The 118768-nt window shown below is 60.9% G+C and overlaps 3 protein-coding genes across 5 annotated transcripts; all 3 read right to left on the bottom strand.

Annotated features, from left to right (window-relative positions):
• Positions 1-5182: 5182 nt before the first annotated feature.
• CACNA1S (calcium voltage-gated channel subunit alpha1 S) lies at positions 5183-61699 on the bottom strand. Of its 2 annotated transcripts, XM_027565825.1 has the most exons (44): positions 61440-61699; positions 59933-60038; positions 46848-46987; positions 44612-44754; positions 44325-44477; positions 43735-43940; positions 42454-42557; positions 40180-40325; positions 39682-39763; positions 37791-37951; positions 35877-36102; positions 34708-34915; positions 34415-34535; positions 34018-34132; positions 33557-33650; positions 32918-32987; positions 32257-32389; positions 31554-31683; positions 30947-31006; positions 29407-29513; positions 28949-29036; positions 28594-28701; positions 26711-26763; positions 26383-26529; positions 25787-25988; positions 25298-25456; positions 23818-23928; positions 23231-23314; positions 18162-18218; positions 17223-17351; positions 16726-16791; positions 16012-16103; positions 15301-15460; positions 13696-13823; positions 12638-12734; positions 11992-12094; positions 11115-11216; positions 10789-10913; positions 9002-9130; positions 8146-8396; positions 6898-6983; positions 6119-6210; positions 5805-5945; positions 5183-5700 (listed from the first exon to the last, which is right to left on the bottom strand). In XM_027565825.1, the coding sequence occupies exons 1-44, from the start codon at positions 61589-61591 to the stop codon at positions 5449-5451; spliced, it is 5619 nt and encodes a 1872-aa protein (XP_027421626.1). In that variant the 5' UTR covers positions 61592-61699; the 3' UTR covers positions 5183-5448. The 2 variants fall into 2 exon arrangements, with proteins under 2 accessions (XP_027421626.1, XP_027421627.1); XM_027565826.1 differs by lacking the exon at positions 18162-18218.
• A 624-nt stretch (positions 61700-62323) lies between these two features.
• ASCL5 (achaete-scute family bHLH transcription factor 5) lies at positions 62324-64227 on the bottom strand. Its single transcript, XM_027565827.1, has one exon. The coding sequence runs from the start codon at positions 63503-63505 to the stop codon at positions 62963-62965; it is 543 nt and encodes a 180-aa protein (XP_027421628.1). The 5' UTR covers positions 63506-64227; the 3' UTR covers positions 62324-62962.
• Positions 64228-79096: 14869 nt separating this feature from the next.
• Positions 79097-91693, bottom strand: TMEM9 (transmembrane protein 9). 2 transcript variants are annotated; one of them, XM_027565828.1, is made up of 6 exons: positions 91399-91693; positions 90786-90889; positions 89692-89783; positions 85871-85979; positions 84858-84989; positions 79097-79928 (listed from the first exon to the last, which is right to left on the bottom strand). In XM_027565828.1, the coding sequence occupies exons 1-6, from the start codon at positions 91469-91471 to the stop codon at positions 79782-79784; spliced, it is 657 nt and encodes a 218-aa protein (XP_027421629.1). In that variant the 5' UTR covers positions 91472-91693; the 3' UTR covers positions 79097-79781. The 2 variants fall into 2 exon arrangements, with proteins under 2 accessions (XP_027421629.1, XP_027421630.1); XM_027565829.1 differs by lacking the exon at positions 91399-91693 and adding an exon at positions 91313-91398.
• Between the last annotated feature and the right edge of the window lie 27075 nt (positions 91694-118768).

A 118768-nucleotide genomic window follows, 5' to 3' on the forward strand; every position in this document is an offset into this window, starting at 1 on the left:
CTGGGGGCCGGCATCACTCGGCCAAGAGGGACTCCAGCCAGGAGGACTCTAGGAGGTGGTAGGATGTATGGACTGGCGACCTTTTCAAATTCTTCTGGTTGGGGAGCGCTTGTCGGTTCCAAGTTCCTCCTGTTGTCAGATCACTCATGCGGGTGGTTACCATGGTGCCTGGCCAGGGTGGTGGTCTTGGACAGTGGCGCCCCTAACACTGGCCCTGACCCTGCTCATTCCGCCTTCCCCGCGGCACCCCATCAGTCCTCTGTGAAACGGCCTCTGTGAAAGGCTGGTTAGCTGCCCAGAGGCCCCAGACAGATCTATCTTCTCAGAGACAAAGTACCAGCTGCTGCCATTTCTGACCATGGTGCTGGGCATCGAAGAATCGATGCTTTTGAACTGTGGTGTTGGAGAAGACTCTTGAGAGTCCCTTGGACTGCAAAGAGATCAAACCAGTCCATCCTAAAGGAAATCAATCCTGAATATTCGTAGGAAGCACTGATGCTGAAGTTGAAGCTCCAATATTTTGGCCACCCGACGCAGAGAGACAACTCATTGGAAAAGACCCTGATGCTGGGCAAGATTGAAGGCGGGAGGAGAAGCAGACGACAGAGGATGAGATGGTTGGATGGCATCACTGACTTGATGGACATGAGGTTAAGCAAGCTCTGGGAGTTGGTGATGGACGGGAAAGCCTGGAATGCTGCAGTCCATGGGGTCACAAAGAGTCGGACACGACAGAGCAACTGAACAAGAAAGAGTTATCAACTGAGAGCTGTGAGGTCAGTTCTGCTTGGGGACTTATTGAAGACTACAGCCCAGGAGACGGGCTCTTGGCAGCAACACGGAGCTGCTCAGAAGAGGTGAGAGCAGGTCAGCCTCATGTGATTTGGAGAAGGGGTATGTGCCCCTGACAAAACATCTCACTAAGGGTTTGCTAGTCACGGGGGACGGATGTCTCCGATGACGATTTTAGTGCTTTTCTAGGTATGAGAAGATTCAAGAAATTAGGCTCCTAAAATCTGAAACAATCTAACGCTGAAGGTCTGCTCTGCAGGCTTTTCCTGGAGCACGGAGGGCCTCATTTCTCATCTCTGCCCTGAGCTCTTTCAGGGGGTATTGAAGGTTGGCGACTGCAGTGGCCAGTGACGTCATTCTTATGGAACCAGGTGGAGAGTGGCCCTCTCAAATGGACAGAGTTTCCTGGGGTCATTGGAGAAGGCCCGCCAGAGAAGACGGGCTGGGACGGAGGAGGAAGGTTGCTGGGTGCGCACAGGTGCCAAGGGCATTGGGGTACACGTGCTTGAGCGGGCGCTGGGCAGGGTGTGGCCCAGATCAATAGGGGGCGCAGTGGAGCTGGGTTAGGGACTGCCCTGCCATCCTCCTGGTAACGGGAAATCAGCAGCTCCAGAGTGGTGTCCGGGCCCCAGCTGGACCCCTGGCCTGAAAGCTAACTCGGCCTTTCCTGGAATGATTTTATTAATAACCCACATCCTGGATGGTGTCGCAAGGCTGAATGAGACATTGCGTCAGGCACTTAATGAACTGGGTTTGATAAGGTCGCTACTATCATTCTATGATGACAGAACGATAAACTGGCGGAGGCGTCTTAAAGGGCCCATGACTGGAAGTGGGCTGGGCGGCCCCTCCGCTGGGCCTGCCTGTCTCTCGGGCCTCCTCCTGGAGCCAGGCTCCTCCTCTAGGTCTTGGCTTCCTTTCTGACCACAGTGAGATCTCCTTTTAACAAACAGCGCTTGGCTCTCCCTTCTCTGAACCCTCCAGACCCCAGCAGCTGATCCCCCACGTGCTTCTCTGATGTCCTAGCGTTTTCAATTCTTGTTTGACACCAGGATTATTATTTTGCCCTATGTATCTAGGCCAGCTTCTTTTAGAATGCTTCTAAACCAGATTTAGGCTCCACTGGGGGACAGCTGTGTGGCATAGGAGGACACGATGGAGTAGGGAGCTGGAGGACGAATCCAGCCCTGCCGGGCAGACCCCGCCCTCGGCTGACGCATCAGTAACTGGCAGCGGGACCCTTGCAGGGGAAGGGGAGCAAGTGTCCGCTGCTGCCATAGCTGTTGGGCCCAAGGCAGGAGTGATGTGTAACTGGGGTCAGATGCCAGGGAATGGGGCCAGGGTGAGGTCTGGGTTGGCTGTGGCTTTTCCAGTGACCTATGGCTGGCCTCCGCACCTGCTGGCTAAGGGTCGGAGCTGCAGAGCCTGTGAGAGGACCAGCCCGATGCTGAGATGTGCGCTGGGAGCCGAGCTGCCCAGCTCCCCCACGAGAGACTCAGAGCCCCATCAGGTCAGCCTCCGCCCCGTGAGGTTGGGCTCTCTCAGTGACCAGCTCTGACCCAGTCCAAACAGCTGCTTCTTGGAGGGCCAGGCCCTTCCATGGTCACACTTACGCCTCCCAACAGCCTGGAAACAGAAATCATTCCCCCATTTACAGGAGGAAGAAGCTTGAAAGGGTGCGTGAGTGCCTGATGTCGGGGTAGGGGGCAGGTGGAGGGCCTTGGGGCTCCACTGGCCTGGCTCCAGGGCTGTGCTCCGTCACGTTGCACAGGGCAGCTCGGCTTCAAGGACCACTTGGCCCGGCCAGAGCTGGGCCTGGAGATGCACCGGGACTGGACCTGGGCCGCCTCCGCACTTGGGAGCCGGGCCGCCTCCTTGGTTCAGAGACGCTCCATCTGAGCTCCACAGCTTCCAGATGAGGGAAGGGGCTTCCCCCCACCCCACGCCCCCTACGTGGCTCAGTGCCCGCCCCAGCCCCCAGTTTCATCCCGCCCCTTCTGCAGATCCCCCAGCACAGCTGGGCCACAGGTCTGCAGGGGATGGGCTGGGAGAAGCTGGGGTGCAGCAGACAGCACTCTGGCCGGGAACCCAGTTGGAAGGCTCTGCTGACCGGAGGGGCCCGCTTGCCCACTCCCGTGGCCCCTGCCTGCAGCCTTCCACCCTGTGCTCCCTTCGTCCTTTATTTGGGGCCTGGCAGCCCTCCATGGAGACACCCACCAATCATTTAAAGGGGAGCTGGGGAGAGGCAAGACTGTACATGCCGACCATCGGAAGGTCCTGCGTGTGGCGGAGGAAATGGCCTGGACTGTCCCAGAGGGTGAGAGCTGGGCTTCCTCGGAGCCAGCAGGCACCCGTCCCTCGGGCTGGGAGGCCGGCCAGACCTCCTGTGAGGGCCATGGAGCCACGGTGCGGGATTGAGTCCCGCCGGGGCCCTCCTGCCAGCATGGGGCCTCTGGCGCATTACCTGTCCTGTCCTGTCCTGGTCCTGCTTGCAAAATGAGGATGATGCTTCGTTTTGAGAACAAGAAGAAATGGATGTGGGGCCCCTGGAACAGAGCCTGCCGCAGAGCTGGCATTCTGTACATTGGGCATTATGCTCATTAATAATTCCGCTTGTGAATGGAGACATCCTTTTATAGACTTTTCTGTGTCAGTTTTCAGCCAGGCTGCAGGTGGACTATCTTCTCTCTCCCCCGGAGGAGGCAGGGGAGAAGTGTGAGTCCTCTCCGTGACGGTGGAGCCAGGGAGGCAGCCCTCGCCTCGGGAGGCCCGTGCCCCCGCCCCCTCCCCGGGTTCTGGACAGAGGGCGCAAGGCTGCAGCCCTGGGCGGTGACCCCAGGTTACGGGCGGTGGGGCACCGACCAGGGCAGAGGCCACACTGGTCAGCATTTCCCTGCGTTTATTTGACAGCGCTTGGGCACTGTGTAGAAGAGCACTCAGCTCTGGGGTTCGGGATAAGCCTGGGGGACCTGCTCCTGCCTTGGTCCAACCTGGCCTCAGCTGAAAGTGAAAGCTTTAGTTGCTTCAGTCATGTCCGACTCTTTGGGACCCCATGGACTGTACCTGCCAGGCTCCTCTGTCCATGGAATTCTTCAGGCCAGAATACTGGAGTGGGTAGCCATTCACTTCTCCAGAGGATCTTCCCAACCCAGGGACTGAACCCAGGTCTCCTGTATTGCGGGCAGATTCTTTACCAGCTGAGCCACCAGGGAAGGCCTCGGGCTGGTGTGAAATCATGTCACAGTGGTGACCTGCTGCGATGGGAACACGTGTCGTGGGGCCACCAAGCCTTTGGGGGTATTTGGGAGGTGCTTTCTGCAGGAAGTAATAGCAAAGCTGACTACAGGCTAGGGGTCTGCTGGGCTCAGGGTTCGCTAAAAGGCAGGCAGCTATCCCCGGCTGGGCTGCAGGGGCTGGAGGGCGGGTAGACAGGCCCGAGGGCTGGGGCTGGGTCCAGGGCCAGGGTTGTGCACCCTATGCTGAGGCTTTGGAGGCTTCAGGGGGTTTAAGCAAAGGGCTGAGTCGGCAGCTTTCTCCATTTAGAAGGATCAGGGTCAGGCTGGGGGGCCGGCAAGAAGTTGCGAGGCCGTTGGGAGGCTGTGGCAGTAGGTGAGGTCTGGAACGAGGACCAAGTGTCGGGGGAGCCACCGTAGGAGGGGACGGGCCGAGAAACAGAAGGACAGGGTTCCATGGGGCAGGGCTGGGGAGGGTCCGTCTCAGATTCTGAGAGAGTGGGGCCCCAGGTCACAGGCTGCAGGGAGGGGTGAGGAGGTCGGCTCTGGACATGATGGGCTTTCGGCTCAAGCAGGACATCCTCAGAGCCGAGGAGCAGGACACGGAGCGGGGTTTAGGAGAGGTGGGACCAGGCCACGGGGGCGGGGCCTGGACCTGGGGGCGGGGCCGGGGTGGGCGGGGCCGACCACGGGGGGCGGGGCCGGGACCAGGGGCGGGGAGGACCACTGGGGACGCGGGTGCTCGGCACTAAATGAAGAAGATGTTGTCTAGAGAGTGGGCTGACCCTGCAGGAAGGAGAGAGGACCCAGCACCCTGAGGACGCCCTCCCCTGAGAGATGGGCGGCCTGGGGGAGGTCACCGGGAAGCCGCGAGAGGGAGCACGTGACAGGGGAGGAAACGAGGGAGAGCGAGGAGGTGGATGCCACGGCCTTGCTCCCTTAGGCCGCGAGCGGGGCCCCCTGAGGCTCTGAGGGGTGGGCAGGCAGTGGATTCCGGTCGAGCTGCGGGGAAGGGCAGCTGTGAGGGCCTGGACGCCCGGAAGCTCCACGCCATCCTCAGAGGCCCCTCCGCCCTGCAGGAGGACCATCCAGAGGCCCCTCCGTGGGAGCAGGGCTGGGGGAGGTATAGAAGGGCCCCCAGAAGGAGACAAGCAGTGCCCTGTCGCAGGCCTGGAGACTTTAATGTCCTGCCAGCACTGACCAGGCCTCTGAACGACACAGAAGCTCTGTCCACTCACGCGGCTTGCTGGTGAGGAGAGTGACTTCACCTTCTGCCCGCTGACCTTGGACACGTTTCCTGACCCCCTTGCCCACCCCAGCCCACCCCTCTGTCCATCGAGGCTGCCGAGCCGGGCTAACTCTCCCGCTTCGGCTCCCCCACCCTCGGTCTCGCCAGCCTGGGCCCACGCAGACGCCGAGGCCTTCATGGCCTGCGGGGAATCAGGGTCTCCTGGGAGCCCTCACGCAGGTCGAGGCTGCCCAGGGAGGACCCGAGGCCTGGGCACCCTCGGGCACCAGGCACGCCCTCCAGGGCCTCGCGTCCCTGCAGAAGCTCTGCGGCTGCCACCTCCACTTCCCGCGGTTCCATCCGGCAGGCCTCCGCCAGCGCCTGGCCCGTGGCCATGATGAAGTTAGCATCCACCGCCAAGCTGTCCAGGCCCCCTCGAACCAGAGCCTGCATGGAGAGCAGGCCGGGTGGGTGGTCCTGAGGTGGTGGCCCACCCCCCACCCTCTCCACCGCAGGCCATAGCAGGGCCACCCCAGACGCAGCACCCTCACCTCGCGGATCAGCAGGGCCATGGCTGGAGCTGGACCCCCAGGGGTTCCGTCCTCTGTCCTACTGCCGGGCGGCGCCTCCCCGGGCAGGGACCCTGGGGTGGGGCTCCTCTCCTCGGGCACCTGGGACTCTGCTCCCGCGTGCTGTTTGGAGAGCACCGAGGCAGAGACCCCTCAGGGAGGCCAGAGCCCATGGGGACGGGGAAGGCCCAGCCAAGATCCCAGGTCGGGGAGGACAGGGGTCCCGTCCCTTCTGCTGAGTCACTGCCACCCCCTCTCTGCCTGGAGCCTGCTTCCTGTCCTCTCTGGCCTGTTACCTGGCAGGAGGCAGCGGGGGCCTGGGCCCTGGGCGTCCTTCTCCGGGGCAGCTGTCCCTGCGGCCACTCTACTCGGGACTTGCCGTGGGGCCCTGTGGGCAGAGTGGGCCCAGGGCTCAGTCCTCCTGGGGGCCTTGGGTCCACAGAGCTCCCCTCGGCCAGCCAGCCCCACCCTGACGCCCTCAGGGTCCTAGAGGTCCACCTACCCCAGGCCGGGCAGGACTACCCCCCGCCCCCTCCGCTCCACCCCCATTTGCCCTGGTCTCTGTCCGTGTGGGCTTGGGAGGGGATCAACGCCAGACCCTGACCAGCTTTGGCCAAGCTGATCTTTGTGTGAGTGTGCGTGGGTGAACATGCGAGATATGTGTGTATGGGTGTACATGAGTGTGTGAGTGTGTCAGGGTCAGAAAACACGCCGAGCACCCTCATCCCCTATGAACTGCAGCTTCCTTGGTTCCCTCCTGTCCCGCGCGGCAGTCTAGGACCCACTGGGCAGCCGCCAGGTCAGCTGCTGAAGGGCAGAGCTAAGCTGCCGGTATGTCCAGGGGCTGTCCTTTGGCTGGGGAGGGGCGTGCCCGGGGAGAGCCCTTTCACAGTGCAGACCCCCACCCCGCCGCCTTCACTCTGGCCCCTGTGTGGCCCCTTCCTCTGCCTGGGTGACGAGCTGGTCCCCGTCACCACGGGCTCCCACCTCCTGGCCGGGTTCCCCAACCCGACAGCAGGCTCCCCAGGCCTCTCTGGGAGAAGGTCAGCCCCTCAGGGGCACAGGAGAAACTGACCCAGGGCCCCCCGGGGCTGGCCGAGGAGTCCTCCTCTGGTGGCAGGCGTCTCTGTCTCCCCTGCGAGCTCCCCTTCGTAGTGGACACTGAAACGGGAGTGTGGCCAGTGAGCCGCGGGCTGCTGGCTGCCCCATCCCGGCCTTCCTTTCCCTCGGTCCTGGGCCCGTTGCTGTAGAGTGGCCTTGACCCCCGAGTCCTCGTTTCTGGCAGCTCCCTCAGTGTCCCTAGCTAGTTGGGTCCCAGGCCCTTTGTCTTCTCAGGACCCACTCTCTGAGGTCATTTGGCCATAGCTGGACTCCATGGCACATACCCCCAACAAGACTGCACAGGTCTGGGCACAGGCCCGGATCTGCACGTCCACAGCGCCCAGCATTACACTGCCCCGCGGTGCAGGCGCCCTCCTAGGCGTGTGGACTTCATTCAGGGGCCCTCTGGCTGGAGCGCGGTGCAAGCAGCCTGGCCTGGGAAGCAGCCGCTCCCCTGACCTCTGCCCTGTCGTACCCGTTCCCGAGGGTGAGGGACCCAGACTCTCCAGGCCAAGGACACCCCAGCCCGGGCCTCGGGTCTGGAACAGAAGGTCTGCGCGGAGCCCAGCCCACACTACGATGGCCAAGGCCCTCTCTGTTCATCCCTCGATCCCTGGCACTCGATCACAGATTATATCCAGTCCGCAGCTCGGAGAAGGCAATGGCACCCCACTCCAGTACTCTTGCCTGGAAAATCCCATGGATGGAGGAGCCTGGTGGGCTGCAGTCCATGGGTTGCTTAGAGTCAGACATGACTGGGCGACTTCAATTTCACGTACTGAAGAAGAAAATGGCAACCCACTCCAGTGTTCTTGCCTGGAGAATCCCAGGGATGGGGAGCCTGGTGGTCTGCTATCTATGGGGCTGCACAGAGTTGGACATGACTGAAGTGACTTAGCAGCAGCGCAGGGCTGGCGAGAGGGGAACCACTGGAGCCCAGATCCAACGACTGAACCTTAATTGCTCAGGTGTGCCTCTCCTAACCAAACAGGTCCTTCTCCGGACCAGCCAAGACAGTGGAAGAAAAGCCACAGGGTGCTGACTGAGGCCGACCCGAGGCTGCCCCCTGCTGACCACATCAGTCTCTGCCGTCCAGGCCAGTCTCACAGCAGGGCAAAGGCTGGACCCCACAGAGTGCCCCACAAAGGCCCGGAGCCCACCAGCCACGTCTACCCGTCCCACTCCAGCCCCAACATCCCGGGCTGCTAGCTGCTGCCACTACCTGGGAAATGCTGGGCTGTTGCCGTGGTTGCCGTTGCCACTGGCGACGTTGGCGTTGGCATTGTTGGTGTTGGCACGAGCAAGGGGGTGGGCACTCGGACGTTGAGGGAAATCCTCCAGGAAGACGGGCGATTCCATCTCCTCCATCTCAATTTCAGTAAACTGGAGGGGTCTCTGGTTGGCCATGTGCGGGGCCAACGAGTTGGTCCTTTCCAGGAAGCTGTCCACCTGGCCAAACAGGCCGCCGGTCCTCTGGGGTGAGGAGGAGAGGGGAGGACTGAGAACAGGGGCTGGGAGCCAAGGGCCCACCCGCCGGACGCCAGCCGGTGGCGGGAACAAGGCCAGAGGGGAGCGGTCGAGGCTGAGGTCAGACAAGGGATAGCATCCTCAGGGTGGCCTCAGTTTGGGGGGTGGACAAGACACCCCTAAGAACTGTAGGGTACCAGATATTCGGACAGGAATGTGGGCAGTGGGAAGCCCGGAGCCAGGTGCCGGGAGGAAGGGCTCTAGTCCCGCCTCCTCAAGTCACTTTGAGAGTGGCTCTGCACATCTCGGAGGGTCTCTCTGGGCCCCCGTTCCTATGAATAACCCAAGAAACTTCGGCGAGGTGGTCCTGAGAGACCCTCCGGCGAAGCAGGTGGGCGTCTGATGGGTGGAGCTGCCTCGGACTCGGGCAGGGGAGGAGGGGGAGGTTGGGAGAGGCTAGAAGGAAGGACAGGGCACCTCAGGCAGGAGGGTCACTGGTGGGGGGCGTCCCGGGAGCCGCGGGCAGCGGGTGTCCCCAGCCCCGCATATGTGGCGGGGCTCCCAGCCTCCTTCCTGGACCACACACACTGGGGGGCCACGGCCTTGCTCACCCGGAAGATCCCTTCCTCCATCGCGGCCTCCACCATGGCTCTCTCCAGCTCCTCTTCGGCCATCAGGTCTCCTGAGATGGTGCGGCGGATCTCAGGGGCTGCCTCTTCCTCGATGGTCCTCAGTCCAGCCTGGGGACGGAGAAGGGACTCAGGGGCGCTCCAGGCAGGAGGGAAGGATAGACTGCTTCCCTCACTCTCTCCCAATCCCGGCAACCAGGGCTTCCCTGAAAGCCCAGGCCTGTTCATTCTTGCCCCGGGGCTCCTCCTCCAGCCTCTGGGATCATCCAAGCCCTAACGGCTCTCAAGGTGTCTTCTTTCGCCCTCACAGGGGCTTCATCCCCGCCCAGGCCTCCAGGTTGGAAAACCCTCTCACTGCCCACGGTCTTCACACACATGACCTCTTTTGATTGCACGTGCCATTAATGCCACATTGTGAGCTGATCGGAGTTCATACCATCAGCAATAGAACAAATCAAGGTTGGTGTCACCCGACAGTTTGCAAAGAGAACCCAGCATCACTGCTGGGACATTCCTGTCCAGGAGGCAAGCCCTCGATCTGTCGTGAGGGAACGTCCTACAAACCCAGACTGAGGGCTGTGCTGGCTAGAAGCTTCCAAGTGTCAAGGTCGCGTCAGGGAAAGACTTGAGGAGCTAAAGACGAAAGAGATCGCACAGCTAAACACAACACGTGATTCTGGGTCCAGTCCTTTGCCATGAAGGACACTATTGGGACCACTGGGGAAACATGCATGGGGTCTAAGGATTCCACGGGACTAACGCATCCGTTTCCTGATCTTGGCGGCTGCGTCACGGTTATGCAGAAGGCTCACGGAGGAACATGCCCTTGTTTTCAGGAAACACACACTGACTGGCTCAGGGCTGAACACTGGGCACGACTCTCAAATGGTTCAGGAAAAAAAAAAAGACTTTTATATTGCGCGTGCTATTTTTAAAACTCTGAGATTGTTTCACAGTAAAAATTGAAATAAAATTTTGAACACACAGCCCAATTGTGTGAATGTTTTTTAAATTTATCCATTATGTGCACTATACTTAAAACACTGAAATTGAAAACAGACAAGGCTTCCCTGGTGGCTTGTGGTCAAGAGTCCACCTGCCAGTGCAGGAAGCATGGGTTTGACCCCTGGTCTGGGAAGATCTCACGTGCTGTGGAGCAGCTCAGTGGCACCACCACCACTGAGTCTGTGCTCTGGAGCCTTGGAGCCACAACTGCTGAACCCACGCACTGGAACTCCTAAGCCTGAGTGCCCTGGAGCCCGCGCCCCACACCAAGGGAAGCCACTGCAGTGAGAAGCCCGTGGGCTAAGCGTAGCCCCCACTCGCCACAGCTAGAGGAGAGCCCGCGAAGCAGTGAAGACCCAGCACAGCCAAAGAGTAAATAAAATAAAAATTATAAGAAGAAAAACGGGCAAGATAACACAAAATTCTACATATATTTGGATACCCAATGGGTCATTTCAAGCCCCTTCATTCCCCTAGGAAATCTGCCCTCTTTGGAGACCACCGCTGTCACCTAGCCCAATCTCTCCCTTGTGTTCAGGGGGTAGGACCCATGGCTCTGGGTCGTATTATCCCAGGGACGGAAAGGCTCTGGGTTCTTCCCTTGAGCTTGAAGCATCTCCCATCCAGGGCCGTCATCTCACCCCCATGAGTCCCAGCTCCTCCCGCCCCGTCTGCCTTCCCTGCCGGCCCCCAAAGACAGAGAGGGAGCTAGAGTCCAGAGACCAGCTCAGCAGCGGAGCCCCCGGGGCTCGGGGTGGGCTTACCTGGATCTGCACGGTGTCCTTCTTGGGCCGGTACCCATAATACTCCTCCTGGCGCCTCATGAACTTCCGGAAGTGCTCCTGGATGAGGAACGTGGCGTAGAACTTCCCCACCGTCACCTCGTCATCTGCAGAGGGGCCGACCACAGCCAGCGGGCGTCTGAGGCTGGGGTCAGCGTGTGGCCAGAGGACTGGCCCCTGGCTCCCCTCCTCCAGCTGGCCTGACCCCATGGGGTCTGCCCAAAGCTATAGAGGGCCAGGCCATGCTCCGATGCCCCTGGGCTCCCCGCGGAGGCAGGGCTGCCTCTGGGCCCCCAGGGCGCACCCACCTCCTATGGGAGGGATGACCTGGTCCAGGAGCTTCATGCTGGTCCTCTTCCAGACCTTCTTGATGATGGCTCGCAGCTCCTCGTTGGCCTGCTCGAAGTTACCTGGGGCAATGGACAGGCCGGGTCAGCAGCACTTGACAGGGCCACCTCTCGCTCAGCAGATGGTGGCTGGCTTTTCCCTGTGGTGGCTGCTGCCCTGGGCAGACTTTGCTGGGGGGGAACGATTGCTGTGCCCCTGGGACAGCCCAGGCTCAGGTCACGTTTGCCCCAGAAGGCCTGGCTTCCAGCACCCAGAGTGGCTGACTGCAGAGGCTGTCCCCTCCTGTACTCCCTACCGTCCCAGGACAGTCATCAGTCCCCCGCACACTTGGTCTGTTCCGCTTCCTCCAGGCAGCCCTCCAGGCGCTCCGCCTTGGCCCCCCCGACCCCTGGGCCCCCCCCACCCCCCGCTTCCCTCTCCTTGCCCTCCGGGGAAGCCTTCCCTGCCGCTGCCTGCTGCCTGCCATGGTCCCCTTTGGGGTGGCTCCAACCCAGCTGGGTCCCCATGAGAGTGAGGCCCCCTCACCGCCCCCCACCCTGTCTGTCTTCCGGACAGGAAGCCCTGCCCCAAAGTTCCTGCCTAAAGGCCCCCCAGGCCCACGCCTCTCACACTAACACTGCCTCCTCCCGCCCCACCTCCATCAGAGCTGGCTGTGTGAGGACAGAGGCTGGGTGACTCTGCCCTACAGATCCTGGGGGCACCCGCTGAGCCCTAACGTGGCCTCGGCCTGGGTCTCCCCTCTGCTTCTCCCCAAGACTCCCGAGCCCCGACCTTCAGCTCAGAGGGCCTGGCAGGACCTGCGGGAAAGCCCGGCCCCCGGGGAGGGGCCGCCCACACCTTCCGTCTTGATCTTCAGAGCTGTGCGCACCAGGGCGAAGAGCGTGGCGTTGAAGGTGACTGTGCCGTCGCTGTTGAGGGGCATGTTCATGCCCACCAGCCGCTGTGCGGAGACGGGGCTCACTGCGGGCGGGGCCCCTGGGCAGTGCTCGTCCTCACCGGGTGGGGGCAGGGGGATGGGACTGGGGGAGACTGACCATGGGGGAGGGGCTGGGGGAGACTGACCATGGGGGAGGGGCTGGGGGAGACTGACCATGAGGGGAGGGGCTAGAGGAGACTGACCATGAAGGGGAGGGGCTGGGGAGACTGACCATGAGGGGGAGCGGCTGGGGGAGACTGACCATGAGGGGGAACGGCTGGGTAAGACTGACCATGAAGGGGAGGGGCTAGGGGAGACTGATCATGGGGGGAGGGGCTGGGGCTGGGGTGCAGGGTGCCCACGGTGCCCTCCCTGAGGGGGTGAAATGTGAGCTGGGGACGCTGCTGAGATTTAGTTCCCAGGCAGGGATGTGCGCACCCAGGGGACAACTGCTCTAAAGTGACTCACCCACTCACCCCGCCCCAGGGCCCCTGCCTCCTCCTCCGGGGGTGGGGGTCAGTGAAGGTGGGAGGGGGGTGCCCACCCCTCGCTGGCAGCGCTGGTTACCTTACACGCTACCCGGTGGGGGCAGAACTTCCCGAAGCCCAGCGGGGGCTGGATCCTCCTCAGCAGGGTCACCACGTCCAGGTGCTTGATCCTGCCCCTGCGGGGGTCACCAGACCTGTGCCCCAGGCACCCCCACCTCCCTCCTGCCAGGAGAAGGGCCCAGGGGAGGGAGCCAGGAGACAGGGACGCCCCCTGACTTCCAGCCGTGTGTGGGGAGTTGGGAAGCTGGGTTTCCTTTCTGAAGAAGGAACAGTGTTCGAACTCACTGCTGCCCAGCGCACAGAATGGGCTCTCTGTTGGCAGGGGCAGGGGGCAGGTAAGAAGAGGCCAGTGTCCCCTCAGATGCGGGATCTCCAGGGCTGGGACCCAGACCTCATTTTTCCCAGGGGGAGCCTTCCTTGGGCTTTAGTCAGACTGTCTGGGGGCTCTGGGCTGTATTAATAGAAGTAGAGGGTGTGCATCAAGGCGGGTGAGAGCCCACTCGCAGAGGCGGGTAGAGCCTGCAGGTGCTGCCACGGGGTTAGCTAACGTGTGTCCTGGTTGGCACAGTGCCTGACACCTGGGAAAGTCGTCAACCGTGAGCAGGCGACCTTCTTACAAAGAACGTAAGGCAGCCCGGCTCCCCAGAGTTCAAGTGCACTCGAAGGCCCCGGAGGCCAGGTTACCCCAGTATAGATTCTGCCTCCGTCGGTGTAGGGTGAGGCTGGGGCCTGCACTTTCATCCAGCTCAGCTGCTTGGTCAGTGACCACATTCTGAGCAGTGGGGCCTAGAATGCCTGGGGAGGTAGTAAGCTCTCTGCTCCTCGAAGTGTCCAAGCGAAGCTGGATAGCCATCTCCCAGGGTCGACCAGGGGGCTTCTGCCCCGGGGGCTGTGGGTTCCCTCCCAACCCTGAGTGACTTCTCTTCTCTGCTCTGGGCCCTTGGGTAACAAAGGGAGGGAAAGCCTGCTCCTTCCTGCTGACTGGAGGGTGGCTCGCTGTCGGACGCCAGGCGGGGCCTAGGATGCGAGGGGGCCGGGGAGGGACAGTCCAGCACAGGGCCAGCAGCCTGGACTCACGTAGCCTCCGGGTCGTACTCCGCCCAGATGGCCTTGAACTCATCCAGGTGATGAGGGCCCAGGATGGACCAGTCCCGTGTCAGGTAGTCAAAGTTGTCCATGATGACGGCCACAAAGAGGTTGATGATCTGTGGGAGGAGAGCAGAGGGGTCCCTGCACGGGAAGGCAGGTGGCACGGTGATGGGCTGGGGGTGTCCAGGGGGCCTGGCGGTGTCCAGGGGACCTGGGTGTGTCCACGGGGCCTTGGGGTGTCTGGGGGGCCTGGGTGTGTTCACGGGGCCTGGGGGTGTCCAGGGGGCCTGGGGGTGTCCACGGGGCCTTGGGGTGTCTGGGGGGCCTGGGTGTGTTCACGGGGCCTGGGGGTGTCCAGGGGGCCTGGGGGTGTCCACGGGGCCTTGGGGTGTCTGGGGGGCCTGGGTGTGTTCACGGGGCCTGGGGGTGTCCAGGGGGCCTGGGGGTGTCCACGGGGCCTTGGGGTGTCTGGGGGGCCTGGGTGTGTTCACAGGGCCTGGGGGTGTCCGCAGGGCCTTGCGGTGTCTGGGGGGCCTGGGGGTGTTCACGGGGCCTGGGTGTCCACAGGGCCTGGGGGTGTCCACGGGGCCAGGGTGTCCACGGGGCCAGGGTGTCCACGGGGCCTGGGTGTCCACAGGGCCTGGGTCCACAGCTTCTCCAGGGGGCCTGGGTGTGCACGGGGCCTGGGTCCACAGCTTCTCCAGGGGGCCTGGGTGTGCACGGGGCCTGGGTCCACAGCTTCTCCAGGGGGCCTGCCTCCCAGCCCTCTGGCAACTGCGTCCCACACGCGAGCAGCCTGTGTCACTGCTCGGGTCCAGGAGGTGTCCTCTGCCCGGGCTCCAGGGACTGATGCTTTAAGTCCCAACCTCAGCCTCTCGCCTGACCCCCGAGGGACGCTGGTCCCCCAAGCGCTGCCCCTGTGCGCTCCTTGCCTGCTCTGTGTCACCTGGCGCCTCTGAAATGCAAGCTTTGCTGCACACGGCCCCCTGGCCCAGCGGGTGTCTTCAGGGCCAGGACAGTGTCCTATTCACGTTTCTGTCCCTTGCCCTGAGCTCAGGGAACATGAGATGCTCAAAGGGTTTTAGTAAACATAGGAAAGAGAAAGAATGAGGGTCCGGGACTGCCGGGCTCTCTGCCTCCTGTGTGCAGGGACGGCGCCCTGAAGCCGCAAAGCCATCTGTGCTCTGCTGCAGGCCCGCGCGATGGCTCTGCTTCCAGACTCTCAGCCCCTAGCAAAGAGGGCAAGCTTCTCTTCCAAGGGAAGAGGGAGGGGCAGGCGGCTTTGCTGTCTATTTAGGAAGTAAAATAGAAGCCTCTGTTTTAGTGCAGAGTCTCAGTAAATCCTTTTGACTTTTTGATTGCTAATTGCTAATGACAACAACAAAAAGGTAGAGCCTTTTAACAACAGCTCTGGAGCCTGAGCCTCGCACGCAGGAAAAGAAGCCGCAGCCAGACCGACCACAGCAGGGACACTAGCCGGAGCCCCGGCTGTCTCCTGTGTCCCTGAGCTGCGTCCCTGGAGGGGCAGAGGCGGCCGGGCGGGGCGCGGGCTCCCCCGGGCTCGGCGCATCCCGCCCGCCCGCAGGCCCTCACCAGGAAGGCGCACAGCATGTAGAAGCTGAGGAAGTAGTAGTAGGCGAAGTCCGTGCCACAGGTGTACTCCTCCCCGGGGGCGTAGTCCGACTCGGGGTCACACAGCTGGCCGTAGCTGCAGGCCAGCAGGATCTCCTGCCACGCCTCCCCCGTGGCGCACCTGCAAGGCACAGGTCGGGGCACCTCTCACTCTGGGCCCCGGGTGAGGGAGCCGCCAGCCCCCTGCGAGCAGGACATTCGGGAGCAGGTTGGCACCCCTCAGGACCTGGGGTCCACGGGCTGCCCCTCTGCATCCAGGCTCCCCTGCTCTACCCATCGTGGGGCGCCCTGGGCAGGGGCTAAACGGAAAGGGGGCTTCCCGGACGGAGGCGCAAAATCACTCCAGGACTCATGTCACCCGTGGGTCAGCCAGAGCGGTGACCCCGGAGTGTGGGGTCAGAGGTCGTCAAGGCCCCACCCTCCCTCCGAGGGACACTGGACCTCTGCCTCCCGCCTCGGTGCAGCGAGGGTGGGGAACATGCAGGACCCCAGAGCACCATGGAGACGGCGGCCACTCGTCCAAGAGTGATTGAAACGGGGGCGCGGGCTGTCCAGGGTGAGCATCCGAGAAGGACAGCAAAGCCTTGGCCCTTCTGAGTGCGCACAGGGCCCACGTGTAGGAAGCCAGCTGGCCTCCCACAGCCTGGGGGAGGGGCGGCAGGGGCCTCCTGCCTGAAGAGCAGCAGCACCGCCTGGGGGAAGGTCTGGAAGTTGTTGTTCCGGTTGATCTGGGTCCCGTCCACCAAGGCGATCTTCCCGAACATCTGCAGGCCACGAAAGGCTGGACTGTGGACCTGGACAGGTCTCTCACCGGCCCCAGCTCCCCCGACACCCTCCACCTCAGGTCACACAAACCGGGCTACAGCTGACCCCTGAGCAACGCCAGGGTATAGGTCTACAGTCAGCTCCCCGCCCTGTATCCACGGATTCAACCAACCATGAATCCCGTGGAGCCCTAGTACAGTTCCCTGAAAAATTCACGGATACATGGACACCCGAAGTTCAAATCTGCCTGTTCAAGGCTCACTTATGTTTCCAAGGTTGGGTGAAATTTTTCCCCTCAAGCCAAATTAATCTGGGAGGGGGACACTGTTCCTAACCAAGAGCTGACTTAGGGTCTCAATGTAGAGAGCAGAGTGCTTCAGGAGAGGGTAGCTGAGACCACCAGAGCCTCCAACAGGGGCTTTGGAGACCAGTTCCGCCCTTGTCCATCTGCCCACAAGGTTCCCCTGGGCTGCCTCCTCCTGACTGATGCTGGGCCGGCTGGGAACCACCTCCTCCTCTAGGGCTGTGGCCAAGCCCCGGGCTGCCAGGATGCAGGAGGCAGGCTGGTGAGAGGCCAGCCTGCAGGCCGGCCGGCCTCCCGGGGGCCCTCTGGCCCCTCACCTGCATGCCGATGACCGCGTAGATGAAGAAGAGCATGACGATGAGCAGAGCCACGTAGGGCAGGGCCTGCGGGCGAGGATGGCGGCTCAGGGTGCAGGGCTCCACCGCGCGCCCGGTACGGGGCCCTTCCTTAGCTCACCGGGGACCCAAGGCCCATGGGCCACACCCAGGGTGGCCCTGACGTCCCCGTAACCCATGCGGATACAGTCTCGTGGGTGGGCGAGGGTTCCCTGAGTGGGTGGGCTTCCGGGGTGGACAGAGTCCCATGGGTGGGGGGGGTCACATGGGTAGGCGGGGTCCCGGGGGTGGGGTCCCGTGGGTGGGTGTGGTCCCCGATGGGCGGGGGTCCTGTGGGCGTGGTCACAGGGTGGGCGTGGTCCCGCGGTGGGCGGAGTCCCGTGGGTGGGCGGGGTCCCGGGGTGGGTGCAAGGAGAGCGGTCCCAGGATGAGTGGGGATCCCGGGGTAGGCGGGGCCCTGGGTGGGCGGGGCTGCGCACCTGGAAGGACTTGATGAAAGTCCAGAGCAGCGTGCGCACGCCCTCCGCGCGGCTCAGCAGCTTGATCAGCCTCATGACACGGAACAGGCGGAAGAAGGCGCTGGAGATGCGGGCGCTCTCGTCCGGGTCCTGCGGGGCGCAGCCCCAGGGTCAGTCTGGGGCCGGGGGCGGGCGGGGTGAGGGCAGGCAGGCGGGGAGGGCAGTGTGTGCGGGATGTGTCGCGGTGGGGGTCTTCCAGCCCACCCCGCAGCGCCTGCTGGGACCTCGCGCGGACCCTCGCGGGGCCCAGGGCCCTGGGCTTGCTCAGCCGGAGGCGGGGTGGGCGGGGCGCCAAGCAGTGCGCTGGGCGGACAGGGATTCCGTCCGCCCTGGGGGAGGCAGCGGCCAGGCCCGGCGCCTGCCCTCTGTCCTGCCTCGTGTCATCTCCTCCCCAAGCTGCCACTCAGCTGAGGACCCCGGCAGCGCTCCCGCCCCTCCCCAGTGCCCCCCCAGCGCAGAGTCTCCCAGAAGCTCAGCTGCTCTGTGGCCATCAATTCAATGGCCACTCCACGCCCACCCTGCCCCGCACGTGGCTGTCCCAAGCCGGAAGGCCTCTGCCCATGTGCCCCCCTGACACACCGGATGAATGGCAGGGGAGAGCCCCTGCCTGGCTTTTGGCGTCCCCACAAGCTTGGTGCTGGTGACCTGTCACTGAGATTCTCTGTCATCCAGTCCTCTCTGGATGCTCCCGTCAGCACAGAGCCCCACTTCCCACCACACCCATGCACACTCTGGTGACACAGAATCTCCGCCCGCCCCCAACCGGACCCTCGGGGGCCTGCTCGGGGCAGGGGCCCTGAGCGCGTCTGCCCCATGCAGTCCAGCGGCCAGGCCCAGGCATGCAAGCTGCAGGGCAGAGCTGGTGGGCGAGCGGGGCAGGCTCATGCAGCCTGGAATTACAACGTTCCCGCAGCCGCCACCCAGGCAATACAGTCCCCCGCTGGAGGCCAGGAAAGTCTGTGGAGAGAGAGGGGGAGGGGAGAGAGGAGGGACATGGTGGGAGGGAGGTGAGGCCTCAGAGAGGACAGACCACAGAGGGTTACAGAGAGAACAAAGCAGGGAGGTGGGGGTGAGGACCCCCGGCGGCGGTTGGTTGGTGTGGGGAGGAAGCTGTGGGGACGGTGAGGCGGTGAGGCGACAGGCTAGGGGCCAGGGAGCAGGAAGAGGAGGGAAGACTGAACGTGGGCAGACCCCCTCGCCTCCCAGATGCAGCCTGTGTGTCTGGGGTCTGTGGAGCTGGGGCTGTGAGTGAGGCCACGGAGGACAGCCCTGCTCACGGTCGCCGGAGAGTCCAGGGGTGCTGGCCCCCACGGGGGTCCCACCCTCCAGGGTCAAAGGCCCTCTGGGAGAGTCTGAGACCCCCTGCCTGGGAGCCGGACCAAGGCTTCCGTCTCAGGGGCCAGCCTCCTAGACGGGCCGGGCTGTGTAGGGGCAGCCTTTCCTCCTGTTTACTCTGAGCTCCTCCCTGCGGCCACATTTCCGGAGAAGCCCTGTTTCTGGAGCCCTGGGGTGGGGAATCATGGTTTTATCTTTAATTATTTGGGAGACTGGTTCCCCGGGCAGCTTTCTCCTGGACCATGGGTTCTTAGCCCAGGCGGCACATCAGAATCGCACAGAGAACTTAAAAAAATATGCCCCTTTGCTGGGTCCCCATCCGGCCGATTAAGTCAGCTCCTGGGGACTGGGCCTGGCTTCCAGGTGTAAATGCACCCAGGTGATTTAGCACGCAGCCAGGGATGACAAGCCATGTGCCAGACCTGTGCCACCACGGGGTGCCTGCAGCCACACGCGGCCGTCTGGATTACGGTGAAAACAACACAGACGAGGTATTCACGTCCCTGGCTGCACTGGCCACATTTCACACGACCAGCAGGTACCCATGGCTCACGGCTGCCACCGTGGACAGAGCAGAGCCCTCCTGGCAGAAAGTGCTAACCGACGGCGCCGCCCTCTCTGCTCTCTGGATTATACGGCAGGGATACGAGTCAGCATTTTAATTCAAAGTCTTATCATGACTTTAGGCAAACAGGCCTGGTGACGGACATATGCTGTCCCTAAAAATCCCACGGTGACCAACGACACTCTCGTCCCTCCTGCACGGAAGAAAGAGCTCTGCCTGACCCCGACGTCCCCGACCCCCCACATGGACCTCAAGCTCCAAGAAGTCATCGTTGGATGACTGATTGTCATTCAGGCCGAGACTGAGCCGGTGAGAGGTGCTGCCCCAAACCCTGGGCCCGCAGGGGCTACTTCCCAGCAGGGCCTGGGCGTGAAGGAGACGCGCACACAGGCCCCGGGGCACCCTGGTCTGCCGCCTCAAACCCGCCCCCTCCAGCCGCGTGCGTATGGACGGGGTTCCGTCTGTCCTGCGTGTGGGGTGAGGCGGACCCCAGGCCAGGCCTGCCCTCACCACAGAAGGCGCCGCTCTCTGCCAGGCTTCCCTTACAGACTCCAGACTTGCCCTTGGCCCCTGCCCTGGCCCCCACCCTGCCCCCACCCACCCACAAGGGCCAGCCCTGGGCTGGCAGGGCTGCAGTGCTCACTGGTGGGCCGTGGGCGTGCGCCGGCTTGGGGGCTGGTCCTCTCCTGGACTCCTGGAGTAAGCGCCCCACGGCCACCCATGTCCCCGTCAGGGGCTGGCCAGGCCTCTCTGGGACGCAGCCAGCAGGCGCGCGGTCTGGGGGACGCGTCCTTGTGATCCCAGCCTCGGGTGCCGGGATGCCCTTCCTGTCCCCGGCTACCCACCTTCACCTGCAGTCTCCCCAGCTTCAGGTCCTTGGCGAGGCCGCCCTGCTGTCTGTCACCCCCACAGCCCACGGCCTGGGTGCTTCCTGGCCACAGCCCGGAGGCCCTGCTGGCTGGATGCCATGGGAACCTCCACTCCCCTGCGCTCCAGCCGCCCCCTCCCTCTGTTTATGGGGCAGCTGCCACACGCTGGGGGCAGGGACCCGTGTTTCTTGGCCTGTGTTTCCAACAACGCATGACCCACCCCACATGCAAGGCAGCTCCCGAACCCCAAGCCCCAGTGCAGAATCATGGAGATGTCCACCCTCACCCCCACCCACGTCCTTGACGCTTTCCTTCCTGTGGCCCCGGGCGGCACTTAACTCATCCCGCTGTCCACACAGCCACGGACTCACGTCCCCTTCCTGCTAGGGGATGAACCAGGTTCCCAGAGCCAGCGCTCCCTGGGGACCCCAGGGCTTCCGCCCAAAGATGTGGCTCCTGCAGTCGCCCCCCATCCCCCACAGGCTGATTCTCCCCTGAGCCCAGGATGTGCTCTAATTTCTCCCATTTTCAAAAGAAACTCTCCTTGGCTGCACACTCTCTCCAACTTCAAGGCTCTTTCTCTTTGTAGGAAACAGAACCGTCCAGGCCCGCAGCCCGCTCTGTCTCTTGCCACTCCCGACTCCTGATGGGCATCCTTCCCCGGGAGGCTGTAGGGCAGGGGTCCCTCCTGGAGGAGCACCACCGGCCAGCCCCCAGACCTTCGCCCTCCAGACGCCCTGCTCTCTGCCGCTTGTCTCACCCACTCCCACGACTCTAAATGCCAGCTCCTTCCTGGAGTCTCCAACTTAGGGCTCCAGCCTGACCAGCCTGTGTGCTCCAGGCCTCTGACTCCAAGCCCGCTCCGTGTCGCCACCACAAGCATCCTGAGCTGTCGCGCCCCAAATAGGACTCTTGGTTCCTGCACTACCCCCACTCCTCCCGGAGTTTCCACGTCTCAGAAAACGGAAGCTCAGTTTCTTGGGCAAGATCCTTGCAGTCATGGTTGATTACTTTTCCTCTCCCCCTAAATTAAGTTCATCAACAAATGCTGTCAGCTCAACGCTCCAAGCAGATCCAGCTGCTGGTCACCTGTCCCCTCCACAGCTCCCGTGCCACCCCTCATCGGGTGATCAGAGTACATCCTGACCACTTGCCCTGAGTGACCCCAAGTGTCCCCTGCAGCTTGTTGGCAGTGCAGCATCCAGAGAGGGCCTCTGAGAACCAAAGTCAGACCAGGTGTAAGTGCCTCCAGGGGCTCTCATCCCCCCAGAACAAAATCTCGGACTCTAACAAAGGACTAATTAACAAACTGTGGAAAATTCTTCAAGAGATGGGAATACCAAACCACCTTACCTGAGAAATCTGTGTGCAGGTCAAGAAACAACAGTTAGAACCAGACAAAAAACAACAGACTGGTTCCAAATCAGGAAAGGAGTCCCTCAAGGCTGTATATTGTCACCCTGCTTATTTAACTTACATGCAGAGTACATCATGAGAAATGCCGGGCTGGATGAAGCACAAGCTGGAATCAAGATTGCCGGGAGAAATATCAATAACCTCAGATATGCAGATGACACCACCCTTATGGCAGAAAGTGAAGAGGAACTAAAGAGCCTCTTGATGAAAGTGAAAGAGGAGAGTGAAAAAGTTGGCTTAAAACTCAACATTCAAAAAATGAAGATCATGGCATCCAGTCCCATCACTTCATGGGAAATAGATGGGGAAACAATGGAAACAGTGACTGATTTTATTTTTTTGGGCTCCAAAATCACTGCAGATGGTAACTGTGGCCATGAAATTGAAAGACGCTTGCTCCTTGGAAGGAAAGTTATGACCAATCTAGATAGCATATTCAAAAGCAGGGACATTACTTTGCCAACAAAGGTTCGTCTAGTCAAGGCTATGGTTTTTCCAGTGATCATGTATGGATGTGAGAGTTGGACTGTGAGGAAGGCTGAGCGCTGAAGAATTGATGCTTTTGAACTGTGGTGTTGGAGAAGACTCTTGAGAGTCCCTTGGACTTCAAGGAGATCCAACCAGTCCATTCTGAAGGAGATCAGTCTTGGATGTTCACTGGAAAGACTGATGTTCAAGCTGAAATTCCAGTACTTTGGCCACCTCATGTGAAGAGCTGACTCATTGGAAAAGACTCTGATGCTGGGAGGGATTGGGGGCAGGAAAAGAAGGGGACGACAGAGGATGAGATGGTTGGATGGCATCACTGACTCAATGGACATGAACTTGGGTAAGCTCTGGGAGACAGTGAAGGACAGGGAGGCCTGGCGTGCTGCGGTCCATGGGGTCACAAAGAATCGGACACGACTGAGTGACTGAACTGAAGAAAGGACGTGGTCCAGCCCCTGCCCTGTTTCTGAGCTCAGCTCCCCACTCCCCAGCCCTGCCACCAGGCCTCCCGCTGGCCCTTAGCCCACCTCCTCCTAGCTCACCCTACTGAGGGGCCGTGCTCTGCCCCCAACCCCGCACGCATGCCTCCTGCAGGACTGAACTGGGGCCACCCGATGCCACCTCCCACCCCTTCACTGGCACACCTGCCACGTGGTGGGTTGGTTTTCACTGCCTGTCTCCCCCAGTGCCCCGGCTCGTTGCTGTATCTGTAGCCCACATGGGGCACTAGGAAAGTATCTGAAGGGAGACGACCGCCTCCCTAACTGTGCACCTGCTTTCAGTCGTCTCCTGCCCTCACTCCAGATTCACTTTTTAGAAGTGCAGCTTTGATCCTTCCACTGCCCTGTTCAGAGACCCCCAGTGGCCCCCCACTGCCGGCGACACAAGGTTCGAGCCCCCCACTTGCCTCTCCAGCGGTTCCCCCACCCCTGCACGCTGGCCTGCTTCTACCGAGCTGAGCTCTCCACGCCCTGGACCTTCTGTTTCTTCATCTGTCTCCTGCAGCCACCCTGCCGGTGCAGCTTGTCCCCTCCCCACCTCCCTTTCCTGAAGGTCCCTTCACATGGCGCCACCTCCATGCAGCCTTCCCTGACCACCCCGCCCGGAAAGGACGACTCCTGTCCACTGTGGTGCTTGCCGTGGGCCGCCTGGCACCTTCATTGTGCCTGGACTCTGAGGTGTGTGCTCTGCAGGATCTGTGGTCTGGGGTGCTGGGCTGCACACCAGTGGGTCCCCCACCAGGGTCTGTGGCCTCAGCCCCACCCCAGCGATGGCTCTGCCTGCCCGGTACTTACGTCGATCTCACTGAGGATGACGTCGATGATGCTGCCGATGACAATCAGAAAGTCAAACACGTTCCAGGGGTCCCCAAAATAGCCCTGGGGGAGGGGGTCCCAGGGTGAGCTGCAGAAGGAAGGGGCTCGGCGGTCCCTGTCTGAGGGATGCAGAGTTGCTGGAGTGGGCATGATGCCACTTTCCAGAGCTGCTCCAGGGCCCCTCCTCTGCTCCCTTACCTCCAGAGCATAAAGTGCTCCAACGGGAAGGCAGCATGCCCAGGAGACTCAGGATTGGGGTCCTGTCCACACAGGGAAGTCTTCCCCCACCCAACCCCCTGAAACCCAGGCTGGGGCTTGCGGGCAGACCTGACGGGGTGGGGGTGGGGGAGCGTGGACTTGGGGACCCGGACACTCCCCAGCCCCGGGGCTGCCGCTCACACGCTCAGGGACCAAAGAGGCAGTGGCACATACGGTCCACTCCCGCGGCCAGAACTGAGCGGCCGGCCGGCTCTGAGTGCCCAAGGGAGGATGAGGCCACGGGGGGCTCTGTGGGAAGGTCGCCCCCTGGCCACACGTGCTTGCTCTCCCCAGAGCCCAGGACTCACCCTGGCCTTGAACGCCATGAGCTTGAGGACCATCTCCAGTGTGAAGATGATGGTGAAGGCTACGTTGAGGATGTCAGAGATGTGGTTCATTTGCTCCGACTGGTTGTAGTGCTGCGGGGGGCACAGGGAGGGGCTGGGTGGCTCCCCCAGAGCCCCGCCTCCTTCCCCAGCCCCTGCCCCACTTTCCTTAGTCTCAGAGAACCGGGAGCCTACTCCGGCCACGTCCAGAATCCTACTGGGCCTCACGGCCACGCCCTCTCCCCGGAAGGACTGTGAAGGGAGGAGAGGGGGGCCCAGCCCGGGTCCCATGAGCAGGTTACCCACACACATCTGTTCTGGGAGGCCGGAGTGGGGAGGCTCTGTGGCCAGCTCCCCGGAGCTGCCTGGGTGCAGGACCAGGAGGAAAGCCCCCTGGCTCTAGGCTGGGGCGACCACCACCACCCACGGTCACCTGTGCCTGCTGGCTGCCCCCCCGGGACACAGAGACAGCCTGGAGCAGTGCCCGCAGCCCCCTCGAGTCTCCCCTACAACCCTCCTGAGATCTGTGTCCTCCAGCATTTCCCAGGAGTCTCTCACCCTCTTAAAAATAAAGTTGACAGAAGCCCACTTCTTCCCTGAGACCTTCCCAGGCAGCAGAGGCTCTGGAGCTGCCCCCGCCCCAGCCCCACCTGTCCTGGCTGGGCTGCCGGACCCCTGTTGCTGCCTCAGGCCCCCATGTTGAGCCCGGCTCCTCCGCTCTGGACCCCCAGCTCGGGACTCCCTTTCCAGACCTGCCCCGCCCGGCAGCCTCTGGTCCTTGGGAGTGTGTGTGACTCCTAGGCCAGGGGCCTTGCTGTGCGATTCTATTGATTCACTGGAATAAGGGATCAGATAATTAAGGCTTCATAACCATGCTGCTTGAGGGGCTTCCCTGATGGCTCAGCAGTAAAGAACCCGCCTGCCAATGCAGGAGACACAGGTTCGACCCCTGGGAGGCAAATATCCCCTGGAGAAGGAAATGGCAACCCACTCTAGTACTCTTGCCTGGGAAATCCCATGGACAGAGGAGCCTGGTGGGCTACAGTCCACGGGGTCCTCAAAGAGTCGGACACGACTGAGGGACTGAGCATGCAGTGACGCTGCTGACTGTGACTTGTCTACCAAATGTGCTCGTCCCCGCAGAGACGCCTGTTCTGTGAACATTAAACCCACTTTTCTTGGGACTGGAGCCAACATTCCAACCTCCTCCACCACCCAGATGTGCGACAGCAGAAGGAACACAGAGAGGGCACTTCGGGCTTCCCACACGGCCCACCCTCTTTGTGACCAGCCCCGTCCCTGAGTGGCTGCAGCCACGTGTGCGCCTGAATCACCGCCTTCATACACCGCCGCGTGCCTGGCACCCGGGCCTGTGGCCCGCTCCCCTCTCTGCCCCACAGGGCACCTCAGCACAATGGCTGGCACAGAGCGGGCCGTCCAGCCCTGGTCCCGGCGGCCTCACCTGCATGCCCAGGCAGATGGTGTTGAGCATGATGAGGGCGAACATCAGGTACTCGAAGTAGGAGGAGGTGACGATGTACCACACCCGGTACTGGTAGGGGTTCTTGGGGATGTAGCACCTCAGGGGCCGGGCCTTCAGGGCGTACTGCACGCACTGGCGCTAAGAGGGCAGCGTCAGGCAGGTCAGCGCCGGGGCCCCGGCCCCGCCCCCGCCCCGGGCTGGAGGGTCCCGCCCTCGGCAGACCAAAGGCAGCTGTGGCCGCTGCCGGCTGTTCAGGGAAGGGTCTCCCCCAGGGCTGCGGTTCCTCTGGAGCCGACAATGCCCATTTCTAGGGGCTCTGGGCATCACGACAGGTCCACAGGGGACCCCACCCAACCACCGAGTGCTGCTTCGGGTGGGAGATGGGCTGGAGGAGGGTCGTGGGTCACCCCCACCCCAGGACCCTTTTCCCTGGCCCGAGCCTCATGCCGGCTGCAGGGGGCCCAGCACCTGGTTCTTGTCCAGCTCACAGTTCTTGTACTCAGTCTCCCCCTGCTCCTGGAAGGTGACGATGACAAAGCCCACGAAGATGTTCATCATGAAGAAGGCGATAAGGATGATGTAGATGATGAAGAAAATGGCCATCTCCACGCGGTGGTTGTACACGGGGCCCTTGTCCTCCTCATGAGAGTCAATGGCCTTGTACAGCAGCCTGGGGTGGGCAGAGGACAGTGGTGGGCTGGGCAGGCTAGGCTGAGGCCGAGCCTGACTAGGAAGGGTGGGCTCCGTCCCACCGGCAGCGGGGGGCCGCCTGGACAGTCACCCGTAGGGGAGAAGTTAGGACCCTGCCTGGAAAGGCTGTGGCAGGTCAGGGAAGGGGCCTGCCTCCCGTCCCGCACGGGGTGCCGTGTCCCCCCAGTCGCTCAGAAGGGTGCCCCTGTGGCCAGGGAGGCCCAGTCCCACGCAACCCGGGTCAGGCTGTCCCTGGAGTGAGCCGCCAGCACCCCGTCCCGCACACATGCCGTGAGAGCCCCCGCCATGCCCAGCAGGTGGTTCCTGGGCCTCCCCCGGGCATGGCTGTGTCTCCAGGGTCCCCGCTCACTCACTCAGGCCATCCCTCGAAGGTGGACACGGTGAAGAGGGACATCATGGCCGAAAGCACGTTGTCGAAGTGGAAGGCGTTGTGCACCCACTGGCGGGGACGCACCTCTATCTGTGTGGGGTCTCCATCTTTGTACACATAGTAGTAGCCCCTGGGGTCGGGGGGCCAGGTCACCACACTGCACGCAGGCCCCCTCCCCACGTCCTCCCAGCCCTGGGCAGTGAGTGTGCTCCGGACCCGGGACCCTCCCCAGGGTCACCCGAGGAAGGGGCCTCTGTGAGCCCGAGGAGCTCAGGTTCCCCAGTTCTCCAGCGGAGGGCCCCCCTGCACACCTGCACTCCTCCTCCGTCATCTTGGACAAGTCATTGCAGCTGAAGAACTTCCCCTGTATCCCGGAGGGAAGGAGGGAGACAGGTTGTCATGGAAACAGGGTGGAAAGATGGGGTGGCAGGGAGGAAGGAGGGCAGGGTCTGGGTTTTCCTCTGCAGGGCGGCCTGGCCGTGGGGCAGGGCCCAGGACTGTCCATCCCACCCTGCTCCCCGCCGGGCAGATAGCGGCAAGGCTGGGCACTGGCCCCTGCGTGATGGCGCTGCTGGCGCCCAGGCCAGCCCGGGGAAGGGAAGCACGGGCACAGCCCCTGCCCCCTCTGCTGAGTCTCCCTGTCACAGAGCAAGGACCAGGCTGCCCCGCCCCCCACACCCCTGGCTCAGGCCCCGGGACAGAGCCCAGCTGGGACGGATGAGACCTCTTATCTCCACATGGCGCAGGGGTCCCAGCACGCCCACCCCCAGGGCTCAGTGGTTGGGCTCTGTGAGCCCCTCTGCGGATTTCAGCCTGAGCAGCTTCTCTGATCTGCCTTACACACTGGGTGCCCACGGAATGTTTCATTTGGGCAAAAGGAGGTGATTGCCAGTCTGCCTGTGGCTAAATTAAATTTGAACCCACAGATACTGGTCCGGGTCCCTCGAGGGCCAGGAGAGGGAACTGCCTCCGCCAGGAACACAGGACAAGCTGAAGGCCACACACCGCGTCACCACCTCCCCTGATGTCTCAGAGCAGAAGGTGAACGTATGTGGGCGGGCGGGAACTGGGGGTCTGCTGATAAGAGACTAAGGCACCGAGAGGGTGGAGGGCGGAAGGGCAGCTGCTCCTCGTTCCCTGGGAGCGAGTCTGGGGGGCTTCTATGCGGCAGCCTAGATGGTGCCAAGGTGAGAATGAGTCGGTCATATCGAGACCCTGCCCTCAGGGGTGCCAGGGTCCCCAGGTTGCAGAGGGCAACGCTGGGCAGGAGGGCGGGGCAGCCTGGCTGGAGCGGGGGGATGGGCCGCATGCAGCCCGCTGTGAGCACTGTTTTGAGACTAAGCTGTCAGTCCAGACACCTCTCCCACTGTGCCAGGACAGAAACCCACAGGACCCGGCCCCTAAACGTCCTCTGGGAGCCCCACCCTGACAGCTCTCCCCAAAGCCTGCCCCTGCCCACAGGGACGACCTGGTGGGGTTTGCAGCGTGGCCCTCTCAAGCCCTAGCAGAGGCCTGGACCCAAAGAAATTGCCCTCGAAATGTTAGTTAAATGAATGAAGGATTGTGAGATGAAGCTATTGCATGTCTAAGAATGACTGAGGTTATATAATCGCGATTGAAAAGATGGTGCTTTGGGGGCGGGAGCAGAGGGTTCTGGAAGGACCTGGAAGGTCAGGAATGTGGATTTGTCCTTGAGGTCATGTCTGTGTCCTGCACGTGATCTAAAAGCCAGAGGCATCCAGCAATCAGATCTGGAAAAGAAGCGGGACTGCAGGGCTGGCTGAGTCCCAGACGGGAGTGACTGGCTGAATTCTCCCAGAAAACTGAGAACCTGAGGGGGCAGCTCCCAGATGGGACACAGCAGATCCCCACCCCCGCCCTGCAGAAGCTCCCGGTGGACACACCAGTGGGCGCTCAGGTTGCAGAGGCGCGGTGGGTGAGGGTTAGGCCCGGCCCTGTCCCCGAGGGTGGAGGGGATGGCAGCAGGGAGGATGCTGCTTAGGCTGGCAGACCGGGGCCTCGATCCAGAGGGCCAGCGGGACAGCGGGGGGCCACCCCTGAGGGTCCGCACTCAAACTCCTGACAGCGTGCCTTACACCCGTGCATTCAGGACACGCGCCCTCACAGCTGGCCTCCCTCTGCTTGGAGGGGACATGGGCCAGCCAGCACTGGGCGGGGGGCCGGCGGGGCTCACCTTGAAGAGCTGGACGCCGATGCAAGCGAACATGAACTGCAGGAGGGTGGTGACCAGGACGATGTTCCCGATGGTGCGGATGGCCACGAACACACACTGTACCACGTGCTGCAGGGGTGGGAGCCTGGTTGGCACCTGCCCCTTCTCACGCCCAGCCCAGCCCAGGGGCCTCGAGTGCAAGCTTAGCTCCCTCCCAGCTTGTTGAGGACAGAAAGGGCTCATGGGGACAGAGCTGCCCGGGCTCATCCCCATCCCCACTGTGCAAAGGGGGCGGGCCGAGCCAGTGCTGTCTGGGCCAAGTCTGGAGTCAGGCTTGGGGTCCCCTCCCCCGAGGGTCCCTCTGGGCCCCTCTCACCTTCAGGCCTTTGGCTCTGTTGATGGCCCGGAGCGGTCGGAGCACCCTCAGGACCCTCAGGATCTTCACCACGGAGATGGTGCTGGACCTGGGGGCGGCCTGCTCAGCCTTCCCCCGCCCCCAGCTCTCTGCATCCTCGCCTGTCTGCCTGGCCGCCCCCTGAGGCTGCGTGTGTCCCACCCCGGGACAGAGGGGCCTCCCGCCCTGGGCTGCCTCCCTCCAGGGTGGGCCACAGACCTTCTCCTCCGTCAGACAGGAGCTCCCCAGGCACCAGGGCCATGTTCCCCACAGGGCTGGGGGCAACTGCCCTCTGTCCACATGCCCTCCTGGTCTCCCACACACACTCTGCCTGCTGAACCTTGTCACTCAGGCCAGGTGGTGCCAGACCAAGGGACCCTGAATGCCATCCCCAGGCAGCTCGGGGCCCACCAACCAACACGGGCCGCTGCCCCACTCACTCGAGTCCCATGGAGATGAGGGACACGGCCACCACCACCAGGTCCAGGATGTTGAAGTAGTTGCGGCAGAAGGAGCCCTTGTGCAGGAAGGCCCCGTAGGTGGTCATCTAGGGGGAGAGGCGGCATGCTGGGGCGGGGCGGGGCTGGGGACACGCCCCTGATTGGGGGCGGAGCCTGGGGACACGCCCCTGGTGGGTGGAGCCTGGGGACACTCCCCCCTGGTGGGAGTGGAGCCTGGGGACACACGCCCCCTAGTGGGTGGAGCCTGGGGACACGCCCCTAATGGGGCACCCGGGGACACTCTAGGCACTCAGACACTCAGGGCACAGCCCCATCCTCGGCGCCCGGTTCTGGGACCGCAGGGACCTCTCTTGGGCAGTGAGGCCATGGGAACCCAGGGTCTCCTTGTTATAGAAGCCCTGCCCTCTGCCCTACAGATACAATTCCCTTTCCTATCCCTCCTCCTCTTCCTCCTCCTCCCTCCTCCTTTCCCTCCTCCCCCCTCCTCCTTTCCCTCCTCCCCTTCCTCCTCCTTCCTCCTCCTCCCTCCTCCTCCTCCCTCCTCTTCGTCCTCCTCTTCCTCCCTGGAAAGTGTTCTAGTAGTGGTTGGGTCAGGCTCAACAGCCTGTCAAGACTGAAGACCTTGCCTGGCGCCACCCCCCACCCCAAACGTGCTGTATCCCAGCCCAGATGGTCCACTTTCTCCTCTCTGAGCACATCTCAAACATCTCTGTACAATGCATCAGTCACTGTTTCATCCTGGAGTGCCCTACTCTCTCTCTGATGAAGTCCTGTCCAATCTCAAGGCCTAACTCTAACATCACCACCTCCAAGAAGTCCTCCTGGACCCCAAGGAGCTACCATTTCCCTCTGATCAATTCCTTCAATAAACAGGCCCCTGAATGAAGGGACTGTCCTCCCTTCATACTGCAGCCGGCTCTGGGCCTGCTCCCCTTGCACGGCTCCCCTCTTCCCTCCGGGCCCCAGTCACAGGTGGGAGACCTCTGCCCCCAGACCCCCCACCATGATGGTGTGACCCAGTGTGTCCGCTGTGAGAACAGGAGGGCAGCGGTGTGCTATGGATGGGGGGCATGGGGTGGGGGCCGTGAGAGGGCGGAGCTGCCAGAAACCCCGCCCAGGGCAACAGCCACTTCTCTGGGACCCTGGGGGAGCCCTTTCAGTCACTGACAACAAAGGCCTGGGAACAGATCACTGCTCCCCGTCTGCACTTAGGCGAGCCGAGCCTGGACGGTGGAAGAAGGTGCCCAAAGCTTCACAGACACACAGGGCGCTCTGCTGAGAGGCGCATGGGCTGCCCACTGACCGTACCCCAGGCCTGCACCCACCTGCCTGCTCGCCCGCTCATGCCAGCTCTGAGCTGAGACCACCCGGTCCCCTGGGTCCTGAGAGTCTGTCCCTCTTGCTCTCCGCCGCCTTCCGGCTTGTCCCTCCTCCCTGCGACCCAGCTCCCGAGGGAGCACAGCCTGTGTAAGTGGGGGCCCCAGCCGGCCCGGGGTGTCATCTCATGGCCTTCACTCACCTTGAGGACAATCTCCACAGTGAAGACAGAGGTGAACCCGATGTCAAAATACCCGAGGATCTGGTGGCAGAGCAGGAGTCAGTGAGAGAAGGAGCAGAGCAGGGATGGCATCGTTACCTTCATCAGCATCAGCACCGTCACCACACCGCTGTCATCATCAAAACCACCCCCACCCCCATCCCCCACACCATCCCCCCACCCCCCACCCCCCCACCCCCCACCACCCCATCCCCCAGCACCACCACCCCCTCCCACCACCACCGTCACCACCATCACACCGTCGTCACCATCAAGACCACCCGCACCCCATCACCACCATCCCCCCAACACCACCACCATCACCACACCACCATCACCATCAAGACCACCACCATCCCTACCATCATCACTGCTAAAACCCAGCACCCAGAGCCTGTCTAGGGCACATGCTGTGACCACACTGTCCAGAAGGAGTGAGTCGGGCAGCTTTGGCCCTCTGGGGACTTAAACTCTAAGCAACTGTGATGCCGGGGGCCTCATAGTGGATACAGCTGAACGGGGGGGGCCTCAGGGTGAGGTGTGGGTGCCTGAGGCCTGGAGTGAGGGGCGCTGAGTTGGCTGCCATCACCTGGTTCCTCACGGACTCAGCCCGGAGGGGGTCCTCGGCGGCCAAGGCGGCACTGCTGAGCAGGATGAAGAGCAGGATGAAGTTAGTGAACCAGGTGGCATTGACAATGCGGTGGCACAGGACGCGGATCCTGTGGGCAAGCGGGGGGTCAGGAGGCTCTGAACGCGGCCTTCAGGCCTCAGCAGCCTCCGCCCTGGTCAGTGCAGAAGGTCTGCCTGCATCCAGGTGGCCTCTGCGGGACTTGCCGGGCCCCGCCCCCGTTCTGTTGCTACGCAGCCCCATCCCATCCCTCAACAAGCCCTCCCCCAACACTCCGCCCATCCCATGGCTCCCATCAAAACACAGAGCAGGCTGCTCTCCAGCCTCAGGCCCTGAGGCTGACCGCTGAAACTCCAGAACTATGGTCTGTTATCTAAAGGTGTCAGACTGAAGCCCGTGAGAACTACAGCCCCACTCTGCTCTCAGAAAGGAACCAACGTATCTGGTCACACTTGGGTATAAGTAACGCGTGAGGCTTAAAATATACGTCTGCTGGGGATGCTGGCACGTTAAATGGAGCAAGAGATCTGAAGTTAAAGGAATGCCTTTCTCACAGTGTAACTGTAGGCCCAGAGAGTTGGGAGAAGGCGGTCTTCTCGGAGCAGGAAGCAGCCTTCTCTGAGACCCCACCATCACCCTGCCCCACCGCCGAGGAGCCACCCACTTGTTGGTGGGGCTGAAGATGAAGAAGGCACTGGCTTCTGGAATGGGCACCGCCTTCTCCTTCAGCTGCAGCTCAGCCAGCGGACGGGGCCGGGGGCTTATTGGGACCTCGGGCTCGTCTTCCTCGTCGTCCCCTGTGGGGAGGGCAGAGAGGCTGGGGTGTCTTTCCACGCTTCACTACTCCCTCGGCTCCTGTGCTCTGAACCAACCGTGAGCCCCCGGCAGCCAGGGAGTGACACGTGGCGTGGGGGGCCGGCAGGGTCCACCCGGGCACCTCCCTTCCCCACAGCACGCTGGCCTGAGAGCTGTCGGCCTCGGGACCTTCCAGAAGTGGGGCCAGGAGCAAGGTCCCAGAGTCTTGCTGCTGCAACTTTTGTCTCGGGGCTGGATGTACCACCCTGGGGTGGCTCGCAGGCTGGGGGCGCAAGGGGCCCTGCTCTGCAAGCGACCACAGTGCTGGGCCCGGCTCTGCCCCTGACTTGCCTGCCAGGCAGGCTCCCACCTCGTGCCATTGAGGGCAGGAGTCCCGTTGAGATAAATGGACTCTGAGCTTCTCTCTCCCGGAGTCGGGTTCCACAAACCCTCATTCGGGTGCGGGGAGGGGAACAGCCAGCATGAGGAGCCACCCCTGCACACCCCGCCCTCAGTCTCGGGACCCTCACCTGGGAAGTCGGCTGAGGGGTAGGGGTCCTTCACCTCGTTGACGTTGGATTCAAACTCGTCGATCTTCAGCTGGAGAGAGGAACAGAGCAAGATGAAAGGCAGAGCTGTGGTTCCCACCGGCCGGAGGGCGTGCAGGTGTGAGCTCACCTGAGCCTCCCTGCGGCCTGGGGGTGCTGCCGTCACGGTCAGTCATTCCCACCTCACGAAGGGGAAGCCAGGCCCAGAAAGCCACCGGGACCCCCGCCTGTCTGAGCCTGAGCACCATACCCCCCGCTTAGTTCTCAGAAGACACAGGAGTCCCCAGGCCAGGACCCCCCCACCCCCTGCCCCTCTGAACTCTACTTCCTCAGCCCCCAGGCCGGGACAGAACGGCAGGGCTAGAAGCTGGTCTGCACTGCTCCGTGGAGCAGAGTATCAGATGGGGAACGGGCATGATACAGAGAAGTCTGCTTCCTCGGTTGGGGTGCGTGCGCCCTCAGCGCAAAGGCTTCCCTGCAGTGGAGCTGCCCTGACCTGGCTGGTGCCCAGGCAGACAGCCCCCTTCCCACAGCACCCATCCTAAGGCATGGGCGAAAGGGGGACTTTCAGAGGCCCCTCCCCGCAGCCCCTGAGAGCACCCAATGGGCTGACGGGCTCACCTTGGCGGTGGTGGGGATGCCTTCCCCCTTGGGTTTCTGCTCCAGCTTCTTGGCCACCGTCACCTTCTCCTCCTCTGACTTGTCCGGGAGACCCCTGAGTTGGAAAACCAAGCAAACCCAAAGTGGAGACCCCGCTCCTCCATGGAAGAGAACCTCCACCTTCTGGGGTCTGCTCAGCCTGAGGGCGCCCTCCCCGACCCCACCCAGGGTTCGAGGCGGGGCACTACACGAGGGCAGGAGCAGCACAGGCCAAGCGCGTCCTCCCCCCACGATGAGCGAGCAGCGCCGGCAGCCTCGGTGTCAGCCATCCCAGGGCCTGCCAGCTGGTGGGGGGTGGCCGTGGCGCCATCCGTGGTGGTACTGTCTGGGTTCGGTTTGGTCCAGGACGGCTCAGCTCTCCTGTGTGGGGTGCCCTCCCTCCGCCCCTCTCGCAGGTCCCTCCTGCTGGGTCACCCACTCACTTGGACATCTTCCTGCGTCTCCGCTCTTCAGCCTTGGCCTTCTGGGCAGAAGTCAGGCTCTCGGCCTCTGCCAGGTTGTCCACAGCGATGGCCAGGAAGACGTTGAGCAGGATGTCTGAGGTGCCGCTAAGGAGCCGGGGTGCTGGGCTCGGCAGGACCTGCCTGCCCTGGTGCTCGGGCTTTCTGGGACTGACTCCTCCCCGCTGTCACCAGTCACCCTGAGGTCCCTTAACCTCCTGCTGGAAGGAACTGCCCTACTGCTGTCCCCACAAGGCACCTGCTGTGTCCCCTCCCCCGCCCTTGATCCTGGGCACTCCCCCCTTCCTGCAGAGGGCCTGGGCACCTGGACCCTTCCCCACTCCGGGCTCTCTTCTGAGCCCTGCGCCCCAGGGGATACAGTTGCCGCAAACAAACAGGATGATGAAGTAAATGCAGACGAGCACCCCGGGGTAGGATGGGCCGCCGTAGGCCATGATCCCGTTGTACATCACGGAGTTCCAGTCCTCTCCTGTCAGCACCTGGGGTGGGAGGGAAACAGAGGGATGTGAGAGTCCTCCCTGGGGACTACGTTGTCCAAGAGACCCCTTCCAACGTCGCCCCAAAACTGTCCACGGCTGGAGGGGACGGGGGACGGGTCAGAGGAGGCGAGGCCCCGCCTGGCAGGGCAGGCAGCAAGCGGCTCTGGCCTACCTGGAAGACGCTGATGAGGGCCTGTGGGAAGCTGTCGAAGTTGCTACGCCGCACCTCGGTGTCCTCGAAGTCGTACCTGCCCCCGAAGAGCTGCATGCCCAGCAGGGCGAAGATGACGATGAACAGGAAGAGCAGCAGCAGCAGCGAGGCGATGGAGCGGATGGAGTTGAGCAGCGACGCCACCAGGTTGCTCAGCGACGTCCAGTACCTGGAGGACGGGACGGGCGCTGAGGTGGGGCGGCCGGTCAGGCTCGGGCTGCCTGGATCCAGAGCTCCCATCCCGGTTTGTCATTTCGTTCTCCTTAGTAGGGTGGCCGTTTGACTTCCGGGGCCACCACTAGACTCTGAACCCCACGGGGGTGAGGCCCACCCCTCCCCTGCACCCAGGGCCCGCGACCACTCCACGCCCTCTTCTCGGCTATCCTTTCTCACCACCCCCTTCTCCTCCTCCTGTTCCACCTTCCTTTCCTTCCTCCTTCTCCCAGTCTCTTCCCTTTCCTCTCTCTTTTCCATGCCCCTCAATCGGCCTGGTGAGAGGTAAGTAAACAGGAGAAATGGAGGTGGAAGGGGGAAGGGTCGAGGGGCGGGGCAGGGAGGAGGAGGGAGGGGCGGCGGGACCACGCCCCCTGATGGAAAGGTGGAGGGGAGGGGCGGGGCAGGCGGATAGGCGGGACCACGCCCCAGTTGGGAGGGTGGAGGGGCGGGATGGGGCAAGGCGGGAGGGGCGGGGCAGGCAGGAGGTGTGGGGGTGGTCGGAGGGGCGGGGCAGGCAGGAGGTGTGGGGGTGGTCGGAGGGGCGGGGCGGGGCAGGCGCGGGGCGGGAGGGACCACGCCCCTGATGGAAGGGTAGAGGGGCGGGGCAGGGAGGCAGGAGGGAGGGGCGGTGGGACCACGCTCCCTGATGGAAAGGTGGAGGGGCAGGGCAAGGCGGTCGGGGCGACGCCCCTGCTTGGAGGGTGAAGGGGCGGGACGGGGCAAGGCGGGAGGGGTGGGGCAGGCGGGAGGGGCGGGGCGGTGGGAGGGGTGGGGCGGGGTGGTGGGAGGGGTGGGGCGCGGCAGGCGGGGGCGGACGGGACCACGCCCCTGCTGGAATGGTAGAGGGGCGGGGCAGGGAGGCAGGAGGGAGGAGCGGGGGAGGGGCGGGGCGCCGGGACCACGCCCCCGCTCACTTGGTGATCTTGAAGATCCGCAGCAGACGGATGCAGCGCAGCACCGAGATGCCCAGGGGCGACATGGCACCCGACTCCACCAGCAGGATCTCCAGGAGGCCGCTGCACACCACGAAGCAGTCGAAGCGGTTGAAGATGGACATGAAGTACTGGCGCAGGCCCAGCCCGTACATCTTCATCAGCATCTCCACGGTGAACAGGGCCAGCAGCACCCGGTTGGCCACGTCTGCAGGGCGGCCCGCGCAGCTCAGCGCCACTGCCCTGCGCATCCGGCCTGGGCCAGGCCCCCAGTGACCCTCCACTTCCAGCGACACAAGGGCCCCACACCCGGCACCCTCCCCGCGGCGATTCCAGGACATCCTCCTCTCCCTGCCCTCCAGATCCAGTAAAACCTGGTGAATCCTCCCCACTGAAGGGACACAGCCTAGATTCTAACAAGGTAAACTGTACCGCGTTTGGCAGGCCCGCCCTCCTCACTCCAGCAATCAAGCCGCAGGCATTTTGACCCCATTTCCTTGACCTCCCAGAAACACAGCAACCAGGGGTCGGAACCCAAAGGGCAGAGTCCTAAGCACTGGGCTGCCAGGGAAGTCCCCTCTTGCCTTTTAAAATGTTCGCTTCCCTTGCCTCCTGGACACCACACCCCCCTAGGATTCCTCCAGCTTCTCCTGTGCCCTCTTCTCCTGTGCCCCTCTACAGAGGCACCCCCACCCCCCCTGAGTGCTGCACTTGAGCTGAGCATGTGAGTGCACACCGTCCTCTGGGGGCCTGGTGATGCCTTCTAAGGCCAAGCTTCGATTATCATGCCTGCTGGTGACTCCGGACTCTGACTTTTCAACCCAGACCTTCCACTGGCTCCCAGACCTAATTTGCGTCTGTCTCCTCAACGTCTCACTGGGATGTCTCAAAGGAACCTCAAACTCAACATGCCCAAGATTAAGCTGATGGGGACTGCCTGTCTTCTCCCATCCCAAAAAAATACCTGGTCACTGACTGTCTTCCCCATCTCAGCAAGTGGCACTGCCATTCACTTATCTGCATAGACCAGGGACCTCAAATTCATCTCTGACCCCTCTTGGTGGATAGTGTTCACATTTTGTCTACATTGGTTATTGACAACGCATTAACGATGCTTAACACACTTAAGGAGTTCTCAAGAATGTTGGCTGCAATGAGTGGATGGATGGATGGTTAGATGGATGGATGGATGTGTGGATGGGTGGATGGTTAGATGGATGGATGAACAGATGGACAGATGCATGGATTGATTGATGGATGAGTGGATAGACGAATAGATGGATGAATGCATACATGCATCTGATCTGTAACATTATTTCCTGTCTCCTCCCCACAGAAAAAGATAGTTTTCTAGCAGTTTTCCTTCTTTTATCTTTTTCATCATTTTAACCAGAGTGTCTTTCTCCCATCCAGCCTCCCCTCCTCTGTAATCCTCCCCTTACATTTCCCTCCATCGTTGCCCTCCCTATTTGACCTGACATCACTCATCAATATCTGTCTTCTTCTTTGGCTCAGGAAACTCCTTGAAGGTGGGAGAGGTACCTTCCTTCTCTGTGTTCCCTGCATTCTTTACTTGGCCTTACATAGAGCGTGTATGCTCTAAACACTTGGTGAGAGGCTGCTGTGTATGGAGTAGAACTTGAATGAACTTGGATGTGTGAAGCGCTCAGTCACTGCTCACCGGTCCATCCAATAGCTGTGTCTGTGATCATTTGCCCAGGCACCTGGCAAGCACCTGGTGGGTCCCCAGTGTGCTGCTGTTATTAATATTTCCCCTGGTAATGCCACGAGGAAGAGAGGGCCACCACTAGAGTTCCTAGAAAATGATGTCAACGTCTAACTGACTTCACAGAACCTGAGGCACCATTGGCTTTGGCCGCCAGTCACATGTCTCACCTTGCAGGTGGGTCAACCAGAGAGGCTGGTGGTGGTGCTCTGAGGCGATCGACAGTGTGTTGAGAGCGACGATCAGGATGACCAGCCAGTAGAACACCCTGGACTTCACCACATCGTGGCACTTCCAGCGGAAGACACGGTTCCACTGCCTCCAGTGTCGGCTGAGAAGCAGGCACGGAGGGAGGGGAAAAGGTTGTGTTACCAGAGCCCCCACCTCCCCCGGGGCTGCCTTCAGGCCGCTCTGGTCACACTTAGTCTGACCACCCACTCCCTCCTCCAGCTACACCAGAGGAGACAAGAATGTGAGCTGCAGAGACAGGTGGCAAATCTTGCCTCCTAGAGCAAATATCTTCACATTTCAGAGGAGAACAGCAGCGATGCTGACCTTGGGGGTCACTAGAGACAACACAGGCGCTGAGTTTAGCGCAGTGCCAGGCCCAGAGTAGGGCTCCATGCGTTTCCATCTTAAGTAGAGCCACACTGGGATGCCCCGTTTCGCTGGTCATAAAGTCAGTTCTTTAGCAAATTGGTCACATTGGTGTTGGGGAGGGTTCACAGAAATGGCACCTCCATCTCTGGCACAGCCTTCGTGCAGCGTTTACCGGGGTTCAGCATCTCCATGCCCTCTGACCCAGCAAGTCTTTCTAGGAATCCACCGGGCAGAGACGTTCACTCTTACACACAACTGTTCCCTTCGGCACAGTTTGTACTGCCCCAAACTGGACAGATTAACTAGACTATGACACATTCATGCTGTGGAATAGTTTATGTTCAAAGATCTACTGCCAGAAGGTGTGTGTGTGAGCTGTCACACCTTGCAAAGCTGCAGAGGGACCTTAACTGCGTGTCACTAAGTAAAAAGAGCCCGCCTGAGATCGCACACTGTGACATTCTGGGAAAGGCAAGACTTTGGAGATAGTGAGCTCAGTGGTAGGTTGCCAGGGATGGGAGGTGGAGGTGTGAATAGGCAGAAGCAGAGGCTTTTTAGGGCAGCTACACTCCGCATGATATTATAATGGTGGGTGTGCATCATCAGACACAGGCTGAGCCCCAGCATAAACTGGACTCGGGGTGGTGATGCTGTCCACGCAGGTTCCTGAGTTGTGACAAACGGCCCATCTGGTGGAGGTGCTGATGGCAGGGGCCCCGGGCATGATCAAGGGGAGGGCAGGTGGGCAGTCTCTGCACCTTCTGCTCAGTTTTGCTGTGAATCTGAAACTGCTCCGAGAAAAGAAAGTCTTTTTTTAAAACAAGTTTTCGTGTGTATAAATTTGCCCTAAATAGATCATTCTAAATTTAGGACGTCAGCTTCCAGTTTATGGGTGGATCATATCATTTATCCAGCAAGCCCTCCTGTGTGTTGGGTCCTTTTGTTGGTTCCGAAGTGACCGTGGTTAACATGAGAAACCCTGTCATGTAAAAAACTCGTGTGTGTATGTGTGTGTGCGCACACGCGTGCATGTGTGTGTCAGAGAGATGAATGCGTAGAAGCAGCCTTGGAGGGATGCAAATCCGTCTCCATGGTTACCTCTTTGAAGGGCAGCAAGGACTCCATCTTTTCTTTGGTGCCTTTCTCTATAGTTGGATCTCTCAGAGTCACAATTGTGTGTGAATTTGGAAGCAGCCAATCAAACAAACTCACGGTCCTCTGGAGACAAAGGCGCCAGGGCTCCAGCCCCCTGCCCCAGAGGCCTGCGACGCTGCGGCCTCCCCTGCTGGAGCAGAGGTTCCCGGGACTAATTACCCCACCGGCTCCCAGTGTCTCCCTCACGTGATGTGGAAATAGGTCATCTGCTCAATGCCCTCCTCCCGCACTCAGGGAACGTGACCCAGAAGCTACCCACGGTGGGTGACTGGGGCTGGGGGGACCCGGAGCCGGGCAGACACTCACATGAACTGGATAACTTTGTTCAGGCCCGCGATTTCGTACAGGCTCTCCGTGTCGGAGCCGCCTTCATCCAGAGCCAGCTTCCCTGGGGACAGAGAGGCACAGGTGGCCAGGCTCCCCTCTGGGCTGGACGCACCAGGAAAGGGCACAGACCAGGGACACCTGGGATAGCGGCCCTGTGTGGGCCTGGACCCCTCCCTCTGCGCTGTCCTGATTCCCAGGAGCCAGAGAGCCTGCACCATCGGGAGGGTGGTTCCTGGGGGCCGCGAGGTACTTTGGTAGTCAGTGCTCTGGACGGGCCCTGGGCCCACCTGGCCACCTCCACCTCCAGGCACCAGGCTTGCCCTCTAGGGGCCATGCTTCCTCATCTGCAAAGTGGGGCCCTCAGTCCTGCTCATCGAGCCCTGGGGCTGTGGGGGAGCAGGGCGTGGTGATGCCCTTATTGGGGGCGGCGCGAGGGCAGCTTGGGACGGGGTGCTGACTGTTGCCCATGGCTCCCACCTTCTCTCAAGTCATCCACGTCCATGACCTCGCCCTGCGTGATCCAGCTCAGGTAGCCCCGGAGGTCCTCCTCCAGCTGCTGCTTCTCCCGCAGCTTCTGGAAGGTCCCCCTGGACTTGGCCTTCTCCCGCTCCTTGGTGAATTCCCTGCAGGGGGCCGGGGAGGAGGAGGAGGAGGAACCAGTTGCAGGGATGGAGTTTCTTGGGTCACTGAGCCCCTTCTGAGGCTGGACATGCCCATCCTCCTGGTCTGGGTATCTCGGGGGTCTGGGGACCTTCCGGGGCCGAGGGCAGCACTCCCCCCTGCCCCGCCCTCCAGGATGCTTGGCGCACGTGCCCCCCTCTATTGTTCCTTCTCATCCCATCTCATTTCTCCTGCCTCGTCTTGGGTGACCTTGGGCAGGGGTTAGTGGCATGACCATCCACTGCCTAAGAGAACTGCCTGGACCCTCCCGAGACAGGCTGGGACAGCCTGCGATCCTTTGCACCCTGCTTGCACATGGACACACCTCTCCTCCAGCAACAAGATACAAAGAAACTACACGGGACTAAAAATACCTGCTGCATGTGCAGCTGGGGCAAACTCTGGACCAAAAGATACAAAAACAAAAAAAAAACCGCCCCTACTGCCGTTTCTGGAGAGCCGGAGCAGCAGGTTACTGCACATGCCCCGTATACCCAACACCACGAGGGCTGGGCACACCACCTCGGCACCGCCTGCGGCCCAGCCCCTGGGCACACCGGGACGTTCATCCCACCCCAGGAACCAGCGAAGGAGGCTCTGGCTTGTTGCTGCCTCCTGCAGCTGGTGAGGAGCCCCAGTGAAGTCTGGCCTGACTTCCTGCTCTGGCCCTAGTCAGTATACTGCCTGGGGAAGGCCGAGAGCTGCCCCGAATCACTGGTTTTCCCTGCAGCCCTGGCCCTGTAGGCCGCCTGACGGATTTAGTTCTGCTTACAGACCTAAGGCTTCAGGGGCGGGGTGGGGGCTCCTGGGCCTCGAAGAAACCCGGGTGCAGCAGTGGGATGGGGGACCCCAGGGGCGGGGAAGGCTCCGGGCAGGGCGGGGGGCAGCTAGCCTGAGGGGCGGGGCAGCCAGCCTGAGGGTACCAGGCTGCAGCAGCCAGATGGGGGACCCGAGGGTCGGGGAAGGCTCCGGGCAGGGCGGGGGGCAGCCAGCCTGAGGGTCTGCTCACACCACCTGCACCCTCACACTGCCGGGCAGGGTCCAAGAGGGGTTCTTGGCCACCTTGTGTCCCGGTCCGTTCAGGGCTCCTGTGAAAGCTGTGGGTCCCTCCTCAGAACCATGGGGAAAATGCTCCATTTCGGGCAGTGTTGTAAAGTGTTTCATTTGGAAACCAGAGCCTGACGACGGAACCAGTGGTATGAAAATGTAGTTGTTGAGACATAAAGAAATGGTGTTGAAATTACATGTAAGACTCCAGGAGTTGGTGAAAGGCAGGGAAGCCTGGCCTGCTGCAGTCCGTGGGGTCACAAAGAGTTGGACGTGACTTAGCAGCTGAACAAATGCTTCTTTAGTAATTCATGAACTGCAATATCTAGCCTCAGTTCTAAAAACCATCATAATTTCAAGGTAGTGATACTTCCAACACTGGGATCTGACAAGTGCTTCCTACTGGGATGAGTCAGGGCGGCGCTGTGACCACTTCATGACCACGAGCATGCAGTGCCCGTGGTGTGCCGGCCTCTGCTCTAAGTCTGTTATATAATGGACCCGTGCGTTCTCCCAGCCAGCCTGTGAAGCAGGCCCTGACGTTATTCCTCTGTGACAGAGGTGACCCCTGAAGCACAGAGGGGTTAAGGAATTAGCAAAGGTCACACAGCCAGCAAGCAGCAGCACAAGGGTTTAAACTGGGGCCTCCTGCCCCAGTCTGCGCACTCAGCCCGGAGGCCATTCTTGGAGCTGAGCCTCAGACCTTGCACCTCCAGGGGCTGCAGGCCGGGATCTTGGGGGCTTCACGCAGAGGGGCCGAAGGAAGCGAGGATGGAAGAAGGCTCAAGGAGGAGGAAGGGGGTGGAGAAAGGGGAGCTCTCCCTGCATCTTCGCTCTTCCTTGCTAGTGGGGAGCCTGCTCTCGGCTAAGGGGACCCGGGGAGGAATGGGCATTCTAAGTCACACCCCCTGCCCTCTTCCCTCTCTCCCTCCCCGCCCCTCCTTCTCCCCCTCCACTCCCCCCCCAGCTGCCTCTTCCTTCTCTCCCTCCCCGCCCCTCCTTCTCCCCCTCCACTCCCCCCCGCAGCTGCCTCTGGGCCCTCACCCGCTCAGGACGCCCAGCACCAGGTTGAGGATGAAGAAGGAGCCCAGCAGGATGAGGGTGACAAAGTAGATCCAGGGCCACTCGTTCCCGATGGCATCGTTCACCTGGTCCAGACACGGGTGTGAGTCCCCGGTGTGCGGGTCCAGGCCCTCCGCAAGCTTGCCCATTCGCGGCACCTGGCCACCCAGGTCCAGCCTGAGGATGCAGCACTGGGGCCTGGCTGACGGCTACCTGGCCGGCGGGACAGAGCCCTGCCTCCCTCCAACCACCTGGCTCCCTGCCTGGACCCCGTCCTGCAGGCCGCCTCCAGCCTCCTTTCCAGCCAAGATTTCTCCGAGTAGAAACACTCCGAGCCTCAGCCTGCACTCGGCCGGCTCCTTCAGGAACCACCTGTGGCTGCGATGAGTCCCCCGGCATCTCTGAGCCCTGTCCCAGCGCCTCCTGGACTGACGATGTGAGCTCGCCCCTCATAGGCTGGTCACAGGCGAAACAACATGTGTGACAGTCCTCTGAGACGTTTCATAACTGGTTCCCATGATCTGAGCTCACGAGAGCCAGTCACACGGGTGCTTTACGTATGCAAAGCATTTGACAGCTCTACCACTGTCCCCCATAGGCAGCGTCACCCCGTGGCCAGGCTCCGGGGTTGGATCCGGGGGGGTTAGAGGTCAGTCTTGGCCGTGTCGCTCACTAGCCACCAGAGGCCAAGTCACCAAACCTCTCTGAGCCTCAGTTTCCTTATCCAGAAAATGGGATCATGCCTTCCATTGCTGGAGGATCAAATAGCTCTGAGTAACACCAAATAAAGAACCTTCTCAACAGGAGGACCACACACCGGGTGTGTGTTGGCACTGTGGGGACCCAGTTAACAGACTCACTAACCATCTAACTACCCGATTGTGGAGCCGGTATTTTTATTCTACAGACGAGGGATCTGATATCCAATCACCTTTTTATGGGAGAGCAGCCTTGCCCAGCAGTGAGGAGAGAGACTCGCAGGGCCCTTCCTCCCTCAGGAAATCTGAGATTCCTGGCCATGAGGGGCGAGTCACTTACAGCCAGGCTTGGGGACAAGGCAGGAGCTGAGACAGAAGCCACCAAGCTCCTGGTTTCCACCCTCACTGCTCCTGGGGCTGCGGACACAGGTGGTACCCCAACCCTCCCACTGGGATGCTGGAGGGGAGGGGAGCAGCGGGCCCTCCAGGGGCCAGGACTGGCAGGCCCACCAACGGCCGAGCCCACGGGTGAGGGGACAGCCGGCGGGCCCGGGCCCAGACCCACCCAGTAGAGGACGTCGGTCCAGCCCTCCATGGTGATGCACTGGTACACGGTGAGCATGGAGAAGCCGAAGTTGTCGAAGTGCGTGATGCCGTGGTTGGGGCCGGGCCACCCGCCACGGCACTCGCTGCCGCTGATGGTGCAGGGGCGGCCGGAGCCCGTCCGGGCGCAGGGGGACGGCTTCTCGTTCTCCACCGTGGCCACGATGTCTGAGGGCGGGCGGCGAGAGCAGTGAGCCCCAGGCGGGAACGGGAGGGGGCGTCTCAACAAGACTGTGAAGTCGGGAGGACAGCCCAGCGGGAGCGTGCGGTGCAGACCGCAGGGAGGCTCCGGGGCGTGGGTAAGGATCCAGACACGGATCCACGGATATGGGTAGGCACAGCGGCGCCTGCGGGCAGCAGCTCCGGGCAGACCTCCCTGGAGGCGAGGCTTCTAGAGACCCGAGGCTGCGAGGCACGCCGTGGATCACTTTGCAGAAGGAGGCGGCAGGGGTGGAGGTGTGGGCAGGGCCTCCCGCCTGGACTCGAGAGAGCTCCGTCTGGGACGCTGAGACAGAGCCCGCCCCCGCCCTGAGGCCCAGCCCCCCAGCGCACCTGTGCCGATGAAGTAGCAGGTCTTGTGCATCTTGCCCTTGAAGAGCTCGAGGCCGATGATGGCGTAGATGACGACCATGAAGAGCACCAGCAGGGCGATGTGGAAGAGCGGCAGCATGGCCTTGAAGATGGAGTTGAGGACCACCTGCAGGCCTGCGGGGCGGGGCGGGGGGCGGAGACTCAGCCTCCCTCTCGCTTTCCAGGCCCTCCCCGGGACACCAAGCCCAAAGGGGCCCAGAACGGGGGCAGGGAGCAGGCCGAGGGAGGGGCAGGGCTGCGCCACCCACTGGGCACCCCGGACACCAGCCGGAGCGGACGGAGCACGCGGAAGGCCCGCAGTGCCTTGACGTCCAGGCCCGCGCCTTTGCTGCTCATCGGGGCCGTGTTGCTCTGGATGAGGTTGACCTGCTCCAGGATCACGGTGAAGACCCTGCGGCGACAAAAGAGGGAGACGGGGCCCGCGGTCAGCTAGGCCTCTGCCCGGGGTCAGGGCCCTTGTCCCGTCCGGGGACCTGTAGGGAGGCGGGGCGGGCAGACATGGGGCCCCACACCGGGGGCTGCTCTGGTGATGTCTCTCTGTCCCGGGAATTTTAGAAAAGACCCCGCAGCCATGTTCAGGCTCAGTGAGAGGAACACTGGGCCCATCGGTGATGTCCACTCTGGCCCTTAAGGTGCGGGTGGAACTGCTGGTGTCACAGCATCTGTGTCAGGCCTGGGGGCTGAGCGCTCCCTGGGGTGGGTGGGCGGTTCCAGCTGCCCACACCTAGGGGATGCGGAGGAGAAAGCCCAGGGCTGGCTCTCCTGCGGGCATTCCTCCTGCTGCCTGGCTGACAAAGCTCCGGACCCTCCTTCCTGCTCTCAGGTCACTCTGAGGTCCGTCTCAAGCCCTTCTGTATCCTGTTGACAGCTGCCCCTGGACCACACCACACGGGAGCGTGGCCTCCAGCCAGGAGTCCGTCCAGGGCAGAGGCTGACTCATAGTATCCCCCTCCTCTCCGTGTTCTGCCCAGAGCAGTATTGTACAATTGCTAAGTAAGCACCATGGTTTTTATTGACTTGAAGGGCAGCTTAGTGGTTAAGACAGCAGCCTCTGGAGTAAGTTCTGTGTTTGGTTCAGTCGCTCAGTCGTGTCTGACTGTTTGTGACCCCACGGACGGCAGCACGCCAGGCTCCCTGTCCTTCACTATCCCCTGGAGCCTACTCAGACTCATGTCCATCGAGTCAGTGATGCCGTCCCACCATCTCATCCTCTGACGAACTCTTTTCCTTCTACCCTTGGTCTTTCCCCGCATCAGGGACTTTTCCAGTGAGTTGTTTGTTGGCATCAGATGACCAAAATGCTGGAGCTTCAGCTTCAGCATCAGTCCTTCCAGTGAATATTCAGGGTTGATCTCCTTTAAGATTGACTGGTTTGATCTTGCTGCCCAAGCAAGACCTTCAGGAGTCTTCTCCAACACCACTGTTGAAAGGCATCAATTCTTTGGCGTTCTGCCTTCTTTACGGTCCAGCTCTCACAACAGTACGTGCCCAGTGGGAAGCCCTGTTATAGTTAGGTGGTGGCTCTACATCTTATGTCATGGGCTTAGCCATGCCCCCCCACCCCACTCCCAGTTCATATGCTGAAACCCTAACTCCTGGGATCTCAGAATATGACTGTATTTGAAGACAGGACTGTAAAGAAGCAACTCAAGTGAAAAGGATGCTGTTAGGGTGGGCTCTAACTGTCTGACTGGTGCCCTTAGTACAAGAGGAAACGTGGGCACATGCCTGGGCATGCACCACAGGGGTGTGTGTGGATAGAGGAAGGACCACGTGCGGATACAGCAAGAAGGTGGCCATCGGCAAGCCAGGAAGGGAGGCCTCAGGAGAAACCTGGCACCACCTTGACCTTGGACTTCCAGCCTCCAGAACAGTCAGAACATAAATTTTGGGGTATCGGCCCCCGGTCTGTGGCATCGTGTCATGGCGGCCCAAGCAGACCCGTGTGCCTCCTGCGTGCTCAGTCGCTTCAGTCGTGTCTGACCCTTTGTGACCCCACGGACTGTGCACCAGGAGTGCACGAGGCTCCTCTGTCCATGAGATTCTCCAGCAAGAATACTGGAGCGGCTTGTCACGTCCCCCTCCTCCAGGGGATCTTCCCGACCAGGGACCGAACGTGCGTCTCGTGTCTCCTGCATTGGTAGGCGGGTTCTTTACCACCAGCGCCACTTGGGATGCCCAAGCAGACTCCTACAGGTTACCGAATGTCCGTTCTCGTGAACTCCAGTGACACATGCTCCACACCGGTCCGTGGAGAGATGGTACCGAAGGCTGAGAAATTTATGAACGTCCAGAAACTGCTGGGCCCTGAAAGCAGGCACACGTTTCCAGCCGTGTGTGCAGAGAGCAGGCAGGCTGGCGGTGCCTGGCTGGGGACGGTGTGACTTGCTGGCGCCCCCGCTGCCCCACCCCACTCACCGCTGCACCCGCCTCTGGGCCCTGGGGTCCCCGCCCGGCTCAGCCCCGCACCCCAGCCTCACTCACCCCAGGAAGACGATGATGAAATCCAGCACGTTCCAGCCGCTGCGCAGGTAGGCATCCTGGTGGAACAGGAAGCCGTAGGCGATGATCTTCATGGCGGCCTCGATGGAGAAGACGATGAGGAAGAAGTATTCCAGCTTCTCCTGCGGGGTGAGGGGGTCGCACCAGGCTCAGCCGCCTCGGGACTCCTGCGCCTGCTACCCTACCACCTGGGTCCCTCCCTCCTGCAGGGCCCCTCCCCAGGGGGCCGCCCCAGGCACTGGGTGGCCTCTGACATCCTCTGTTCCTCCTCCCACTCTGTCTTCTGAGTGTATCCCCAGCTGAAAAAGCCACACATGCTTCTATCTGGCTCCTTTCCTGCCTCACTCACTAAGATATAAACTACGGGGAGGCGGGGGAGGCAGGGGAGGCGCTGGTTTTTGCTCTTTTATTTTTGGCCACGCTGCCCTGTGGAATCTTGGCTCAAGGACCAGACACCAAGATGACAACCCTCGCAGTGCAAGCGCAGAGCCAACCACCAGACCACCAGGAAAGTTCCTCTTTTTTCAAAAAATGACTCTACACCTCCAGGCTAGAACGGGACGAATGGATGAACAGTCGGGACAGCCCCCGGATGAAGGCCCCAGGTGGCTCCTGTGTGGGCATCTTCTCCCTCATCCCGAGGACTCAAGGGAGCAGGGTTGGGGAGCACTCACTAGGGTTCCGGAGGGGCCTTCCGGGCGGTCAGAGTCTTCCCTTTCGTCCACTTCCTGTGATCCCTCCGCCCATCCCACGTGCCCACATCCAAAGCCGACAGGCACCACCTGGGAGCCCAAGCGCCGTCATGCAGGGTGGGGGCATTGCAAGCTCACTGCTGTGGAGGGGGCCCCGCAGTTCAGGGGCTAGGCTAAGGCTCCTGGCTCAGCCCCCACCGCCCAGCCCCCGACTGAAGGGGGGCTCCTCCAGGCCTCCCCAGACCCCGCCCCACCCCCACGCTGCCCCAGTCACCCCTCCCTGTCCCCGGTCCAGGAGGCAGCTATTTCCAAAGTAGCAGCTCACCCTGTCAGGGCTCCAGGCTGACCCCACTGTCTTCTGAGCCAGGCTTCAGAGCTCTGTGCCCGCCCCCGCCCCGCGCCCCCCACAGGCTCGACCCCTGGACGGCCCTGCACGACCAGCCGCAGGAGCACAGAGAGCACCCTCCGGAGCCGACCCCCAGGGAGGCCTGAGCCCCACCACCTACACCTGTGTCCCCACGGTCACCCGCCCCCTCCAGGTCAGCACCGTTGCTACGTCAGAGCCCCCAGCTGGCGACCCAGACAGGGATTCACTTTACTTCCAAGAGGGTAGGCTTGGGAGGCAAGGTCCCCAACAGCTCGTTCACACAGATCCGGTCTCAGACACCTCCCCATTTAGTATTTAGAGAATTTTCCTAAAAGCAAGGTTTCCCCTTCTATCCAGAGGGGGAAACTGAGGCACATATAGGCTAAGCCTGCTTTCCTTAACGGGCCCCTTATTTCTTCCACCAGCTTGTAAGCCCAAAGCTTTCTCCTTCCAGAAAACCGCACTGTAGGACTGGAATGCAAGGCTGCACCATCCTACTGAAGGGCTTGTGTGGGGCCTGTGCTTGAGCTAAGTAAGGCAGCCGGGAACTGGGGCCATCGCCCTGGGTCACTGTCCAGGGGCCGTCCCACGGCTCCCTGTGAGGGTGGGGGCGGCACAACAGAGCTGAGGGGGATGGGGCTCCCGTCCCTTGCAGGGCAGGCCGCTGGGAGTCCGGCAGCCCGAGGGGGCAGAAGGAGCAGTGAGTGAAGTCAAGTCAGCATTTAAACGCTCCAGCGGCTGCTGCCCCAGGGGCAGAAGTGGGCTTAGTGGAGGGAAAACAGGGCCCAGAATAGCTGCAGAGCTCACAGGCCAGGCAGCTGGCCACACGCTGGGGCGGCGGAGGGGGGAGGGGGGCGCCTGCACCTGCCCCTGCCCATCCTGCTTCCGCTTGGCCACCAGGGAGCTTGTCGAGGCCACAGGTCACTCAGGGTCCTCGGCTGTTAGCTCCGGCGCGACCCTGAAGCATGTGGAGTTACCGAACTCTGCGTGGGCACCCTGTGTGCACGTGCATCCCGCCGAGGCAGGGGACTGGGCCCCTTCCTTGGCCACAGGAACGGGGTCACGTGGAGTCACCGCAGCCCCCGGCCCTGGCTCTCTCCCCGCTGCTCGCTAAGCACCGCCCTGGAGGCCGTCTGAAGGCCCGGTGGCCAGCCTTCCCGGAGCTCCCTGGCGGCCTGCTCCCCCCGCGCCTCCTTCCCTTCGGCCGTGCCTGGGTCCCCCTGCATAGCCCTGCTGGTTGTCACAGAGCCGTGGCCCGTGGTCGTGTCCAGGGGTGGCCAGGGCTGGGCTCCGTGTGTTCTGCCTCTGACCTGAATGCCCCTCCGCAGATCCCGCTCCTCCACACGGTCCAGCTCAGCCGATGGCACCAACTTGCTGAGTGGGACTCCCACCTGGCTCTTTCTGGATGCCTCCCACTGCTCTGCCCTGGGCCCCAGTACCCACCATGTCCAAACCTTTCTGCACCCTAACGTTTTCTGATCCACCTGCCCCCAAACTCACACAACCTGTGCCCCCATGCCTCCCAGGCCCACATACACCCGGACACCCCCCATGTGACATCCAGGCCCCTGGATCTCCCGCCGCCCCGCCCCTCTGCCTGCGTCCCCGGGCCCCTCAGCCCAGCAGACCTCGCACCCACCAACAGCCCTCAGCTCCTGGGGCGAGCTCTTCCCGTGTGTCCCGCCATCCCCGCAAACACGGGGCCGCTCTTCACCACCCCTCCCCCAGCTGCAGCCCCGAGACCACACGAGAGGTCCCGAAGCTTGGGGCTGCCCGTGGTTTCTCTGCCGCCAGACAGAAGAGGCAGTGGTCCCCATCAGCAATAGGATTGGGGAACGGGCAAAGGTCACCTTAGGCGGCGGCCCTGAGTCTCTGCTGGTGGGGGGTAAGGGGAGGTTTCATGGCGGGACTCCACCCCGACCCCCACGCCAGGTTCAGGCTCCCCCGAAACCCCGCTGAAGGCGCCGGCCTCAGGGCTTCTGCCCCTGCTGTCGCCCTCCCGGGACTGTCCTCCCGAGAGAGCCCCACGACGGCACCCTTCTCTCTCTGGGACCCCAGCTCCAGCGTTATCACTAGGGCCCAGGACCCCTCCTTCCCTCCCCCTGCTGTCTTCATCCCAAACTTGGGGTGTTTGTCAGCAGCCGACCCCGCTTGCCACGCCCTGTCTCGTCCTTCCTGACTGTCCGCCCGCCTCACTGTATAGCCCGGAGCCGCTGCCTCGTCCCCTGCGTCCGGCACCGGCGGCCGCGTGGGTGTCTGTGGGCATCGGTCCCCACCTGCGGTGGGCACCATGCAGGCTCCAGAAGTGGCCTTTGGGAACCGTCAGAGCAACACGCACAACCCCCAGGCACGCAGGCGGGTCACAGGCCAAGGCGGGCTCGCGGAAGCCATGCGGCGAGCCCCGGGGCCAGCCCGCACAGCTGGGCGCCGACGAGGTCCGCGGGGGAGAAGCACCCGTCAGACCATGGAGGACAGGACGCGCCAGCCACAGACAGCTCTGGTCTCACAGGTCGTCCGCAAAGCTCCATGCCAGAGCACGTGGGACCGCCTGGCACACAGTAGGGCCTCAAGGAACATTTGCTGAATGAATACAGAGCAGAAAATCCCATCTCTGATGCCACACGCCTCTGCGGCCTTGCCATCTCCGTTTCTGGCAGGGGACGCTGGACCCCAGGGTCTGACACCCACGCAGGGAGACAGTGCCCACCCCAGAGCCCTGGCACTGCCCGAGTGAGCATCATGAGCCTGTCTGACCAGGAGCTGAGACCAGCTACCTGCAACGCGTGCTGAGTCGCTCCAGTCACGTCCGACTCTGTGCGACCCCGTGGACTGCAGCCCTCGAGGCTCCTCTGTTCATGGGATTCTCCAGGCAGGAGCACTGGAGCAGGCTGCCGTGCCCTCCTCCAGGGCATCGTTCTGACCCAGGGGTCTAACCTGGCTTTCCGGTATCGCAGGCAGATTCTTTACCACTGAGCCCCCAGAGAAACCCCTGCAAGGAAGGCCTTAACTAGCAAATGTCCCTCCATAGACAGGCCGCTCACTGAGGCTGAAGGGCCAGTGTTGGCTGGAGGTGGGCCTGCTCTGTGACCCTGACGCACCTGCTCCTGGGGCAGCGGAGCCAGACCCTCCGAGGCCCTGGGCTGAGAGCAGCGGGGCTCAGGCCACACTCCATCCTGCTGCTGCCTCTGTCTCCAAGAGTCAGCCATCCTGGCCCGACTCTCCACGCCCCGAGGCCCTGGGCTCCGTGGGGAGATGGGGGCAGGACAGGCCTCCCTCCGGAGGTCTGCGGGCCTCAGTCCCCCTGTCTGACCACACTGGGACCTTCAGGACAGCAGGCCTGGACCCCAGCATCCCTGACACCAGAGGCCCCTTGAGGGCTCCGGGCCCTGCAGGGCCCACAGAAAGGCCCCGCAGGCTGGTCCGGGACAGGGTGATGGAGCCAGGAAGCTCCAGTCACAGTTCTGAAGGCGGCGGGTCCTCCCCAACCCCCAGGCCTGAGGCTCCTGACTTACTGCCCAGGCGCTGTGACCCATTCAGACACAAATCTTGCTGGGGTGGGCGTGGAGCATTCCACTTTTCCAGTCAGAGTTCACTGTTAGGACCGTCTGCGTCAACAGGCCGGAGCGGGTTTGGCTGAGAGAAGGAGCCTGTGTGCAGGGGGTGCCGGTGGGGTCTCATGGCCACGCTCAGAGCAGACCCCCAGGTGCTGCCGCTCCAAGATGCTCCCCACCCCGGTTCCTCCCCGGTCTGCTCCCCAAGCAGACCCTGGGCCCGCTGCCCCGGGAGACGTAGGGGGCAGGTTGGGAGGTTTGTCTCCTAAAGCCCCCCACCCTGGTGTATGGGAGGGCTTGAAGTGGGGGGCCGTCTCCCCAGCAAAACAGAGCCTCAGCCCAGGGTTTGGAGGTTTGAGGGCCTGCTTCCTCACAGCACCCTGAGCTGCGGCAGGGTCTGAGGGCACCAGGGGACCCCCAAGACAGCAGGGGGCAGCCCTGCCAAGGACTCCTGCTTCCTGAACTGCCCGCTGGGACAGCTGACAGCGGCCTGGGGAACTACGTGTCTAGAACGCTGTGGCCGCGAGGGTGGACGGGGCCGCCGGCCAGCACTCCCAGGCACTACCTAAGACCGGGGCCAGGCTGTGGAGTGAGTGAGCGGAGACCAAGCGTGGTCCAATTCTCCCATCCCGGAGGGGTGGGGATAGGGCCCAGGCAGAGCCGACTTCTGGGAGCAAAGGGGGCACCTCTTGGGCACCCCTACTCTGCAGCTTTTCCTGCGCAGATGTGAGGGAGGTGGGGGCGAGGGGGCGAGGCCCCGGCCCGCCTGCCCTGGCTCAGCCCCAGGCCTCCTGGGGAGCTGGCCTGCGGCCTGAGGCGCCACTGCTCGGGAATGCAGGCCCTGGGGTGTGTCTGCAGGACCCCTCAGCCTCCAGGCTGGGAGGAGGGCCCGCTGGCAGGAGAGCAGTGGCTGCATTCATCCTGACGCACCCTCCCGGCATGGATGGGACCTGAGCCCGCCCCCCTTGGCCTCTGCTTCCCTTCCCAGGAGGAGAGCCAGCTCCTGTGGGGCCCACGCTGGGTGGGGGGTCAGGAGTGTGTCCAAAGGAGGGTGGCAGGGCTGAGGGCCACAGGGGGAGCCCGGTCACCTGGTGGGGCAAGAAAGCGAGGCACCCATGTGGTGGGAAGGAGACGGGGCCTGGGCTGGCGAGCTGACAGCCGCGCTGGTTCACTGAGCTCACGCGCCAGGCCCTGGTATAGTCACACACACACACGCACTCACACGTGCACGCGCACACTCACACGTGCATGCACACATGCATGCACGTGCGTGCACACGTGTACACACATGTACGCACATGCACACAGATTCACACACACACACGCACGTCATCTTCACAGGGGCCTGGAAGGGCAGCACTCCTACCCCCACTGAACGGATGAGGAAACCAAAGCACAGAGGGGTTAAGTAATTTCTCCAGGATCACACAGCAGCCAACTGGCAGGGCCGTGATGAGAACCCAGGCCCCGTGACCTCAACCACCACGTCATGCTGGGAGGGGAGAAAATTCACACGGGACCCCCAGGGGGCTCGTCAGATCCTGTCCTCTGCTCTCCAGGCCTGGGTTCCTCAGGGCTTGGTGGTGGGCTGGGAACACAAGGAGGGGACAGAGAGGGGAGGCGACAGCCACCTCCTCAGCCACCCCCGTGTGGCCACACAGACGCGCTCCCCCGGCAGTTCTGGAGGATGGGGACCCCCCTCCCCCGGCTGGGGCTCACAGACTGCAGGGAGCTGTGTCCGAGCCAGACCGGGGCAGAGGTGGCAGGCGCTGCGGCTGCCTGAGGCCTGGGCTCCGCTGGGTCCCCCGGGGCCGACCAGCTTGGGCCAGGTGTGCAGGGCAGCTCCAACTCTGTCCACCCACCCTCTCGGTGCCCATGCAGCACCTGGGCTGAGGGGGGCGCAAAGGAGCGTGGGGAATTTGAGTCCCCCAGCAGGAGAGGGCAAGCATTTCGCCAGACCCCTGAGCAGTGGCCTGGGCTTGGACCCCTGTGCCTGGCTGGCCCGGGGTCTCTGACAGGCAAGGCCAGTGTGGGCCACTTCCTGGGGAGGTGGGGCGGGCCGAGTGGCAGAGGGTGCATTCTGGACCCTATAAAAAGACGGCAACCTGAGCCTAGGAATGTCAGGGGCCGGCCAGCCGGCAGGTGCGGGGCGGGTAGGGCCGGCCCCTCAGCCCCCTGGCCGCCCCAAGCCAGCCTGACCAGTGTCAGCAAACCCTCCAGACCTCGGAAATCAGCACCGGGCCCTTGCTGGAACCTCAGCTAGCAGGCCTGGCTGAGCGGTCTGCCGGGGCCTCCGCCGCGCCTCTCCCGCGGGTGGGCGGCTCTGGGTTGGCAGGAGGGGGCAGTCCTGTGCACTGGGGGAGGCAAGCAGACCCCCGGCCTCTGCCTTGTAGATGTGAGCAGCACGCTCAGGACACATGCCCAGGACACACGCCTGGGACACACTTGGGACACACGCCTGGGACACAAGCTCAGGACACACGTCCAGGACACACACTCAGGACACATGCCTAGGACGCATGTTTACACATGCTCAGGACACATGCCCAGGATGCACGCTTACACGTGCTCAGGACACACGCCTGGGACACACGCCTGGGACACACTTCGGACACACGCCTGGGATACGTGCCCGGGACACACGCTTAGGACACACGCTCAAGACACACGCCCAGGACGCACACTCACACACGCTCAGGACGCACGTTCCCGCCAGTCTCTAGACTGTTACCGAGAGCCCCTCCCTTCCTACCCTGGAAACCACTGGCCTGGGGCTGTCCCTCCGACTCTCAGGATGCTGCCCAGTAGGAGCACAGAGTCCTGCCTGATAGAGACCGTCCCTGATGGACGTGCCCTGTAGGACTCCGGCCCGCTGCGTGTCTCATCCAGCAACCCTAGCCTGTCATTTTTTCTCCAGGGTCATAGATTTCTGTTTCTCGAATTCTCTTTGAACCAGCTGTACTCTGCTTCTCGGTTGCTATGCGTTGAGTCAGCCTATGACCTGTGTTCCTTCTCTGTTTTGATCAGAGTCCTGTCTTCATTCTCTGCTTGCGGGCAGTGACAGACAAGCAGCTAAAGCAGTGTCTCTAGCCTGTCCCAGAGCTGGTCCCTCTGCCCACTGCCACAGGTGGGTCCCCTCGGTCTGGCCCTGGCTGCATGGAGACGCTCCCAAAGGTCTCCTTTCATTAATTCAGTCGGGAGTCCCCCCGGGGCAGGGCCCCTTCAGGCTTCACGGAGCAGGTGAGCCTTAGAGCGGCAGAGCTGACCTCCTGGGGTCCTGGGCTGCGGCCGGTGCCCTGGGTCCTTGCTGGGCTTCCACGCCCCTGCCCTTGCACCGGCCCCAGGGTGGCTCAGGGTCTATTCCGTCCTCCTGCTTCCCTGACACACGCTGGCCCTGTGTGACCGGTGTCCGCAGCCTGCACGAGGCTGGGGGACCCTGGCACAGTCAGTGCCGGTCAGTCCTGAAGACATGAAGCAGCCTGCCTGCCCTCTGGGGGTCGTGGATGCGGGGCTGGATCTCTGAGCATCCTCCCTGGCCTGCGTGGCAGCAACTCCACAGTCTAGAGAGAGGGGTCCTGAGGAGGCGCCAGGAACTGCTGTCCTGGACGCCCCCTCCTCCAGCCCCACCCAAGACCACTCCCCGGGGAAGCAGAGACCTCCTGCGTCCCCTTCTGATGAGGAGGGAGCCACACGCAGTGCCCAGTCAAGGGTCCAGGTTTGCCTGTAGAGCCCACTGGACGGGCACTGTGCCTCAGTTTACTCGTCTATAGAACTGTGCTGTCCTGTGGGGCCCCGGCGGGCATTCAGGGGGACGAGGCCCTGAGTGTGTCAGAGCAGTGCCCGGCACAGGGCAGTTGCCCAACAGGTGACAACCAAGACGAAGATGGTGATGATGGCGTTCGGCTGAAGGAGGGGTTGGAGGCCAGAAAAGCCGTCCAGATAAGTCAGTTGGAAGGAGAGGAAAAGGGTTAAAGAGGTTGGACACAGATGGTGGTTGGGGTGAAGAGGAAGATTTTGTCTGAGATAATCCTTTGGTCATCGCTACGAGTTGTATCCTTTGAGTCCAGAGCGACCCAGGGCCCCTGAGACCGGGGCTCTGTGGCTGGGAAGCCCCCACAGGGGTACTGAGACTCAGCATGATAAAGGCTCCTGTGCGATAGACGAGGTAGCACAGCCTACAAGGGCTTGACTCACGCAGGACCTTCTCGGAAGTTTACGGTGCTAACCCCTTTTACAGGTGAGGGCGCAGAGAAGCGAAGCAACTCACCCGAGATCACACGGCTGCAGCGCCAGGGCTTCCTCTCTGAGCCACCATCTGTGTCTCCAGCCTGGCTGAGGCAGGGCCCACGTCCCCCCTGCTGGCTGGGACGCCGTCACGGTGGCCGGGACGTGGGCACCGATCCCGCCTTCATGGATCTCTGCCACGGCGTCTCCCCAGGCCTCCTGGCTGTCTCTGGGCCTTGGCTTCCCCAGCTGCTCTGACCCAGGGCTTCCCCCTGACGAAGCGTCACGGGGGTCTCCAGCTCAGCCCGTCAGCCTGGGTGAGAGCTGGTGGGTGGAGCCGGAGTGGCTCCTGGAGGGGCCCCGGCCTCCTGGGGTTGGGGGCTCGTTCCCAGAGCAGGCGTCAGGGCTCCCCTCCTGAGCGAGGGGCCAGCTGCCCGGGGCCGCACAAGGCCCGCCCCCACTGGCCTGCAGTCACCCAGAGTGGCGGAGCCTCTGTGGTCCAGGGCTCCAACCCGCACGTCCAAGGGTCTAAGGGCTCGGGCCGCACCTGCAGGGCCGGGGTGGCCCTGGCTGTCCCCTCCCCCAGGAACACCTGTAAAACCACTGCCTGCTCATCACCCTCCCTGAAAGCCCCGCCCCCCCACACACTCCGCCCCACACCCATCAGGCGCAGGGTCCATGGAGCCCACCTCCTAACCAACCCCCTCCACGGTCTCCAAGGCCTCTGTTCACCAGACACAGCGCTGCTGCCCCCACCCCCAGCCCACTCTCCGAGGTGCCTGAGAGCCACTCTGACCCCAGCTCACGTCTCCACCTCGTGCCCCCCGCCCTATGTCTGCGTGGCCCCCCTCCCTGCAGGCCTGGGGGTCCTTGCCGCTCTGGTGCCCCTCTGGACCGCTCCGGGACCGGCACGCCCAGGGACGGGGCGCGTGCGGGCCTGGCCCAGGACCAGCGCCATTGAAGGTGCTGGGACGCCTTCCTGCCACTGCGCTCCCCCTGGCAGCCTCTCCTGGTCGGGGGCTACGGCCTGTTTAATGTTGGCGGGCGCAGACCCGCCCAGGCACCCCCTACCCAATGACCCGGCTGCGCCCCGGCCTGAGCCGGGGGTGGAACTGGGTGTTGCCCTGCACACAGGCCCACTGCCCCCACCTGAGGGGGACAGGCCTCCCCCAGGGGTACGCTGAGTGCCGGAGGGGTGGGGGCGGGGCTGTGCAGGGCATTGCTGACCGGGCCGTGGCACAGGCAGCCCCAGCTGGGGACAGCTGTCCGGACACGCCACACGGCGCATGCGCACAGACCTGACCCTCCCAGGACCTCGGGCAGGTCCTGCCAGGGGCCCAGGGCCCCAGCGGGCAGGGCCTGAGCTGAGAGTCTGTCCTTCGAGGCAGGGAAGGCGGGGAGGTGGCAGAAGGCGGGACCATGAGCAAGCCACTGCCCGCAGTTCCCGGCCCGTGCGCCTGCTGGGCCCTGCTTACAAAACACAGAGACGAGATGGTGAAAGATTCACTGCCACCATGACTGCAGAGCGGCGTCCCGAGCACGGGTCCCGCCCGAGCAGGCCACACTCCAGGACTCCGGCTCTGCCCTCCCGGCCCAGGCCAGACCTGCCACCCTCTGGGGCCTCTCTGACCCCATGGCTCACACAGGTTTCCCTCAAGGGCAGCACGCTCGTGCCCCCCGCCCGACCCTGCACGTCTCCTGTCCTTTCAATGCTTGTTTGACGGACTGGACTGATGTCTGTGCAGACGGGAACTCGTTCACAAGGCCAACCCCCGTGGTGCCAGGGGCGTAACAGACACTCGACAAATGTTTGTTAAATGAACAAGAGAGTGAACGGTGGTCCGGACGCCTCCCTTCTCCCAACCGTGGCTCTGCTGGATGGCTGGGGGTGGGGAACGGGAGTTCTCAGGCCTTCCTCAGGTTCTTGTAAGGCAGCCAATTGTGGGAAGAAGAGAAAAAGGCCCCCGATGCCTCCCCGTTGCTCTGCCCACCCTCACTTCCCTCTCGCTGGTTTTTGGGATGATGAACATGTAACAGACAAGGGGAGGCGGGAGGCCTCAGCGGGGAGCTGGCCGTGTGACCGTCAGTGTCCCCGCCCTCTCGGGCCATCACAGTCGGGGTCCCTCACGGACGAGCGACAGCCTGTCCAGCTCCGACCCTCGCCGTGGCGGTGGCTGTCTGGGAAGTCTTCCCGCGTGGTCCTGCCTGGGGGTCCTCCTCGTCTCTACAGACTCTGTCACTCAGCCCACAGCACCCTCTAGACTTGGGGGGCTGCTTTGTTTCAAGATGGAAAGCCATGTGCCCGCTAAGATCTCTGACGCTCTCTGGAGGATGGAGCGCCTTTCCAAAGCCGTCAACCTCTTAGGGAGTTGAAATGGAACTGACACCCCCAGACACGAACCCCTGAAGGGCGGGGTGGACGCAGGGCGTAGAGAAGGGACCCATCCCAGGACCCAGGGCTCCGAGGAGCGCCTCCTCACACCTGCCTTCACCACATCGGATCCCACTCTCTGCATTTTTCCAGTTATAGCCAAGCACACTCTTAGATTCCCAGCTTCTCCCCAACCCAAGACAGATGGATCCCATGGAAAGCAGCGCCATGCAGAGGCAGAGACAGCGCTGCCCTTCCAGGCCCTGGAAGCATGCGGCCAGCTTCCTCCTGCCCTCCCTGCAGAGTTAGTGCCCGAAAAGTCTGCTGAAATGAGGGGGTGCACCGCCCTGTTCCCCGGGAGCCTGGGTGGTAGATGCCCAGGGCCACGGCCGCCAGGGGCTTTCCCGGGGCGTCCGGCTTGTTGCCGCATTGGCGGCAAGTCTGAAAGTCAGAGCCTGAGTCTGAGACTCTCTGGGAAGACAGACACGTGGGGGGACCCTGGGCAGGGTACCCAGACCCCCTGAGTCTCAGCTTCCTTGTCTCACAATGGGTCTAATGCCTTCACGGGGGAGTAAAAGAGACAATAATGCAAAATCCTGCATTTAGCACAGAACTGGGCGTCTAATAAGCGCTTGGGCAATGTCGGGCATCTGACTATGATCTGGTTTTCAGGTAAGTCCGTCTTTTATCGTCTCCAAGCCTCAGTTTTCTCATCACAAACAGGCTGAGGCAGGAGGAGCAGGACAGCCTGACCCTGGAAAACCCCCTCCAGCTGCAGCACTCCCTGGCCCGAGGACGTGTTGTGGGTGCTGGGCCGAAGGGAGCATGGTGCTGACACAAGCTCCCCGGAAAAGCAAGCTCCGCAGAAGCGCGTTTCTTCCGAGTCACACCCAGGGAAGGCAGATGAGCATTCAGCCCCTGGCCTCACTAAGCCTCAGTTTCTGCATCTGTCAAACGGGCCTGGCTTAGGGGCTGTGGTGTGGAGGACACGGCCACTCTCCCACGGCGCTCAGCGGTGAGCCCAACGGCCACAGGAGTGGAGCCAGAGCCAAGGTCACCTCCAAAGCTGACTGAGGCCCTTTGTAACCTTTGCCGAAGCCCCCTGATCATCACTAACAAGCTTCCTGACTCAAAATTAGGCCAGAACACTGAGCCCCGTGCTCAGCCTGTAGCACCCTAACCAATCGTGCATGCGTGCGAGCTAAGTTGATTCAGTCGTATCCGACTCTTTGTGGCTCCACAGACTAGCCCACCAGGCTCCTCTGTCCATGGGATTCTCCAGGCAAGATACTAGAGCAGGCTGCCATGACCTCCTCCAGGGGATCTTCCCAACCCAGGAATGAGCCCGTGTCCCTTACGCCTCCTGCTTTGGCGCTGGGTTTTTTTACCCCTAGTGCCATCTAGGGAAGTCCACCCTAACCAATCACCTAACAGCAACCTTCCAGCAGGAATTTTCTTTGTCTTGAGGCTATAAAAATTGGCTCCTAAACCAGGAAAGCACTGTCTCTCTCAGGTCTGTTAGGAGGTCGGCCCGCTGAGCTCGCAGCGCCCCCGTTTTCTCTGATCTTTGTTCTTAGCAAACTCATTCCCTTCTGAAATGCTCTCGAGTCTGGACATTCCTTTCCGGCCCGCGCTTGGACCGCCTCAGCACTTAGCACGGAGCTGGCACAGCGGGTACTTCTCAGTGCTGGCTGCTGCTATGACGGAATCCAGCCCAGCCAGGTTTCCCTGCGGAGCTCAGAGCCGCTCAGCCCGCCCTGCAGGTCTCGGGGACGGGTCTGTATCCTCCTGGGGGGTGGGGGGTGGAGCTCCAGCATCCCGCACCGGGCAGCGGGCGGGCAGGGGAAGGACCACCCTCTTACCAGGCCGAGGTTCAGTCTGTTGTTGTCGTCCTCTGGCATGGGCAGGTACACGGCCAGGGCCACGCAGTTGGCAAAGATGGTGAGTAAGATGATGGTCTCGAAGGGTCTGGGGCGGAGTTAAGGAGAGAGTGAGGCGCGGGACTTGCGGGTGGAGCAGAGAGTGCGCTGGGGGCCTCTGTGGACACCAAGGCCCTGGGACGGGCCCACATCGCACTTCTGCTCCTGGCGGGGGTGCGGGCGGGGACCCTCCTCCAACAGGGGTGCCTGAGACGCTCAGGGACCGCGAGGCGCTGGCTCCCGTCTGGGGCCACTCAGTTCCAACGCTCAGGGAGTCTTGAGTCCCATCTCAGTCCCTACATCCCCGCCCCTCGCCCGGCCCCCCACCCCTCTGTCCCCTCGAAGGTGCTACAGTCAGACAGTCCTCGGGGCCTCGGAGGAGCATCCAGGGAGGCTGGGCTGGTGCGAGCCGGGCGAGGCCCCCGGGGCGGGACGGGGAGCGGCTGTGCGCCCTGAAACCTGGCCTCTGCGGCCTGAGCGGGGGAGACTGCCCTGAGGCAGCTGCACCCCCAGGTCCCAGTGTCCCTACACGGGGCGAGCCAGCCAGTCTCCAGAGGGCACCCACAGGCTCCCTGGACTTGCTGGCGAGCAGTAGGGGCCCTGGGGGAGGCCACCAGGGGAGGTGGGGGTGGTGGGGACTGAGGGGTGAATGTGGAGGAGTGGAGCTGTGCGTGAGTGGACGGCGGGGGTGCGCCCTGTGTCCACAGCCCACGGGAAGGCCCCGTGCCCTTCCCAGCCACCTTCCTCGGGTTTGAGGCGAGGTGGCCTCAGGGCAGAGACCTGGAGAGGCACCGGGAGGCAGGCAAGAGAGGCCCCCGGCTCCCCAGACGGAGTGGGCGGGGGCCCAGGGTGGGCACAGCAGTGTGGGGCAGGCCGGGCCCCAGGGGGTGCCCGCTCCGGGTTCCCCGCCCTGCAGCCCCTTCACTCTCTTTCTTCTAGGCACCAGCTGGTAGGAGCCCAGTCTTCCAAAGCCCCTCAGAAATATTCCAAATATTCCCAGCCGGCGCACTCAGCACCCCCATGACAACGGCCTTCCCTCTGCCCTCATATCTCCCCCTGGCCCAGCAAGCTGGGTGTTTTCATCATTCTTCCTCCCGGAGCTGATGCCAGCGTGGAGGGGGTCACGTCCCTGTGCCCAGGACGTGCGGCCCAGCTGGGCCTGATATCCACACAGAGCTCGGTGCCCACCCCACCGGCCTCCCAGCCAGCCTGCCGGCCTCCGCCACCCTGTCCCATGTCAGGGCCTCCACGCCTTCCAGCACCTTCCAGAGGCGGCCTCGGGGCCCTGCGCCTCGCCCCCAGCCCCTGTGCCTCGCCCCCAGCCCCTGTGCCTGCGCCAGGGCTGCCTTCCCAAAGGCCCCCGGCTGTACCCCTGGGCCCCGGTGCCCGGCCTCCAGAGCCTGTGATCGCTGAGCCCCCTCCTCCCCTCCGCATGGCCCCTGAAGGATACTTCCACTCGACGATGCTGATGCAGGCTTTCCGCACGGGGTTCTGGAGGGTCAAGCAGAACAAGGCCCGGGGTGGCCTGGGCAGGACCTCCGGGACGGGCTTCTTGGCCTGCTTCCTCCGCAGGCCCTCGTCCTGGGCCGGGGCCGGCTCCATGGCTCCCGCGGCCTCGGCCTTTCCTGCTCCCCTACCGCTGTCCTCTCCTCCCCGCGTCCCAGCGCCCCCGCCTCCGGGACTGGGCGGCTGAGCTGGGGCGCCTGCCCTGCTGAGCCAGCTGGGCGGGGTGGGATCACTCTCCCTGCTCCGGGGGTAAAATTAGCCTCCCCTGGCTCCCCACTGGCCAGCCCTGGGCTCCACAGCCAGGCAGCTGTCACCTCTCCCCGGCCCAGCCGGCGGCATCCCGGTATGTCCCCAAGGAGGCAGGGGGAGGGTCACATGCGGGCCCAGGCTGGAGTAGTGGACGGAGAGCTCAGGAAGTGATCTGGAGCCCCCAGCCTCACTGAGCCTACTGAGGGGCCACCGACACCAGCTCCTGGGTTTCAAGATTAGTCCCCCTCCCCGCCCCAAGACACGGTCCGGAAAAGCTGCTGGGTGGCCCGGCTCAGTAGGAATCCACAGCCCTCCCTGCCATCTTGACCCACTCTCACCCCCACACCCCCAAGACCCTCCAATCTCACCCCCACGCCCCGGGGTGTTCCCCACCCCACCCCACTGCCCCTAACTGTGCAAGGGGCAGGTGTCTGCCCCTGGGACTCTGCCCCTGGCAGGTACTGAGCTCTGCGTGAACGTCAGCTGAATGCATAAGCGAACAGAACACCTCACAGGCAAGTGCTCTGAGTGGAAGGAGACTGGGTCGCCAGGGAAAAGAGGTGGACAATGACCCGGAACCACAGAGCCCAGCATCTTTATTTAGCCCCTTGGTGCGAACACAGCACATACACCCATGCGGCCCGCATGCCACAGAGCACAGGATGAGGGGAAGAGGTCCCCTCCTGAACTGGGCAAGGAAGAGGCCACACTGCGGGCTGGGGGCTGGGAGCCTTGGGTCCTCCTGTAAGGAAGCCAGGGAGCAGCAGAGACCACACGTCCTCCCCCCGCCGCCCTCACCCCGGGCTGGGTGCCAGCTGCCTGGCCTGCAGCTCACCCTCGGGGTGTCCCTGGGAGGCGGGCTGGCAAGCTCCCAAAGAGACGCTGGTGTCTGAGGCCATCTCCTGGAGAGTCCAGGCGAGGCCCGCCCATCAAAGCAGGCTTGCCTTCTGGGCTGCGCCTGGGGCCCCGGGGTTAGGGATCAGGGCCGCAGTGGCCCAGTACACACCGGAGCCTGGGCTTAGACCTGTTCCCGCGAGGGGCTGAGGCCAAGCCGGAGCCCGACCCCGGGGTGGCCTCACTCGTGCCCCGTGTCCGCCCGCTGTAAGGGCCCGGGCCGGGGTGGCGCTGGCGCAGGGAGGATGCGGCGGACCCCGGAGTGTCGGACGGCGGGAACCCCGGGGACCCGGAGCCTCCCGAGCCTGGGCAGCCCCACCCTGCTCAGTGGCTGCACTCCTCCGACTCGAAGAAGGGCGAGGAGGAGCCGCAGGAGGGTTCGGCCGAGTCGGGCACCAGGGAGGGCGCCGCCCGGGGCTCGCGGGGCGCGGCGCCGTCGGGGGCGGCGCTCAGCAGCTCCTGCAGGTGCTTGATGTAGCGGATGGCGGCGCGCAGGGTCTCCACCTTACTGAGCCGCTTCTCAGCCAGGGCGCCGGGCAGGTGGCCGCGGAGCCGCGCGTAGCCCTCGTTGACGCAGCGGACGCGCTGGCGCTCGCGCTCATTGCGCTTCTGGATGAAGGCGGGCTCGAAGGGGTAGTCGCAGGCGCCCAGGGCGCCGGGGAAGGGCGCTCCCGGGAAGGCGGCCGCGTAGGCGTCGCAGTAGGGCGGCCCGGCGGCGCCCGGGTAGAGCAGGAAGGGCACGGCGCCCAGGGGCTCGGCGCCGGCCGGGGGCGCCGGCCGCGGAGGGGGCCCGATGCCCAGCGGCAGGCACTCGGGAGCCGCTGCGGGCCGGCGGGCCGCCAGCGCCCGGCAGAAGTCTTCGTTCATGGTGCCGCGCGGAGCCGGACCGAGCGAGCCCCGAGTCGCCCCGGCTCGGGGTCTGCGCGCCCTGCGCGCGGGGCGAGTCACATCGCCGGCCGCGGCTCGGGGCGCACGGACTGGTCAGCGCTTATTTCCGCTCTCGGGGGAGGCTCCGAGGTCCCCCTAAGGCGCGCCATCGCGGCGGACTGGGCGGCCGCGCAGAGGCGGGATCCCAGGCCGGGCGCGGGCCTTCCCAGGGGCGCGACTCTGTGGCTCCGGCGGCCCGCGCTGGGCTCTTGGTCCTCGCCGCCTTCGGGGACCCTGGCCTGCTGCTTAGAGTGCGCCGCGCCGCAGAGGCTCCGGGGGAACCGTCTCTAAAGAGGAGAGTGAACATGTCAGTTAGAAAAGGGCTTTCTTTGGGGGCTCCTTCGTGTCCCCCCTCACCCCCGCGACCCTCCAAGGCAAGTGTAAGCATCAGGAGCGGAGGCGGTGGGCTGCTGAAGACACTCGCGGAGCAGGGTTTGGACCCCCGTTCACCCCTTCTTGCTGGGGTGACCTCTCTGAGCCACGGTTTCCAGTAGGGAGAGATTTAAAACATCCTTCCCAGGAGAATAACGCGGTATGAGGACCAAGTAGGAAAAGAAATACACCCGAAGATACCTCCTCCAGGGCCTGCCTTATAAAAGTGCCCGGCGATGTCCTCTCCGTTGAGAGTGAGGGGCACATCTCCTCACTCGCACCTGCGGGGCCCCCGCCTGGGGGAGGGTTGGGGAGCTGGGGGGAGGGGGAGAAGGAGGCGTGTGCGGGCTCCGGCCCCCTGGGTTTGTCCGTCCTGCCTCTGAGTGCGCAGAGCCTGGCGGTCCAGTCTGCACAGGTAAGTGCTTGTTAAATAACTGACCAGGTGGATGAGACAGGAAGCTGGGCTGGTTGCGGGACTGAGTTACACACAGCCTTTCCCAGACTTCCGGCGCTGTCGCTTTAGAAATGATTGGCCTGGGCTGCGTTTAGGGGCTACCAACCCCTCCCCAGCACCCCCACCCACGGTTATCAGATCCCACTCTGTCGTCACTGACCCGCCCTCTCCCTGTGTGTCTGCGTGCCCCGCCGGTACCCTCTGCCCCGTCACATGCTCTGCAATCGTGCCCTCCCCACTGGAGACCTCAGGGTCCCGCCACCCCTGGGGGCAGTTATGGCGCAGCAGGGGCCAGAAGCAGAGCCAGGCCTTCTGTGTGACAGAGGGCCGCCTCTGTCCCCAGCCGGGGACGTGGCTCAGACCCCCGACAGGTCCCTGCACCTTCTCATCACTCCCTCCTCCAGCTCCCAGGCTGGGCCTGGCTAGCTCCGCCCTCTGCAGAGGGGCACTGGGGAGTCAACAGTCCCCTAAGCACCTGCTCTTAAAAGAGTATGTGAGGCTTCGGGACAAGACCACACACCCCTTCCCCGCTCCATGGCCTCCAAGGGACCCCCTTGGGAGGGAAGTTTCCTTCAAGGGATGGTTCCAGACAATCTCTTCCAAACGGTCCCTTCACTCTGTCAGGACCAGTCTCCCCTGACACTCTGCTTGCTCCTGACCTCACCCCTTGGCTGACAAAGACCCAGCCAGTCGTGGCCCCTCTGCTTCCCAGTCCTGCCTGTGCTGACTGTGTGAATTCTCCAGCCCCCGACATGGGTGTTCGAGGCTGTGTGCTCTGAGTCTCAGCCAGACAGTAAGCTGCCAGAGGGCAGGGCTTCCTCTCATTCTTAGGTAGTGCCCCTCAGTCCCTTGCAGTGCGGGCATGGAAGGGGTGCTCAGAATTATTTGCAATCAGTCCTCTTGTTTTAGAAAAATACGAGACCCAGACTGTCCTCTCCCGGGTGATCCCTGCCTCTTCAAATTCAATTTATTTGAATATAATTTGGTAGAGGTCAGAAATTTATTTACATCTAATGACAGTTTGAATAAATACAACTGAGTGTTTGTGTCTCTTCGGTGTTCAGCACCTGGTCACTTTCTTTACATGCTGTTTACATTGTTTATAAGATAGTCACTGAAGTAAGAACCCTCACAGCTTGACCATGTGTTTCTTGAACCAGGTCTGTCTTTCCTGTTAGACAAGGACTGATAATGTGGCTATAAAGACCTATAAAGAAAGCTGAGCGTCGAAAAATTGATGCTTTTGAACTGTGGTGTTGGAGAAGATTCTTGAGAGTCCCTTGGACTGCAAGGAGATCCAATCAGTCATGAATATTCATTGGAAGGACTGATGCTGAAGCTGAAGCTCCTATACTTTGGCCACCTGATGCAAAGAACTGACTCACTGGAAAAGACCCTGATGCTGGGAGGGATTGGGGGCAGGAGGAGAAGGGGACAACAGAGGATGAGATGGCTGGATGGCATCACCGACTCAATGGACGTGAGTTTGGGTAAACTCTGGGAGTTGGTGATGAACAGGGAGGCCTGGTGTGCTGCAGTCCATGGGGTCGCAAAGAGCTGCTGACCGACTAACTGATACCGTGGCAGTGAGCTCAGGTGAGGCTGCGGCTGCAGGTGATCTGTGATCTGTGTTTTCCTCTGTGGAATGCTCTACCCTGGCGAGGAGCAGAAGGACGTAGGGTGTAGGTTATCCTCAAGAGGGCGTCTGTTCTAGCCCTGGGAACTGGGATGGAGCCGTGCACAAAACACTTAGTGAAATAGTAACAATAACAGCTGTCATTTATTACCCTTGATGTGCATGGCTTCCTGCCAAGTGCTTTAAGTGAAACATCACGTTTATTCCTACACCATTCTTGTGAGGTTTTTTTTGCTAAGTCACTTCAGTCGTGTCTGACTCTGTGTGACCCCATAGACGGCAGCCCACCAGGCTCCCCCGTCCCTGGGATTCTCCAAGCAAGAACACTGGAGTGGTTGCCATTTCCTTCTCCAATGCATGAAAGTGAAGTCGCTCAGTCGTGTCCGACTCTTAGCGACCCCATGGACTGCAGCCCACCAGGCTCCTCCATCCATGGGATTTTCCAGGCAAGAGTACTGGAGTGGGGTGCCATTGCCTTCTCCATCTTGTGAGGTGGTGGTGGTTTAGTCGCTAATTCGTTCATCCCACTCTTGTGGCCTCATGGACTGCAGCCCTCCAGGTCCTCTGTCCATGGGATTCTCCAGGCAAGAACACTGGAGAGGTTGCCTTTCTCTTCGCTAGGGGATCTTCCCCACCCAGGGATGTAACTCAGGTCTCCTGCATTGCAGGCAGATTCTTTACTGACTGAGCCATCAGGGATGCTCATTTCATCCGGTTTAGAGGTGAGAAAGCTGAGGCTCATACAGGTGAAGTTACTTACCCAAGGTTCCACAGTCAGTGATCTCGTGAACCCCTATCCGTCTCCCCTCACCCCGGCTCCCCCTCTATTTCTCCTAGAGTTTCCCATTGGAATCAAAAGTTCAGAAGGGCGGTGCTGACCTAACACGGGGCTCTTACTAACCTATGCTTCCTGTTGGAGGAGCTGTTCTTCAGGTTCAGATGAGGGCGCTGAGCTCCTGCCAGGTCAGAGTGGTGCCAGAGGTCCCCGGGTGGTCCTGGGAAGTTAATGCCCCTTGAAGATGCTTTAAGGAGGATGGCCGTGGGAGGGGAGGGCCAGGCAGAGTCAAGTACCTGGAGCCGTATCCCCGGGAACCCGGCGAGGAGGCCCCTGCCTGAGCTTAAGAACTGCAGAACCAGGCTCCTCCTTCATCCGCAGAACCCCAGCGGGATCTGACCCGCAGCTGGGAACCAATGCTTGGCCTCTGCTCCCTGACTGGGCAGAACCAGTGTCAACAGCGACACCGTGTGGCGGCGAGGAGCAATAGCAGCGGCAGTTTGCTGAAATTCAAGGTCAGGAATGCACTAGGACTCCCCCCACCGGAGTCCCCAGGGCTTTTGGAAAATTCAGAGTAAGGGAGGATCTCCAAGAAGAGCCATGAGGTTTTCCGTTAACCTCCCAGAGGGGGTGGGTCAGTTCCCATCAGTTAACTGTTCATTACATACAGATACAGGAAAGATGTGTCATTAAACATATTTTGGATTTTGAACCAAAAAACCACAGATTGTGTCAGTATGAATCAACTTACTAGCTAAAAGTGTGCTTCTGAAATAGTGTGTGCGGGGCTGTCCCCGCCCACGAGGCACCGGTGGCTGCCTCGTGGGAGCCACCCACGAGGCACTCTCCACCCTTCTAGGGACCTGGCTCCTCGCAGGCAGGGCTCCTTGCCCTGGGCGCTGGTCAGGCAGCCACCAGCAGGGTCTCCTGGGCTCCCTTCCCCCGTCCTCGCTGCTCGCAACTCTGCATCAGGTGCATTTCCCCCCCCCCCCATTAGCTCCTTGTCTGCATCCTGCCAGAGGCTCTCACTGCCCACCCACCCCCCCCACCTCTGCCCACGGCACATCTCAGCTCCTTGTTGATGGCTTCCGGAGCCCACCCGGGTCCTCCCCTCCGAGGTGTCCACAGTCACCTGGCCCCCCTACCCCCTTCCCCCAGCCATGTGCTCTTCCTTTCCTGTAAGGAAGCCAAGGACTTGGAGAGACAGCATGCGTGGGCTTTGCCTCCAGCGAAGGTGTCTGCTGAGGGCTTTCCCCAGAGTGCTCCGCGGTCAGACACTTTGAGAAACGAGCCCCTTCATCTTTTCCTGTAGACGCGTCCCAGAGAAAGACCGGCAGTGGAGAGCTGCTTGCCTTTAACCCAGAGACCCTGAGTGGGCCTCTCAAACCCCCAGTGGGCCTTCACCAGGCCCTGTTCAGGGTGATATGTGAGGACCTTCTTAGTGTCCTGGAGGCCACTAGAGAGCCCTCTGCTTGGAGCCCCTCCTGACACGGCCCCCGGACCCAGGCTGTAAACAGTAAATGCAAGAACTCATCTTCGCTTCATCTTTGATACGCACAGTACCTGCTGCAGAGATGTTTGCTGGTTGTCATGGGTAGCCCTGGGGAGGGATGACCCATCATGGATCAAGCCAAGGGGCTGGGAGCTTTGAGCAGGCTGGGCCATCTACAGGGCAGATAACACAATTCCACCTTTCCAGCCTCTCTCACTGTCTGCGCCAGGACTGGAGCCAGAGTGGGGGGACTGAGGCCAGAAACGGGCTGAATGTGTCACTTCAGACCCAGAGCGGGCCTGGAAGTGGGCTTTGGCGGGGGGCGAGCTCTCTGACCCCTTTGCCTCTCCTTCCTCTCAGGGGTTCCTACAGTAGATCATGCTTGATGGGGCATGTCGGCACCTTCACAAAGAAATCTTTCAGAGCCTCCCCTGCCCCTGGTGCCCTGAACTGGGAGAATCTGTAAGGAAGCCAAGGACTTGGAGAGACAGCATGCATGGGCTGCACCCACCCCTGCCTCCAGGGAAGGTGTCCACTGAGAGCTTTCCCCAGAGTGCTCCGCGGTCAGACACTTTGAGAACCGAGCCCCTTCATCCTGTCCTGGAGATGCGTCCCAGAGAAAGCCCCGCAGTGCAGAGAGCTGCTTGCATTTAGCTCAGAAACCCCCAGTGGGCCTCTAAAGCCTCCTAACATTGGGTAGAATACATTTCAGAGAATTTCACCTTAAAATCTCCAGCACAAGCAAATGCTTTTTCTTTTCTTAAATAAGAAAGTCACAGTCTCCCTTGGGAGTCTGTCTGATAGCCGGTAATTATTTCTAGGAGGATCACCTCACTTCTCAGCCCAATATTCAACAGGTTCAACTCAACAATGATCATTTCAGAATCTCCAAGATCCTCTGGATCTGACCAAGGAGAAGGGGCAACAGGCCTGGCGATCACGAGCCCAGGAGTGCCTTTGCTAGAGAGTGACGCCCTGTTCCCCGGGCAGCCGCAGGGCTCGGGTGCCTGGTTTGAACCCCTGTGCCCTGCTGGCGCGTGATGAACAAGCGAGGCAGTGCTCTTTGTGAGCCCCCCAGCCCAGAGCCCCCCTCGCCATCCTCCTCGTCGTGGCTTTGCCCCAGGCTGCCGCATACAGCCACTTCTGGAGAGGAGCCTTGCAGAGCCCTGAGTGGGCGCCTTGCCAGGACTCTGGAAGCGGGAGGGGAGCGCAGAAGGAAGGCCGCGGGCAGGGCCCTTTCGAGGCTGGCCTGGGGGGCACCCTGCTCTCTGTGGCCCAGAGCCCTCAGCCTGTCACAGAGGAGGAGCTGGCAGCTCAGAGAGGCTGCGGGAGTGCTCGGGTTGGCTCACCAGGCTCTGTCCAGGCTGAGGCCTGAGGACCTTCTTAGCCACGCAGGGGCGCTCCACTCTTGGGGGAAGAGTCCTCATCTTTACAGGATTTTGTGGGGGCCAGCATTGGCGGAGGGGCTCATCCTTCCCAACTGCCTGACTGTACCCAGCATTTATGGTGCTGGAGAGTCACAGGGGCTGATTTGGAAGGCAGCTGCCCCCAGCCCCCAGGAGGAGAATCGGGCTCTTGGGAATGGCTTACAGCCCAGGAGCCCCAGGTGAGTGGCAGCCCCACAAGGGGAAGGCGAGGCTGCAGGCTGGACCTCCCAGACTGGGTCCTGACTCTGCCCGACTGGTGAGGGAGCCACTGCACAGGCCTCAGTTTGCACACCTGCAGAATGGGGGCACTGACGCGTCAGCCGTACATGAGTCCCGTGCCAGGGATCCCTGGCAGCTGGTACTGCTAGAACAGCCGGCCTGGCCCTGGGAGGACCCCCGGAGCACTAAGATCCTGGGATGTGGCTCTGATGGGCCTGAGGCAGCAGGTGCCACCCCCGCCCAGCATTGCGTCCAGTGGCTCCCAGGGCCACGTCTGTCCTGGGGATCGTCCAGAGGGGAAACTCTGTACACAAGGGCCCGGCCCTTGTCTCAGGTCTCAGAAGGACTAGGGTAACTGCGTTCACTCACATCTCTGAAGAAGGTGAACGCACTCGGCGTGCACCTCCCGCCAGGGGGATCCACCCGCCAAAGTCCCCTGACCCCCTTCTGGGACGCTCACAGGGGACCACCTGGACTGCTGTGCCCAGGGGGGCGGGTGGACGGGGCAGGGCTGTGCCTCGAATTTCACTTCTGCTCTGAGCGTGCTCCCTACAGCCCTGGGGGGGCCCGTGGCCCTCGTTACTGATGAGGACGTGGAGGCCCAAGGAGGTCATACGGCTGCCCAGGGTCACATGGCTGCCCAGGGTCACACGGCTGCCCAAGGTCGCATGCTGCCCAGGGTCACACGGCTGTCCAGGGTTGCACGGCTGCCCAGGGTCACACAGCTGGCTCAGGGCAGAGCGGAGATCCACCCGCAGGCCTGGGGCTCCTGAGTAGACACCGCTCACTACAGCATCTGAGAGGTGAGAGCCGAAGGAGGTGAGGAGCAAGTGAAGACACAGGGCGGTGTCCTCCGCGTGAGGCGCTCTCCTCAGTGACGCCTGTGCATGAACATGCTGGCACACGCATGCACACACATGCACACGCGTGCACAGGCACTGAATCCTCCAAGCAGGGACGATCATCACCCTTGCTTTACAGATAGGAAAGCTGAGGCATGGAGAGGTAAAGTAACTCTCCCAGGGTCACACAGCTGACGGATGTTGAACATGGCATCCGAGAGAAACTGGAGTACACCTTGGGGCTGGCCGGGCGTCTCAGGCTGCCAGGAGTGAGTGTTTCTTAACAGCCCGAGGAGAGGAGAAGCCTGAGAGGCAGAAGGAAGGGGTTCAGGAGGCTGTGCTGCAGCCCCACCCCCCCCCAGCCCTGCCCCCGGCTGTAAGTTGCACACAAAGCGGGGGTGGGGAGGGGCTGCAGCTTAGGAGCCAGGACGTCTGGACGTGTAGCCCGGAGCCCCCTAAGTGTTAATGTGACAAGCCTCACCAAGATAAAGCAGTCCCTCTGCAGATGCCAGAGAGGGTGTGGGTAGCAAGAGCTCAGAGACGCCCAAAGCCTCGTGGGAGTGGATGGGGCTGGGGGTGCAGGCGGGGGGCTGGGAGAGGGAAGCAAAGGCGGGACCCTGGCTACAAGGTCAGTGGGCGCCCGGGGTCCAGCCGGCCGGAGGGATGCACACTGCTGCCCACTGCACGTCCCGTGAGGCCCTGCGGTTACTGCTGGCCCAGGGCTTGCCCTCCAGGGGGCTCAGGGAACTTGGGACTAGTCAGGGCTGATACCAGCGAGAAGAGAGAGGAAGGGAAATCACCTCCAGGGGCCATAAAGGCTCCGTAAGCCTAAACCAGGAGATTCTGCGGGGGCTGCTGTCTGACCCTGCAACCAGTCGCCCCGAGCTGCGGGGCAGCATGGAAGCCTCCAGCCCCGCGGGCTGCCTGCCAGGCCAGCAGCGTGCCCGTCTCCCACCAGGGCTGCTGCCCCGGCCCTGCGCCAACCCAGGTGCCCAAGGCCCCAGCCGCTGCAGACTCGGAGGAAGTTCCGCTCCCTTCACCGCACAAGGGAGCCTCCCTTCTAGGTGGCTGGGGTCACGTGAGAAAAAAAACCTTCGGGGGCCACAGAAGTTCAAGATCTCCCAAGTCCCCCCCGCCGCGTGGATCTGGGGTATCTGTCAGTGGGAGGTGACACCAGGCCACAGGCCTTTGGGAACACAGCGCCGTGGCCTGGGTCTGCAGGGAGAAGCACACTCCCCTGGGTCACACGCGGCCCCCAGGTGGCCTGGGTCTGCAGGGAGCTCACTCCCCTTGCTCACACGCGCGTCCCCCGGGTGGTCTGCGTCTGCAGGAAGAAGTGCACTCCCCTTGCTCACACGTATGCACCCCCCGCCGGGCCATCCACACGTCCCTATGAGGAAGGGTCCTCACCCCGAGTCCCTGGGAGGACGTGGGTTGGCAGCACCCCTGGGTCCCTCTCCTGTGGGTTCAGGATGCCCCAGGACCCTCCCGTCTGTCTCAGGAGGTTTCCACGGTTTAGAGAGTATCAGAGCTCTCTGCGTCTGGTCGAAACGTGATTACAACCACAGCCTCTACGGTCCCTTCCAGCTAGGACCTGGAGCCCACCCGGCCCTCTGCTGTGGGGTGGCAGCGCCCTGGGGGGCCCTGTGAGGAACATCTTGCCGCCTGCCCGCACACCCACCCGGACGGACTCCTCTGCACTCAGCTCCCTCTTCCAGAGGTCGCTTTAACCACTGCTCCCTCGGACCGCACGCCCTTGTGTCTGCTGCCCCGCGGCCCCCTCTCCTCCCCGTCTCCCCTCTCCTCCCCGTCTCCCCTCTCAGCTGGGCAGCTCCCCTCCTGGGGCACCCCCGACCTCCGGTCACCCATCCCCCCTGCAGACAGTCTGGGTCTCTCTGTGTCCACAATGCCCCCGCCCTCTCCTGCCCTCTGCTTTCTCCTCCCTGAATCCTCGGGCCTGTGCCTCTGGGGACACTCTCCCTGGGGAGCTCCGGCCTGCTGTTCCTGTACTGCCTGTGTGCCTCGCTCCCCTAAAAGGCCCGTGCCTGCCGCGTGCCAGCCGCCTCCTGCAGGGCGGGCCCCTCTCCCGGTCCCCAGGGGTGTCCGCGCGTGTGGTCACACGAGTGCCCCAGGCTGATCAAAACAAGTGCTCTCACAGGCCACATCTACCGTCTAACGTCCCCGCAGAGCAGCTCTGCAGAGGCCCTGGGCCGAAAATGTGAAACTTTTCTGTGCAGAGGCTTCCTTCGGCAGCGGGGTGAAAAGCCTAGGCCCTGAGTGCAGGGAACGTGGGGGTTGAATGGGACAGACCTCAGCTGACTGGACAGGGGGCCCTCACAGGGCACCTGCCACGTGCTTGGAACTAGTCAACCCCCTGGAGGTGACTTTTCATCCCCATTTTGCAGATGGGGAAACCGAGGCTCGGAGAGCTCGCGTGAGCTTAAGCAAGCCTGCGCTTGCACGAAGGCCAGGACGGGGAGCGCGACAGGAGGGCTGCTCTCGCCCTTGTTCTGTGCTGGACACGCGTGGCCTCTTGGCTCGTCTGACCCTCACCACAGTGCGACGAGGCAGGTACCATTTAACAGGTGATGGGGGAGGCCAGCCCAGCCGGCGGCCTGTGGTCCCTCAGCCCCTAAGAGACAGGGCTGTGATGAGACCCCGCCAGCCTGCCGCACCACCGTCTGCAGCCCTGGGCCCAGCCTCCCCCGGCCCTCACCCCTCACCTGCAGCTCCTTTCCAGGACGTCTCCCGGGATGATCTCCACCCAGAAGGCCCACACGTCAGTCTCGGGGGACTGGCGGGCGGCAGGCAGTGGCCCGCAGGGTGAGTCCACGGACGGACCCCACTGGCAGTGATGCCCCCGGCTGCACGGCTGGCCCGTCTGTTGCCCTCGGCGTGGGCGCCTGCCCCCCCCCGCAGGTGGCTGAGCGTGCCCGGCCGGGTGCCAGGAGACCGTTCCTTCTGGGCTGCTCCCCGCTCAGTGGCTCCGCTGCGGGACAGGGACTGGTTCTCCGGAAGGGCCTGCCGGCCCCTGCTGCGTCCTCGGCCGCCTCTGGCTGGCTCCCAGCCCGGCTCGGGAGCCAGGTACACTCTACTCGACTAAGCTTCAAACGGCGACACACCCAGAAGGGGAGGGCGGGGGGCGGGCTGGGGGCGCCTCTGATCTGGGATGGGCCCCGGGTTGGGGGAGAGGGGGCCGCCCCGCCTCCAATGATTGGCTCCTGCGTCCCAGGGACACACACACGGCCCCAGCCCGAGCCTAGGGCTGTGGGGACGCTGTCCTCCAGGGCTGCCCGCCCAGGGCTGAGGGAGGGACAACGCAGCCGGCCCGTGGCTGGAGAGCCTCTCAACCAGGCACCTGTGCAGCAGGAGGCCATGGACTGGGGCTCAGGGAGCGCCTGGCCGGGGACCCGGGAGGACGCAGGGCCTCCTGCGGGGAAGTCCTCGTGCTTAGGGGAAGACAGCCCTGTCTCCAGGGGGACTGCAGCGAGACCAGTTTGGGTGGGCGGTCACTGGGCATCCCTGGGGCTGACCGGGAGCTAGGACAGCGGCCCCTCCAGGGATGCAGCTCCAGGACTGGGGACCACCTAGCACCCTGCCAGGACTCCCGGGCACCAAGCTGGCGGGGTTCTTGGAGGCCGCCCAGGCTGTCCTCCTCGGTGGTCAGTGGAGGAAGCTGGCACCCAGAGTGGACAGACGTGGCCTAGGCCAGGCTGCTGTGGCTTTGGGTCTGAGAGCCCAGCCCTGACATGGAGCCCACTGCCCTGGGGGGAGCCCCGTGTTCCGGCCCCTCCTTGCCACTCACCCCAGGCTGAGCCCCAAGCTGCTTCCTTGCGGACAGGCTTGCAGCATCCCTGAAGCCGCAGTGGGGAGACACATCTCACATTTGATGTAGACACAAATCACACCCACCAGGCACTTACACACCCACCCGTGACACGAGTTCCTCTTCCCGTCCTTCCAGCTGAGGAAACAGACACAGATCTTCCCAGGCCACGCAGCTGGGAGGGTCATCGCTGGGCCCAGACCCAGGCAGTCTGGCCCAGTGCCACCAGGCCTGGCCGCTACACGACAAACCCTCTCCCGACTGGGGAAGCCCGGGCTTTCCGCGTCAGGGTCCGTGCGGAGACTGGTCTGAGCCCCGCTGCCGCGTCCAGCCAACAGAGCTGGACGAGACGTCCTCCCGGTACTCTGTCACACACTAGGCCAACGGGGAGACGGCAGTCGAGAGGTGTCAGAGCCGACGACGGCCCGGAAGCCAACTGGTGCGAGGGTCCCGAGCCGGCGGGGCTGCACGTTGCTCCTTCCGGAATTTCTGAGCCCCTGGTACTCCCCTTACACGTGGCCACCTGCCCCCTTTCACACACCCTTCACGTTGACATTCACAAAGTCATGCAGTTTGTGCTGACGACGTTTTGACCTAATTTATTAACATGACCATATAACCGTTAGACTCCCAGGCATGACCTGGAGTTGCCTTGCACGAGCGGCGACACTCGGGGAACCAGGGGCTGGCTCCGGGTCCTCCCGTCTGTCTGGATGGTGCGTCTGCGCCGGTCACACACGAGGGGCGGCGGGCCGGGCCAGGGTCCTGACGCCTGGGGGAGCCTCACCCACGGTGCCGCCCGGATGCAGGAGTCCCTCGGGTCAGCCCGCCTGCAGCCACTCGCTCCACACCCAGGGGAGGGCTGCAGCGTCCCCGCCCCCGGGAAGTTCAGAGCTCCCACAGGTGGGCCAGCAACGGGCCAGGGTGTCTGGAGCCCTAGGCCCCGATCTCTTGGCGAGGACGGCCCTCTGGCAGGCACAGGCCGTGCCTGGCTGGGTGGGGGGGCATGCTGTCTTAGGGACGCCATGAGTGCAGGGTGGTTCCAGGTGTTTTACACACACACTATTCCTTACACAGCCATGTAGAGAGAGGCAGAGCTGGGGCCTGCACCCACTTCTAACGCCCTGCCCACGTTTCTAGATGGAGGGCCTGGCCTTCTGGGGGTTTTCATCCTTGCCCCTCATCTGATGAGGCTGCAGGCTGCGGGATACTATGGCTCAGACGTGAGGGACTGGAAGGGCTGAGCGGGGTCAGGAAGCCAGGTCCATCCTGCTTCCAGGCCGGCTCCGCCCACCCACCCTGCCAGCTCTCTGGCCCTCGGGAGTTGCCTGGCACCGGAGAAAAGGCCCTCAGGGATGGGCAGAGAAGCCAGATCCCGGCATCCCTCTCTGCACGCTCTCCAGCTCCCCAGACAGGGCAGTGGCCCTCAGGAGCCTGGGGAAGGAGCCAGCTCCTACCAGCACCGCCTGCTGGGGCACAGGGCCATCTAGGCACCTACAGTGGCACCCCCACCATGAGCCCGTGTCTGGGGGCCATCAACACCCCTCCCAGGGTCTCAGGGGCCCCACCAGCAACTCCTACCAATCCACCTGGGGTTAAAGGCCAGAGAGGCAGGCAGACAAGGGCCTCAGTGAAGAATTCAGGCCCCAGGAAGGCTCCCTGAAGGCCTATCGGGGAACTGGGATCCCACGGGCTGCGAAGTGCAGCGGGTTTCCGGCCTTAGCATCTCAGCCAGTGGGAGCACCACCCGCCCAGATGAAGGGACTGAAGAGCCTCCCGTTTCTGGGAGAGGATGAGTTTACTTTCCGGACGTGCCGACTTTGACAGTCTCTGTGCTCCCCGAAGGAAGGGTCCAGCTGAAAGCCAGGCAGATGGTCTGGACCTGGGGGTCTAGTCTGGGCTAGAGATGGGCATTCTAGAATTCAGACCACAAAAGCACAGCTGAGAACAGTGTCAGGGAGAGAACTCAGACGTTAAACTGTAGATGGAGCTGAGCAGCCTGAGCAGGACCACCCGGAAAACTGCAGTATTGGCGAGAAAGACCCCTCACAGAGTAGTAGGGGGCCGGAGCGCTGAGCCAGGGATGTGCCCAGGGTCCTGCAGGGATGGTCACCAGCGCACCGGCCTGCGGAGGGCTCGGGTTGCGAGTGAGTGGGGATGGGGAGGGGACCCCCCGCAGTCAGAGGTGAGCATGGAGCCCGCGGATGGGTCTTTCAAGGCAGGAGACGTGTGCGTGTTGATAGTCTGGAAGGGACGGGAAGCAGGACTAGTGTGGAGGTGATGGAAGTCCCAGGGAGAGGGGACAGCTGGGCTGGCTTTGAACGGGAGGGACATGCCACTTTCAGGATCAAAGCAAAGGAGTCAAGAAGCAGGAAGGAGACTTTGCAGGTGGGGGTAGCAGTCGGGGAGGACTTGCTGGGCGGGAGAGGGGGCAAGAAGCAGGAAGGTGGCTCAGGATTAACGCCAAGGGCTAAGAGCATCCTGGAGGGCTGGGAGACACGGTGCGGACCGTGAACCCGAGGGCCCTGCTCAGTCCTGTGAGAAGCACTGTGCTGCCCGGGGCCACAGGCCAGGCTGAACACCCACAGTGGGGGCTTCAGGGTAAGAATGGACACAAGGAAGCAAGAGGACCAAGGCGCTGGGGCTGACCTGGGCGAGGAGCGGAGGTCGGGGCCCCGGGGCAGGCTGGGCGAGGAGCGGAGGTCGGGGCCCCGGGGCTGACCTGGGCGAGGAGCGGAGGTCGGGGCCCCGGGGCGGGCTGGGCCCACCCCCTCCCCCGCCCCCTCCTGTATGGGATGACTGACCAGTAGTACTGGCCAAGAATCTGCCTTAGAAGGGACAGGCCACGCTCTCCAGTGTTCAAGGGCTTCCCTGGTGGCTCAGAAGGTTAAGAATCCACCTGCAATGCAGGAGACCTGGGTTTGGTCCCTAGGTCGGGAAGATCCCCTGGATAAGGGCTTGGCAACTCACTCCAGTCTTCTGGCTTGGAGAATCTCATGGACAGAGGGGCCTGGCTGACTACAGTCCATGGGGTCACAAACAGTCGGACACGACTGAGCGACTGAGCGCTCGCGCGCGCGCACGCGCGCACACACACACACACACACACGAGGCTCGGTCCCCAGGGCCAAACCCAACCCGTCTGTCTGTCCCAAGTGGCAACAACTGCCGGTCTGATGGGACACAAACAGGATTTCTGCACACAACCCCAGAACTCATCTCAGACGAACTGAAGAGTTCCATCTGGCGTCTGCAAGCTGGCTGCGGGGACCCTGCTCTGGGGTCACGCACAGGCCACCAAGGCACATCGGGGAGGGCGTCTGACAGCAGTTTGCGTGTTTAGTCCAAGTTCGTGGAGGGGCTGGGCTGCTGGCCGAATCCCCAGGGGAAGTGAAGAGGCACTCCTAAACATTTACGTATTTTTTCACGTATCGGGCTTCCTGACAGTCAACAGCAGCTGCCTGCCACAGACCAAACCTTTAAGACCATCAAAGGCAGGTCAGAGCACTTGCAGGACTCCACTGAGACTCAGGGACACAGGGGACCCAGGCCCCCCCACGGTGGGTTACAGGGTATCTGGGAATCTGAGACGCCAGTTTCTGGACAGGTTATTCTTGATAAGCTGACCCATCCGTCTGCCAACCTGCGGAGAGTGTCCCCGTCGTCGAAGAATTATCAGGCTCACTGAGGCCCGCAAAGCAGCACGTGACCTGGCCGGCGCCAAGCGTGTGCCAGGCCAACTGAGGACAAGGCCCTCCGCCGGCCACCTGCGGGCGCGTGCCTCCTGCTCACCCACCATGAACCTCCTGCTGGCCCAGGATCCTGGTCAAACCCGCCCCTCTGAACATCCCTCACTGGCTTCCAGTGCCAGCCTCATCAACACGTCACCCCACCCCCACCCCCCGGTACCTGCACTTGGCTCTGAACTTGGGCAAATCGCTGCCAACGGGAACGCCCACCTCACCAAGACCCCAGCTCAGGGCTCCACACCAGACTCAACACACCGACCCAGGCAGACCCCACGGGGGGATTCAAACAGATCCCATGGGCCTCCAGATCCTGTTTCTGCCGGACACGCCCCTCATGGCACGTCCCAGACCCGCGGTGGTGCCTCAGCCCTGGGGGCGCTGGCAGCCTCTCCTGGAGTGCAGCCTCCCCTGCAGGCCCTGCTCCCGAGCACCAGCTGGTTTTCACTTGGGGACACGTGGTGGACAGAGGAGCCTGGGGCGCTGCAGTCCACGGGGTCACAGTGACTTAGCGACTGAACGATGAACAGTGGCTTCTCGGCGAGCACTGAGAACGGCATCTGCAAGGTGCTGACGTCAGAGGCTGTTCACTCAGGAGACTCAGGAACGAAACGCAAACTTGGGAGAGTGCCCGGGCCAGCCCACCCCTGCTCCTTGAGGGGACAGAGCCTAAGAGGAGCGGCCACCCCTGCTTCGGGCCCCTCCTGGGTCTGCCTGTAAAACACTGAGCTCTCAGAATCTCTTGAAATCCAAAGTGAGAAAAAAAAGACAATTTAATGATAGTGAGTAACCGAAGGACAGCGTCTCCATGCACAGGGACGCTGAAACTCAGGGACAAGTGGCGATCTGAGGACCGGGGCCCAGGGGCTAGGGGCTACCGCGTGGCCTCGGGGTCCTGTGGTCCCACCAGTGGCTCAGCAACTGCAGCCTGCGGGGCAGGGACGGGGTTGGTGGGGGGCAGCCTGGTTTCCTGAGGTGGGAGCGGGGGCCCGGGCAGAGTGAGCAGCCCTGCACTCTGCCCACCCTCGTCAACGCAAGAAGAGTACGGGGGGAAAAGCCGGAACACAACCAGGGACCCTGAGGACCTGTGGGCTGAGCGCCCAGCCCTCCCGGCAGGGCCGTCCCGAGGGCTGGGGGACCTGGTCGGGAGGCAGCTGCCGACGACCCAGCCCCCAGGGTCTGGAGCCGGGAGGGTGGTGCGTGGGCTGGGGTCGGGGGGCCCTGGCTGGCTGTGGTCCCCTCCCTTCCACCCTGAGACCACCGGAGCGGGGAGGCAGCGCCCTTCCTGGATCGCCCAGCTGAGCATGACACTTCAAAAGGTGGAGAGAATGAAAGCTGCCCGGGGCTTTAAAGGGGGAGACCCGGAGGGTGGCACAGAGCTGGGAGAGTGGCCGGGTTCCGTCCAGCCCCGGAGGCCGGGGCCGCGCCTAGCTGAGCATCTTGTGCCGGTCGAAGACGGTCTTCCGCTGCTCCTGCACCTGCAGCTTCCACCGCTGCTGCGCGCCCTCCACGCGCTCCAGGACCGTGTTCGCCCGGGACCCAAAGGCGGCGGCGGCCGCTGCAGAGCGCGCGTCCTGGGGGAAGGAGAGCAGGGGGTTTCAAATGCCTGACACGGAAGGGGTGCGGGGAGAGCGGCCCTCGAGTCCGGCCTCCCCGAGGGCCCTGCCAGCATGGGTCAACGGCTGCGGGGTGCGCGAGGGCTGCGGGAAGCAGGGCTCGGGCCAGGCCCAGCTGCACCCCAAGCATCCCTGACCCTCGAGGGGAGCACAGAGACAGCCTCAGGCCCGCCTGGTCAGCACAGGCTCAATCAGCTTGTCGTGTGAGGAAACGCACGCACGTGGCCCCGTGGCTGGGACCAGGCTGCAGGACACCCAGGCCGTGCTGGCCAGAGACAGCAGGGAGACCCCCGGGACTGCTCTGCGGGGCCGGGACCCCAGCCCACTCCTGGAAGGAGAGTGTCCGGCAGAGGCGGCGTTGGGGGCCCGCCCTGCGTGCCCTCCGGAGCCCCTCCGCCCACCCCAGCCCACCCCCACCGCCGCCCTCACGCTGTGGCTGTCGTCAAAAGCAGCGTGGTCCCCTAATTACCACCTCTCTGCCTCTGAGGCTCCAGGGCCCGCGCATTTCCTGCAGGACCCGAGCTGATCTTTGGGGGAATTAAAGCTGAGGGCCAGGCCCACAGCCCGGGGGATTTCCTCCCCAGCTCTGCCTGCCTCTCATCCCCTGCCACACATCTCTTAAGGGATTAGCACACCTCTCCAAGCCCAGAGCCGCCCAGTAAATGCAACTCTGCTGCTAATGCCCCGAGCTGGCACGGCTTCTGTCACCACGCAGCTGCCAGGCAGGGGGCGGGGGTGGAGAGTGGGGGTGAGGGGATAGCAGGCCGAGCACCAGCAGGAGGGGTGAGGCTGGTGGGCCAGCCCCAGGGGAGCCAGAGATGGGCACTGCCCCCTGAGCCCGCGGCCCTGGACCCTGAGGAAGGCGCTCGGCCTGGCTGGATGAGGACCGGGGCCACAGGGCCGAGTGGGCGGCGTCTCAGGACCCCTGGGTTCTGGGCCTGGGCCCCGAGGGGTACGCTCTCCACCCCCAGCCACTCAGCAGCTGCGTGTCCCTAACAAGCGACCTTACTTCCCCCAGCTCCAGCTTGATAAAGCCCGTCTTCAACTCGACTAAACCGTCGGCAGGAATCACACGCACAGGGCGATCCAGCACGGATGCGTGTGCGCGCGCACACACACACAGCCTCACAACCCTAACCGGCGTCCGGTACGGCGGTTACACACCGGCCGCCGGAGCTGCAGCCCGCAGGAGCTCGGTGTTCCTGCTCCCGGCAGTCCAGGGTGGGAGCACGGCCGTGGACTCAAACCCGCCTCTGCACCTGGGCTCTGACGGGGAGCACAGCGCCGAGCCCCACCGTCCTCCGACCCTGCTCCCCACCGCGGACGGCGCTGCAGGACGTCTTCTCAGAGACAGTGAGCATGGTGGTTAGCAGCCCCTGGCAGATTGCAAGTGCTCAATTCACAGCAGGAACTGTCAGCGTGAGGCCCACTCTGGGAGCCCCCAGGCAGGGGCCGGGGACAGCCACCTCTCAGGTCCCTCCTTCCGGCCTCAGGACCAGGCTCTGTGTGCACGTATAGATGAGGGGCTGCTGAAGGCCACCATGAGAGGCGGTGGGCCCCCCGGGACCGAGCCACACCAGCTCCAGGGGCCCAGGGACGCTCACTCTGCTCACGCGCCCATCCCCGCATCCCTTCTGGGAGCCGGGGCAGGCCATCCTCAAGCCAGGTGCTCCCCTGTCCCGTCCTTGGGGGGCAGAGGGAGCCAAGAGCGGGGCATTAAGCCAGCACATCCCCGCAAGACCGCGGTTTCTCCTTCACGTTAAGTCTTGATAAACAGCTCCTCAGCGGGAGAGCTGCAGCTGAACAGCCCCGCACTTCCATTGCTAACAGTCCGATAGTGGAAATTAGAGATACCACACCTGTCCTAGAGACGCCCAGAGCAGGACAGATGGACTGGTGCTACCACGCCAGAGCTGGGCGTCTGAGCACTGAGGACGCGAGGGGAGCCCCACTGACCAGGAGGAAAGCGGGCGGCAGGACGGGCATCCCGGGTGCCCGACGCACCGTGGCGCGTCACCTGCACCCTCCCCAGGCTCGGAGACCGACCCGTCCGTGGCTCTGGAGGCCAAGCACCTGCTGCCCAAGGTCACAGCAGACTTGAACCCGTGCGTCCTGAGCCCTGCACTCAAGCCCTCGGGCTGGCCTCCCTGGCCCCGGGTCTCTGGCCTCGCTGTGCCCGGTGACCACCCGCAGCCAGGCCTCCCCTCCAGCAGTCAGGGTGCTGCTTCGTGTTGGGGCCCCACCACCCAACACGGTGGGTTGGGTATCCTTCTCAAGGCTGCATAGACGCCAATAGAGTCGCCCACACGGCACTGCAGCAGCTACGCTGGGACAGGAGCTCAGACTTGCAGGACTGACCGGGTTAAACCCCGGGACGGCCTATGCAGAGCAGGCTCCACCCGTGACCACAACCCCAGCACTGCATCCCCAGTGGCCAGGCCATGAGGTGCTGACAGCCCACTGGCCCTGCCCTGGCCACGCTGGGCTCAGCAGGCCAGCACCCTGCCTGTCTCGGGCTCCCCTCCGCCCAGCAGAGGGCTGCTCAGAGGCCGGGGTCCCCAGCTGTCAGCATGGTCATGTCCTCCACAAGCCCCTCTCCCTCCCCCGTGCGGGCTGCGATCTCAGGGAACCCTCAGAGCTCAGGCCCATGCTGCGAAGTGCAGAAACCCTCCCTCCTGTCTTCAAAGGGGCCCAAACTGCACATGTGACGCGGCCCTGTTTGCCATCTCTGCCCAGCAAACAGGATGGCTTCCTCCTTTCAAAGGGCGTCTGAGCCCAGGGATTACTGCCGATGCCGCTGGAATCCCAGGGAGGCAGCGCCCCGCGCCGGGCCCACCGAGGCTCGCCGGCGCCTTCAAAGGCAGCGAGGCTTTCATCTCCTGCAGGCAGTGGGCAAGGCCTCCCCTTCCTGCTCATCCTTGAGCCCCAGGGCAGGAGCTCCCGGCTACAGGAATGGGGCACCCAACCAAGGGGCACCCATCCTGGGATGTGATGGACCCGCCCATCTCACCTTTGACCTCTGACTCCCAGAGTGGGGGCGGGTAGCCTTCGCCCCAAGGTCACCGAGTTGCCCAGACCTAGGGCTTTTCTTCCTCTTGGGATGAAGGCTGGCTCCCAGCGTCAGGGGGACCCCATCCTTGCAAGGGGCGTGCTCTTCAGACCCCAGTCACCCGGACACACAGCCTGAGCCTGGCAGGCCCTCCTCCCTGAGCCTACGTGCAATGTACAGCGGGCGACACCCCTGTACCCACTCACTCAGCCCCAGCACCCTCAGCATTCGAGCACCCCGCCCCGGAGCCCCACGGCCAGGAAGCCCTCGCCCACTGACACCCAGAGAAAAGGAGGTCCCCACCTCCTGCCTGTCAGGAGCCCCCCAGGCACCCAGCCCCCCCATGCCCATCTCCTAACATCCATCCTGCAACCCCACTGGGCTCAGCCTGAGGTCTGTGCACCCACACGGGCACCTGCAGCACCCGGGCCCAGTGGGAGGGAGAGAAAGGGGACAGGACGGCCGGGGCACCGGGACAGGGCACGCACAGAGCCGCGCGGGCCGCCCGCCCCTGGGGCCCTGCAGCCCCGAGGCACGCATTCCGGGAGGCAGCGGGGTGTGTAATCATCGCCCATCTCTCAGCCGCTCCCCGGCCAGGACTGCAATTACTGCCTCCCCCTAATCGCCCGGTGCTCAGCCGCAGGCTCCTCCCCAGCAGAGCTGCTATTACCGCACATTAATCACCAGGTAGGTGCTCAGGGCTTCCTCCTAGACGTGGACCACCCAACTGCCAGCTCCGCCACCTCCCGGCCCGGCTCCACCTTGCTAAGCACGTGTCAGCAGGAGGCCGGGGGAGCACACCCTGGAGGGGCCAGGAGGCCCAAGGACCCGCCAGGGCCCCACCCAGCCAGGACCTCACCCTGCCGGGACCTCACCCTGAGGTCCCAGCCCCAGACCTCTTGGGTGGGGACCTGCCCTTCCCTGCTCCGGGCACACACTGCATGGGACGCTTTCAAGGGGGCCAGGCCGGTGGCGGGGCAGCCTAAGCCTGGTGCCCCAAGTGACCACTCACCCCCTCACCAGAGCCCCACCGCCCCAGCTCACCCCGTCTCTGCAAGAGGAGGCTCTCCGACCTGGCACTAACCTCCCGGCTCTGGTCCTTCTGCCCTGGTTTTATGTAAACCAGGCTGAGGCCGAGCTCCGTGCAACACCCTGGAGGAAGGCTCTCACGCATCTTCTTCAGCCTGGACTTGCTTTTCTTTCACGCTAAACAACTTTCCCCGGACTCAGTGAGACCCTCTACCCCCAGATGGCCCTGGTACAGCTCCCTGGGGATGCATGGCCCAGTCCCTGACCCGCCCCCGCCCCATGAACGCAAGAGCGTCTCCTGAAGCAGCGGGCAGCCTGTGGCAGCCCGACCCCAGGGCCTGAGGCGTCCTGAGCTCCGCCCCCTGCAGGCGCTGGGGCTCCTCCCTCACCCGTCTCGGGCACAGGTGTGACTGTGCAGGCCCAAGGGGCGTGCCCCAGGGGCACGGGCCAGGAGCCCCCGGCATCGTCAGCGCCCTGCGCCCGGCATGCCCTGCCCTCACGCCCACAAAGAGCTGCCAGGCCTCCTCTGTCCCCCTGGGCTCTGCTGACTCTCCGGGCGCCCGCTCCAGGCCCACTGTCAGCCGGACACTAGGCCTGAGCGCCCACGTGTCGGCGGGCTCACTGCCCCTCGGCCAGTGCGCTGAGGCTGCCTGACGCCAGGTCAGTGGAGCTCAGGGCGGCCCCGCTGCGCCTGGGAGGGCAAAGGGCAGCCCTCCCTGAGGAAACACTGCAGAAGGGAGAACGCTGAGTGGAGAAGAGTGAACGGGGCCCGGAGGCTGCGGGGGGCAGGGGGCCGGCAGGGCCCGTACCTCACTCTCCTCCTCGTTGTGCAGCCGCTCGGTGTAGGCGTCCGGCTTCCGGATCAGAGGGTCCACCAGCATCAGGAAGGCCATGTAGAGCAGGAGGGCGCCCACCACCGACAGGTAGATGACGATGATGACCTGTGCACAGGAGAGACCCAGCCGCCCCGTGGACTGCGGGCCATGTGGCCTCCACTGGTGCCTGCAGACGGGCCCGGAGACCTCGGATGTGGAGAGACGACGCGCCCCACCTTCACTGACCACGCCCTCGATGGAGGGGACCCCACGAGAATCGCCGGTCCTCTGGCAGCACCAAGGTGACAGACGATGAGGACTCAGCAGTGCTGCCAAATTCTTGAGGGCTCTTTCCTGACACTATTATTTCCAGACGCTTCACAGCACACACAGAAATACGCTTCAAGGCTGGCTGGACCAGGAGACGCTTATGCTGGAAACCAGCAAGCACAGCCTGGCTCACCACGGTAGGGGTGGAGTGGGAGGAGACAGCCTGCCTGGAGCAGAGGCAGGGGCCAGGGACCAGGCCTCTCCCAGCCTCCCACCAGCTCTGCCGAGTTCACCCAGTGATCCACCGGAACAGGGTTCAGGGGCATCAAAGGGGGCGTCTGGGACCCGTCCTGCCAGGCCTGCAGCTTTGGTGTCGCTCTGGAAGTTTAACCAGACTGGGGGCTCCGGAGGGCAGCTACCTCCTCTCCCAGTATGGTGCATGGTGCCCGGGGCACAACGGGAACCCTCAAAGTGTCTGCTGAACAAATGGCAGGAGGGAAGGGGAAAAGGGAAAAGTAGGGGGAGGAGTCTCCAGCCCCTCTCCCGGGTCCCCCCTGCAACTACAATGGTGTCAGAGGGGAGAGCCGCTCTGAAAGGGGATGGGGATGAGGATCCAGAAGGAAGCGAGAAGCTGGGAGGTCAGGGCACAGCTGTGCAGGGGCGGGGCCACCGCTGTGGAGGGACAGGGGCCTGTGCTGGTGGGCGGGGCTGCGCGGTGGGCGGGGCAAGCCAGGCACCTTGATGGTGGTGGTGCTCCGCTCCTCGTACTTGCACTCGCACAGCAGGCAGTAGGCCTCCACGTCGTGGCCGGGCACTGGCATGGGCTCCACCACGTGCAGGCAGTTGCTGCAACAGACAGAGGGCTGTGGGGGGCCAGGCGCAGCGTGGAGGGAGGGTTCCCCAGGGAGGACAGGGTCTTTGATGGGTTGGGGTGGGCAGACCCCTTTCCCAACCCACAGCCTCAGGGCCCTTGCCCTCTGTGACTCACCGGGTGAAGGTCCCACTGGCATAAACTGCACCGCCCCCCACCTCCAGTCCCGAGGGTCCAAGATCTGTCCCTGCCGCAGACAGTGCCTCCACTGTCAGACCAGGAGCCACAACTGACCCATGAATTCACCAAACTGCCCACCAGTGACTTGGCCTCCTTCCAGGTCTCTGAACCCCACTTCCCTACCCCCTCCCACTGCTGTCTCAGCCGGGGGCCCTGCCGACATGACCATGCCCCGGGCCTGACCCTGACCATGTCCTGGCCTGACCCTTCCGGGGAGCTGCAGGGGTACTGCCAGATGACCCTCTAGGCCCTTCCAGCTCTGACCTGAATCCTTGAAATCAATCAGCCTGTCCTGAGCTGCCCAGGGCCCCTTAGGCTGGGGCTGGGTTTCTGGCAGAGGCACCAACAGTGTGGGATGGCATGTCCTCCACTGCCTCTGTGCCCTCAAAAGTCCAGAATGTGGTGTGATTTTACGTAAACCCCTGATGACTCCAGTTCTCGAGCTGCGCGTGTGGCTCCCTACTCTAACTCAACGCAGCACCGAGGGAGGGGCCGACAGACGGACGGGGTCAGGCCCACTCCCAGCACCGGGTCATCACCCCTGGGACCTCTCATCTCAGAGGCCAGCCTCCCGAGGCCCGACTCCTCCCTGGGTCTGGGAGGTCACTCTGGCAGGTCAGTAGGATTTATGGGTTCCCCACAAGGGATGTGTTCTCCCCCAGAGAACTGGTGAAACCGTGACATGTCCCTTTAGGGGGAACAGTTACGACACCTTAGGGGAGAGGGTCACAGAGGGGCAAGCTGGCTGAAAGCTCTGTTTCCTGCAGCTGATGTGCGTAACTCCTCTGGGGCTCGGAGTCCTCACAGACAGAGCAGGCTGAACTATGCTCCCTGGGGCACCCTGGGCCCTCCTGCCGGAGGCTGGAGGGAGGGCAGTCCTGACTGCTTCACAGTGTTTCCAAAACAGACTTGTTTGAAAAAAGGTTCTCTTTTTAGAAATATGCAAGACTCGCCCTAGCCAGCTTCTCAGGTGATTTGCTTCTCCGGGACTGCCCTACCCTCAGGGTGAAGGTTTCGGGGTCTCTGCCCCTTGCAGGGACAGGAACCCCCACAAGATGGCAGAGCGCCGGCAACACAGGAACAGACCTGCACAGCGCAGACGCCCAGGCTTCACCTGCTCAACCAGGGGAGCGCACAGGCGTCGTCCCGCGGCGGAGGGGCCCGTGGGAGGCCTGAGAACACGGCTGGGCTCCTCTGGCCCTGGCATCAGGGTCGAGGATCCCAGGGCCAGGCCCCACTCCTCCTGAAGGGACTCCAGGCAACCTGCGATGCCTCCCCTCGTGACAGCCCACGGCCAAGGTCACGGGGTCCCAGAACCCTGGGGTCTAATGTCCCAGCATGTTTCCACCCACCAGCCTTCAAGGAACTGGAGCCCCCTAACACTGACTTCTCAGGAAGATGAACCGCAGCCCGAGAGGTCCAGGTAGGACCCTGTTCTCCAGGAGAATTTACGTTTTCAAGCCTTACTCTCGCCCCAGGGCCTGAGGGGTGTAGCCTTATTTCCTGGTGTCAGACTGGGACAGACTATCCATTTATTCCTGATGTCATTTGAATGAAAACCACAAGATACAAAGGGACTTCCCTGGTGGCTCAGACAAAGAAGAATCTGCCTACAATGCAAGATACTCGGGTTTGATCCCTGGGTTGGGAAGATTCCCTGGGGAAGAAAATGACGACGCACTCCAGTATTCTTGCCCGGAGAATCCCATGCACAGAAGAGCCTAGTGGGCTGTCGCCCATGGGGTCACAGAGTTGGACACGACTTAGTGACTTAACAGCAATGACAACCCACAGAAAGCATCGACTCTCCCTGGTCTGTCAGAAGGCTGGCCTGCTACACTGGCAGTGCCCACATCATTTCTGCTCCCTGCTCTTAACAAACACTCCTTTCTACAAGACTCTGTGTCTGGAAATTCTTCTCTAACTGCCACAACATACGTCACTATCAGCCAACATTTATACAGCACTCACCACGTGCCAGGGACTGCTCTAAGTGCTATACTTGACACGCACCGCACAAGCATGCGTACACCCACACACACTCTTCAATACTCACAATACTGCCACCACTTCACAGATGAGGAAACGGAATAAACCAGGGATTAAGTAACCAGTTTCCCAATGAACAAGGGGCAGAGCTGTGTTTGTAGGAGGGCAGGCTGGATCTAGGGTCTGCATCTGACCAGAATGGTTCTCAGAAGATCACACACTCTGAGGACTCAGGATGGGCGGGATGGTCACACCCCCACGTGCTCTCTGGGCCACGGCTGTGTCACAGCTGCTGTGCCCCACCCCCCGCAGTCACTGAATCCCAGTCTTTTGCGGTGGGGGCGGCGGGGGGGGAATCAACTGTCCAGCGTGGTGACTACAGTTAACAACACTGTATTACATACACAGGAGAGCTGCTAAGGGAGTAGATCCTAAACCACCTGCCACCCCCCAGCCCCGGACAGTAACCCTGCGAGGCAACGGAGGTGTTATCTAACCTCACTCCACAATACGTGTGTATCAAGTCCCCATCCATCGAAACCTCGCACAACGCTGTATGTCTGATTTATCTCAGTAAAGCTGGGAACGACAAGAAGAACCCAAAAATCTCAAGGGAGGGGGTGCTGGTACTCTTCATTCTCTCAAAGCGCCTTGGGGGTCCTGGGCCGCCCCCCATGTGAGCGTACCCCATCCCAGGCCCCTGTGCTCAGAGCCCTCAGGATGAGGCGCCCCAGCTCCTGACACAGCCTGGATGAGGCCCCTCACAGCACACTGAAATCTGGTCCCCCGGCGCTCGCCTCACCAGCCCAGTCCTGACGCAGCACACGGAGCCCCCCAGAGCACACCACCACCCCCCGCCCTTTCAAACACCTGTGCCCCCAAGGCCTCTCCTTTCAACTAAGTTCCTTAAACCACTCTTCCCAGGACAGCATGTTGAAACTTCCCTTCAACAAGCAGGCCTCCTTTCTCTGAATGAATGATTATTTCCCTCTTTTTTGAAGTGAGGCATCCAGAAGTGGATTCAAGACTCCAGGAGCAGAATGGACGTGCTCTCTGAGCCTCAGTCTCTGCAGTTACAGTGGGAGCACTGCCTCACAAGGCGGTTATGGATTCAAGACTCCAGGAGCAGAATGGACATGCTCTCTGAGCCTCAGTCTCTGCAGTTACAGTGGGAGCACTGCCTCACAAGGCGGTCATGACGCCGGCACCAAAGAACACAGCTAACAGAGCGCCAAGAAAACTCCCACCGTATGTGACCTAAAACCTCTCTCTCCCAACATGTTACCATTCTGCAGGCGCGAACAACCAAATCAAAGCAAGACCCACTCCTCCGACCAGGAACCCCTCAGCTAGAATTAAAGACATCTGGATCTTATTTCCAATCAAATGTGTGACCAGGGACAAAATATTCTTTTGTAAGGCTCTCCATGGAAATGGGGTGGCGAGCTTATCCTCTGGGGGTCCACAAGGCCCAGTCGGCACCCACAACCTCAAGGGCCAGCCTGGGCAACGCCTTACCAGTCCTTCTGTGACACATTCTGGTTGTAAATGTGCCCGCTGATGTTCCTGTACGGCGGACAGATGCATTTACAACGGATATCTTCAGAACTCTGTAAGAGAATTCGCGGGTCAGATGGGCAGGGCCGCTGGCTTCAAGTTCTAGCAAGACTCTCAACCTTCAGTTCCCTCTTCCATAAAGTGACCGCATGAACGCTCCTGACCTTCTCCCAGGCCCAAGTTCAGCAGGAGTGACATCTGGAGGAAGGCTGCTACACCACAGGGTCCTCAAGAAACTGTCTGGGGCTGCAAAGGGTACTCACGGCTTCAGGGAGGGGCAAGCAAGGCAGCAGCCCTTGCCCTGGGCCTCACGCCTGTGTGTACCGGGTCCAGCAGGCTTAGTGGCCCGCCTCTTCTCCCCACCCCTCCAACGTCTTAGGTAAGGATCAGGGAAGGGGAAGGCTGGGGTGGACCCCAGGAAACGGACGTGGCCGTGGAAACACTAGCAAACCCTCTGGAAGTTCTCCCACTCTGGAACAGGTCAGAGACAACAACACAGAATTTTCATTCCAGTTAGGAATTGCCCAGAGGAACTGGAAGCAAACCACAGACTCAAGATTAAAAGCCTCAGTGATTTTCACAATCTCAAATTCCAGAGACCTACTCAAACCCAGCTCTGGGCCATTACCCCTAAGAATGAAAGAGATCTCCAATCCCTGCTCAGAGGTGGGGCCTCTCCACCCAGAAACCTGCCTCTGCACAAACCTCACGCTGCTTACGTTACACCCGCTCCTTAGGCGACTGGAAGCTCCCGGTACAGCGGTGCTAATGGTACCAGCCCAAAGGCGTCCAAGAGCAAAGGAAGGTACGGAGCCCCTAGACGGCTGGCCCAAGCACAGGACCCTGGCTGGAACTCCACCTTGCGCGTTTCAGATCCAGACGTGGGCCTCGCAGACCACCCCGCCCCAGGGGCCTGCGGCCTAGGCCCGAGAGAGCACGCCCCCGCCCCGTCACGGCCCGCAGGGCACCGAGGGGCCGGGCTGGGGCAGTAGCCCCTCCGCCCTCCTCCGAGACGCCTGGGCGCGGGCAAGATTGGCTGTGCATGGGCGCCGCACCTTGTTGGCTTGGGCTGGGGGAACCAGCAGACTTCCGACCACGGCCACCACACACAGGAGCTTCATGCTTCTCGGGCCTTCACGGGGCCGGCAAGATCCCCCACCTGGAAAAGAAATACGCAGGCGGGGAAGGGGCGGATGAACACACGGCACCCTCGGCCCCGGAGTCAACCGGCCTGCTCCGGCACGGGAAGAGGGCGGGGGCTGGGCCCGGGGTCCTAGGCCTGCCAAGCCCGGCCGCTCAGGCGCTTCCCTCTCGCCCGGGCCTCGGTCTCCCACTGCCCACTGGGCGGGCTCAGCGGCGGGGCCTCCTGGGAGGGAGGGAGGGCCTCGGGTCTCCGGGACGAGGCCGGCGGGCGACCCCTGCCTCGCGTCTCCCCGCCTTCCCCCATCGCCGCCCGCGGCTCCTCCCCCAGGGCGGAGGAGACCCTGGGGCGCTGAGTCTCCGAGCCCCGATCCCACGACCCGGCCGCGGATCCGGGACCCCAGGACCCCCGCGCCCCCTCCCCCAACGCGCCCCTGCTAACCTGCAAGCCCCTCCGCGGCGGCACAAGACCCGGCTGGCCCCGCCCCCACTCTTCTATTGGCTGCCGGGGCGCCCGCTCAACGCTACCTGGCTGTCTCCAAGGCAACAAGGCCCGCCTCCGCCGGAGCGCCGAGGCTCCGCGCAAGGGAGAGGGAGGCATTTCTCAACCTGACCAAACAGGAAAAGGGAGCGTCGGCCAAGCGAACGAGCAGAGGGAGGGGACTGGCCTCCTTGCAGCAGCAGAATTCCACCGCCGAGGTCGCCCCCTTGCAGTATTTAAAAGCCGGGGTTCTGGAGAGGACCTGGGCTGTCCAGTCTTGCCGATTTATAGACAAAGGACTTGATAAACAACGACAACAATAAAAGCAGATTCAAGGGCTGTCTCCGCAATGACAATCCGGAAATGTTATTTGAGTCGCATCTTTGCTGCAGAGGCGGCCCACCCCTTCCTTCTCCCATAGGAGGAGGGACCAGGGCGGCAAGGCGGGGCTGGACCCGTGAAGGGTGCGCCCCCGCAGCTCCCAGCCTTGTCCCCTGCCCTGTGCGGGTTCTGGACCCCGCAGGCAGGGGCAGGGTGTGCGGGAGGCGAGGGTGGGAGGTGGACTTCTGGGCCGCTGAGGGGCAGGGTTGAGCTCGGTCCAGCAGCAGAGGAAAGAGAGGGCTTCTCCCAGTCTGGGACGCCGCCCCCGGGGTAGACGCCTGGGCTTTGGCCCTGCTCTGCCACTAAGTGGTGGTGTGAACCTGGAAGACACTCCCCGCCTCAGCTTCCTTGTCTGTGAAATGCTTTGTTTGGATGCAAAGACCCTTTCAGGCCCTGTATTGGGATTCCGGAGTCGAGGGGCGGGGGTGCTTATGTGGCCTGCATGGGGCCAGCTGGGTCCAGGCGGCCTGAGGTGGTCCGCCCCAGCCTGCTGCGGGCGCTGTGGACAGGGTGGGTGCTTCCTGTGGGGGTCGTTGGGCTTGTGTTGGTTCCTCCTGCTGATCGGTGTCCCTCCCTGTATCCTCAGCACCTGCAGGGTCCCTGTGTCTGGGATTGGGTAGAATTTTAAGTCCTCCCAGCAGGAGGACTGGGGGAGGCACCCGATCCTAGTTCTTCCCTTCCTAGTTACGGGAATTTGGGTGTTTGGCTTATCCTTTAGGGAGCCTCTGTGTCCACATCCATTAAATGTGCATAAAGTGACCTACTTTCACAGTATAATGAGTCTGCCTGTGCAAAGCACTTGGAACAGTGGGGGCTCTCTCAATGGAGACCTCAGCTCATTCTGGAGGTCAGAGTGGCTGCTTTGGGGAGGAGGCTGGGGCAGAGAGAGAATGCCTGTCATGTGGGGGCAGGAGGGACAGTTTAGGCCCTGGAAAAACACCTTGTCTACACCCATGACTCAAGCACAAGGACCACCAAGACTCGTTACTGGCTTTGAAGTTGGGGGAGATGAGTCCACCTTGTGGGCCTGAGTCCTGAGCCTGTGAGTCTGTACTAATCCCAGTTAGCATCAGACACCCAGCGGGCATTGAGGAATTGCTTGCTTGGTGGAAACCCACACATCTGGTAACAGAAGTGTTGATTTAAACGCCTAAGTACAGTAAGGGATACAGGAGTGTCTTCCCCATTTTCACATCCCCTTTACATTCTTCAAAATTATTGAGGACCCCAAAAACCTTTGTGTATATGGTCATATCTATCAATATTTATAGCATTAAAATTACAACAAATTTCACAAGTATTTGTTTTAAAGTGACAGTAATAGGACTTCTCTGGTGGTCCAGTGGCTGTGAATCCGCCTGCCAATCCAGGAGACACAGGTTCCTGGTCCCTGGTCCAGGAAGATCTCACATACTGTGGAGCAGCTCAGCCCATGCACCGCAGCTACTGAGCCTGAGCTCTGGAGCCTGCACACCACACCTGCTGAACCTACGCCGCAGCTGCTGAGGCCATGAGCTGCAGCCTCTGAAGCCTGTGCACCTAGAGCCCGTGCACGTCCAGAGCGCAGCCCCGGCTGCAGCTGGAGAAAGCCTACACGCGGCAACGGAGATCCAGCGCAGCCAAAAGTAATAAAATCAATAAACAGCTTTCTAAAAACTTACATTTTCCAAAAGGAAAAAAGTCAAGTGAGAAGAGTGGCATTGTTTGACCCTTTTTGGTAAACCTCCTCCGCGTCTGGTTCAGTGGGAGACGGCTGGGTTCACACACGTGCTTCTGCTCTCAGCCCCTTGTGAGGTCACATGTCACCCGCCCTCTGGGAAAGAGCGCGGTGCGCTTGCGGTGCAATGAGGGTGAGCAAGGCAAATCCCCTCTTAGAATTGCTAGGAAAACAGTTTGATCTCCCCAGGAGAGCCTTGGGAATGCCCTGGGCCCTCAGATCGCACTGTGAACACTGCTCATACCCAAGCCCCAGACTCCTAACGTGCTGTGGACGTTCTGGCAATCCCCTATGACAGTGTTTTTCAAAATATGTTCCCAGGAATAATATCATGAGATGTCACTGTGGGGGGTGGAGAAACGTGGTTTCTATGAATAAATTAGTTTGGGAAGCCTTGCGTGCTCAGTCACTTCAGTCGTCTCCAACTCCACAACCCTGTGGACTGTAGCCCGCCCGACTCCTCTGTCCCTGGATTTTCCCAGCAAGAATACTGGAGTGGGTGGCCATTTTCTCCTCCAGGGGATCTTCTCGACCCAGGGATTGAACCTGAGTCTCTTACATCTTCTGAGTCTCTTACGTCTCCTGCATTGGCAAGGGGGCTTGGGAAGCTCCTTGGGAAACCTTAGTTTAAAGCAAATTGCACAAATGGATTTTACTGCAGGGTTTTTTAGAATGCTTCAGTGTGATAACACACATTATGAATCCCTTTAAAAATACATACAATTGTGTATAATATTTCCCCAACATTTTGGCAATAAATTTTTTTTTTTTTTTTTTTTTGAGAAGCATCTTTAAAGACTCATGTACCAAGGAACATACTTTGGGAAATGCTGCTCCAGTAACTCCTGGGTGCTTTTCCTGAGTATCAGCAGATCGGACTCTACCATTTGGAATCCATTTTTCTGTAAATTAAATTCTACATGCACACTTTCTGGTTCTTTAAATGCAGAGACATTTTAGATAGTCATTTCTAGGACTCAGAGAACCTCGGGTTCCTAAAATTTTGGCCTCTGGATAAGCTACATTTTCCTGCCAATGAAATAGAAAGAATATCAGCAATTCTATTCATAGTGATGTTTATATATATATATATATATATATATATATCTGATTATATATATATATATATCTGATGAATCAATGAATGATAATGACCATTTCTCAAGCATCTGCTACACACCAGGAACCGTTTTAAAAGACCCAATAATCAAGACTGTGTGCTGTCGGTGGAGGAATGGATGCATAGATCAATGAAACAGAAGACCCAGGAATAGGTCCATGCAAATATATGTGACCAATTTTTGAGAAAAGTGTAAAAGCAGTGGAGGAAAGATAAACTCCTCAACCAACAGTGTCAGGGCGGGTGGGCCTCCAGAGACAGAACAGTGAACCTGGGCTGAAGTAATCGGCGCACGGGGAATCGCAGGCAAGTGGGGATGGGCCGCCTCTCCCTGGGAGGGGAAGCGACAGCCAGGGCCCCCGCCCACGCCACCCTCCTCTCTCGTCTCAGGGTGACACCTCGGTGCTGAGAGAACGAGTATGTGACACATCTCATCAGGAATCTCCCCAGCCGGCTCTAGCTTATCTTTAGAAGTGAAAACGCACCCCCTGGACGCTTGGGTTTCCACCGGCAGCACATGTGACACGCCCTCACCCCGGGGGCGGGGCTGGGGTGCCAAAGCGCTGGGCACACGACTCCCCTGGGGGACAGGTGGGTGGCTGGACGCGCCATCCACAGAGGTGTCGGGTGCCTGCCGAGCGTCCAGCACTGCGCTAGGCACCGAGACTCTAAGCCGGTGCAAAAATGGAAAGGTTACATGCTTGCCCCTTCAGACGCAAAGGGCAAGTGCCGCGCCCGGGGCCGGACGGGCTGGCCGGCCCCAGAGGACGCCCTTCTGGCCTGGGCCCCCGCTACCCTCGTGTGGCCCCCGTGCCACCCATGAGCCACTTCACACCTCGACGATTCGATCTCCACCCTCCACCTGCAAGGCCCTGCTCACGACCAGACAGCTGGGGTCCCCCGGGGAGGTGGCGCCCCCAGAATGAGGACAGTTCTGTCCCGGGCCAGCAGCTGTCACCCGAGAAAGACCGAGGGCCCCTACCCGGCCACAAGGCTTGTTGTGCCCAGACCGGCGCAGCTCAGATTCCAAGCAGTGGTAATTAACCCCCAAAAAATGTGACAGTTCCCTGGGCCTTCCTGGCTGGGCCCCAGGCCTGGGTTTGGCAGACGAGGGGGAGAAAACGGGGGGGTGGGGAGGTCTCCTCCCTTTCCTAGAGCCACGGGGTGGCCGGCGTGGTTCAGTGGGGGTCCCGGCTCCAGCACCAGCTCCCGGCCCACCCAGGAGGGCAGCTGGAAGCAGAGACGTGGGGCAGGAAGCAGCAGGGCACTGCAGGGGCGCTGGCTGCGGGCTCTGGCGCCAGCCTGACTTTCTGAGCCCTGAGGTCACCGCTCCAGCGGGTCCGCGGAGACACTCATCCACCGCTTTTAACCGTCATCGCTCCTCCTTATGTACCTCTCATAGCTGGAGGGATGGGGCAGGGGTGGGGTCGGTTCAGCGCGAGGGCCACCATGGGACTGAGCCTCGGGGTGGAGGCTGCTCCCGGTCCAGACTGCAGCCTCTCTCTGGACTCAGTTTTCCCACCTGTTCAATGGGTGAAAGCAAGCCCGTTGCATCTCACTGCCTTGTAAGGATGAGAGACCCCACTGAGTCTGGAAAGTTAAAGCCCGTCTGTTCGGAGTAGAGAGGCGTCCTCTGCGGGGGACCCGCACACCCCTCTGGCTTGCCGGCTGTCTTCCCTTTGCAAAGTCTGTATTGACTCGAAGGACACCCAGCTACCTGCTTCTTCAGGGGAGGGGAGGAGGTGGGGGTGCTATCCTGGGTCAGGGCTTCTGATTCGAAGGCCTTATCTCAGGGATGCTGAGGGAGGGAGACGCTGTAAAGGTCCCAGTGAGGAGGAGGCTCCTGTGACACACCAGGACTCCGAGGCCAGACAGGGCATGTGACCTGCCCAAGGGACATTCCAGGGTCGCTCTGGAATGTCCTCCCTGACCAGCCTGCCCCCCGCCCCTCACAAGAAGTCGGCTTCCAGGGTTTGAGCCTTTCTCCCCAGGGGCTAGTGGACTGGCTTCGGCTTCAGGAGCGGTTCAGCACGGTGGAGCATTCTCTGACGCTGTCCTCACGCTGGGGCCAGCAGTCTGGGGGGGTGAAGAGTGTTCCCTGGTCGGGGTTCAGCGAGGGGGGAGCTCTTGACCCCCCCGCGCTCGATCAGTTTACAGCATGCTGTTAATAGAGGCCATCAATCACGGCCAAGGGCAGCTGGCTCAGACAGGGGCCTCCTTCTCTTTCAGTTACCCCGAACCGAAAACCCTTCCCAGGAAGCCGGCGGGAACACGTGTTCCAGACGTGGTGACTTTTCGACTGGGGTGTCCCTCTCGGCATGAGCCCCCTGGATGCCCCGGCCTGAGTACAGCACCCGACATGTTGGCTGGCACGCAGTAGGTGCTTACTGACTGCTTTAGAAGGGAGTCCGTATTTGAGAGGTTTTGCCCCCAAACCCAAGAGAGAGGGAGGGAGAGGTTCTGGGGGCTTCAGCTGCTGGCTGGATGGGAGATCCCTGCAGCTGTTAGAGCCCTGAGGGCAGAGAAGCAGCCCCTTAGCATGGGGCAGATTCTGCCCTGCCAGGGGCAGCGGGGTGGGGCCCCAGCTGGGTCAGTGCGCTCACGATGTATCACAGTCAGAGCTTGCTTCTCTTTCCACAGCCTCGGAGTCAGAAGGCTCTGGATCCTGGAAGTCGGAAGTGCCTCCAGGGTTCAGGTGGAGTGGGCCGAGCCTTCCCACAGAGTCCTGGATTGCTCAGAGCAGAGAGGGTAGGAAGGCCAGCTGTCCTGTTCTAGAATGTTCTATCACAGTTAGGCTGTGCCCCAGAGCAAACACTGAGCCATCGGGGCCCCTTAAGGTCTAAATCAGAGGAAGTATCTGCCACTTCTTTTGCCAGCTACTTGTGATGCTTGAGCTAGAACAGCAAGTGAGTGTAAATTAGGAGAAAGGGCTGACTGACTGGACGGGACCCCCGTACCCACGTCAGCCTCGTTGCTACATATTATTCAAATGTCATCTCACTTACCATTCCCGATAACCCTGCAAGGCAGGTGTTATTTCATCCTCATTTTGCAAGTGTGGAAACGGAGCTGGAGAGAGGTTAGATTATCTGATCAAAGTCCCAGAGCAGGAAGTGGCAGAGCTGGGTTTCCCGCCCAGCTGTCTGGCTCCAGGGACTGTGCTTCAGCCACTCAGAGAGGACGGGCCTGGGGCGAGGCTCCCGCTGGTGGTGGTCAGACTCAGTCCTCTCCTAGAGGCCGCCCTGCAGCCGCGGGTACGGCCATCCAGCCGGCCTCACACCCTCCCGAGAGAGGCCCTAGCTCCCCGGCCTCGCTGGCTTTCCTTTCCGCCCTGTCCCCAGGCTGGTCCGGCCTCGCGATGAAGGCCATCAGCTGTCGTCGTGGGCCGGCAGAGGGCTGTGCAAACTCCGCGGGATTAGGGGTGCTGACGGACAAGGCGGCCGCCAGGGAGCAGGATCACTTGACAGGCGTCTCCATTTCACTGTCCCGGGGCCGAGCCTCGAGCCTGCTGCCCGCTCCCGCCCTGGCCTCCCTGTGACCCGGCCCTTCTCGTTTCCAGCCGCTCTGCCCCGCACAGCTGCTGTTTTCGTGAGACCCTCCCGGTTCTCCTTGGCCATCTGGTCTCAGCTCACTGCAAGGGCTAAGAAGTCCCCATCTCCTCCTCCCTGTCCACCAAGAGCTATTCTTGAAAATCTCCCTGGTAGGAGTTTCCTCAGGAAACTGGTTAGCAGGCCTCAGCCATGACAAAGCCATGAGACCAGTGCTTTGCTGAGATGGGATTCCAGGGAAGGGGTGGGGAGCGGCAGGTCTCCAAGAATTTACTGAGGGTCCTTAGAGGCTTTGAAGTATTCTGTGCACCGAGTCCAGAGGTCTGCAGGCTACTTTTTCAGGCCATACAAGCTCCCTGGAAGCCACTCTCTTCTGTTGTAACAGAGAATCAACTGTAGATGACATGTCAGTGAAAGGGCGAGGCTGTTTCCAGTAAAACCTTATGGACACACACAGACTGCACCACATTCGGCCTGGGGCCAGGGTTACCCACACCGCCCCAGGCGGGGCACAGAGGCACACCCTGAGCTCCCAAGGCGCCTGCCTCCCCCACCCCTGCAGAGGTCCTGAGGGGACAGAGGCCTCTGGGGAGCACCGAGCAGAACTGGGGCTGCTCCTGGAAACAGCCGGCAATGGGGCCCCAAGGTTCTGACCCCTGGGGGGAGCCCTCGTGACCTGCACAGATGACCTTTGCCCTAAGGGAGGAGGCCCCTGCCTGATCATGGGCTGACACCCTCAGCTGCTGCTGGGCTTGGGAGAAAACCCAAAGCCAGGGCTCCTGAGGCTGTGGCTGGTGAGGACTTTCCTGTCCTTGACGGGAGGGGCTGGAGGAATCCTCCCAGACAGAATTACTTCTTTTCCTCTGGGGCATCTCTGTCTTTTCTACCCGGAGGCCCTTGCGATGCTGTTCCCTCTCCTGGAGCACTCTTCTCCACCTTCTTCCTTGTGGCTCAATTGGTAAAGGATCCACCTGCAGTGCAGGAGACCGGGGTTCAAACCCCGGGTTGGGAAGATTTCCTGGAGAAGGAAACGGCAACCCACCCCAGTGCTCTTGTTCGGGAAATTCCATGGACACGGGAGCCTGGCAAGCTGCAGTCCACTAAACCCCCACCAATCCCTGCTTCTCCTGTCACTTTCTCCACGAAGGCTCCTCAGATTGTCTTGACCCAAAGTCTGGGCTGGGGTCACCCCACATGCTCCCTCTGAACACTGAGAGTCCCCTTCAGTTCAGTTCAGTTCAGTCACCAAGTCGTGTCTGATTCTTTACAACCCCATGGACTGCAGCACGCCAGGCCTCCATGTCCATCACCAACTCCAGGAGTTTACTCAAACTCAGGTCCATCAAGTCGGTGATGCCATTGAACCATCTTATCCTCTGTTGTCCCCTTCTTCTCCTGCTTTCAATCTTTCCCAGCATCAGGGTCTTTTCAAATGAGTCAGCTCTTTGCATCAGGTGGCCAAAGTATTGGAGCTTCAGCTTCAATATCAGTCCTTCCAATAAACATTCAGGACTGACCTCCTTTAGGATGGACTGATTGGATCTCCTTGCAGTCCAAGAAACTCTCAAGAGTCTTCTCCAACACCACAGTTCAAATGCATCGATTCTTCAGCGCTTAGCTTTCTTTATAGTCCAACTCTCACATCCATACATGACTGCTGGGAAAACCATAGGCTTGACTAGATGGACCTTTGTTGACCAAGTAATGTCTCTGCCTTTCAATATGCTGTCTAGGCTGGTCATTATTTTTCTTCCAAGGAGGAAGTGTTTTTTAATTTCATGGGTGCAGTCACCATCTGCAGTGATTTTGGAGCACCGAAAAATAAAGTCAGCCACTGTTACCACAGTTTCTCCATCTATTTGCCATGAAGTGATGCGACCAGATGCCGTGATCTTTGTTTTCTGAATGTTGAGCTTTAAGCTCACTTTTTCACTCTCCTCTTTCACTTTCATCAAGAGGCTCTTTAGTTCTTCTTCACTTTCTGCCATAAGGGTGGTGTCATCTGCATATCTGAGGTTATTGATATTTCTCCCGGCAATCTTGATTCCAGCTTGTGCTTCCTCCAGTCCAGCGTTTCTCATGATGTGCTCTGCATATAAGTTAAATAAACAGCCTTGTGACAATATACAGCCTTGACGTACTCCTTTTCCTATTTGGAACCAGTCTGTTATTCCATGTCCAGTTCTAACTGTTGCTTCCTGACCTGCATACAGATTTCTCAAGAGGCAGGTCAGGTGGTCTGGTATTCCCATCTCTTGAAGAATTTTCCTCAGTTTGTTGTGACCCACACAGTCAAAGGCCTTGGCATCGTCAATAAAAGTCCCCTAACCTCACTGTACTTGCAACTATGTCCCCTGCATTGCCTTTCATACTGGAATGGGCGAAGGCAACGCAGATGACCATCGCATCTACTACTGTGGGCAGGAATCCCTCAGAAGAAATGGAGTAGCCCTCATAGTCAACAAAAGAGTCCAAAATGCAGTACTTGTGTGCAGTCTCAAAAATGACAGAATGATCTCAGTTTGTTTTCAAGGCAAACCATTCAATATCACAGTAATCCAAGTCTACTCCCCAACCAGTAATTCTAAAGAAGCTAAAGTTGAATAGTTTTATGAAGACCTACAAGACCTTCTAGAACTAACACTCCAAACAGATGTTCATAGGGGACTGGAATGCAAAAGTAGGAAGTCAAGAGATACTTGGAGTAACAGGCAAATTTGGCCTTGGAGTACAAAATGAAGCAGGTCAAAGGCTAACAGAGTTTTTCCAGGAGAACATACTGGTCATAGCAAACACTTTCTTCCAACAACAAAAGAGAAGACTCTACAAATGGACATCACCAGATGGTCAATACTGAAATCAGACTGGTTATATTCTTTGCAGCCAAAGATGGAGAAGCAAAACAAGACTGGGAGCTGACTGTGGCTCAGATCATGAACTCCTTATTGCCAAATTCAGACTTAAGTTGAAGAAAGTGGGGAAAATCACTAGACCATTCAGATGTGACCTAAATCAAATCCCTTATGATTATACAGTGGAAGTGAGAAATAGATTTAAGGGGCTAGATCTGATAGACAGAGTGCCTGATGAACTATGGACAGAGGTTCGTGACATTGTACAGGAGGCAGTGATCAAGACAATCCCCAAGAAAAAGAACTGCAAAAAGGCAAAATGGTTGTCTGAGGAGGCCTTACAAATAGCTGAGAAAAGAAGAAAGCAAAAGGCAAAGGAGAAAAGGAAAGACATACCCATTTGAATGCAGATTCCAAAGAATAGCAAGCAGAGATAAGAAAGCCTTCCTCAGTGATCAGTGCAAAGAAATAGAGGAAAACAATAGAACGGGAAAGACTAGAGATCTCTTCAAGAAAATTACAGATACCAAGGGAACATTTCATGCAAAGATGGGCTCGATAAAGGACAGAAATGGTATGGACCTAACGGAAGCAGAAGATATTAAGAACAGGTGGCAAGAATACACAGAAAAACTGTACAAAAAAGATCTTCATGACCCAGATAACCACGATAGTGTGATCACTCACCTAGAGCCAGACATCCTGAAATGTGAAGTCAAGTGGGCCTTAGGAAGCATCACTACGAACAAAGCTAGTTGAGGTGATGGAATTCCAGTTGAGCTATTTCAAATCCTAAAAATTGATGCTGTGAAAGTGCTGCACTCAATACGCCAGCAAATTTGGAAAACTCAGCAGTGGCCACAGGACTGGAAAAGGTCAGTTTTCATTCCAACCCCAAAGAAGGGCAATGCCAAAGAATGCTCAAACTACTGCACAATTGCACTCATTTCACACGCTAGCAAAATAATGCTCAAAATTCTCCAAGCCAGGCTTCAACAGTACATGAACCGTGAACTTCCAGATGTTCAAGCTGGTTTTAGAAAAGGTAGAGGAACCAAAAATCAAGTTGCCAACATCCACTGGATCATTGAAAAAGCAAGAGAATTCCAGAAAAGCATCTACTTCTGCTTTATTGACTACACCAAAGCTTTTCACTGTGTAGATCACAACAAACTGTGCAAAATTCTCCAAGAGATGGGAATGCCAGACCACCTGACCTGTATCCTGAGAAACCTGTATGCAGGTCAAGAAGCAACAGTTAGAACTGGACATGGAACAACAGACTGGTTCCAAATTGGGAAAGGAGTGTGTCAAGGCTGTATACTGTCACCCTGCTTATTTAACTTATATGAAGAGTACATCATGCAAAATGCCAGGCTGGATGAAGTGCAAACTGAAATCAAGATAGCTGAGAGAAATGTCAATAACCTCAGATATGCAGATTACATCACTCTTATGGGAGAAAGTGAAAAGGAACTAAAGAGCCTGTTGATAAAAGTGAAAGAGGAGAGTGAAAAAGTTGGCTTAAAACTCAACATTCAGAAAACTAAGATCATGGCATCCGGTCCCATTACTTCATGGTAAATAGATGGGGAAACAATGGAAACAGTGACAGACTTTACTTTCTTGGGCTCCAAAATCACTGCAGATGGTGACTGCAGCCATGAAATTAAAAGATGCTTACTCCTTGGAAGAAAAGCTATGACCAACATAGACAGCATATTAAAAAGCAGAGACATTACTTTGCCAACAAAGGTCCATCTAGTCAAAGCTATGGTTTTTCCAGTAGTCATGTATGGATGTAAGAGTTGGACCATAAAGAAAGCTGAGTGCCAAAGAATTGATGCATTTGAACTGTGGTGTTGGAGAAGACTCTTGAGAGTCCCTTGGACTGCAAGGAGATCTAACCAGTCCATCCTAAAGGAAATCAATTCTGAATATCCATTGGAAGGACAGATGCTGATGCTGAAGCTCATACTTTGGCCACCTGATGCGAAGAACTGACTCATTGGAAAAGACCCTGATGCTGGGAAAGACTGAAGGCAGGAGAAGAAGGGGACGACAGAAGATGAGATGGTTGGATGGCATCACCGACTCAGTGGACATGAGTTTGAGTAAGCTCCAGGCGTGGGTGATGGACAGGGAGTGCTGCAGTCCGTGAGGCTGCAAAGAGTCAGACACAACTGAGTGACTAAACTGAAGTGAACCTCACATTGGGACTTCACCCTGTGATCTTTTAACTGAGATCACACACGTGATCTCAGAACTTCATGAAGCTCAGATTCTTGCTGTCTCATGGCAGAAAGAATTCAATGAGAGACAAAGTGATAGGTCAGAAGTGGATTCATTTAGAGAGAAGTTCACTGTACAGACAGGGTGTGGGGCATCTGAGAAGGTGAGAGAGGCTCCGAAATCTGGTGTGGTTAGTTTTTATGGGCTGAGTAATATCATAAACTAATGAGTGGGAGGATTATTCCAGATATTTTGCAGAAGGGGTGGGATTTCCAGGAATTGGACCACCACCCACTCACTCCAGTATTCTTGCTTGGAGAATCCCATGGAGAGAGGATCCTGGCGGGCTCCAGTTCAGGGGGCTGCAAAGAGTCGGACACAAGTGACTGAGCACAAACATACTTTCCCTTTCCGGTATTTGGCGGTCAGTCTCGGAACAGGCCTGCTGACCCGGCTGTGTCACTTGGCTTGTGTCGCAGTGAGTGGACCCTGAGGCTCCAGGGCCGGTGGAAGTGGGCTCGTCTGCCATCTTGGACCCACGGGGTCGAATCCGTTTACATCGCGTCCTCGGGCTGTTTCTGTACTGCAGAAGTTAAGCCCTGCCCCCTTCCCTCCTGCTTCATAATCACACGCTTTCCTGGATCTCCCGTTAGAATGTGAGTCAGACTGAAAACGCTGGAGGCAGGACCCCAGCTCTCTCCCAGCACACAGCACCTGCTGGACTAATACTGATGCAATGAATGCATGGATCTCACCCGCATCACGGGCAGAGATTTCCCGTAGCTACTGTGGGCTTCCCTGGTGGCTCAGAAGTTAAAAGCGTCTGCCTGCAATGCAGGAGACCTGGGTTCCATCCCTGGGTCGGGAAGATCCCCTGGAGAAGGAAGTGGCAACCCACTCCAGTATTCTTGCCTGGAGAATCCCATGGACAGAGGAGCCTGGTGGGCTACAGTCCAGGGGTTGCAAAGAGTCGGACACGACTGAGCGACTTCAGTTTCATTTTCTTTCACTGTGGGAATAAATGTGTGTGCCACACCCTCTTTAAACTGCCCAGGAAGCTGGAGGGGGCAGAGGTCCTGCTGTAACAGGAGGGACAGGGGCCAGGCACAGCTTCTGAAAGAAGGACACGACATGAACCAGTTAGAACCAAACGAGACCAAGGTGGCAGCCAAGGCTAGGCCTTGATCCTCAATCAGCAAGTGAAATGACATGCCCAGAGGCATCAGGACAGCTCCAAGGCCTGTTCAAAGACCAGGGAGTGGGCGGCGGCCCAGATCCTGGAAATCTCCACCCCTTCCCAAAATAGCTGGAATAATCCTCCCACCATTAGCATATGAAATTACCCGGCCCATAAAAACTAACCTCGCCTAATTTCGGGTCTGCATTCACCCTCTGCCACGGCCCACACTCTGTCTGTGGAGTGTGCTTCTCTTTGAATTGGAATAAATCTGCTTCTTACCTATCACTTTGTCTCTCATTGAATTCTTTCTGCAATGAGACATCAAGAACCTGAGTTTCATTAGGTCCTGAAACCAGGTACCATGGGTTTGGCTGGGTTTGAGTCCCAGCCATGTGGGTTTAAGTCCCAAACAGGCATTTGGCTGGGTTTGAGTCCCAGCACATGGGATCGAGTTCCAATCTGGGGTAAACAGTTACCCCCAAAACTGGGTTTGCATCTTGATGAGTGCTGAGCCAGAAGATGCAACCAAGCCAAAGATCAGAAGGCAGGGTTATTATTATTATTTCTTCTGTAACAAGGAGAAAACTGGGATCTTTCCCAAAGTGGTGTCTCCTCAGCAGCAGGACTCCGGGGGGTTTAAGCTAAGGGCACAGGTATGTTCATGAAGGGGCTTGAGCAGGGGAGAAGTCAGCATACGATTGGGGCAGAGGTCCACAGAGTCCAGCCTTTAGCTGATTGAAGTCATAGGGTCAGAAAAGGCCAATGTCCTCCTCCCGTGTGTCCCTGTCTATCCGGTGGCCAAGCTTCAAGCGGATCGTCACCATTGACCCAGAACCGGGAGTCTTCACAGCAGATGTATTATCATTGCTGTTCCCACAGCTCCTGCCCGGTAACAGCTGTTCATTTGTTCCCTTGAGACTGTTGGTTTCTAAGACCTGTCCAAGGACGAGCATTGTGTCCAGGCTCAGGTCGCAAAGTGGCTCAGGACAAAAATGGCTTCTCTTCTGTCAAGAAGGCTCCGCTCAGTTCTCTCTCCAGGGACACCCACCTTCTCTGTTCACAGTCCTTTCTGTGGTGATAGAGACAGTCTTTCCATTTCGGCTCGATTCCATGGGCTGACACCTGAACACACGCCCGGGCTGTCTGGACAGAGGCCAGTGCCTTCCCTCAGTGGCCTTCGCCTGGCGGGGGACAGGCAGGGGCTGGGGCGATGCTGTCCTCAGCTTCCCTGAAATGAGACGTCCGGCCTCGCTCGTGCCTCTCACTGCCCGTCGCTCAGTCTCCTTTGTCAACTAGAAGAGATGCACAGCTTGGGAGTTGTGAGCTTCATCTGTGGCAAAATGAGGACCGAGCCAGGGAGGCAGCACCTCAGACGCGCTGAGAGGCTGCTCTGGAGAGGCAGGGGAAGGCCAGCAGACACGATTGTGGTGAAGCGGGTGCTCAGTGCAATCAAGCTCTTAGTTCACAATAGGATTTATGCTAGCCACGTGGAGCTGATGTCACCATGAAGGGACTTAGTGATTTTCTAGATATGAGGACATACAAGGATTAGGATCAGGAAACCAGTTCCTGAAAACATCTAACTATGTAGAGACCTGTCCCACTGGATTCCCTGGAGCACAGAGTGCCTCACCCTACCCTGAACTCCCTCAGGGGCTCTTGAGGTCAGCAGCTTCGGCAATGCGTGTTCAGCCTCCACACAGGCAGATGGCAAATGCTGCTGCTGTTCAGTCACCGGCGAGTGCTCTTGGCAAGTGCCCATTGTAGCTGACACCATCACAAGCAGGAAGTTGCTGTGTTCGTGGTGTGTGTGTGTGGTGTGTTCGTGACACATGCTTGTGGGGTGTTTGTGGTGTGTGTGGTTAGTGTGTTCATGGTGTGCATCTGTGGGGTGTTGAGTGTGCTTGCGGTAGTGTTACCGAGTCCAAGCTCCAGCTGCTTGTGCCATGACAGGCCAGTTAACAGAGATGAGGTGTTGAGGCAAGGAATATGACTTTAGTCAGAAAGTGATCTGACTGAGAAGATGGCCAAATAATGTCTCAGATTAACTATCTTGTTGGGGTTTGGATGCCAGTTTCTTTTATAGAACAGAGACGGGGAGGAGGTGAGGAAAGAAAGGCCATTATCTTTCAAATATCTCCAGGAATGGCCAACATCAGAAAGGGGGTGTGTTAATCTCCTCAACAGAGGGCCAGGGCTCCCCAGGCAGGTCATTATGTATTATTATAATAACAAAAGCAATGAAACACAAAGGTTAAAGTCACAGATTTTAACTTATGTGCTTATTTAACTTCTAGGCAGAGGACATCATGCAGAATGCCAGGCTGGATGAAGCACAAGCTGGAGTCAAGATTGCTGGGAGAAATTTACGCACGTGACACCACCCTTATGGCAGAAAGTGAAGAGGAACTAAAGAGCCTCTTGATGAAAGAGGAGAGTGAAAAAGTTGGCTTAAAGCTCAACATTCAAAAAATGAAGATCCTGGCCTCCTGTCCCACCACTTCATGGCAAATAGAAACATGGCAAATGGGGAAACAATGGAAATAGTGACAGACTATTTTCTGGGGCTCCAAAATCACTGCAGATGGTGATTGCAGCCATGAAATTAAAAGATGCTTGCTCCTTGGAAGAAAAGCTATGACCAACCTAGACAGCATATTAAAAAGCAGAGACGTCACTTTGCCAACAAAGGTCCATCTAGTCAAAGCTATGGTTTTTCCAGTAGTCATGTATGGATGTGAGGGTTGGACCATAAAGAAAGCAGTGTTGGAGAAGACTCTTGAGAGTCCCTTGGACTGCAAGGAGAGCCACCCAGTCCATCCTGAAGGAGATCGGTCCTGAGCGTTCACTGGAAGGACTGATGCTGAAGCTGAAGCTCCAGTACTTTGGTCACCTGTACCCTTCCACTGTTTCCCCGTCTATTTGCCACGAAGTGATGGGACCGGACTCGAGAAACCTGACTCACTGGAAAAGACCCTGATGCTGGGAAAGACTGAAGGTGGGAGGAGAAGGGGACGACAGAGGATGAGATGGCTGCATGGCATCACTGACTCGATGGACATGAGTCTGAGCAAGCTCCAGGAGTTGGTGATGGACAGGGAAGCCTGGCGTGCTGCAGTCCACGGGATTGCAAAGAGTTGGACACAACTGACTGACTGAAATGAAAGTCACAGAGACAGATCCAGCATGGACTCACACTTGGCATCTGTGTCTGTGAAGGAACCATCCAGAGTGAACATTACCTCTGAGTGGCTGGAGGGGTCTTCTTGTTAAAGAGGGGTTTCTAAGCTCACCTGGTTGTTAGCAGCTCTGGTTGTATCTGGGTCAGGATTTTGCATTGCTGCTGCTTACTCTCAGCCCCCACCTCTCGGCTGGGGCACAGAGGCCAGGCTTATAGTCCAGGGGCACTGAAGTACCCCACTGGGCACAGTAGCTGTCTCCCAAGAATCAGCCTCAGGCTAACCCATGTCCCCAGTGGACAGGAGGGGCCGACACGGGTGTTGTAGAGTTGGGTAGCCTGGGAGGCAAGTTAAAGAAAATCAGGTCAAAAACCCATGGGAATTTGAATTGAAGTCACAGCCCACCCTCCCCGCCCCCTGTCCAGCTCCTGCTGTGTCCCTGGCCCCCTCCCCTGTCGTGGTCCCTGCAGGGGTGGCGCTGCTCCATGCTGGCCCAGGACCACCCGCCAGGGCTGAGGACCAGAGAGGCTGCACGGCTCCACGTGGTGGGGGGAGGGGCAGATGGGGAGGGTCCCCCTGTTCTCAAGGCTTCTCTCCTTCATGCCCACCTCTCCTCACCTCTCAGTGAGTCTGTCTGATGGCGTCTGTCAGCTCTTCATTGGGGCCAGAGAGCACGGCCACTGTCACAGCCCCAGGGCCCCCGGGGTCACAGCCCCACTAAACTGGCCTGCGACTGGGGAGTGGCTGCCTCTTTTGATTTCAGGGTTCTGTGTCTTTGATGGGATGACCTTTGGGTGGTGGGGGGGGGGGCACCGCAACTGGGATGAGCCTGCCTGCCAACTCAGCCAGGCCTTGGTGATGAGCAAAATGGCAAAAATAGATCTCAGACAAAAACATCAGCTCTTCCTACTCCTGGCCTCTGCTCTGCTCCTCGCCTCGGGGACCCTGGAGGCAGGAGCCTGACTGCCCTCGGGGCCTCCCTGGCCGCACAGACACCTGCCCTCACGACTCCAGGCCGCTCTGCAGCCTCTCGCCTCCTGTCCTCGCCAGAGAGTGGCCCTGGCAGAAAAGCTGACAAAGCAATTAACAGCCTGGCTGGCTCATTAAACACCAGCGCTGAGACCCATTAAACCTCCAGCCGTCAAGGGCACCGCCCGTAGGTCACGTGGGAAGGACGCCGGGCCGGCCACGGCCACCATCCCGCCCGCCAGGCCCGACCCTCCCCTCTCCTCACGGTCATTTGCGAACAGGTGATCGGCTGCATCCGCTCAGGTTTCTGCCTGAAGGCTCCCATCTCCTGGCTCAGCTCCCAAGGCTGAGTAACTCCCGGGCGGCACCCAGGATGGGGCGGTGGGCACGGCCAGAGGGAGACGCTGGCGCCACCTCTCCTCGGGGGGCTCAGAGGACAGAGGGGACTGCTCGCAGGAGGGCGGCCTGGCGTGGGAATGGCAACAGCTGGGACGGGAGGACGGGGGGCAGTGTGGGTGAAGAGGAACGAACCGGGGAAGGATTCTGGCAGAGGAGGGCCTTACCGGGCTTTGAAGAATGGTACTTGACACGAGGAAAGTGACCCCCCTCAGGGAGGATTAAGTGACATCCAAACAGGGCTCAAGGCAGCCGGGGTCTTCGGGTGGGTTTGCCGGCCAGTGTGAGACTCTTCTCTGCAGATCGGGCCCAGACAGGGCCCTCTGTCAGAAGGCCGAGTCTCCTGGCGCGCGTGTCCTCGGGGCCCAGCGGGGCGCACGGCCGGCTCCTCCATTAGGGGTGCAGGCAGCCCCCTCCCTGTCCCCTGAGCCACGTGGCTGGCGGGCTGCCCTAGAGCCAACGTCCGGTCAGCCATACTCATCTTGTTGCTTTCCTTCTTTTTCTTTTTGGCTGCACTGCACCACACGGCACGTGGGATCTTAGTCCCCGACCAGGGATGGAACCTGTGACTCCTGTAGCGGAAGCGCAGATTCCTAACCTCTGAACCGCCGGGAAAGTCCTCACCAGTTATCCGCAGAGGCCTGTTTATCCCTCCTCGCGGGCCCTTCCCTCGCCGTTCCACAGGCTTCCTGCTCCCACCCTCCCTGCCCCTGGCCTCAGCACGGCTCCTCCAGGCCCTTGGGCTGTGGCTGCAGTCCCGCCCCACCCTCAGTCCTCTGGGGCGGGGTGGCGGGGTGGGCAGGAGGGCATGGGGTCAGGGGCACGCGGTGCAGCCGTGGCTCACCATCCTTCACCAAGTGTGGCTGAGCTGGGCTCCATCGATGGATGGTAGAGGCTTACGCTTCTGCCGGGGAGCTCGGTCCAGGGGAACCGACCCCTGATGTAACCCCCGATACTCAATGACAGACTGTGACGGTCCAGCCAGACCGTCATTGTCCTGCCTGCAGGGGCCTCTAGAACCTGACCAGGCCTCCCTCCCCTGCGGTCCCGGGCACCTCCTCTCTCCGAATGACTGCAGGGCCGCTCCTGTCCTCCCCCGGCGGCGTGTGCCTGCTCAGTCGTGTCCGGCTCTTTTGGGGCCCCGTGGACTCCTCTGTCCGCGGGATTTCCCAGGCGAGGACACTGGAGGGGGTTGCCATGTCCTGCTCCCGGTTTCCCGACCCGGGGATCGCACCCGCGTCTCTTGCGTCTCCTACACTGGCAGGGGCTTCTTTACCACTGGCTGCCCGGGAAGCCCATCTGCTCCCCTGCACACACTCTTATTTCCCTTCCGTCTGTTTCCTACCCAGCAGCCAGAGGGGCCCTTTAGAAACGCACGTCAGGGACTTCCCTGGTGGTCCGGAGGTTAAGAATCCACCTGCTGATGCCGGGGACACGGGTTCGGTCCCTGGTCCGGGAAGGTTCCTCGTGCTGTGGGGCGACTAAACCTGTGCACCCCAATGACTGAGCCCATGTGTTTAGAGCCCGTGCTCAGCAACAAGAGACGCCACTGCAGCGAGAAGCCTGCTCACCGCAACTAGAGAGGAGCCCCCGCTCGCCACAACTGGAGAAAACCCGCGCCCGGCAACAAAGACCCGGCACGGCCAAATAAATAAAACAAATAAATATTAAAAACTACCAGCTCACGTCAGATCTCACGATCCCTGCGCTCAGGACACTACAGCAGTTTGCCGTCTTATTCAGAGTACGAGGCCACTCATCACCACGGCCTGCGGCCCTGGTGATTGATGACCCTCTGCCTGGCTGACAAAGTTCCCTCTGCTTCCCTCTGTCCCAGCCACTCCAGGCTCACAGCCTCCAGGTTGTAAAAGTGGTATTTAAACCCGAGTCCATCTGATTCAAGAGTTCACACCCTTTTCACTGAGAACAGTATCGTCCTCTTTTACCAGTGAGAAAACAAATGTTCAATACGTTCAGAGAATCCCCTGGCGGTGCAGTGGTTAGGACTCGCGGTCTCACTGCTGTGGACTGGGGTTCAACCCCTGGTTGGGGAACTGAGTCCCACCTGCTATGCAACCTACAAACAAATAAATAAGTTTGAGATCAGGCTATGCTTACGTGACTAGGGAATTATATCAGCGTTCTCCATAGAATTAAATCCTGGGGCAGACCCCATCACTTCTTCTAGAAGATCACAAATGTCCAGTAGTGTTGACCAGGTAATAAGGTCATTGGCTGTTCACGTCCACCACCAAATTCCCCTGGATTTTATCTCTGCCTAGCTTATTGGGCCATAAAGAAGGCTGAGTGCCAGAGAACTGATCCTTCAGAATTGTAGTGCTGGAGAAGACTCTTCAGAGTCCCTTGGACAACAAGGAGATCAAACAGTCAGTCAATCCTAAAGGAAATCAACCCTAAATACTCACTGGAAGGACTGATGCTGAAGCTGAAGCTCCAATATTTGGCTACCTGATGCAAAGAGCCGACTCATTGGAGAAGACCCTGATGCTGGGAAAGACTGAAGGCAGGAGAAGGGAGCAACAGAGGATGAGATGGTCTGATGGCATCAATGATTCTATGGGCATGAGTTTGAGCAAACTCCAGGAGATAGTGAAGGACAGGGAAGCCTGGCGTGCTGCAGTCCATGGGGTTGCGAAGAGTCAGACATAACTTAGCAACCGAACAACCACACAGCCCAACTTGTGGGCTTGCTCTTTTTAGCCTGCGATCATTCTTAACCGATCTCAGAAAGCCAGGAGAGGACATTTTTCTTCTTTTAAATGCTCATGCTACCCACCACGTAAGGGCAGTTTTTTCATCCCCATAATTTTTGTAAATAAAGCCTTCTGGCCCCAGGAGGCCTGAGCTCACATCTGCCCCCAGCCTCTGCAGAGAGGTAAGTCTGGGCCGGTCTCAGAGGACGTCGGCCTTTGCTGTATCATCAGCAGAACCATGGCCGGGAAGCAGAGGAAAGCCTACAGGCCCCTGAGGGACCCACGAGCTCCGGGCACCACGTCCCACCACATGGTTCAGATCACGCCCGTACACAAGGGCTGTACATGGCCAGGGCTACTTCCTCCAGGTGGACGCCAGGCTGGGATGCGACTGGGCCTCAGGCGGTCAGGCTCCTGGTCCCTGGAGCCAGCACGCTGGGGCCCCATCATGCGCACCTTCAGGAGCACAGACCCGTCACCAGGCAGTAAATTCGTTTTCTGCTGTGGGCATTAGTGAGACCCAGCCGGCCACTGCCAATCTCCCCAGGGCAGGCATCCAACGACCTAGGCGGGCAGGTGCCCCCTCCCCGGATGTGGTCAGTGGGGAGCCCAGGGGCAGCCTGAGGGCATTCTGCAGAATTCTCTGTAAGGACAGTGGGAGGCGTGAGGGTTTCAGGAAGAGGGAAGTGGGGACCTAGGGGAAGGTGCACCTCTGGGTCCTGAAATCACTTGTGGGTGCTGGCTGGGCATTTGGAAAGAGCAGCATCAAAGTGTCACTGAGCCAGCAAACCAAAGGCTCAGTCACCTTCCGCCGTGACTGGCACTGGATTATTGCTCTGCTAGAATTCTCCTTGTTTTACGGGGGGTAGGGATTCTCTCTCTCTCTCCTCCTCTTTCCTTCCTTGCTTGCTTTCTTTTCCTGTCTTTTCTGGTTCCTAGGAGGAAGCTCTGTAGTGGGGACTGGACAGGCTTGCGGGCAAGCAGACCTGGGTCTCTCATTTTATAAATGGAGAAACCCCTGTTTTGAGGGGCAAAGAGGCATGTCCACCTGGCTGCCTTCCCAGCCGTGTGGCTGAGTCATCAGGGCTCCCCAGCCCTAGCGTCTCCTGGCCGCAGGAGCACCCCGCAGGATAGCTGTGGGCTCAGAGGTGCCCAAGCCTGCGAGAGCCCGGGACGCACCTGGCAGGCGATCAGGGCCCTCGGCGACCGTCTGGTCAAGGATGTCGCGTCCTCCTGACCCCTCCATCGTCGTCAACTGGACTCTGACAGCAGCCCACACCTCCTGGGATCTTGAACTGTAGGCTTTGGAAAAGAAATCAAGCATTTATTTGGAGCCAGGTTTGAGAAGTTAACTGCATGGGGACCAGTTGCTGTAGAAACATTTGGTGGAGGTTAGGGAGGTGACCTGTGTCTAAAGCACTGAGGCCGCTCAGGCTGGCTCCTCCACTGTCTGCCGACCGTGCCGCTGTCTCACTGGACAGCCCTCGTAAAGTGCGATTCTCATCCTTACGTAGGGACCTGAGTCCTCCTGTCCTCGGTGGTTACTGCCTGCTGCTGCTCTAGTATCTGTGTTTGAGAACATTTAACTCTTTGCTGGAGTTCCAACACTTTGCATGTCTGATTCGGGTTGGGGAGCTGAGCCCCTGATCAATAAAGGGAAACGGGATTTGCTTGTTGACTATGTTTCCCTCTGGGTCTTTGGATGTTAACCAACCCTCCCTCTCCACCCAGGGCTTCCCTGGTGGCTCAGCTGGTAAAGAATCCACCTGCAATGCAGGAGACCCCAGGTCGATTCCTGGGTTGGGAAGATCCGCTGGAGAAGGGGACGGCTACCCGCTCCAGTATTCTGGCCTGGAGAATCCCATGGACAGAGGAGTCTGGAGGGCTACAGTCCGTGGGGTCGCAAACGGTGGGACACGACTGAGCAACGTTCGCTTTCACTTCACTTTCCTCTCCACCCAAAATCAGGGGAGTGGATGGCCTGGGGATGATGCAGCGAGGGTGGAGGAAGGAAGGTCCCTCGACTAATCCTACGCCCTGCCCCCCAACTTCCAGATCCCACTTTGAGGCTGTGACCAGGCGCTCTTCTAACAACCGCTGCTGAAGCACCTGTGTGATCCCTAGCGGCCCCACTCCATTCGGAGGCTCACCGGTCCCGCCCCCCAGTTTTCCTGCACACGCGCAGACGAGGCTCCTGCTTCCCTGCCTTTCACGTGTGATCCTTCCCGGCAGTCCCCATGTGCCGCCTGAAACCAAGCAGTGGTGACCAGAAGTGTCTGCACCCCGAATACCCTCTGGGTGGGGGTGGGAGGTGGTCATTCCCTCAACCAGTGGGGGCCAAGCACACTCTCAACTTAGGAAAGAAGACGGTGTCTCCCAGTGGGGTGGGGGTTACATTGCGAATTGGGGAGAGGGCCAGTAAACACAGGGATGGGTCAGCACAGTGGCCGGAGCGACTTGGCCTTGGACAGTCGGAGGAGGAGGCGGGCAGAGGCTGCCCACCGCCCTGGGGGGAACCGGAAAGGCAGGCGCGGTGATTAGCGACACCACAGTGCCCAGGCCGCTCAGCCGCCCACTGTGGAGGCTCAGAATCTGCAGGTCCCCACCCCTACTGTGGCCGCCAGTGCCGCCGTTTCCTGCGGCCTGGCCGTGCAGCTGAAGCCTCCCGGTTGGACGGAAGCTCTCTGAGGAGGAAGGGGAGACGGTGCCCCCATCAGAAAGGAGGCCGCCCCCCACCCCAGGGCAGGTGGTCTCCGCTCCAGGCCCCTGGGAGGGTCTCGACCGTGGGTCTCTCAGCAGGGTGTTTACAGCCACGTCTCCTCCATGGCTGGGCCCCCGAGGACCCGAGTCCCCGTCCCCAGCTGGCCGCAGCCTAGCTCCCTGCCCGGCTCTGGGCTGGACCCTGCCCACGGCGTCCCGCTTGGGCACGGCGCCCCCAGGCCGCGCCGCTGGTCAGGGATGGGGTTTCAGCCTGATCTTTAGCACCAGCTGCATGCGGCCGGGCTGCTGGGAATTCGGGGAGCTGGTGCCAGACGGAGCGCAGCCGTCCTGGCCCCAGCTGGGCAGTGGGCGTGGGGGTCTGGGGGCAGCCGTGGCCCCACTGGGCCTCAATTTCCCTCGGGTCAAGCAGCCCACAGCGTCGAGCTCTCCCTGGGGGTGTCTCGGGCTTAGGCATAGGAGTGGGGGTCCCCATCCCAGTCCTTGGAAGCCCTGGGCTGATGTGGGAAACACAGCCCCTCCCCTGGGAGTGCCAGTGTACTGGGGAGACAGGTCCTGACATCAGCGTTTCTCCACTCAGTTTAGCCAACACTTGACACCCAAGAGGTCTTCCTAAAACACAGCCCTGTCACTTCTCTGCCTGGCAACCTCTCGCGGCTCCTCACCCACTCCAAAACAAATACCAGTTTCCTGGCAGGCGCAGAAATCACTATAACTGCCGGCAGGGGTGGGCCTGCTGGAGCAGGCCCTTCCAGCCCAGAGGCTCCCCCAGGACGGGCGGAGCTCTCCTTTGCCCAGAGGGGACGCGTCCTTGCCGGCGGGGAAGGGCACAGGGTAGAGATGCTTCTGACCACCCGCCAGCCAGGGGCTGTGTGTGTGGGAGAAACTGCCCTGGGCGCAGGGCGGTGGCAGGCGTCACAGGCCCTGGGACCCCTGGCTAAGAGGGAGACAGGCCTGAGACATGAGCGCAGGCCAGCCCGTGGGGTCACAGGGACAGGACGCTCCGCGTGGGCGTCATGGGAGGGTGGGCGGGTCGTTCTGCGGACAGGAGGGAGGGTGAACACCGGGGTCGAGAGGCCGGCGTGCCCGAGCTGGAACCGACAAGCTCCAGCTCAGGTCGGGAGTAGGGGAGGGTGACGGTGGGTGGAGAAAGCTCGGCCACCTCCAGGAGCTCAGATTCAGGGCAAACAGGCTTCTGCACGCTGGGGGCTCCAAGGGGCCCCAGCATCTAAGTCAGGAGACTGGGCTGGGCGGCCTCCAGGTTCCCCGGGGCAGGGCCCCCACGATCTCCAGTGGGTCATCCTTGTGGTCAGAGAAAACACTGATGGCAGGGCACCAGGAATTAGTTGGTCATCGCCGGTGGCCATCTGTGGTCGGAGCCATGACAGTGCCTGGCATGTGTGTCTCTGGGCTACAGGTGTTGAGTGCTTGAGTGTAAATATTTAAAATATGCTACTCATATTTACATATTTTTAAGTTTGTATTGGGGTATAGCTAATTAATGGGGTTTCCCTCTTGGTTCAGTGGTAAAGAATCTGCCTGCAATGCAGGAGACACAGAAGACCCGAGTTCAATTCCTGAGTGAGGAAGATCCCCTGGAGGAGGGAATGGCAACCTACTCCAGTATTCTTGGGGAGAGAATCCCACAGGCAGAGGAGCCCATGGGGTCACAAAGAGTCGGACACCACTGGGCACCCGAGCACACAGCTGATGAACGAACAACGCTGTGACAGTCTCAGGTCACTGCTCGTGTTTTAGCCCTGTTTTATCGTTTCTTCCTTGAAAAAAATACCAGAAGGCTCAAAAATTGCAAACAGCTGGGCCCTTCTCAACTTCTGAGACACCCTGGTGTGCCTTTCAGTGAGGTTCGCGAGCAAAGAATACAGCATGGAGGCTGAAAATGTCGACTTCTTTATTATTATTATTTTATTTTTGAAAATGTTGACTTTTATCTAATTTTTCAAAGTCAGAACGTCAAGGGGAGGAGGCTGAGCTGTAAAGGGATCAGCCCACCCTCGCTGCCCCAGCCTGGATCAGTCAAGTGCCACGGCCCGAGGGACCCCTGGGTGGCGGCTCTTGGCCCAGCTTCCTTCTCCGTGAGCCGATGCGGTGCATCCACCTCCGGGGCTGTCACGAGGGCAGACATCGCTCTGGGGTGAGCGTCCGGCAGCAGCTGGGGGCAGCGAGCATGTGCTCTGTGCACGGTCAGCCCGTGACATGCTGGGCGACACGCAGGCTCACGTGTGGAGCAGGCGTGCGTCCATGAGCAGGAGCTGGTCACCCTCCCGCTGCTGACCCGAGGGCCGCCTCCATGGAGCCGCTGTCTGGGCTGGTCTTCGGGGACTTCCCTCCCCCGATATCGGAGGCCACCCCGGCCCGTTCATCGGCTGTCCAGAGGCGGGTCGCCCTCCCCTGCACGTCAGTGCCTCTCTGAACAGGGATGAGTCAGGTTAGAGCCCCAGCAGACACAGAGAGCAGACGGGTGATGGGGGTGCGGGTGGGGGACGGAGGAAGGGCATTAAGGGGTTCCATCTCCAGCTGTAAAAAAGCAAGCGGCAGGGCCAGAAAACACAAGGCACCCAGCAAACAGGACAGGGATGACTCTGGGGAAAGCTGGCTTGTCCTGGGGAGCGTTTCATGACGGAGCAAATGTCGGACCCTGGAGAGGCTCAGAGTAGCTATTGTCCGTCCGTCCGCTGTGTTCACGTAAAGAAAGAAGGTGCAGACTGAGTCATCAAAGACTCAAGAGTGTCCCACAGGAAGGGAGCTCGTCTTGTTGCTGCTGGAGGCTCTGGAAGGTTCTGTCCGGCCCCGAGCCCTGGGAGGCCCCATCTGCCCCAGGAGACGGGGCGCACAGAGGCCCAGAAGCCACAGCGGGGGCTCCGCCCGCCTGCGCCCTCGGGTCTGCAGGCCCTTTCGCAGGAGAGCGTGGGCTCGCGGCTCCGATGCTGAAAGCTGCCTTTTAAGCATGAAATTGTCCTCAGGGCCGAGGGCTTCATTCCTGGGAGGCCACAGGGGTTCGTCACAAACAGGAGGTGAGAAAGACGTGAACTGAGCCTGACCGGTGGTGGGCTGGAGCTGGGGGGTCGGGGGGGCACAGACAGCTGCGTGCCGGGGGTGGGTATGGACGGGTCCGGAGAGCAGCTGGGGGCTGGAGGGAGGTGGGGGCAGGGGTGTGCGCCCTCGAGCTCTCAGCTGTGCCTCCCCGAGGTCGGAGCGGTAGGGTAGAGTCAGACCCCAGCCCATCCTCGGCCCAGACCCTGGGGCCGTCTCGAGGCCTTCCCCTTTCTGCAGAGTCCCGTCTTCTGGTGTCGCTTTGACGTGTGTATGCGGGCACGTGTGCACAGGTCTTCAGTCAGAAGCCTGCCCAGCACATTCGCCTGCACCCCCAGGCCAGCAGAGAGATGGTCCTAACCCAGCCCGGACAGAGGCCCCGGCCTCTGAGTTCAAGTGCCGCCCCCACGTCAGAGGAAGTCACCCGGCCTCCAGATCCATGGGCCTCACCCCAGGAACCCACTCGGGCAGCAGGTCACAGGACTCCAGAAGGTTCCGGAGATCATCCCACTCGCCCCAAGCCACGGGGAGCAAGAGGGGTCCCGTGGGGGCCTGAGCTGTGTGTCCCGTGGGGACAGGAGAGCGATAGTAAGCTGGGCCGTGTCTTCACCCAAAGTCACCAAGGGAGAAAGAACACAGCACCCCCCGCCCCAGCGCTTCTGGGGCGGGGGTGGGGGGGAGCCTTCCGCTAATCAAGGGCCCTGGGGGCTTGCGCCTCCATCCCTCAGGAGGGCCAGGAAGGCCATGCCCGGGGAGGGTGTGAGATTTCCTTGGCTCGCTGGGAAGGGTCCTGGTGGACAGTCAGAACACCGACGTCGGCCTGCGTGGTGGCCGGCGAATATCGCGGAGGCTGGGCTGGGGGCTAGGCGACCCCGTGTGCACGCTCTTCTCACCCTGTGCTATTACAGAGGCCCACGCCAGTGCCTGGCCCCAGACGGGCGACACGGGAGCTCTCACCTTCATGGTGTGCGTGGCCGACTTGGCTGCACATCACGTTCCTTCGACAGAGGACACAAGACGCAGGACGGAGGGTAGAGGACACGTGAGAGCCGTGGGTCCATCTCATCAGAGTCCTGACATTTCAACTGCAGCCAGTGCGAGAGGACCGGCTCGTCTGAGCAGGCCTGGGGGCCGCCTCGAGCTCTGGGGAGACTATAAGCTACCCGCGCTAGCCCAGACGATGCAGCACTGCGGTCCAGGAGCCCCTGGAGAAGGGCCACAGGGCCCCACGAGGCAGAGCACTTAGGGCGACCGGACCCCCTCCTGGGAGCCGGACTCCTGCCTCTGACTCCCAGCTGCCTCCAGCCCCTTGTCTGCCCTGCGGCACAGCGGGCTGCTTGAAAACTGCAAACGGATC

The sequence above is a fragment of the Bos indicus x Bos taurus genome, chromosome 16 (assembly GCF_003369695.1).
Source record: "Bos indicus x Bos taurus breed Angus x Brahman F1 hybrid chromosome 16, Bos_hybrid_MaternalHap_v2.0, whole genome shotgun sequence".
Taxonomy (NCBI): domain Eukaryota; kingdom Metazoa; phylum Chordata; class Mammalia; order Artiodactyla; family Bovidae; genus Bos; species Bos indicus x Bos taurus.

What these genes read in the sequence shown, in the direction of transcription:
- CACNA1S (XM_027565825.1), bottom strand. Translation starts at nt 61,591, where the DNA reads ATGGAGCCGGCCCCGGCCCAGGACGAGGGCCTGCGGAGGAAGCAGGCC. An exon ending in GCTGGTGTCCGGGGTGCCCA is followed by an intron (nt 44,478 to 44,611) that starts GTGGGTGGCGCA and finishes CCCGCCCCGCAG; the next exon opens with GCCTGCAGGTGGTCCTCAAC. An exon ending in GTGCTGGGCGTCCTGAGCGG is followed by an intron (nt 40,326 to 42,453) that starts GTGAGGGCCCAG and finishes GGCCCCCTGCAG; the next exon opens with GGAATTCACCAAGGAGCGGG.
- ASCL5 (XM_027565827.1), bottom strand. Translation starts at nt 63,505, where the DNA reads ATGAACGAAGACTTCTGCCGGGCGCTGGCGGCCCGCCGGCCCGCAGCG.
- TMEM9 (XM_027565828.1), bottom strand. Translation starts at nt 91,471, where the DNA reads ATGCCTCCCTCTCCCTTGCGCGGAGCCTCGGCGCTCCGGCGGAGGCGG. An exon ending in CCCCAGCCCAAGCCAACAAG is followed by an intron (nt 89,784 to 90,785) that starts GTGCGGCGCCCA and finishes ATTCTCTTACAG; the next exon opens with AGTTCTGAAGATATCCGTTG. An exon ending in AATGTGTCACAGAAGGACTG is followed by an intron (nt 85,980 to 89,691) that starts GTAAGGCGTTGC and finishes TGTCTGTTGCAG; the next exon opens with CAACTGCCTGCACGTGGTGG.